At 40.5% G+C, this 105,067-nt stretch overlaps 1 protein-coding gene across 2 annotated transcripts; it reads right to left on the bottom strand.

Moving 5' to 3' along the window:
• Nucleotides 1–5,966: 5,966 nt before the first annotated feature.
• Nucleotides 5,967–104,752, bottom strand: COL6A6 (collagen type VI alpha 6 chain). Of its 2 annotated transcripts, XM_079795497.1 has the most exons (36): nt 104,659–104,752; nt 101,770–102,366; nt 100,062–100,682; nt 98,377–98,937; nt 97,058–97,615; nt 93,129–93,704; nt 89,946–90,515; nt 81,888–82,231; nt 81,724–81,802; nt 79,586–79,740; nt 77,094–77,186; nt 75,824–75,877; nt 74,066–74,137; nt 73,953–73,979; nt 73,574–73,618; nt 73,430–73,483; nt 72,273–72,335; nt 68,217–68,282; nt 66,890–66,943; nt 57,854–57,889; nt 56,182–56,244; nt 54,198–54,260; nt 46,352–46,414; nt 43,261–43,323; nt 42,435–42,485; nt 40,417–40,452; nt 39,660–39,722; nt 35,267–35,329; nt 34,164–34,199; nt 34,003–34,039; nt 31,869–31,880; nt 27,858–28,351; nt 24,053–24,149; nt 19,851–20,522; nt 16,648–16,741; nt 5,967–6,859 (listed from the first exon to the last, which is right to left on the bottom strand). In XM_079795497.1, the coding sequence occupies exons 1-36, from the start codon at nt 104,723–104,725 to the stop codon at nt 6,670–6,672; spliced, it is 6,789 nt and encodes a 2,262-aa protein (XP_079651623.1). In that variant the 5' UTR covers nt 104,726–104,752; the 3' UTR covers nt 5,967–6,669. The 2 variants fall into 2 exon arrangements, with proteins under 2 accessions (XP_079651623.1, XP_079651622.1); XM_079795496.1 differs by lacking the exon at nt 31,869–31,880.
• Nucleotides 104,753–105,067: the final 315 nt, after the last annotated feature.

Raw genomic sequence — 105,067 nt, 5'->3', positions numbered from 1 at the left:
TCCATACAGCTCCAGCCAGCCTGCCAAAATCACTCAGCACACGTATTCTAGACAGAGGTTGTTCCTACCCAAGGCCACTCCTTCAAGATCAGGTGAAGAGAGCTGTTTTGTCTAATTCATAGTAACAAACACAGAAAATCAAAATGAAAAGACAGAAGAATATATTTCAAATGAAGGAACAAGAAAAACCCAGATAAAAATCCTCATGCAACAGAGGTAAGTAATTTTCCTAATAAAGAATTCAAAGTAACAATCATAAGGATGCTCATCAAACTTAGCAGGAATTTCAACAAAGAGTTAGAAAATATAATAATCAGATCTCGTGGGAAGTGGGGAAAAAAAGAACCAATCATACCTGCAGACTATAATAGTCGAAATGAAAAATACACTAGAGAAAATCAAAGGCAGATTAAATAACATGGAACAGATTAGTGACCTAAAGGACACAGTAGTGGAAATCATCAAGAGCAAAAAAAATAAATAAATTTAAAAAATGAGGATAGTTTAAGGGACATCTCAGATAATATCAAACGTACTCACATTTGTATTGTAGGGTATCCCAGAAGAAGAGAGAGAGGGGCGAAAACTTTCCTAACCTTGGGGAAGGAAACAGATTTCCAGGTCCAGTAAGCACAGAGAGTTACAAACAAAATGAACCCAAAGAGAACCACACCAAAACATACTGTCACATACAAAGGAAATCCCATAAGGCTATTTATTAGCTGATTTCTTAGCAAAAATTTTATATGCCAGAAGAGAGTGGCAGTATATACAAATATTTAAAGTGCTAAAAGGAAGGAACCTACAACCTGGAATGCTCTACCTGGAAAGGTTGTTATTCAGAAATGAAAAAGAGATAAAGTTTCCCAGATAAGTAAAAACTAAAGGAGTTCCTCACTGGCTTTATAAGAAATATTAAAGGGTCTTTTTTAAGTAGAAAAATAAAGTCCATAACCAGAAATAAAAAATATATATGAATGAGAAATTGCACAAGTAAAGCAAATATATAGTAAAGGCAATAAATTAAGTTATTAAGGTTAAAAGACAAAAGTAAGAAAATCAACTATAATGTGTAGTTAGGGGACACAAAACAAAAAGAAACTATGACAGCAAAAACTGGAGGGCATTTTTAGAATGCATTCAAACTTTAACATCTATCAGCTTAAAATACACTACTATAAAATACATTACTATATATATGGACATATATGAACTTAATGGTAATGACAAACCAAAAACCTACAAAGGTACACAGAAAACAAAGAGAGAGGAACTCAAACATAACACTAAATAAAACCAGCATACCACAAGGGAAGAAAGCAAAAGAAGAAGAAAGGAATAGAGAAGAACTACAAAATGGCAATAAGTAAATACTTAATAATTTAAGTGTAAATGGTGTAATTGCGCCAATCCAAAGATATAGGGTGGCCGAATGCATAATAAATAAGACCCATTTATATTGTGCCTACAAGAGACTATAGTTCGAAAGACACAGCCTGAAAGTGAAGGGATGGCAAAAGTATATTCCATGCAAATAGAAATGAAAAGAAAGCTAGGTTAGCAATACTCGTATCAGACAAAATAGATTTTAAAACACATTGTAAAAACAGATCAAGAAGGGCATTACATAATGATAAAATGGTCAATCTTGGAAATGTATCATTTGTAAATATTTACACACTCCACAATATTTAGGTAAATATAATAAATATTAACAGCCATAAAGGACCTTGATTCAATTCAAATTGATAGTAATACAATAATAGTAGAGGACTTCAATACTCCACTTACATCAATGAATAGATCATCCAGACAGAAAATCAACAAGAGAACAGTAACCTTAAATGACCCATATTAGAAAAGATGGACTTAATAGGTATTTGTAGAACATTTTACCCCAAACTGCAGAATACATGTTCTTTTCAAGTGGACATGGAACATTTTCCATGAGAGATCACGTTAGGCCATAAAATAAGTCTCAATAAACTCAAGATAAATCATATCAACTATATTTTATGACCACAATGTATTGAACCTAGAATTACAAGAAGACTGGAAAAAAACACAAACATGTGAAGACTATAAAAAATGCTATTTAAACAAGAAGATCAAAGAAGAAATTTAAAATACATATCTTAAGATAAATGAAAACGGAAATGAAACTTTCTAAAATCCCTGGGATGCAGCAAAAGCAGTTTTAAGAAGGAAATTTTTAGTGATACAGGCTTACCTTAAAAAGCAAGGAAAATCCCAAATAAACAATTTAACTTTACACTTAAAGGAACTAGAAAAAGAACAAAGCCCAAAGTGAGCAGAAGAAAGAAGATTATAAAAATTAGAGTTGAAATAGAGACTAAAAAAGATTAATGAAACTAAGAGCTGGTTCTTTGAAAAGATAATAAACCTGTAGCCAGACTTATCACAAAAAAAATCACAGAGGGCCCAAATAAAATCAGAAATGAAAGAGAAGTTACAACTGACGCCAGAGAAATACAAAGAATCAAAAGAATACCATGCTAACAAATTCAACACCTAGAAAAAATGGATAAATTGCTAGAAAAATACAACCTCCTGAGCCTGAACAAGGGAAAAAATAGAAAAACTGAACAGTCTGAATAGAAGTAACAAAATTGAATCAGTAATTTAAAAAAAAACACACTCCAACAAACAAAAAGTTCAGGACCAGATAGTTTCACAGGTAAATTCTACCAATCATTTAAAGAAAAAATACTTACGCTTTTTAAACTATTCCAAAAAATTCAAGAGGAAGGAATACTTTCAAACTCTATGACAAAGATACTACAAAAAAATAAAATTATAGGTCAATATCTCTGATGGACATAGATACAAAAATTTTCAACAAAATATTAGCAAACTGAATTCAATACATTAAAAGGATCATACACCATGATCAAATGGGACTTATTCCAGGGATACAAGGATGGTTCTATATTCTAAATCAGTAAACATAATACACAACATTAACAAAACCAAGAATAAAAATGAAGGATAAAAGTCATATGATCATCTCAATAGATAAAAAGCATTTGACAAAATTCAACATTCACTTATGATAAAAATTCTTAAAGTGGCTAAAAAGGGAACATATCTGTAAATAAGGTTGCAAGATACAAAATTAATACTCAGAAATCTGTTGTGTTTGTGTAGCTATCAGAAAGAGATTAAGAAAACAATCCCATTTACAATTGTATCAAAAAGAATGAAATGCCTAGGAATACATTTAACCAAGGAGCTAAAAGACTGTACTCTGAAAAACATTGATGAAAGAAATGGAAGAAAATGCAAATTAATGGAATTGATGAAAGAAATTGAAGAAAATGCAAATTAATGGAAAGACATACCATGCTCATGGATTGGGAGGATTAATATTGTAAAAATGTCCATTCTCCCCAGAGTAGTCTACTGATTCAATGTGATCCCATTCAAAATACCAGTGACATTTTCCACAGAAATATAACAAATAATCCTAAAATGTATATGAAACTATGAAAAACCCTGAATTGGCAAAGAAAAAAAAAAAAGGATGTTGGAGATATGCCCCCTGACTTCAAACTATACTACAAGGTATAGTAATAAAAAAAGTATGGCATAAAAACAGACACATAGATCAATGGAACAAAATAGAGAACCCAGAAATAAGCCCATACATATATCGTTAATTAATCTATGACAAAGGGGCCAAGAATGTACAGTATGGAAATGGCAGTCTCTTCAATAAATGGTGTTGGGAAAACTATACATACATGCAAATAAAAAAAAAAAAGAATCTGGACCACTTTCTTACACCATATACAAAAAATGAATTAAAAATGGATTAAAGGCTTAAATGTAAGTCCTGAAACCATTCAACTGGAAGGAAACAGGCAGTTAAACTCTTTGACATCAACCTTAGCAACATTTTAAAGATGTTTCCCTGGGCAAGGGCAACAAATTTCCCTTGGGACTACATCAAACTGAATAAACAAATGGGACTACATCAAACTGAAAAGCTTTTACACTATGTTGCATTGCCTTTGTTTCTCTTAATGTCTGCCCAGCTATTTCCAGCTTCTAGCTACTTAGTCACACCTAGAGTCTGCAGAGTTTGGGGGAAATTTTTTTGAGACATAAACTGTTATGTTGAGACTGGGCTTCAACCCTGGAGCCATTAGATAACCTGGGACTGATAACCATGGGAAATGCTGAGGAAAAATATGGACTGGCCTGATGGAAATAGAATTTTTTTTTCTCACCTTCCTACTATCTATTCTCTCATATCCTCCCCCCTTTTTTACAGGGGTCATTTTGTTGAATTGATACGAAGTACTACAATCTGATGCTATGTTGAGTTGCATCTCTTTTCAACCTCTACATGTTTGACTTACAACTCAGTGCAGAGAAAATAGGAGGCATGTTCGTTATAGTCAATTAGTTTACATTTTAAAATCAAGAAACATCACTGCTTATTTGTGTGATTCTTGGTTTAACTAGGGTTTTATCAAATTTACACTTACTAGTATGTTTTGCAATGTTCCCCATTTAGGAGAAAGAGGTAAATCATGGACAATGCTAATGTTAAGGATTTAGTTTTTAAAAGAACTTAATATTTTCAGTATGTTTCAGATCCTTCACCTATTAATGGTTAAAAAGGTGACCCAGCCTGGCCAGTGTGTTCAGTGGTTAGAGCATTGCCCCATGCACCAAAAGGTCCTGGGTTCAATTCCTGGTCAAGGACACGTACCTGGGATGTAGGTTCAATCCCTGGCCCCCGTCAGGGCGCATGTGGTAGGCAGCCAGTTGATGTGTCTCTCTCACATTGATGTTTTTCTCTCTCAAATAAAATGACACAAAATGCTAAAATAATCTCAATCACCAAGGAAATGTTTGTTTGGTGTATTTTATCAATGCAAAAAAAATGACAGATACATTTCAACAGTATTTAAAAACAAACATATTTCCAGCAATAACGAGGAGAAAGGAGTACTTGTTTATTCCAAAGTTAATTAGAAAAATTCCTTTTATTAAAATACCTCTTAAATATTGCTCATCAATTTCCTGTACTTGGAACATATTTTTTTCCTGAATCTCTATGACCACTTAGGATATGAAGAAACCTGATGTGCTCTATTTTTCTCTATTACCTGAGTATGAATATGACATTTAAACTCCTTGCCTCGCCCAGAAGACATTGGGAGCTCTCTCTATGGAGTTGCCTGAGTAAGGATGGCAGAAGCGTGGTTTAAAAAAACACTGCAGATAGCCTTTCTTTTCTAGGTTTTATGAACAGAGGTATAGAAAAGCAAATCGGACCATACCTACTGGTGGTAGGTGTCTGTAACCATCTGGCCCATACTTCCAAGCAGGTCCTCTCTCATTCCTGAAGAGAGTGATATTCTGCCCAGCAGGGCCACTGCTACCAACTGTGGAGCCAGCTCTTACAATTTGAGGTAAAGGCTGAACATTGTATCTAAATTAAATAATGCTGCATTGGTGTTTAGTTGAAAATATCAGCACCATCATAAGATTAATCATTAATTATATGATCTGGCTGGGGGTAAGGAGAGAGCTGTCAGAGAATGCTGGTTGAGGCTTAACCCCATATGTATTTGAAGATTAAAACATTAACAACTTCCTTATATTTTCCAAACTCTGTGTGCATTTAAGACTCTCTTTAGATTCTGCCAGTCCGGTTTGGTGCTATTCACTGACTTAAGTAGCTACCTGATGGGTAAAAGGAACTCAGCTTCACCCATGACAAGTGTGTCCTTACTCTCATTGTCTAAAGAATATATGGATGAGTAAAAATTAATAAATGACAATAATGGGAAAGAAAAAGAATAAGAGTCCATAAAAAGGCCAGGTAGGAGGCTCTACATAATGAAGAGGGAACTTCCAGCTCAAAGGCAATAATTTATATTCTGGGGTTATTAACCAGTTTCTCAGTGAATTAGGGAGGATTTGGGGGGTGGGGGGGGGTGGGGAAGAATGGAAAACTACCCTCTGCTTCCCAACTGTCCAAGCTAACAACTGCAGAAGATGGGAGGAAACCTTCCAGTACATTACCATCGGAGGACTACTCAATCCATCCAGAGACAGTGATGTGTTCAAGTGGACTTGTGGAAGGCCACATTTTCAAAATTATGATATAACAGCATCAATTTCTAAGGTAAATGTTGGGATCTTCCAAAACAACCTTTGATTAAACAGGTCAGCATTAAACAGTACTAAATTGAGAAAAATGGTTTGGTTTGCAGAAAATGGACTGGACAGAGACCGATAATAAAAAGAATTATCATTGGCCCATATACACACATGTATACACTATATAAAATTCACCTGCAGATTATAATCGCCATTAGACTTTGCAAAATACTTCTTCATTCTGCCATCTTTTAATAACAGTTCTTGAATATATCAGTCTTAGCATGCTGGAATTATCAGGAGTGGTCAAATACTGTAAATGGACAAGATATACCTTTAATACCAATGAGTGCAAGGGGTCAAGTTACCTCAATCTCCAACCTGTGGTTTGTCCAATATAGTGGACCTCCAGTATAGGCAGAATCTAAATAAAAGTGATCCATGATTTTGGCAGTGAATTTAGTTACATAAGTCCAGAGTCTTACCATGCTTCCTAAGGTTAAATTCTTCAAGCACTTCCTTTATATGTCATTTGGGAACAGTTTTTATCATCTTTTTTCCATTTTTAACGGTATGGAATGTGTTTCTGGTGAAATTTCGAACAGTATTATCTCTGCTGTTTCTTACTGCTCTTGAAACATATTTTTTATCTTGAAAGAATTTTGCCTTTTGTAATGCATCTTCTTTAAGGGCTGCTTTGTGTGGTCCAGGAACAAAGCTATACAACAAAAGAAGAAAAACATCATAGAAGATAGATGCCATTTCAACGTTAATAGACTCTATATAATCTTTCTTCCTAAATTAATTGTAGCACCCATTTCTTATTGCATCCTTCCTTCAGGGTAATTTCATGAAGATGACTAAACTGGGCATTATTAAACTGAGCAGATGTATCAGAAGTTGGTAAGACATCTTGTCAAATGTGCAAAACTGTAATTTCAACAGCAAAATTTTTTCTTCATGGAACCAATTCCACCCAAAACTTTATATAGTTGGCTCCTGCTTATTCAGATTTAGGTGCAAATAGTACCTTGCTAGAGACCACCCTATCTGTACTTTTCCCAGTCCCACTCCCGCTTCCAGTCACTCTGCACGACATGCTCTTATTTTATTCATAACACTTACTACTGAATTATTTACTTGTAAACTTCTTGGTGATCTGTTCTCCATTCTTCTACCCTCTCAGATAGAAATTAAGTTTCCCAAGACCATGTCTGGTCACCATAGTAATCCCAGGAACCAAGAAGTGTGCTGAGCACCTAGCAGACACTTAATATTTGTCTAATGAAAACATAAGTGAATGCCATGTCCTTTCTCCCTCCCTCCCTTTCACCCATCCATCCATCCAAATGTTTACTCTATGAAAGGCACTGTGGAAGGTATAGTGGGGGACATAGAAACAGTGTCCTGTCTGGCAGGTGCACAAAGAGGTTGATTGGAAGTGGTGAGTAACCCATCAGTGCAAAGAGAGCTGGAGTCGGGCTCTGAAATGCCTTGAGTGTCAGACTGAGAAATCAAGGAATCCTAGAAGCCAAGTGCTGACCAGAAGTTCTAGCCTGTCCAATAAAATTCTGTGCTGCAGAGAATGTCCTATCATCTTCACTGGTCACATGTGGCTATTGAGCACGTGAAATGTGCTTAATGTGACCAAGAAACTGAATTTTTTAATTTCATGTAATTGAAAGCTAGTGGGCTCCTATATTGGACAGCACAGGAAGGGAGTCGTTCAGCTAGATTGTTTTACACTTACAGGGAAGTGGTGGAAAGAGTTTTGGTTTCAAAAACATTTTTTATTCCATTTCCTCTACTTATTAGTTGAGCAGCTCTGAGCAAATCATTTACATAGAGTGGTCCTTGTTTCTTCAGGTATAAAATGAGGATTAAAAAACAACCTATGCTGTTGTGAGCAATAAGTGAATTCCCTTAGATTAGTTACCATGGTGCTTTATTGGTTACAGATGAGGAAACTGAGGTACATGTAGGAGTTGAAGGTCAGCGACAGAGCTGACTATAACCCAACTCCTTTGATACTAAGAGTCCAATGTTTGCAGCCTAGAAGAGGTCAATGGGGGAAATAGGGGGACATATGTAGTACTTGCAACAATAAACACTTTTTAAAAAAAAAGTCCAATGTTACTTCCATTGAACTAGGTTTTTATTTAGGACACTATGAAGAATCATCAAGATGGAACAAGAAAAGTGAGATGATAGCCTGGATGGTGTGGTTCAGTGGTTGAGTCGACCTATGAACCAAGAGGTCATGGTTTGATTCCTGGTCAAGGCACCATGCCTTAGTTTCAGGTTCAAACCCCAGTAGGGGGCATGCAGGGGGCAGCCGATCAATGATTCGCTCTCATCATCAATATTTCTGTATTTCTCTCTCCTCCTCTCTCCTCTCTAAAATAAATAAATATACATTAAAAAAAAAGAATTGTTAAAAGGAAGTGAAATGATAAATGTCATGCTTTTAAAAGCACATGGAGTCAGGTAGTCTGGAGCAGGTTGGACAGTTAAGGTATGAGGAACCTGGCATATAAAGCTTTGCATAAATGTTTTTTGGGTGAATGTGTGACCGCCTGGTGGCATAAGAAGAGAAGGCTTATCAATACCTATAAACCTTAGCAATTAGCTGGATTGTGGTCCAGAGAAGATTTAAGAGAACTCCAAATATGGAGACCAGGGAAATAGTGTCAATATTCACTGTGATCCATTCATTTGGATTTTTCTGTTTTCACCAGCTAGAAATCTGATTTCTCTCACAAGAACATCAATATTTAGAAAATGAATATGTGAAAGATACAGAATTTAAAATTAAATTCACGTCTTTCACACATACCACATACCTTCTTTCATCTATAATGATAGCTAGGGGTGAAGGAGACATCAAACCAGCAAAGAAAACCATTCCATCCATGTTACACAGACCCTGAAGCCTCCATGCATTACATACTATACGTCTGGGCTTCTGAAACTCATATCCCAAAGTGTGTCTCAGTTCACTTCCATCAATGCTATCAGGAATGTACTAAGTTGATCACCAAACTTCCAGTTACCAAGAACTTCAGTCCTGGCTAAATTTCCATACAAATACAGTTTCCTCACATTTTTGCTCTTCTCTGTATTATCAAATTCCAGACTAAACCTGAACTCAGATTCTCCAAAGCCCTAATTATATATACACACCAAACATGGAGACTGCATTAGTTTGAGTCTGTAACAGTTTTCATGGCTTATACTTATCTGTACTGGTCTCTCCCTTCTCTCCCCCAGTTCCCTTCTCTTCCCCTGGGATACTGTTCATGGTAAGTTTAGTTCTTTGTCATAGTCCTCCCCTTGTTAAGAAAAAGTTGTAATTGGTAGCTGCTTCTTTGGCATAGCATTACCTCCTCAAATATTTAATATTCTCAAAAGGGTTGAACATTATAAATACCACATCTCCGAATTCCCATTTTTTCACTCTGTTCTATATAGGAGCTTATATTGGACTAGAGGCCCAATGCACGAAATTCATGCAAGGGCTCAGCCCTCACAGCCTCAGCCAGCCCTCGCAGCCTGGACTTCGTCTGGAAGGTCTGGATGGTTGTTCGGCTGTTCAGTCTAATTAGCATGTTAGCTCTTTATTATATAGGACTAGTGGCCTGGGGCAAGAAATTTGTGCATAAGGGGGGTAGAGGGTGTTCCTCAGCCCAGCCTGCACCCTCTCCAATCTGGGACCCCTTGAAGGATGTCCTACCGCCGGTTTACAGGGATCGGGCCTAAACTGGCAGTTGGACATCCCTCTCACAATCCGGGACTGCTGGCTCCAGCCACTCACCTGCCTGCCTGCCTGCCTGATTGCCACTAACCACTCTGCCTGCTGGCCTGCTCGCCCCCAACTGCCCCCCGCCTCTGGCCTGCTCGCCCCCAAATGCCCCCCTGCCAGCCTGATCACCCCAACTGCCCCCCCTTACTGGTCTGCTCGCCCCCACTTTTCCTCCCCACTGGCCTGCTCACCCCCAATTGCCCCCTGCTGGCCTGCTCACTCCAAACTGCCCCCCCCCCCGTCCTGATCACCTCCAACTGACTCCCACTGATGGCCTGCTCACCCCCAACTGGCCCCCCTGCTGGTCTGCTTACCCCCAACAGCCCCTGCCATCCCATCCTGTCCTGATCACCCCCAGGTGACCCAAGGTCCCAGCCCCTCCCTTTTTTCTTTTTTTTCTTTTTCAGCGCCTCCTTGAGCGGAGGCCAGGGCCAGCTGGAAGCAAGTATCTAGGATTTATTTATCTTCTATAATTGAAACTTTGTAGCCTTGAGCGGAGGCCAGGAAGTTTGGCTTCCTCCATTGCCGGGGGAAACCCAAGCCTCCTGCTTGCTCCAGCTCTGTTGCCGCTGCCATTTTTGTTGGGATTTATTTATCTTCTTTAATTGAAACTTTGTAGCCTTGAGTGGAAGCCAGGGCCGGCAGGAAGCTTGGCTTCCTTCTTTGCCAGGGCAACCCAAGCTTCCTGCTTGCTCCAGCTCCGTGGCCGGCTGCCATCTTGGTTGGGTTAATTTGCATACTCACTCCTGATTGGCTGGTGGGCATGGCTTGGCGTAGCAGAATGATGGTTAATTTTCATGTTTCTCTTTTATTAGTGTAGATAAGCATTTGATAAGAATCATTTGATTACCTTGTTTGGGAACCATAAAGAGTTTATATAGTTTTCCTGCTTTATGTTGCTCAGATACTTCTGTACTGATTGGTAACAACAACACTAGGCAGTCAAGATAAAACAGCCAATTCATCTTGCAATATGTGCCTGCCTCCAGCAAAGCTGGATAGAATGAGGTGAAAGGGACTGACTGTAGATTTCAGTTCTCTGTGATCGCAGATTCCTCATCTACACAGATAATCAGGACTCAGCCATACTGCATTTACTAGTCGACTGGGTTCATTGGAGTAGAAAATGCAGACAAGATTGCTTCTATTTTGAGAATCCTTTTTATTTTAACATACATTTTGTGTCCAACAAACATACGTTGGAAAGCAGAATTACAACAGATGTATTATTCATATGGCATTGGTGACTGTCCGTTTTTACAATTCAGTTGCTCTGGCTCTGGTCTGTCAACGCTTTCAAGTCTGGCCAAGTGCTTCCCTGGCTGACTGAATCAAACAATACGCAGGCGGCTCTCTGGCTTTTACTGCCTCTGAGCAGATCTGAGTGCTTACAAAGAGGCTGCCCTGCAATCTTGCCCTCACTGGCCATCTGTGTCCTTGCTTGATTGCGTTTGGGTTCAGTTCCTTTCTTTTTCCATCTGATAAGAACCAGCTTCTACTTGTATTTCTTTAAATCTCACAGCAGAATGATCTAATTCTTATGCAGGTCATTCTGAGGCCGCTTGCCTAGCAGGCACTCTCATCTTCCTCAATCTGTGCTCAGTTCTGCCTCACTTCCCTTGAAAGGCTCAGGCAGGAAGTTTCAGGAGCAGCTATGCGCCTTGTTACCTTTCATTATAGTCTTTGGTCACTTGGAGGAGGCCTCGCGTGTCCCAGCCTAACACACCATCAGGGAGCTCCCCAAGCGAGGTATGGGCTTCATGTCTCTATTTCTGATGCCCCAGTCAGTTCCTAGCATTTCACTATTTGGATACAAAGGGGAAGCTGAGCCCTCCAGGTATATATCTAAGGCAAAGGGAAGAGGGGAAAATAAATTTCCCTTCCAAAAGCAATGTAAATACCGGCCTCAACTCATATTGTTCTTCAAACAACACGAGCAGGGAGTCGTTTCCCCAAATGCCTCTGAATTTGCATAAGCTGACTATTGCATTTGCCTTCACAGTTGTGGCCCAATGCATTTTGTGTGGAGCCCAATGCAAATGCGAAGCCCTTCCCACACTTCCAGGCACCTGCAGCAGGGGGAGCCCTGCTCTTGGTGGACTGACAGCACAGGCATTTCCAGGCCTGACTTCAGAAGCATTTGCTGCTGGACAGTTCCCTGCCTCCCAGCAAGGTGAAAGGAGCCATTCCAGGCCGGGGCTTCCTGGCTTCTTTCTGGAGCTGGAGCTTCTGGATTGGGAGTGCCTCTCTGGTCCTGACCACCACACAGAAATGCACACTCGGCACAACAAAAGTTGGCACACTGTCGAAGGCACCTGCCTACGTGATTCCCAGCGGCTGGTGCACACATTTCATTTCAGTCTGATGTGGGCAGGTGTGTGTGTTAGTACAGTGTGATTTACCACGGAAACCAACCCTCTTCTAACTACTTGATTTAAATTATTTCTAATTTTTAAAAAATGTAAGTAGTATTCATGCAGGCAAAAGATATGATATGTTTATTATTAAGTTTTACAAGAACGAACTTTTGCCTTTGTTGATACTTTTTAAAATATCTTAAAAATATTAAGGTCTACTTTATTCCTATCTTTGGGTATATTCTACTTTTTCCTTCTATAACATCTTAAGAACAGTGTTTAGCTCAATAACTTTTAGAGTTTAAAAAATTTTCCTAACATAATAAGACTATAAATTTTCTTAAATTATGAATTTCTGAGGTGTCCCACAAGTTTTGACATATAAATTTTGATTATTATACAATAATAATCTAAGTATGTTTGCATTTTCATTATGAATTTTTTTTTGTCCCTTTAGATTGTGGTTTTAACTTAAAAATGTATACGCTTAAAAAATATAGCTCAGTTGGTTAGAGCTTTGTCCTGATGTGCCAAGGTTGCAGGTTCCATCCCCTGTCAGGGCACCTACAAGAATCAACCAATGAATATATAAATACGTGGAGCAATGAATCAATGTTTCTCTCTCCCTGTCTCAAATAAATAAATAAAAAATTTTAAAATATTGTTTTTATTAATTTATAACTTAATTGCATTGTGATCTATTATTTGGATTGATGGCACCAATTCTTACAGGTGTGTTGACATTTGCTTGATAAGTTAAAAAATTGCACAACAAACACCTGTAAACTCTACCTTGATTCAACAGCTGTTACTGCTCCATGTGTTGTTCAGAAGAATGTCTCATTTTTCTGTGCAGGGTTCTAGTTGAGTATATTAAATCAAGTTTGTTACTTATGATTAAATCTTTTACTTCTTTACTGATTTTTGTCTGCTTCACCTCTCAGTATTGAGACTGGTTTACTGAAATCTCCAACTCTGATGACAGTTCTATGGCAGTTTCTCTGTGTAGCTTTTAAATTTCCACTTTGGTATATTTTAAGATTTTATTACCCTCTTATAAATTTAGGATTGAACACTGTCATCATGAAGTAACTCTATTCCCACAAAGTGGTTTCATTTAAAAGTATATTTTATTAGATATTAACATAGCTACTCCAACTTTCTTTTTAAAACATCTACCTTGCCCTGGCTGGTTTGGCTCAGTGGATGGAGCATCGGCCTGCGAACTGAGGGGGCCCAGGTTCGATTCCGGTCAAGGGCACGTGCCCGGGTTGTGGGCTTGATCCCCAGTGGGGGACTTGCAGGAGGCAGCCAATCAATGATTCTTTCTCATCATGGATGTTTCTATCTCTCTCTCCATCTTCCTTCCTCTCTGAAATCAATAAAAATATATTAAAAAAACAAAAGCAAAACATCTGCCTGGTATATTTTCCCCCCTTAATGTTACTTTGCACTTTTCCATTTCTTATTTTGTAGCTGTGTCTCTTGAAAACAGTTATAGCTGGGTTTTATTTTGTTTCCTAAATCCATCAATCTCTGCTTATTTAGCCTATGTACTTTTATTTTTATTATTGATATATTTAAATGGATTCGATCATGCTGTATTCCTTTTCCTGCCTTTTTGTTAAAAATATTTATTATGTTGTTTGTTTTTAATAACAAAAGATGATTTTATTGTTTAATGTATTTTCTCATGTTTAGGTAATACATAAATAACATTTATACATCCTAGTATAATTGTTTTCTTGAGTGTGCTTTCTTAAAATATATTTTTTATTGTTGATAGTATTACAGACATCTCCTATTTATAATTATTTCTTTCTATTAAAATCACGAGGTGCCAAATGTTTTATTTCCAAAGTTTTGTTAACAAGTACAGCCATTTTGTAACCCCACAAGCCATTTTGTAACCCCACTGCTATTATTTAAAAATACATTTATTTAGATTTATCTAAATATTGACAAATTTTTATCATTCACTCTTCTTGCATCTCAGCCTTTCCTTCTGCGGTCATTTTTATTTTCCTTGAAGTACGTATTTCAGAAATTCCTTTAGCAAAGGTCTCTTTGTGGTGAACTATTGTTCTTTGTTTACTCAAGTTGTTTTGATTTACCATTATTTTTGAAACACAGTTTTTCTAAGTTGACAAAAATTTCCTCCCAGTGCTTTCAAGGTTCTCAATAGCACTGTCACTACTGATAACTCAGCTGCCAGCCTCATTATAGTTTCTGTGTAGCTGAGCTTTCCATCTGCTTTCAGTTTTCTTGTCATGGTGTTCTGCATTCTCCTACCCCCATGGTCGGCAAACTGCGGCTCGCAAGCCACATGCGGCTCTTTGGTCCCTTGAGTGTGGCTCTTCCACAAAATACCACGGCCTGGGCGAGTCTATTTTGAAGAAGTAGTGTTAGAAGAAGTTTAAAAAATTTGGCTCTCAAAAGAAATTTCAATCGTTGTACTGTTGATATTTGGCTCTGTTGACTAATGAGTTTGCCGACCACTGCCCTACCCCATGCTTAATTGTTTTCTTTTTATTTATTCTGCCTGTTACACCTTGTCTTTCCTTCATATTTTAATTCATCTTTCATAATTTCTTGAAAGTGATCATCTGTCTTTCAATATTCTCTCACTTATTTTTTCTATTTTATCTTTCTAGAAGCCCAATTTGATAGGTTAGTCTTTTCATTCTGTACTGCCTGTAAATTACATTTATCTTCTCTGCATTCTGGGTAATTTCTTCATATATATTTTCCAGTCCATTGTTTTTCTTCAGATGTGTCCATTAGTTACCTGAATTCATCCATTGAGTTTTACAAGTTATTTTTTATTTTGAAAATTGTCAAATGCACAGAATATTGGGAAGAACAGACTCATGAATAAATACCTTCACACTTTTTCACCTAAATGATTCTTCAACTGTTCCCGTCTTGCTACTCCGTGTGTTTGTACACACACGTATATCTATATACACACATATATGCATACACGCACACACACCATCCTACTTCCTCTTCAGAAAACCACCTGATGGTAGGCTGCAGCCATCATGCATGTTACTCTTAAATACTTTAGCACACCTGTCTCAAAAGCAAAGCCATTCTTATACTGACATGATACCATTACCACACATAAGGAAATCCACATGAATCAATAATATCATCCAGCATATTGTTCATACTCAACTTCCCCAACTGTCCCCAAAATGTCATTTGTATAAGCTTTTCCTTTCGAACTAGAATCAAGTCAAGATTTACATTGTTACTACATTTGACTATTATGTCTCTAGTCTTCCCCATCCCAGTGCAGTAAGTGCCCCACATCTCTGCAGCTCGTGACAATGAAACCTATGAAGAGTACAGGCCAGCTTTCTGAAGAATGTTCCCCATTCTGGAACTGCCCAGTGGTTTCCTCACTATTAGACTTGGCTCAAACATTTCCAGCAGGAATCTCACAAAGGTGTTATGTCTCCTGCATCATCTTGGGAGGCACATATCAGACCTTGGTTAAAGTGGGTGCTGCCTGGTCTTACCGCCAGATCTCACCACATAAAGGCACACCTCCCGCTTTGTATTACTAAGTAACATGGGAGTGGTTCCCCGAGACTGTGTAATTAGCCTGCTCCCCCACAACCTGTCATCCCATGCGTTTAGCATTCCCTGATCCTTGCTGACTCAGTTATGACATTTGGGATTACAAATTGGTGCTTTTCTAATTCTACCGTTTCTTCCACATTAGCTGGCATACTTCTATAAAGAAGAGCTCTTCCTCCCTCCTCTTCTTTTGGGTCTCTCTACAGAGTTGTGGATTTTAAAAAATCAGTGTGTTTTTTGTCCATTACTATCATTATTCTTTTTGATATTCAAATTTTCCCAAATTGGGCCAGTGAAAATCCTTTCAAGATAGCTTCACTGTCCCTTTGGTACGTTGCTGTGAGTTTTTGACTACTTTCTTGCTTTCTGGCATAACTAATATTACAGGCTCACACTGCACTTTCTCCGCTGCAGCCTAGAATTAGCTGTTGCTCCCAGAAACCCTAGTTCCTTTTAGTAGGGAATGCTGTTTAGAAACCAAGATCTAGTTATTAGTTATGCTCACTGCCACTGGGGAGTCCCATTGACTGTTTTATTTCAACAATTAGATTTTCCACTTAAAAAAAAAACACCTCTATTTGTTGTTTTTCAAATCAACCTGGTCCCTTTTGATTCTCTCTTGTCCCCTCAAATTGTATTTTCATATGGTTTAGCGATAGATTTTATCCAAATAGGATGGAGGAGGAGGAGGAGGAGGAAGAAAGGAAGGGGAGGTAGGAGGGTACCTCCATTTATCAAGTGATGCCGAGCAGCTAATACCTTCGCAACTGCTGTGGGGGCTGCTTCACGTTTGTGGAGCTGAGTCTGTTGCACTTCGTTTTGAAGTTTATGGGTGGATATTTGTTGAGTGCACCTAGGAAGAGAAAAATTTGTGATGAGTCTCTTATGTACGGCTATTAACATTATAGCAAAAATGCTCTATATGCAAAGTGTCACATCACAGTTTTCAACATTCACCAAAGGAAGATACTGATTAGGGCTGGCACAGAAGATGGGAGTCGATTTCTCAGAGGAGTCTCTAAAACTGGGGTTTAAAAATACATCTCTGGCCCTAGCCGGTTTGGCTCAGTGGATAGAGCGTTGGCCTGTGGACTGAATAGTCCTGGGTTCGATTCCAGTCAAGGGTACATGCCCAGGTTGCAGGCTTGATCCTCAGTAGGAGGTGTGCAGGAGGCAGCCAATCAATGACTCTCATCATTGATGTTTCTATCTCTCTCTCCCTCTCTTCTTCTCTGAAATAAATAAAAATATAAAATAAATAGAAATACATCTCTGCCAAATTTATAGGTGGAGAATTTGACTTACTTTTCAATAAAAGTAAAAGCTTCTAAAGTTGGTCAAACATTAGAGGAGCTATCCTGAGCCAGTCCTAAGAGTCTGGCCTTTAATTGACATGACTTAATCAGAAATTATTTTCCAGGGGGTGGGTGGGGGGGAGGTCAATGGGGGGATAAGGACACATATGTAATACCTTAATCAATAAAGAAAAAAAAAAGAAGTTATTTTCATTTGCTCCTTTGAAATAACAAAATGCAAAGGGAAAACAATATTCCCTCTATGGTCTCTGTATCATTGACAACAACAGAAACGATAACACCATCTTGGGTTTAATTCAGTAGTGGCTCATTTCATTTGGAAGTATATTAATTTCTCAGGATAATAAAGCATGCCTCTTACCACATCACTTAAACATTTAAAAACCATTTTAACTTTTAAAAAAATGTATTATTTATTTCCTTGAAGCATTAAGTTGAACATATTTGTTAAAAACAGTTAAATCTCTTCCTTTTGACCTAGGGTCATCCTATGTAGCACGTTCGTCTGGGCTGCGAGACAGCACTGTTTGTAGAATGGGCTGCGGGTTGCTGGGCTGAATGGCCCCAGACTGTGACGTTCCCCTTATTGTGCACCTGAATTTTAATTGTTTATCGATCTTAACTCTAAGCACCAGGTTGTTTGCCAGTCGTTTTGTTCCTCTTAGAAAATGTGTTGATGCTGATATGGACTGTGCTTAATAGCCAACTGTATCACAGCAGTGTGTTAAATAAGAGTCACAACCTGGAGAGGGCGCTGGGCTAGAATTAGGGAGGGCAGGGACCATGTCTGGTTTTGCCACCTTCGATACTCTGCACCTGAACAGTGAGTGGCTCACGTGTAATAAATGCATGTTAATGTTGCATGGGTGAGTGTGAGTCTGTGTGCCTGCTATGGAATTAAGTATGCAGGCTTGAAAAATGATTATGTCAGAGCCTTCTTCAACTTCTTGTCCTTTCACAGCTAGATTTAAAAATTGAAGATCTCTAGATACTTAATTTCTAGAAAAGTGGTGTATAACATTGTCATGGTTATAGTTTCCCAAAAAGCACTTTCTATATCTCACCTACTCTCAAGCAGTTCTTAAAACATGTCTTTCCCATTCTCTGGTGGTGGTAGGTGTCATTTATCTAATCATATACAGGCATACCTCATTCATTGTGCTTCACAGATTTTGTTTATTTTATAAGCTAAAGGCAAGACCTTCCACCAGCAGAAAGATTATAATAAACATAAATTTAGCTTTATTGCGGTAGTCTGGAACCAAACCCGCAATATCTCTGAGGTATGTGTGTAGTGTGACTAATGACCATGAAACACCTCTAAGAATTTGGGGGGTCTGGGGAAGGAAATTCCATCTTAAACTTCTCATACGAAGTGTTTCTTTATTAAGTTTCTCAGAGCCTTTACAGATGTTCTTTTGTTTTACCCTTACAGGTGCCTTCAGATTACTTCTCTCAGCATGGCTCCTAGCCCCCATTTGTTCTAGCTCCTCTTTCTAGTTCCTGTTCCAGATCACACCCACATCGATTTCATTCTGGGAGCTTACAGCTCCCACATCAGTGTTTCTCAAACCACATGCGCATGTGAGTCACCTGGGGATCTTGATAAAAGGCAGACTCTGGCTTAGAATGTCTGGGATGGGGCCCGGGATTCTGCATTTTTTACAAGCTCCCAGGTGATCTGATACTGTTGGTCCTAGACTCACACTTGAATGGCAGAGTCTCATCGACAATTGCTCAAGTCTTCTCAGACCTCACCGGTGCTGACTGGTCGATGTCTTTGCAGCCCTAATGGCTCTCACCATATAATGCCAGTGACAAGTTTGGGATACAATCAGAACCTCCCTATGCAGGGTGCTCTTTTGCCTGCATGTTCACTTTTATTTATCTGAACTCCAAGGGCTCATTTACCATGAAAACATTCAGAAATTCAACCAAGGGCTTTTCAGCCTCCGGAATCACACATGATCAGGACATGGCTTCTTTGTATGCATCCTATTGCATTTGAAATGAACTGCAGACATTCAAGGCAAGCTCATTCCAAGAAATATAGCCATGATTTTAAAAAGATTTTTTTATGGGCACCAGTTGCACTAATTACTGGCATCATAAAAAGTCATTAACAAGACTGAGAAAGTTTGGCAAGGACCTATCTTTCATCCTGACAGGTACAAATGGTTATCTCCTCATACTTCAAACTCTGCCTTTTGAACTTGTAAAAGCCAAGCCAAGAATTGTTGAATTTTTCTGTGGCTCTTTTCTGATGTGTTAACGGATGACACTTTCCATCAAAGGGCAGCATGTTAATGTCACATGGCAAAAGGGCTTCTACTTTATAGCTAAAGTCCAGCCCGAGGCTCCACACCCCCAGACTCTAGTGCCCCATGCAGACAGATACGTGAGCAGCTGCTTGCTATGATTGTTTCTCCATAGGAACCAGAGACATAAGAAAGATGAGCCAGAAAACGAAAAGCTTAGGGATCAGAGGCTCCCTCCCGCCACCCTTCATCATTACGTGTTTTCCTTTCTGACCCTGCAGTGCACTGGAAGACATGCATGAGGTTTCCAAAAATCCATGTCAGCTCGTCAACCCTTTGTACCAAGTGCTCTCCAAGCATGCAAGGAAGAACAGATTTTATGACTTACGCCTGACTGAACTGATAAAGGACTTCAGAAACTTCACACCATATCTGTGGTCAGGTTTATGAATTCGACCAAGCTGGACCAAGTGGTGATCCAGAGGGTGGCTGGCTAGATCTTCCAGTTCCTTGTCATTCCAAGTAGGGCCAAAGGAAAACACAAACAGGGCATAACCTTGACATTTGGCTTTCAGAGATTCTTTCTTTAAGGTTTCTCTGTCCAAGTGACTAGTTTCCCCAGCAGATATCACAAATATGACCTTGTTTCTTCTCAGATTCGGCGCACTTAAAAAGATATTGTCCAGAGTCCACTGTAAGGCATGACCGATAAAAGCATCTCCGTTTAGCTGTTGAACCGATTCTTCCACGTGCCTCTTCATGCGCCGTCTGCTGTTGTAGGTGGTAAGGTTGAACTCGGTTCTAACGGGACTCTTCCGAGTGTTGGGTAGGAAGTTGGGGGGAGCATGGCTTAACAGGGCGACCCGGTCTCCAGTGACAGAGGTCTCGGGCTCTGGGGTGATTTCAAAGTGATCTAACAGTGCTCCCAGGAAGTCTCTCAGGTCTTCAAATTCAGCACTTCCCACGTGTCGGGAGGCATCCAGCAGGAAAGCCGCATCCATGTAAGACTGCACGGGGGGTGGTCTGGCTTGATCACAAGAAGCATCTGGCTTGCAGACATCTGCAGACCAGAAGGCACCTACGGTTACTGAACAGAAATGCACAGAACAGGAAAGACAGCATCTCAAAGATTTCAACATTTGTAAACTGTACGATCTTTGATCTTAAAATAGTTACTAAATGACTCTGACATCCACACTAGGAAGATTTCCTAGTACATGGTTTGCATCTGTATCCAGAAGTGCAGATTTTATACCCAGCCTGGGTCTTCATTCCATTCACTAACACTATCTGATTTTTATTTTTTATTGTTGACACTATTACAGATGTCCCTCATTTTCCCCACATTGGCCCACTTCCACCTAGCCCCTTCCCCACTTCCCCTGGCCTTTACCACACTGTTGTCTGTGTCCACGGGCTATGCATATATATTCTTTGGCTAATCTCTTCACTTTCTTTTATCCAGTCCCAAGCCTCCCTTCCCTCTGATATTTGTCAGTCTATTCCATGTATCTATGACTTTTAAAACGTAAGCTGTTTTCAACACGAGTTTCTTCTTAGCTGTTTTTTAAGTTTATAAAGATCAGAGTGGACAATTTATCTCATGCTGTTGAGAGTATACTGGCCCAGTCTGTTGGAGCATCATCCCATACACCAAAAGGTTGCAGGTTCGATTCCTGGTCAGGGCTCAATCCCCGGTATGGGCGTGTACAGGAGGCAACCAATTGATGTTTCTCACATCAATGTATCTCGCTCTCTAAAAAAAATCAATAAACATCCTTGGGTGAGGATTTAAAAAAAAGAGTATACTGTATTATTATATAAAATGATCTATCTACTTGACAATATACAGGTTAAACCAATGACCTTTATCCTTATGCTCATACTGTTCTATGAAAGGTAATCTGTTTTAAAAGGTGGAGTGAAGAAATCAATGAATCTTCTATTTCAATTTGAATAAAGGGTTATAATTTGGTGTCTATCTGTGTAGACATTAAGGACAAAGCTACTCTTCATTTTTGTATTTTCATAGTGATTATTAGTTGAAAACTCAGTGTTTGTTAAATAAATGAATATAAATAATGCATGTTAAGAAACTTTCATAGCATGTGATCATTTTAATAAATATGTATAGCTCATTTAACAAAAAATGTGTAGTAATAAAAACAGTAAATTCTTTTGACTCTGCCATATGAATATTCAGAGAAATAAAAAAAATGGAAATATCTTAAAGGTCACCTAATCTTCTAATTTTAGAGGTGACACTGAGGGCAGGCAAGTAAAACAATTTCATCAAAGGATAGCAGTATTTCTAGAAGTTTCTACGTATTAAGTTAGTGTTGTATTGATAGAGACAGGGCCATGTGGTGTAGTGGTGAGGAGGCCCTTGGCCTGAGAATCAGGATTCCTGGGTTTCGGTCTCACTGTATGCAGGAACACTCTCTGTGCCTCTATCCAAGACACCACTGGGCCCCGATTCTGCACAATCAGGTCGTTGGATTAGATTTCACCCAGAGAGCCCTTCCAGGACTGACATTCTATAGTCCTAGGTTTTCAGGAATAGTTAATGGTTAAGGATGGGAATGGCCTCTTTAAAAACCAAAGAGAAGAAGAATGAGAATGGAATAACATGTGTGTGGACAGCTGGTACTTAGATATGAGCCCAGGCTGCAAATGAAAGCCATTCGATGAAAGGTTAATAACCAGAATGCAGATCCTAGGGGATGTAGCAAACTTCCTAGCTTCGTTCTTGTTCATGGACTCCATGTGGCTCTGGACAAGTTACATTTCCCTTACTAACATTCAGTAAAATTTTATGACCATATTTAATAGTCAGATGACTGAACAGTCACCTGTGTGCAAGGCAGTTTCTAAAACCAGGGACAGCAGGCTGCCCATTTGTTCAATTTTGTGGGGTTTTTTAATTGCGGGAAATGAGAGCCAAAATATCTTCCCTTAAATGCCTAGGAGACAAAACAAGGGTTCGAGCCAAGAAATGAAGCCAAAATCTATCCCCAGTCACACATGTGCAACTTCTGACTATGGAACGTACAGCATACTGCGGTAACTGACATGTTTGAGAGCCAACTGAGAACAGAGAGGGTGGGATGTAGCTCCCCACAGTACGGTTAGCACTTTAAGTGCTTTGAGTAAGAATGCCAGTGCCTAACACTCTGTGCAACTGAAAGAGGAAGGGATGGAGGGGAGAGGAGAGAGAGGGAGAGAGGGAAAGAGAGAGAAAAGGGAAGGGGGAGAGAAGGCAAGGTGAAGGAGGGGGAAAGAGGTGGGGAGGGAAGGAGAGAGATTGACTAGAGGGAAGCAGAGGGGAAGACAGGAAGAAGGGAGGGTTATTAGGGAAAGTTCTGCTTCTGCCTCCGAGTTACTACCTCCCTGTGAGGTCAGTTATATGGCGAGCATTAGCGTCCCATTGGTAAACATGGAGGAGGAGAGGAATTAAACATTTTCTTCGAGGCCAAGTACAGTTTCAAGGGGCAGAATAATGGGATCTCTGCTGTCATAAATTGCAGGTGTTTTAAAGCTAGTTTTCTTGGGTTGGATCTGGCTGCCAGGCCCTGAGCAAATGATTTCATCTCTCTAGTCCTCATTTGTACAATGGCGGTAATAACAGTTCAAACGTTTTAGGGTGATTCTATCGATTGAATGAAACAGAAAAGTGCTTGAAACACAATAAACACCATAGCTTAGGTGTTAATGATCATCACCACTATCATCAGTGTTCTGTAAAGCAATTAGACAGGGCACAGTTTCTAATAAATGCTTGATAATTCAGCCATCACACCCACCAGTGATCTCAGCAGCTTTCACGCGTTTCATAATTCCTAGAATACTCAAATACAGGTTAGCCAGTTCCCCAGCTTGACCTGTAGACTGTATAAACACAACAACACACAAACCAGGCCTGCAAATCTTGATGCTTCACATTTGGGAGCCCATGAAGCATCTTTCGAATGAGAAACGCACGGATTTTTGCTAATTTCCAACTTATACTGTAAAACATTTCTTTGGGGTGTGAATATTTAGGATTTAGAAACACATAAATATACTTTATAGCAGGGGTGGGAAACCTTTTTTCTGCCAACGACCATTTGGATCTTTATAACATCATTCACGGGCCATACAGAATTATCACCTTCCAAATGAGCCTGCTATATTTGGTCAAACATTTAATTAACTCACCCCTAACGCCTTGGCAGGGCCAGACCGAACGATTTTGCGGGCCTTATATGGCCTGCAGGCCGGACGTTTCCTGCCTCTGCTTTATAGAATGAAAAACTTGGCAACGAGACAGGCTACATTTTTCTAAAAATCCTTGCTGGTTCCTGGAAGCTGCACGAGGCAGAGAGGCCTGGGGATGTAATCCTCCTGCTGTGGCACCTAGGAGGAGCCCCTGCTCGAAGCTGAGAGGCTCCATCTGTGGACGATGCTGTGTGATGAGGTGAACCCGGAGCCCCAGGGAAACTCTTCCAAGGCCACCCATGTCCTAGCTGCCAAGTTCCAGCCGGTCCTGCCAAGGGTGACTCAACGTGCTTAACAGGCCCGATCAAAATCTGGTCTCTCTGTGGGTCTTACCATAGCAGAACGTGCACCTCTGTAGTCTCTCTAGTGCTGGCGTGTAGTCGGTCCCGAACGGAACCACTATTACTTGGAACGTGCCAGTGTCGTCGATCTGCGAGGAGAAGTGAGAGAAAGAACAGCGGAGTGGGTGGGGCTGCAAGAACTTCCCAGGACTGTTCAGAGCACTGAGATGTGGAGAGAGCAACGCTGCTGCTTCTAAGAAGGCCGAGGGGAGGCACAGCCTGTCAGGGTGGCTGAGAGCACTGCCTGGGTGTGAGCCCTGAAGCTCCCGTTAGCTGTATGACAAGTTGTTTTGCCTGTTTCCTCCTCTGTAAAATGGAATAACCACACGCCTAGCTAACAAGGCTACTGAGTGATTCATCATTGAAAAGCACTTACGGGCCCTGGCTGGTTTGGCTCAGTGGAGAGAGCATCGGCCTGCGGACTCAAGGGTCCCAGGTTCGATTCTGGTCAAGGGCATGTACCTTGGTTGCGGGCACATCCCCAGAAGGGGGTGTGCGGGAGGCAGCTGATTAATGTTTCTCTCTCATAGATGTTTCTAATTCTCTCTCCCTCTTCCTTCCTCTCTGTAAAAAATCAATAAAATATATTTTTTAAAAAAAAGAAAAAAAAAGAAAAATAAAAGAAAAGCACTTACTGGCACAGGGTGGGTGCCACATGGGTCATGAGAGACCACCAAGCACTTTCTACCCATTATCTCAACAACCCAGTGAGTTTTTTTCTTATGTTCATCATCTCTGTTTTACAGATGAGGAAACTGAAGCTCAAAGACAGTTTAAAGTAGTAGGACAAGGGTTGCAGGGTCTGGGCAGTTCTTACTAAATGCTATTCTTATTAAACTAGAGGCCCGATGCACGAAATTCGTGCACTTGGGGGGGGCGGGGTCCCTCAGCCCGGCCTGCACCCTCTCGAAGTCTGGGAGCCCTCAGGGGATGTGCTGTATCCCCTGAGCCTAGGACAGCACCTGGTATATATGAGGTGCTCACAAACATTTGTTGGATGAATGAACCTTGGGACCAATTCTGACTTCTGTCTGCATCTCTCACTCTTCTGTCCAAGGCGTGTTTGGAGCCAATTCTGCGCAGGGTCTTTGTCAAGAATTTGTACCTTCATTGGTGCCTTTTTGAGATGAACTCCCTCAAGAAAGGAGCAAAGAGTCTCTAGGTGATTTGGGTAGAACCTATAGGTGACACGTTAACATGCAAAAGGTTTAAAATAAGCCAACAAAATACGTTTTCTTAAGTTATATGCTGTGCCTATACCTTTGAGCGAGTGATGGAATTGTGTCAGTTTAAGTTTACATTCCAAGTACCCTCAATTATTTATTTGCATTAAGTATTAAGTTATCTCTTGTTTTGTGGCTAAATAAAGCCAATGGCCAACATGGGCGCTCAACAAACAGAGGGAATTATGAGGACCCAGTGAGTAACCAAATCCACTTACAGAATTTGGAGCTCCTGCACCTCACAGCAGCTTCATTTGCTGGCCCCAGTCTTTTCTAATGTATGTGCAGCTTCTTCTCTGAGGCTGATATTACCAGTCTGATCGTTTGCATAATTCTGAGTTAGCTCAGTGAGGCTAATAGCAGTTTTAGTTCCTCTACAACCTAGACTTCGATGTTGTTAAACAGATTTTAGTTCAGTATCAAGCGAAGGAATGATAATAAAGCAAAAGCTACCTTCTTGAGTGCTTGCTATGTACTAAGCTCTGATGCACAGCAGCGCATCATTTCATCTTCACAACAACTCTAGGAAACAGGCGCTGCTTGCTCTCTTTTATAGACCAGTGCTCAGTCCTGCTTATTTGATCACCTTCACAGAAAATTACAAAGTGGGAAAGGTCACATTAATCCTAGCCTCCAGTCTCCGGGAAAGACAGGTAGAAGTCATTGACTGGTGAGTGACTGCCCCTAGGAAAGGCCTTCAGGCAAAGGTGATGCCTTACCACCTACATTGAGCCAGCCAGTCCATGCCAACAGTAAATCAATCTTGCCCTGAGAAAATGCTTACTTTACTCTAACCTGGAGTTTCCTACTGCTATCGATCCCAGTTTCTCTAATACGAAAGTTTGCTAACTTGGCGTTCAGCTGGCTAATTTTCTCCAGTAATAATTTTTCACACACTTAAAGACAGTGACCCAGTTGCTTCTGACATTCATTCCTCCAAATGAAATAGTTTTCCAGTGCGTGGCCTTTTATTCAGGTTGTATCTTCCAAGGCCCTTTTGCTGCTGAGTGGGGCCCCTCTTCATGGTTCCACACAAGTGCAGAACAAAACACCATATTGGGCCAACACAAGGGGACAGGAAGGACACTTGGTTGGGTTCAGCAGGTCTTCTGTAAGAGAGCGCTGCCACTGAGCCACTTTGGGCAGGTGTTTTAAAGGTTAGAATGGCTATCTTCAAAAAAACAAGAAGTAACAAGTACTGGTGAGGATGTGAAGAAAATGGAACCCTTGTGCACTCTTGGTGGAGTGTAAATTGGTTCAGCCATTATGAAAAACAACCTGGAGGTTCCTCAAAAAACTAAAAATAGAACTATGATTTGATCTAGCAATTCCAGTTCTGGCTATTTTTAGAAAACAACAACAACAAACAAACCAAAAATACTAACTCAGAAAGGTCTCTGCACCTTATGTTCATTGCAGCATTATTTACAGTAGCCAAGACACAGAAACGACTTGTGTCCACCAATGGATAAATGATAAAGACGTGTATGTATGTGTACAATGGAATGTTACTGAGCCATAAAAAGAAATAAAATTTTGCCATTTGTGACAGCATAGATGGGATTCGAGGGCATTATACAGCGGGAAACAAATCAGACAGAGAAAGACAAACGTCATATGATCTCACTTATGTGTGGAATCTAAAAACAAAACCCTAACTCACACAGAGAACAAATTTGATAGTTGCCAGAGGTGTGGGGTGGGAGGATGGGTGAAATGGGTGAAGGGAGTAAAAAAGTAAAAATTTCCAGTTTTAAAATAAATACGTCACGGGGATGTGATGTACAGCATGATTATAGTTAATACTGTATAGCACATTTGAAAGTTGCCAAGATAGTAAATCTTAAAAGTTCTCATCACAAGGAAAAAACAAATTTTATAACTGTGCGGTGACAGATGTTAACTAGATTTTTTGTGGTGACCATCTGGTAATATATACAAGTATTGAATCATTATGCTGTGCACCTGAAACTAATATAATGTTATATGTCAATTATACCACCATTTAAAAAAAAAAAGGTCACCTCAATCCCAGATTTCTTTAGGAATGCTACACAGTAAGAATTTAATCCTCAGCCTAAGAAGCTATAACTAGAACGGCTTTTCCTTTATAACATCTAGATAGTTACATGATTGGTGAAGCTATAAAATCAGTCAATTGGTTTTCATTGTAGAGTAACAATTACTTATTCTGGCCATAAAGTGACATCCAGGAATGTTTATTGGCCTTTCTGACTAAGTATCTTGACACCCAGAGGCAACTCAGAGTCCCTCGCAGAAGCACTGGAGTTGCAAACCTGGGTTCAAGTCCTGACTTTGCCACTTCTTAGCTGTGTGACCCTGGGCATATAGGCTAACTTCTCAGACTCGGTTTTCTCATAATATAATTGGAATAACAATTATACCTATGTCATACATAGTACCTGTTAGAATTAAACAGGATAATGCATGTAAAGGGCTTAGCACGCTCCTGGTAACAGTACTCAATAGTATAATTCTACTTTCTTATAGAGACTTCTGAATATAATCCCCACCCCCCAAAAAAATGTCACATAAAAGGCTTAACCCTCTCACCGAAAATGCACGCCTGATGGAGGGCACGTTGCTGAAAGCGATCACGACGGGAATGATGTCAAGGGCACTGAATTCCATAGTGGCCGTAGTGATGGACTGGGCATCGGCAGACTGACCGCTGCTGAAAAGTGTGGCGATTCTTCTTGTGTGAGCCCCCGGGAGGGTTCGCTTGAAGACGTTCCTGGAGATAAACCTCATTGCTTTGCCGATCTCCCTGCTGTCAGAGGACCGCTCGTAAGGGATGGCTTTGATTTCCCTGAGGAGTTGGTTCTTCCTGTGGGTGTCTGAGAAGCGGATGAGGTGCCTGGCGTGGGAGTCATAAGAGACCACGGCGATGCGCGCCCCCACAGGGCAGCTGTTCTCCCGGACTTGAACGCCGCTCACCAGGGAGGACATCACCTGCTTCATCTGCTCAAATTCCTGCTCCGTCACATCCCGCGACTGGTCCAAGGCGAACACCAACTCGGTGGGATGCACGGGGCATTCGGGTTTTCCTAAAAGGCAAGAACATACATGCCCAGGATCAGGTAGTGTTAATAAAAAAGAAAAAAGACACATAGAAGGCAAAGTAATTTTAAATGGTCAAATAATGAAACGTTAAATAGGCGTTAACAATGTAAATATTTAAAAAAATTGGAATATTAAATATTTAAATTGAATACTTAAAATGCTACTCTAAAAATCTGAATTTGCTCTTTTTAAATAAAACACAAGGAAAAGTCTACAATTCAATTTGAGTTTTAATGACATTTGTAAGTTAATTTCCAAATTCCTTCTAAATGATAAAGACCTCATGGACATGCCCTTCCTTTTACCTTCTGAGACTGGATTAATGGCATCATGTTTGTTGCTGGAAATTCACTCAGTTAAATAAACTAAAACATGTTTTTTACTTAGTGAGGAACCGTAATGAGATAAAGAGGAATGGGTGTGAGAGCTCTGCTGATAAGTTCCTAAAGATTGGAAGAGAACTGACACACTATACAGAACAGACAGATGCAAAGACAGCAGGCACTACCGGGAAGTCCTGGCCCAACTACTGACGAGCCAAGTGACCTTGTCCCAGGGACTCATCCTCTCTACGCTTCAGGTTGCTCATCTGTAAAATGTCAGTCCTAACATTTCCCAGTGCATAGGCCTGTGCTGAAGATCAAATGAATCAACACAGGTAAAGCATTTAGGATAACAGTGCCTGGCACATAGTAGGTTTTCAATTAATGTTAGCCATTGCTATTATAATTATTATTACAGACTTTTTCACTGAGAGAACTCTATCACTTAAAAGAATAAGAAAAAAATTAACTGATGTTTTATGTGACAGCTAAAATGCAAGTTTAATCAATAAATACCTTACCACTTAGAGAAACTTTGAATTATGATTATTAAACTCAAATGTAAGCATTACTTTCAGATTTAGTCAATGATCCCAATTCATTCATTCTAATCCCAGTTCCCTGTAATTATCACAGTTGGCAATTTCGACTTGTCTGAATATCTGATTAATGTTTGCCTCTCCTACTAATTTAGGAAGTGTGGAGACAGGGCTTGTGTCTCTCTTGATCTGCCAAGTTATTAGTCCCTGCCATATATCAGGGATCTAATAAATGTTGCCCGAATGAAAAAGAAGCAAAGGACAGTTCTTTGCAATAGGTAGAGGAAGAAGAACAAAACTTTAACAATGGGGAAGATGTCTGAAAATCTCAACGTGCTTCTCTTGGAGGGGTGTCTCCTCTCCTTCGAATGCCAGCAAGTCAGACTCAGAGATAATAAGCACATGAGACCACCAGCTGTTCATAGGGAGCTCAGGAACTCAGACCTGCTGGGTCCGGCCCAGGCTGGCCAAGGAGGGAGGCCTCTGCCATGGCCAGCTGGGTCTGATCCCCCTTCAGAGATAGATTATGATCTCCTTCTGGTCCCTGACTCTGACCTTCACAGGCAAAAGGACAACTAATAATAAACATTCAACTCCAAATGCCACTGTCCATCTCAATGGAGACAGGACAGAATGTATTAGCCTCTGAGTCTAATTTAGTGGGTTTTAAAGATTTTTAAAAATTAAGGTCATCTCAATTTTATAATAAAAAATGAGTGGAACTATGACCAAACACAAAAGTGGTTCTACCAGCTTTGTGTTGGGGCTGTTACTTGCATATGGGAATGACGACAACACAGCTTCAGACTGAGAGGTAAAGGGAAAAAGGATTCGCAGCACTGGCTGAAGATATAAACAAATTCAAGTTTCTGGAAAAACACCAAAGGGCTAATTCAACTTGCCAAACACATCCCCCAAACCCAGCAAGCTGCAGGAACCCAAGGACACTGAAGGGTTGGATTGTGGTGGCATCAAGGAGACCTCCTCAAGGCATGGATTGCCACACCGAGACCAACATGGCCCTGTGGCCACACACTGTATACTGATGGCTGCTGCTTGGCACTGAGCAGGTGATGAGGATAGAAGGAGGCAAACCAAACCAAGGCCATTCAACTAACATGACAATGGTGACCCTCATCCAGGCCACCATCATCTTTGCCTGAAACACCACAACAGCCTCCTAACTAGTAGTCCTCTGGCTTTGACACTTATTCCAAATAAGCTTCAAAAAATTGTGTATCAGCTCATGCTCTCCCCCCTTCATACTTTAATAAATTCTTTAGTCTTCCATTCTAATTCAGATAAAATCCAGCTGTCTCGTTGTAACCTGGGAAGCTCAGTTTGACCTGGCCTTGGCTTACTTTTTTCAAATGCCAATCTCCCCTCCCTCTGTGTCTCAGTCATGGGGCTTCCATCGGCTCCTAAAAAATGCTTAGCTCTGTCTTGGCTCATGGCCTTTGCACTTGCACTTCTCTGTGCCCGGCTGTTACAGAGCTTGCTGGTTTTTATTCTTCAGGCCAAACTTCAGAGTCCCTGCCTCAAAGAGGAGCCCTCCATCCATAAGGGTTTCTACCCTCCCCTATTATTCTGTGACAGAGTATCGTGTTCTTTACGCCTTTCATAGCAACTATAGGACTGCGTAACTCTTTCTTTTGATTATTATCTGGATCCGCTACTGGGATGGAAACTTCTAAAGACAGGAATCACTTCCATTTTAGCTACCCCTGTGTCTCTGGTTCCTGGGGCAGACTGGCACGTAATAGGCTTTCAATAACTATCAGTTGAATGAGTGAACAAGCAATCAGAGGGCACGGATTGGTGGGTTTACATAAAAGGTATAAGGGCCTGGCTGGCATGGCTCAGTGGTTGAGTGTCGACCTGTGAAACAGGAGGTCACGGTTCAATTCCCGGGCAGGGCACATGCCCGGGTTGTGGGCTTGATCCCAGTGTGTGGCGTGCAGGAGGCGGCTGATTAATGATTCTCTCTCACCATTGATGTTTCTATCTCTCCCTTTCCCTTCCTCTCTGAAATCAATAAAAAAAATATATTTTAAAAGGTACTAGTATAAGGGTATAAAGGTATAAGAAGGATGATGGATTTATACAAACATATGTAATAGGCATTTGTAAAAGACTTAAAAATTAGCACTGAAAGATAATCAACCAACTTGGTAATTACCATCAGGCATGAACTCCATAGATTTTAGTATGATCTGAATTGTACATTCAGCTTACTTGCTATCTGACCATCTCTACTTTTAGTTTCCATTTTTTCCCTTCTGCATCTTAATTCCTAACCTCTAAACTACAGAGACAATATGACAAACCGAGAGAGAGAAAAAATGAAGGGGGAGGGGATATTACTACAAAAAACCCAACATTAAGATAAGTGGTAATGCTAGTCATTAAAATTTTAATAAAAAAAAAATCAAACCAGTTGGTTGAGAAATAGCTGTGAGCCTCAGCTAAAACTGAGTGATTGATTGAAGGCAGGTCTATGCTACCAGTATGAAGAAGCAAAGACAGCCTAGGTAAAATTTATGTCATTCGGTAGGCAACACATTATTCTAACTCATCTCTCCAGATATATGACATTTTGGGCTTGATTATATAATATGCTATAAATAAAGATTACTCACCGTGTCCGCCAGCTAGGGAAGAAGAACAAAGGAGATTAGGTTATTATTTGGTAGGAGAACAGAATTCTGTACGGTGTGGGAAAATCAGGGCAGCTGAGATTCTGCACTGCGTGCTTTTTGTAGATGACTCAGAAATCAGAGCAACAGATAGGGTTTGGAGAAAACGCAGATGCATCCCAGCATGTTGGCACAAGCCCTGCGCCTTCCACAGGGAATGGGAATGGAGAGGTGGGATAATAAACAGCCATAAATCAGCAGCCTGCAGCCAGCTGTCAAGGAAAAGAACCTTGGCCTGGGAGGGAGCACTATGTTGCAGGGAGGTGCACAGAATTTGGCAAGTTAAAAGGCCCTAGCCTCTCTTTACTCTAAATTTCCTCATGTAGATTTCTATAGCTCTCAATTATATTTGTATACACACACACACACACACACACACACACACACACACACAAATGTGTGTATAAACATCAGACATAGATTTATTCTGAAGCAAATGAAGCTTAAGTTTTAGGTCTGTACTGTCCAACAGGGAAGCCATTAGCCACATGTGACTTTAAATTTTAATTAGTTAAAATGAAATTAAATATAAAATTCAGCTTATCAAGTACTCAGAGTCACGTGGCTAGTGGCCACCGTATTGGACAGTGCCTCGGAACATTCCCATTCTTGCAGGAAGTTGTACTGGACGGCACTGCTTTTGCTCTCTCACCTGCCACGGCCCCTTGCAAGGCCCTGGGAGGGTCCCTAGCCATGGGCTCACATGAACACATACTTTTATAACCTGCAGAAATCATTGATTGTGATTTCCTTTTTTTGTTCTAAAGAACATTTACTTTTGAAATAATTTTGCACCCTCCTTTGAATTAGTAATTTTCTATAGAGCCCCTCAAATTTCAAAAGATCAGGCCTCATCATACTTGGATCTACTCTTGAGTTATCATAGTTCACATGACTCCCATGTCAGAAGGCCTACTGTGCTAACTCAGCCCAAAGCAGCCAGTCTTCATGACACAATGTATATATTTTGACTCCCATCATTGGATGGTTCCATTCTGCTGCATAAAGGCAGAGCTAAGATCAACCCTGCAGCCCTGGTCAGGTGGCTCAGTTGGTTGGAGCATCTTCAGTACACCAAAAGGTTGTGGGTTTGATCCCCAGTCAGGGTGCATATGGAAGGCAACCAATCCATATTTTTCTCTCACATTGTTGTTTCTCTCTCCCCCCCTTTACTCTCTCTCTAAAATAAAAAAATAAATAAAAATTCTCAGGTGAAGATTAAAAAAAATAAATCAACCCTGCATTCAAAGCTTTTAAGTCTGTATCTTTGAGACCAATGCTCTCTATAGAAATCAGCTCTACTTGTTTATTTTTCTTTCCCAAAATGCCTTGAGGTGAAATTTGACTCTTCATATCAGTCATAATGTTTGTTTAGAAAGTCAATGAGCATTTGTAGATGAACATTAAATATTCAACTCTCTCCCGATCTTGTACATGGACTTCCTTTGATGGTGGTAACACCTATTTTGATAAGGACAAGCTGCCATAAGGGACTTAAATCAAATTCAAAAGAGCAAGCATTTGCCAAATCAAAATGCCTTTTTGCTTTTAAAATTTTGAGAGGAAAAACTATTGGCAGAATGAATAATTTTATAAGTAAATCAGTCCAACTAAAAGTAATCAAGCACACCTTTCCAGGTATTTCCAATCCTATAAACCAAAATCTGGGCTCCCAAACCCTAGGACACCTTATCACAGCTGTCCCTTTCACACCAGGTGAATTCAATCGTGTCAGCCAGGGTCAGGCGTTAATAATCATTTTAAAGTGTTCCCTGTGATTGTCCATTGATTGATTGATTTCACCATCCAGAGAGTTCTGACCTCATATCTCATTTTTCCCTAGAAGCATTAGATATATCATTACTTAGTGCTTGGGAAGAGGTTCCATTAGACATGCTGGCAGCAAGAGAGGGAGTTAGTTAATAGTCACCAGTCTATGCTGACTCAAAATATATGCAGTGACATTTCTAATTTTAAGAAATTGGCTGGTAAATTGTCTCAATTTTGAGTGAGAAATTGCTGCTTTTCTTCTATGAATGCTGACAACTTGGGTGATCATTTTAAGCAGGGTACTTACGACTGTGGTCCCGCACATACTGAATGAGCTCACACATCTAGAGTTCAAAAATAAAACAGAAAGAATTAACCAACAGACTGCCAGATCCTGAAGTGTAAAAATAAAATACATTTCATGCATGGAGTGCTTGGAACACTCTGTTGGAGTCAGGAGATACATACGGAAAATGAAGCCAATCCTTTGGCTCCTTTCACACCCTAGGGAAACAAACAAACAAAATGTGGTTTCACTGCTCTAGGCACATACATCAGTAGCCAGAATGTGCACTAACATTACTCTAAGAAAATGATAACTTTTTAAAGTTTTTATTCTTATTAAGTTAGAGGGGGGAGAAAGAATACACGTAGATATTCCTCACCTAATGTGCAACAACATTCTAAGGGGAATAACCAATAAGCAGCACGTTTGATGAACACAAACTTCCAAAGGCTACTTTCCTCCAATCCTATGTCTTGTTAAGGGCTGTCCAGAATCTAAGGATGGAGCCGACCATGGTCACTGGCAATGGAAAGCTTTGGAGCAGGCCTATGGCTTACAACTAGGTAAGGCTGGACCATCCAGATGCCTGCCCCTCCTTAAGACAGAGGTTGGGAGCTCCTCAATTCCATGCTTTGTCTTGGCCACTGAACAGGAGCTGAGCTGAACCTTAATCCGTTCCCATCATCGGCTGGAGGACAAAGGGACCAGACTCAATCTGACATCTGGAAAGGTAATCCCAATTGTCTTTCATAAATGAATATACTTACCTACATACGTAAATCTATCTGAGAGAGGACAGAAAGAACAAAGTGGCTCGAATTTCATGTGTTAATCCCATCTTTAAAACAGGAAGAGTCTGGCTAAGGGAGACACTCAAAGAAAAATGCAATGGAGCCCACCCAAATTCCTGAGGAAAGCAAATTTCATGTCAATGAAACTTGGACCATTTTATTCACTATTTATTAATTTTCTCTTACCTTCCTTCATTTGCTGATCATTTATTGAATGTAAGAAGAGGACAAGGATTGGACAGATAAATGTGCTGATAGTTGAGAAATCTCATTTTAGTCTTTACACTGTTCATTTACTCCCTCAGTTCTCTCCGCCTCCCAAGAAATGGCAACTGACATTTAACCGGCATCTTTTTGCTTCCTCTTTCTGAGCACATAAAGGTGGAAAATAGTTGCCAAAGACAGAAAGTATGTACATCTGGACAAAGAAGACTCCATGCACTGACTTTTTATTTGGAAAAGGATCTGGTCTGATTTATGGCTTTTCAACTTACCTTGCGTCCAGGAGGTCCCAGCTCCCCAGGGGATCCCGGCTCTCCTGGAAGTGCAGTGGATACCTCAAAGCAGAATTTATTTACTTTAAAATTATATTTACACATATGTGTGTGTTTGTGGGTTTGGGCATTTTAAGTTTCAAAGGCAATTCACTTTCATTTTAGAAAGAGATGTAAAAAAGCACACGGAAGGAAAAAAAGTCCTCAGTAATACCTTCTCCCCCAAATAATGCTTGCTAACATTTTGTGTCTTTTCTTCTAGTCTTTTATTTATTTTATTGGTATTAATCTATATGTTCTTTTCTCAATCTTATACTTTTTTCCCTATTGCCTTTTAAACTAAATATATATATCTCTGGACACTTCTGTGTTACTAAATATTCTTTTGCAAAACCATTTTTCCCGGCTGCATAGTGTTCCATTATCTAAATATACTATGATTTACTTAATCAATCCTTACCACTGGCACTTAAGTTTGCTGTTGTTGTAATAAGCAATGCTTTCATAAAGTTATAAGTGCAATTCTGATTATTTCCTTGGGAAGATTGCTAGAACTGGAATTGATGGGCTAAGGGAGAAATTTTTATCTAAATGAATTTTTATCTAAATTTATTTAGTGACTAAAGTGAAAAACAAATGAACAAAACCCCCAGAAAAACAAAAAAATTTAATATAAAAACCCTTGAAACAATAATAAAACATTTCACAGTTGGCTGAAAATATCTGTAGCAAAATGGGGAATAGCAACAGTCATAAAAACAGCAGTTGTTGACACTTATTGTATGCCAGGAATGTTTCCATGTTCACACGACAATATAATTTATCATAAGGGAAGCTAGAATTTAGTTTAAAAATTTGAACAATATTCCTTTGTTCATTCTAAATGCCACAGAATTTGTAACCTTTATAGGAATAAAAAATGAAGTTGTCTAAAATCAACTTAATTTGTAAAAGCAATGGCCTATGGAACAGCAAATAATTATTGATGCCCTTTGGGTATTCCAATGATATTCACAGTATGCTGGGTTATGTGGAAAACAACAAAACTTACTGATCTTTTTTTTTTTCTTCTTTTAGAAGATATAGATTAACCTCTCAGGGGGAAATGGTAGACTGAGCATATGCATTTAATTTTGAACCCTCCCAATGTCTTACTACAATAATAGTAAGTGGGTTTTTTTTAAAGGCAAAACCACCCCCACAAAAAACCGACAAGCATGTAGAGAATGAGAAAGGAGATAATAGCCATAAAATTTTGGAGGCTGGAAAGCAGATGTTTAAGTGTTAAATGACTTAGCAGATCTGAAAAAGCTGAACCCTAAGCCAACAGCAGGAAAAGCCAAGAATTCGTGTGTTTTATAACATTCCCAGAAGGCTCAGAAATTGTCAGCACCAGGTACCTCTAGACGTAGAGGCAAAAGGGAGAGGCTAAATCAAGGGTTGGTTGAAAATCATCTTAGGAATCCACTAATCTCTTTCCAATTCTCTGGGTGAATGTTCCTTCTTCCACCCCAGACAGTAAAACTGAGTTGTCTATGCTAGGGACCTCCAGGAAGAGTTGAAGGCCAATGGCACCGTCCTGAGGACAGAGATCGAAGGAAGGTATGTGAAATAGATGTGGACCCTCAGCTCTCCTTTTCCACGTGGTCCTAGGAAGCTGGCAGCCAGACCTCCACCCTCAGGTAGGCAATTGTAAGAATCTTCTCAGGAGAATCTAACTAGACAAAGAAGAAAGACCTAAGATGCTGGTACCAGAGGTTTGCTAAAAACTCAGCCAGCTCACTTTTCAGTGACACTTGTGGCTGACTAGCACCAAGGCCTTACGGCTGCCAATCAGCCTTTCTGTCCTCAATAGGAAGAGAAATCCCATTCTCCAGACATATAATAAATATAGAGAAACACAGGGGGAAAAAACCCTCTAGGAAACAGACGATTGGGGCAAAGGAGACTTAAAAAATACTAATTTATATCCTCAAGAGAGGTAAAAGGAGACATTTCAGCCATGAAACAAGAACAGAAGAGTATAAAAAAAGGAATATTCAGAGAGAAAAAATGAACTCTTGAAATTAAAATATAAGAAGAACATTGTGAGATAAAGTCAAAGAAATCTCCCAGAAAGTAGAGCAAAGAGACCACCAGAAAAATGAGAGAAAAGGGATAGGGGTTGCCATTTTTTCCTAAAAGATCTTGTGAAATTACTTGATTCTTTCAACCAATGGTTCTCAACTGGAGAGAATTTTGAAGACCTCCCACAGGGGCCATTTGACATGTCTGGAGACATTGTTGGCTGTCACAAGGGGGAGGCAGTCGTGGTGGCTGTTGGCATCGAGTGGATCGAGGACAAGATGCTGCTAACTATACTAGAGTGCACAGGACAGCCCCTCACAACAAAGAGTTATCCAGCCCAAAATGTCACTACTGAGTTTGAAAAAACCTGCCTTCAAGTATGTACATGTGCAAAGTTAATAAAAAATATAAGTACATAAAAACACACTTGAATACACAGAGTAAGACAGGTTAAAAATCACGGCAAATTAAAAATAAAATTCTTCAGTTGGTAAAACAAAACAACAAAACACCAAGGTGAAGATTTAGAAAACTTAAACTGGGGATGTAAGCATTCCAAGAGAACTAAGGAGGCACTCAACATTTAAGGTAACGCTTTGCCAAAATCCTCCAATAGAAACGTCAACTCTGCGAGGGAAAACCTGGAAGTGTTCAGTGTTTCAACTTCCACTTCAACAATACTCACAGAGATGAAAAGCTGCGTGACAGGTGAAATAAGCAAGTTACAAACAGTGATAAATTGCCCAATGTGGGAAAAAGAAGAAATTCAAGGAACCCAAGGCCAAGAGAAAAAGTTTATGTATTACCCACTAGTTTGTTTATTTTTAAAAATGATTAATGTGCCATTGTGGGGTAGGGGGTTGGGGCGAGGGAGTCCAACAAGCAGCTGAACTTGTTAGCAGGTTTCCGATGTTCAAGGGTAAACGATTTCATTAACAAGCCAAGGGAAAGAGGTTCCAGAGATACTCCAATGCAGATGGCATCTAGATTAATTTGAAAGTCTTTCCCAATTATATTTCTAATTATCACTGTCTTCATTTTTTATAAAGAGCATAATGTTAAAGGATAGTCATCCAAAAATATGCATGAGGAAAAGATTTATAGCTGGGAAGCAGTTCTCTTGGGAGAAGCAGGGTGGAGAAAAAGAGCAGATTCTTTTTAAAAAATATATTTTATTGATTTTTTACAGAGAGGAAGAAAGAAGGATAGAGAGTTAGAAACATCGATGAGAGAGAAACATCGATCAGCTGCCTCCTGCACACTCCCCACTGGGGATGTGCCCGCAACCAAGGTACATGCCCTTGACCGGAATCGAACCTGGGACCCTTGAGTCCGCAGGCCGACGCTCCATCCCCTGAGCCAAACCGGTTAGGGCAAGAGCAGATTCTTTATTTTGCACCCCTAAACCCTACATAAACAATCCCTAAAGTTCTTACTATACTTTGTAAAAAAAAAAAAAAAAACAACCCAAAAAACTACCCAGAAGCAAATGAACTCTGATGACAAAACTGGAAAACCACCTCTAGTCTCAAAGTCTATCAGATTTTGTGTTTTTCTTTTCCTGCCTGGCACCGTGTTAAGAGCAGTTTACCTCATCAGTGGTGTTCTGAACAAGAGAGACAAAGAACGTATCTGGAGACCATTGTCATAAGCTTGTCTCTTTCCTAAAGCAGCCATCTCATACCAAGCCTAGGATACAGCAAGAGTCAGCAAATGCAGACATCCATTCTTGAGCCACAGGAACCCAAGGATGCCGACGAGAATTACTGCAGACTTGTGTTTATTCCGAATGATTCAGAGCATTAGGCAATATCCAGCTCCCTCCATGGAATAATAAAGACACATTCAGTTTCATAATAAACGGAGACTTTCTCTCCAAGCTCGGGAGATACCCTCTTGAGCTCAATAAAGAGAGGGTCTTTCAGGGCACACACCTCATTAGAGCAGCTTAACAAAATCTTTCTAGTGAAGACAACATGCCAGTGGGCATGGGGTTGTACTAAATCTGCCAGGGAGACGTGATTCAACTGGCCATATTTTGGCAGCGCAAAACGTATTTTAGACCACTTTAAAAGCCACCACCAACAACCTCATTTCCAGTGTTCAAGAGGGTACATTGGCAGCCAGAAGGGGTCAACTTGCTCACTAAAAGCAAACCATCATCCACCTTCTTGCTGGCATTGAAGGATGAGCAGCATTCCCTTCCCCAAGCTTGCCTTGAACAAATACACACATGTTACAAGTCTTCGGGAACAACTCAAATGATTGGGAAACATGAAGTGGACTTCCCAAAGCAGCCGTGGCTGTAACCATCGAAGAAACTTACCCGCTGGCCTCGAGCTCCCTTGGGTCCAGTTTCTCCTGGACCACCAGGGTCCCCAATCTCACCCTGAATAAGTTCAGAAAAATAAAGTAGTTAGTAAAATCAAAGAGAGCTCTCAATGTGTTTTTAAAACTAATTCCAACATGAAGGCATTTTCATATACGTTTTTATCTTTAACAGTCTTCTTTGAGGTGTCTTCCCCATTTTCAGAGCTGTCTGCCCAGCACATGGTGCTCATTGTTTTACTTCTGTCTCTCCAGTCAGAACACAGCCTCTTTGGCGGCATGAACTGTGCCCTTGACCTTGTCCCCTGATCCTATCATGGGACCTGGCCTTTACTGAGCTCAGTCAACGTTTCTGGCAAAAGTGAAAGGCTTAAGGTAGAGGACAGCATTGCTAACTTATTATCTGAGGATGATTCATAAACACATTGGGAAAACTGGGGCAGGTGATATCAGATAATTTTGGTTTTCCTTACATTTTACTTTCTTTCCTTTGCACAAAGAAGAAACTAGTTATGACAGAGGAGAAGGAGCACAGGTGCAGAGGCAAATAAATAAGGGTAATTTCTTCCTTTGCCTATGAATTTAAAACTAAAAATAATTTCTTTTTATTTAAAAAAACCTGCTGTCTTCCCTCCTTTCCCCTGTGAAGATTTTTAAATTCATTTCTAATGAACTGTCCTTCTATGGTCCGTTGCGCATCTCATAACCCAGAAGTGTTTCTGATCCATCTCTAGTTGGTATGAAGCACACAGTACCTTAGGTCCACCTTCTCCAGGGAATCCTTCTTGTCCCTAGAATGGACAGTATGGAAAATTAATATATGCATATATCACCAACGTAGGCTTAGGCTGAGTTTAATTTCACCCGCTGCCTTATTTTGCGTTAGTGCTCCTGAACCGAGGAAAGGTTGAAAACAAACTGTACAGCACTATTTGAGAAACTGACTTCAACTTCTATGTTGGAACCAGTATTTACTGGCTTCACTACAATATTGTGGCAACACGAAGTAAGTGGGTAAATGTGTCCTGTGGAGGAATTACGCATCAGCTCTCCTCCCGTAGGCGTGTCACAGGAAAGCTGGTTACTGGGCCGGTGTCTCTGAGACAGTCCTCTGAAAACGGGTTTCAGTGGAGGAACTGGGAAAGCCTGGAGCCTAAACTTGCTCTTTCATTTTCTGCTTCTCTGCTTGCCTTACCTGGGCCACAGACTATAGTTGAAGACATATGATAATCCCCATTTGCTGAAAAAAATTTTTTTATTTAAAGTTTGTTTTCTGATTATTAAATGTAGTATCTCCTCAAACATATATATAAAATTCAAAAGAATAGAAACAAGTAAAGTCACCCACTTCCCATCACCCAGCATCTCATTCCTCATTATAAATAGTGGGTTATATTTTCTTTTAGCTATTTAAAATGCATTTGAGCACCATTGGCATAAATGGTGTTTGGTGTTTTTTTCCTGACTGTACTCTGATTTTTTTTTTTACTTGATATGTCACATAATGATGTGACATATAATTATAAATGTCTTTATATAATTATAAACTATATACATTCATTATAAAAAGCAGCTAATGTTCCAATGCTGTAGGCTACTTAATATTTCCCTTTTTATGAGATACTAAGGTTGCATCATTCCCACTGGGATTTCATTTGGAATTACACTGATCCTTTATGATGTTTTAGCCTTTATTCATTGAAGTTTCTCTTTCACATTTCAGTAATTCTTTGTCATAGGTCCCAAACATTTTACATAAAGGATATTCTTTATTTTTTATTGATTAAGGTATTACAAATGTGTGGTTATCCCCTCATTTCCCCCCACCCCCCAATCCTGCCCTCACTCTCACCCTCTGTTGTCTATGTCCATTGGTTATGCTTATATGCATGCATACAAGTCTCTCGGTTGAAGGATATTCTTTTTTTAAAAAATATGTTTTTGTTGATTTTAGAGAGAGAAGAAGGGAGAGGGATAGAGAGAGAAATATCGATGAGAGAGAATCATTGATTGGCTGCCTCCTGCCCGCCTCTAACTGGGGAGCGAGCCTGCAATCCGGGCATGTGCCCTGACCGGGAATTGCACAGGTGACCTCTTGGTTCATGGGTTGATGCTCAACCACTGAGCCACACCAGCTAGGCATAAAGGATATTCTTCACTTTATTGTTTTTATGAATGTTATTAGGATTTCTAAGTAGTTACTATAAATATATATAAATTACTGGTTTCAAGAAACTTACCTAGCTTACTTCCAGACATTTAAATATTCAGTGACAAATAAAACTTATCTTTCTGATGTAGTTGAAATGTTTTCAGTTACTACTTGGCCCAATGCACTTTTAAAGGCCCTGTGGAACCTCTCACTAATGGCTAGAGTAAACATAAGAAGAGGAGGACACACTTTGGAATCCTCCCTGCATGCACTCGAGCCAGCGCTGCTCCGATTCAACTCACTGTTCAGGCCACACTGTTCAGGCCGGAACCAGTCAGGCCCTGCTGCACGTCTCAGCAAAAGGACCAGAACACCGACTTCCAAGTTTCAATTGTTGCCTGCACCTTAAACCACCAGATAGTTGTGAGTTTTGCTTTTTTTAATTTATTTCCATTCCATTCCCCATAGGATATCAGCAAATAAATGATCAAAATCTCTCTCCAAAAGTCCCAAACTGCCTTGCTCTCTGCTTTCTTTGTTCTCTCAAGTGTGGCAAACAAACGAAAACCACACAACAAAAGATACACGGAAAACGTCCAGCTTGCTGTCGACAAGCCTTACCTTGGCTCCTTTACTTCCGATGCTGCCATAACCTGGGTTGCCATCATCACCCTGCAAACAAAGCGATTAATCACACCCATCCCAGACTACAGCCAGACGCAGGCTTGTTCACAAAAGAACTGGACAGGCAGCTCTGGGGTTTGATGAGGAGAAACTAGGAAGCAGGATTCTCTGGGGAAGGCCACTGGCATTTGGTGATAGTGGCACTAAAGACATCTCTCAATAACATATACAGCACTGTCCCTTAGTCTCATCTAGAAAGTAGGAATAATCATTGTACCCAGTCCTGGTGTTATTATGAGGATAAAACATTTCAGGCATGTAGTAATCTCAAAAAAAGGAGGTAGTGGTGTTCCCCTTCCAGGGAACACTTGTATTTTAATACCGTAACACTAATCCATCTTCACTTTGCCAAATAAAAATAAGACCTAAATGCCTGGGCACTGGCTACTGTTGGACCCTTGTAGAAGGCCTTAGTGAGAAGTCCCCCAAGCATGGGTTGGGTTTCTGATGCCTGGGCTCTGATGGGAGGAAAGAATGGAAGAAGGGCTATCGGGATGCTGACGACAGGTTCTGTCCATTTTATGATCTAGCTTCAAGAGCACCCTGGCCCGGCTGTTTGATACCTGGGAAGTTGCCACCTTGGAAAAGCTGGCCAAGGAGCTAATCCAAGATGAGGATAACATCTCAATTTCTAGAAAGCTGTAAGGCTAGACTGGGGTAGTCTCTCTAACACTCCCTCCAGAGACCCACACCTGATATCCATTGAACATTGCAAGGGCAATCATTTTATCTAAAAGATAAAAAGTGATGCTAAACTACAAACCGGCAAGCCCCGAGGACCAGGAAGGCCGATAGCTCCTTTTTCTCCTGGATCTCCAGGTTCCCCCTGTTAAACAGAACAATGAAATGTATCCTTGTTAGGTTGTTTTTGTAAATGAAACTTAAAATGATGGCACTAGGACAACACTTTTTAACTGCACCCATGTGTATCACACATCCACAAGGGGTGTGTGGCCAGGACTGGGAATTGTGCAACCACTACCAGAGGAACTGGCTACTGAGGTCTCCTCTATTGATCAATGAAGCCTCAACAAGTCTGATGTATTGTTTAGAGCAAGTTGCCGTCTTAGCTGCTCAGTGCCATGGAACGCACCCTTGGAAGTGTCATACCATTAGTCAAGGAGGAAGCTCTGCACTATTTCAGAACAAAACTGCGATCCATGATGATCCATGCAAATCATCTGGCTGCTGCAAAGATGACAGACTTATTAATCTAGTTTGAAGGTTTGATGTGTCAATCAATATAGCCAAAGTAGCACAGCGTCCCTCGCAATTGTTTCTGACTTCTGAATCAATCTCAGTGTTATGCTGAGGAAATTTCAGCTACTTGGGAAAGTTGAGACAGGTTTACAAAAGAAGGTTAATTCCTTTTCTGGAAAACAACAACAACAAAACTTTCAAAGTTCTAGATTTTAGTTTTACAGAAACAGGAAGACAGTACCTAGAGTTCCTATATGCTCCTACTGACCATTACATTAGTTATAGCAGTAGGGTACATGTCTCACAATAAATGAATATTGATTCATTATTATCAACAAAAGCCCATACTTTATTCAGCTTTCCTTAATTTTTATCAAATATCCTTTTTTGTTGTTGTTCAGGATCTCATGCTGTGTCCCTTAGACTCCTCTAGACTGTGAGTGTATCAACATTGATGTTGATGACCTTGAAAGTTTTGTTCTTGATGACCTTGACAGTTTTGAGGAATACTGGTCAGGTATTTTGTAGAATGTCCTTCCACTTGGGTTTCTCTAATGTTTTCTTCTCATGATTATGGTGAATTTTATGGGTTTTGGGGATAAAGACCACAGAGGTAAAGGGCCATTCTCATCACATCATCTCAAGAGTGTGTCCTTGTCAACGTGGCTATCACTACTGATGTTAACCTTAATCACCTGACTGAGGTAGTGTGGGTCAAGTTCATTGCCTAGTTTCCCCCCACCCCTGCCCTTTGCACAGTGTAGTCTTTGGAAGAAACAGTGTGGAAGTGGTGTAGCCCACACTGAGTGTGAGTGGTTAACGCATTTGTAAGGACAGAAAGGCAACACAATAAGTGTGAGAAGTGCAAATGGACAAATGTTCACCAGCACTGAGCTCTGTGGTGAAACAGAAGAGGGTCCCATGAAAGGGAAGCAGATCACCTGCCCTGAGGCCCTTCCTTCTGGACAGTGGCTCTCAAAGTGTGCACCCGCTGATACCCTTGACCTCTCGCTCTTGAATACAGCTTCACAGCATCCAGTGTGCTTTTCTGTTTCTTTCCTATCCTTTCTAGTAAGTCATTGTCTGTCTTCTCTTCCCCTTCTTACAAACAGATATTCCCAAGAGTCCAAATGACTCTGAAATCATCTCCAATTAGCCCTGAACCCTTTCCTTCTGTGATGTGTTGCCACGCATGTTGGAAGCCCATGAATCATCTAGCCCTCTTCCCTCTGATTCAGTTTCCGACTGGAAGAGTCCCACAAAACCATCATGAGCAGCTCCTGTCCTCACCCTGCTAAATTGCTTGTCTTGAAAACTGTGAACATACCAACTCGCCTCCTAGCTTCCAATCTCGCAGCCTTCAAAAGATTTCTACACTGTGTTGCCTATTCAAATCTTCCAAGACTGGCTGTGTTCATGCACTCCATTCAAAAATTGTACATAGCACTGTACCCACTATGTAATAAAGTCAGTAGCCACGGACATTCTTATTCTTTACGTGCTCGTCAGACAGGATCATTGTTCATTCCCCAACGACCCATTCCCAGGATTTTCCAACCCTTTGCTTTCCTTAGTTTTATTTCTTTTTTTTTTTATGATAATGGTATCCTTTTTTGTTATTTTTTTTTTTTATCCTCACTCGAGGATATTTTTCCATTGATTTTTAGAGAGTAGAAGAGAGAGGGAAAGACAGAGAAACATGTTGACTGGCTGCCTCCTGCACAAGCACCAACCAGGGCCCAGACCAGGGAGGAGCCTACAACCAAAGTACGTGCCCTTGACCAGAACCGAATCCAGGACCCTTTGGTCTGTAGGCCAACGCTCCATCCACTGAACCAAACCGGCTAGGGTGTGCCCTATTTCTTTTACCTGAAATTTCCAATGCCCATCTCTGTTTGCCAAAGTCCTTCTTATCTTCTAAGGTCCATTCGAAGTCTGTAGCCACTATGATGTCTCTTTTCCCAGTTCAAAAATACTTCCATGAGCACAATTTCAGTCCCACATTCCTGACTACTTGATGACAGGGATTATTGTCCTAAATTCTAAATTCTGTAGGGTTGATTCCATATCATATTTATCACTGTACAACACAAACTTTCCCAGGAATCCAATATTTACTAAGCACTTATTATGTGCCAGTTACTGTTCTAAGCACTAGGAATGCATCAGTGAGCAAAACAGACCAAGATCTCTGCTCTCCTGGAGCTGATTTTCTAGTCCCGCTGCATGCCAGTCCAGTCAGTGCCTTTGTCTTAAAAGGTGTTCAGCAAAGGTTGGTTTGAATGGAGGAAAAAATAATGGAAGAAATCACAGTGTGTATGAATGGAGAAGAAGGGAGAAAAAAAGGGAAGGAGGGATGGAGGAAAAAAGGGAGAAAGGAAAGCATGCCCCCAGAAAAGGCCCCCTTCCCTGAGGTCCCTCAGCTCAGATTGGGAGGAGCCCCTGTTGAGATTATGCTGAGCTGGAATCCCTGACATCATTCTGGTCCACACCCACATCCTTAGACATTGCTGGCTCTCTAAGAATCAAGCCAGGGTGTAGGGGCAATGGGATCTGTTCTCCTTTCTGTTGAAAGGGCTCTGGCTAATACAACCAGACACATCTCCCTTGAGGAGAAAACCTTAACTTTGGTGGGTATAAAGAATGTGACCTACTTTGTTTCCTTGGCTTCCCAAATGGCCTCGACTCCCTGCCTTTCCTCCTGGTCCTGGAGGCCCCTGAAACAAAACAAGAATTGCAAATATAGCAGAACATAAAGCAAATTTCCTTTTAACCGTTTGTGTCTCTGCTAGGAGGAAAATGAACCACAGATACAAAAAGACTTGTGGCTTTATTGATTCCTGCTTTGGAAAAAAAAAAGTGTCATAGCTGTCAAGTAAAGACTGGTAAATAAAGGGAAATTAACAAAGTAATTCTTGCCAGATGTTGCCTAAATGACTGAGCTTCCTTCCAAAGAGATTTTAGATTTTAAGCAGATGTTGCTAAAATGTCAACCATTTAAAGTGGGCATTCAAAATGACATTTGCCTTGAACTATAGTCTTCCTAGTTCCTTGCTTTGGTAGAAAGCATGTTAAGTGTGTGCGTGTGTGTTGTAAACTGATAAGAACAGATCTCTACCCTTGATCAAAAGGCCAAGAAGCAATGTGTGTGTGTTGTAAGGTAAACATCTTTACTGGCAAATAATATTATTTGTACAATAGAAAATTCAAGAAACTTGACTTAAAAAATTTGCAGTTGTAAGACATGTTCAAGTGGTATAATATGCTGAAATACTTTTCTCTTTCCTAGCAATAAGTTAGAAAAGTAAATGAATTTCCACTTACCAATGGGAAAAATATTGTAAAATTCTTAGAATAAACTTAACAAGAAATATAAAAAGAACTACATAAAGAAAGCTTTAAGGTCTTACTGACGAATATAACAAAACTTAAACTGATGGATAAACATACCACACACCTATATGGAAAATCTAGTTGATATAATAGAAGTCTCTCCAACATTCTAAAAGAATGTTTTATTGGAATAGCTTTAGAGGTGAACATTTAAAAATCCCAATTCAGAGACAGCCCAAACGTCTTCGTATGTTATTGACAATGTTGATCAGATTTTTCCTTTGGGTTTTCAAAACATATGGCAACAGAAATCTCACTTGGTTAAACTGTTTAAAGGTACTTTTAAACAATCCCAGTGAATTAAAATCACTTTCACAATTATTTTTTTTACCATGGTTACTATAATTTAAAATAAACAAAATCTGTATAATCAGCATGATACTTGGCAAATTAATTTTGTTCAGAAGAAAAAAATGACATTAATCTTTTCATCTTAAAAAAACGAAACTGTAATAAGTTGGACATCAAACAATTTTCCTAATAGGGAAGATTGTTGAACAATGAACTCGTTACTAAGAAAGATAATGTGATATTCCCACAGCTCTCCATCTTTCCTTCTCCCTTCTTTGTCTGAAAAGAGTCTCATTTTGTCACTCTTCATAGCTCTCAACCCTTTTCCTTCTTCCAGGTACACTGCTGCATGGAACTAGCTCCCATGACCTTCACGTTCAATCCAGTTGACTTTTTTGTTCTTACCTTATTTGTTTGATGCTGCATTCTTTGAAACTTTCCATTAACTCTGTGCCATCCAGTTACCACGATCTTCCTGGCCCCTCTCTCGTCTCTTCTCAGGAAACTTTGAAGGCACCCCTTCTTCTGTTTGCTTCTTAAATCTCCATGGGCCCCATCCTCTGACCTTATTTTCTCACTTTATCCCTTCTTCCTGAGTGACAGCCCCATGGATTCACATACCACTTCTACAAAATGACGCCTCCATATATACATCTCCAGTCCAAACCTACTCAACTGAACACCAGACTCATACATTAAAATGCCTACGGGCTATCCCACAGGAATTGATTACCAACATAATCATATTTACCATAAGTCCTGCTTAGTTTCATATTTTGTTCATTAAGAAATGGTGCCATTTTTACTCTCCCTGAAACCCAAGCCAGAAACCTAAGAATCACCCAGACCCCTCCCTCTAGCTCATCTGTCAAAACCAAGCAGCTATTACTACAATTCATACAGATTGCATCCCTTCTCTGTATCCCCCCCTCTTCTATTCCCATTGCCATCACCTGCCTTCTGGCCCTTCTTGTTTTCTGCCGAATTCCTGGCTTCCTATGGCCTGGCTTCTCTCTAATTCATTCCCCACTCCTTTCTCCTTTTGATTTAAAATGTCAGGCTGCTGCTGTCACTTTGTCTGAAATTCTGAATTCTGAGTAACTTTCAGAATAAAGTGTTAGTACTGTATTAATATGTAAAAATCCCTGAAACTGTTGGTATTGCATGCCTCTGTAGTCATCTGTGACTACTTCAATCATTCTATGTTCATGCTCATTAAACCATCTGAAGTCATCAAATACTTTTTGTGTCTTACATCTCCACACTTGTGCAAGTTGTTCCCTTAGCTTTGGTCCATTTTTTTTTTTAAATCTAGGGTAGGGGTGGGGGAACCATTTTGCTGCCAAGGGCCATGTGGATATTTATAACATCATTCGCTTATTATAATTCACTTAATATAAATTTATGTTGCTATGAAAAAAGCTCCTAGATTTATTAAATTTTGAGTCCCACCTGTGGTTGCCTTGGCAGGGCCAGGCCAAATGATTTCACAGGCCTTATATGTCCCTTGGGCCAGATGTTCCCCACCCCTGATCTAGGGAGAAAAATAATCTCCCTTTCCTGAAAATCTTATTTTTAGCATCACTGTCTCGAGAAGAATAGCAGAACACTGTACTTGTATTGGATCTCACAACTGTCCCACAGATTACTCTATTCTGTATGCAACTGTTCACTTATTTCTCTCTCTCATCCACTAGATAAAGGCCTGCACACTCCTTAAAGGAAGGGGCATGTCCTATTGACTTCATATCTCTAGAACTTTGTATAGAACCCATCACTTCACCCATCTTTTCATTTACTTATCCAACTGCCTATCTAGGAACAGTTCTCAGGAGAGAGAAAATCATGTGTTTACTTTGTTGGTTTTCCATAGGGAATTTTCATGTATATCATAGAAGGAAGAAGTAGAGGGATTTTAAGTGTTCTTGACAATAAGGGATAAACTGGAAGTCTTGTGTGGGAGCCCATTTTCTGTGCTTCCTTCAGGCATAATGGGCTCTGTGAGATGAATATTTCTGGGAGATTACTTCTTGTGTAGTCACCTCAAGCACACACAAGCACAATGAGAGATTATTCTGTTTGAAAGCCTGCCAAAATAAAAGATTTCTTGGATGGATGGATGGATGGATGGATGGATGGATGGATGGATGAATGGATGAATGGATGGATGAATGGATGGATGGATGGATGGATGGATGGATGGATGGATGCAGAAAGAGCCTTTTTTTTTTTTTTGCATGTAGGACCATGCAAAGTACCAAAGTAGGGATTGCAACTGTGTGAATGGGCTCAAGCTTCAGTGAATTGTTACCAAGATAAATCACCTTCTCAAATACTGCTGGTTGTATAAGGGGCCATGTTTCTAAAGGAAAGGAGAAAAATTCCCTGCCACCCCCCAGATATCAAGGAGTCAAAAAGCTGCCTTGATCTGAGATCAAGAGTAGCTGTGAATTAGAATAGAAACTTAGGGCTGATTCTGACTCTAAAGTGGAACTCCCAGCCACTCTGTTTTCTGTTTTGAGGTCCGTGTCTTGGGTGGGATTCCCAAATTCTTACCATCTGTGCAGCCTTTAAGACGGGAGTTTCAAAAATGTGAATCTCCAAACCTGGTGCAGGAGTCTGGGGCCAGATCTAACCTCCAATAAGGTGACTTTTGTTCATGTTGCAGTCCTTGGCAATTGCAACTGCTTTAGTGTTAAGTGAGGATAGAACAATTTTAGAATTTAAATGATTTTTAAAATTGTCCTTAGAAAGCATCTTATCAGAGGGCATTGCACTTGAGTTTGGGATTCATGGCTGGGGCACTGACAAGGACACCTTGATTTTGGATGGGATAAAAGGTGCAGGTTCTTCTCAACTTTAAAATGAATTCTGTTTGTTACTATACTCATGGGGGCACCCTCACATGCCTACGCTCACAACCAGCAAATATCAGGCTGGGAAACAACCCAACGAGTTTAAATGCTCAGCTTCTATAAGTCTGAGAGAAAAAATCAAGAGGTCAGCCTGGCCAGCGTGGTTTAGTGGTTGAGCAAGGACCTATGAACCAGAAGGTCACAGTTCAATTCCCAGTCAGGGTACATGCCCGGGTTGGGGCTAGATCCCCAGTGTGGAGCATGCAGGAGGCAGCCAATCAATGATTCCCTCTCATCATTGATGTTTTTTTCTCTCTCTCCCTCTCCCATTCCCTTCCTCTCTGAAATCAATAAAAATATGTATTTTTTTTACAAATCAGAAGATCAGCGAGGGGAGGGCTAATGCAAGAACAAACCACCAAGACACCTGAGTAGATATTGATCTTGACAGTGCCAGTCTATCCCACATTCCCTCTACATTGAACCCCGTGTGGTTCTTCAAATTCACCTTAATATCCTTTTCTATATAATCTGGTTCTTTTCCTTGGATGCCTGCCCTTTTCCTGTGGTCACCTGGAAAACACCTCCTTATCTTGCAAAAGCTAAATCATTCTTCTCGTCCTTTAACTCCATCCTTCTCCCACTACGTTGGGCATAATTCTATTTTCTTCTGGCTAGAACCTTTATTATTTCAAAAATAAGCATCCTATGTAACTTAAAGTGGTTAGAATAGTTATTTTTGGATTACTGTAACAAATGCTGGTAAAAAAACACCAATCGTCTTAATAATCAGACACACTTATTTCAGTCATTAAGAACTTCCAAAAATAACTCTTCTGTGATAAAAACACACACACACATACACAAAACTCACAAATATCACAAGAGAGTTAAGTAATGGTCTATGCAGGAAAATGATAGCAAGTAGGCAAGGGTATATTTCTATTTTAACATTTAGCATATCACATCTCAATTATCTGTTTGCCTGAGTCTCCTTTATGAGCCTGAGAGCACTGGGGGGTTGGGACTGTGTCTGACTCATCCTTTTATCCAACTACAGGGCCTGACAATGGGAAACACTCAGTAAATGTTTGTAAATGAGTAAAAGAAATGACTGATGGATCATCTAGCCTAGATTATGAAGAATGATGAAATGCGATGATTGCAATACAGATTACATATTGTTATATGTTATTATTTTGGCTTTCCTTGGATTGGCTATAAGCATGCTTTGGGTATAAAATGGCTCTGTTAAATTAGGTAACACTGATGCAATATAACAGTAATAAACATATATACTTTTCTTACCATATTGCAGGCACTGTTCTAAGCACCTACATATTAAACCATTTCATTTTTACAACAATCCGATGAGGCAGCTACTATTACTATTCTTACTTTATAGCAGAGAAAATTGAGGCACAGAGAGGTTAAATAAATTACTAAAGGCCCCACAGTTATGAAGGCACAAGTCTGGAGGTCACACCCAGGAAGCCTGGCTTCAGACGCTATGCCCTTGGCCACTATGCTACGCTTTGTAAAGATGAACTTCTACTTTGTATCCCAAATTCGCACTGAATAATTTCAACCTTCCTTGATATTGCATATGATACTGTCATTATTTCACTAAAAACCCTACATCTTTCAAGAATACTAATTGCAGCTCCTATAGGAATTGGTATTTTGTGTCTGATTTCCCATTCCTTTTCTAGCCCATGGTTATGTGATTGTAGGATCTTTAGGTAAACCAAACAAGAAAGGAACAAAGGAAGGCACAAATGGATATGCCATGATTTTCTTTTCTTTTTAAAATATATTTTTATCAATTTCAGAGAGGAAGTTGAGAGGGAGAGAGAGAGAGAGAGAGAGAGATAGAAATATCAATGATGAGATATGCCATGACTTTCAAAGTTCTTTCTTCTTTTTCATTGTGCCATGGACTGTATTTCTTTTATATCATAGCCATATACTTGACTGGATTAGCACATGTTTGATTTATGCAAAATGCTCCCACACTCCATAAATTAACAAGCCTTCAGAACACTGTCAACAGAAATCACACCCTTTTTTTCTAAATGTATACCCTAAGAGCAACTTTCAAGCCTGCAATTAGAAAACACTCATGTGATTCCACCCGAGTGGCTGGTCCTTGTGTGTTATAAGGGAATATAAAGCCTGTGTCAGTGGATTTAGAGCCAGTGAAGAATAACACCCTCTTGTCTACCTGATTGTGTTTGTCTCTGTGGGTTTCCTTTGGAAACAACAATTATGAGATCTCATTCATCATGTCCTGAACATAGAAAATTCTACACATCTTTGAAATACTGCTTTCACTGTGTTGACAAGGGTATTTAAAGGAAAGCAAGCAAAGAAAGAAAACCATGCTTTCCAGCTAGATAAATGGAGGAGCTAGACCAGGGACAAGTGGTGCCTTTTGCTACCTCTGGCAATGCCAAGACGTTGAATGATTTATGACTATGACCAATCGTGCCAAGGCAAGATTAAAGGGGACTCACCCAGAAGTACACTACAGGGAAAATGGAATAACTTATTAAAGTAACAGCCACTTGGATACAATTTTGGATTCTAGAGCAAGGCAATTACTAAGCTCTTTGAATTTCAACCCATCTACATCTCAATATTTTATATAAACAGATGAGATAACCACCCAATATATGTTTCCCTTAGCTTTTTTTTTTAAATCCCAATTTGTGTGCCAGCAAGCTTTTAATGATTCAAAGATGTGAAGGCAAAATAGTTACTTTTCATCACTTTAATCCTACCGTAAAATTTTAAAATTTTCATGCTTTTTGAAGGAGCACATTCATCAAAAAATGGGGGAAAATATCCTCATGAGTAGTAATTAATATGTTTTAAAATATTGTGCCATGAGATATAAGTTTATGCAAATAGCCTCTTAAACATTTTGATGATGACTACATCCACTTAGTGTTGGACCACTGCCCAGTGGAATGAATGGACACAAAATAATGGATTGATTCCCTTTATCCTCCTTCTAGCCCAGAGTCTAAGTCCCAACTATGTCTCATTCATTCATTTACTAATTGATTCATTATTCAGATATGCATTGAGCTCCACTGTGCAGCAGCACTGTTGTTCTGGACTCTGGAATACAGTATAAGCAAGATAAAGCCCTGGCTGTCACAGAGCTTACAATCTAGACGAGGGACAAGAACAGCTAAACAAACAAGTGCATACTATGATAGCAAGTAGGCAAGGGCCAAAGCATGGAGGACCTAGCTACTCCATGTGTGGTCCAGGGACCAGCACCAGCACCAGCACCAGCAACCTCCCCTGAGGGATTATTGAAAGTACAGAATCTCAAGCCCACCCCAGACCTCCTGAATTAGAATCTGCATTTTAACAAGTTCTGCAGGTGATTCTTACATACTTCAACCTTTGAGAATGCTGATGTGGGACAGTCATTCCCAACACTGGCGTGTATGTTAGAATCGCCTGGGAGAATTACAGTTACTGAGACCCTGGCCTCACCTCGAGATTCTGCTGTCAGTGGTATGGGGAGGGGTCCCAAGTGGTGGGGAGTTTTACAGTCTGTCCAGGAGATTCTCGGACATAGCTAGGCTGAGGACCACGAATGGAATAGGTTGTATTGGGGATGCCTGGAAAGCTCCGGAGGATTGAGATAAAGGGAGTGAGGTGACCTGATTTACCTAGGGAGGAGTTCTTAACCTCACAATAATGGTTGAGCTGCTAAGGCGTAGAGCTAGAAACCAGCTCTGTGTTGGACAGAATGTTAGCCTGCAAAGCAAGCTAGGGGCCAGGGTGTGGTGTGGCCATATTGAGCAATGAGGTCAAACCTAATACACTTTTGCTGGTTCACAGGCAATTAAGTGATCCAGCTGCAGGAAAGAAACCACAAGGACATCGACATTAAAGGCAAGATCAAAGCCAGAGGCGGTCACTTGCTGGCATTACATACCTGGGGTCCTCTACTTCCCAGACCTCCTTTTTCTCCTTCCACACCGGCCTCTCCTCTTGGGCCCTAGGTAGAGAGAATTAAAGCATTATTTTCTCCCTAAAAGAGAACACTTGAATATTGACTTGAATATTAAAATGGACATGCTAAGTCAGTGACAGGGACAGAAGAAATTGGAAAGAGAAGTCCATGCGTGTCTTTGGTTCTGTCTTGATCTGTCACACTCTCCCTCTGTAGGGGGTGGCGGGGGGCGCATGTGTCCAATCTGACAGACAGTTGGGCATTTGCAGTCCAAATGAAGAAATACTGAACAGGTGAGTTTTTCAGCACTGCTTTCTAATTATCCTAAGCATCTTTATACTCCAATTGCATATATTATAAGAAAATAATCCTAAAAAGAAAAAAAATAATCCTTAATTATATAAGCCCCAAGACTGAAATATTTAAATGGAACTTTTATTCAATAACCACACTGAAGACGGGTCATAATAAACAAGATACGGCATGCAGTGAGATGAAATTTGGATAGTTCTACTTTGGGAATGTTCTGTTGCTTATTAACTGTGGCTTCCATATGTTATGCAGACAAACCTTCCTGCTGTGTTTGGTTTTCACATCTATTTTAAAATTATGTCATGAAAAAAAGTAAGAATCTATAAAATGGAAGAAGGGATGTTAGAGTAATATGGCTTGTTTAGCATGAAGTAAAGCCAGGCAACCTATTGAAATGCTTCCCCACAGCCCCAACGGCAAATCTTTCTCATTTGAAGGTGGGAAAAGGAACTTTCCTAGGCTGGCAAGTAAGACACAGAAAAGCCATCAAGCTCGAAAGGGATAGAGGTCCAAGGAGCAAACTGTTTGCTGCTCTGAAATCTTGGTAAATGTGAGCAAAGTTTCTCTGCTGAGATAAATCTAAGGATATTTGTTTTGCCCAACTTCCATGCACTGCCAACATCTAATAGTCACTTTAGGTTTTGTGTTTTTTTTTTTTTAACAACCATGTGGGTTAAAACTTTGAAAAATTGCAGAACCCTTGCTTGTCCTGCATTTGCCAAACAGCAAAATAATTTCTCAAGATTTCAAGACTAAAAGAGAGAGAGAGAGAGAGAGAGAAAGAGAGAGAGAGAGAGAGAGAGAGAGAGAGAGAGAGAGAGAGAGAGAGAGAAAGAATATTCTTACGTTCGTAGTCTTTTTATTTTCATCTCAGCCTTTTCTAGGACTTCCTTTCCCTTCTCATTATTTCAGGCTACATCTTGCCCTTTCTGGCACATGCTTCCTTTTCCCTCATGTGAGCAGTGTCAGAGCCAACCATGGCTTGTTCCTTGTAAAGCAAAAAAGTGCTGGAGGCAGCTCCCAGGAGAAGCGAGCTAGAAAGCACAGGCTGAGTGCCACACTCCAGATCACCCCGCCGAAGACCTCAGCTGTATTTAGAATAATTGTTTCCTAGCGCGGAGCCAACTCTTCTACAGCACAGCATCCAGATATGTAACACTGAGAGCTTACTGTGCTAAATTGGCCAAGATTCCCAATTTGAGGCTCAATGTTTTCCTTGGCTCAAGGTCTCTTTAGAAGACCCTAGTTCGCCTGAACTCAAGAGCGGGGCGTTCTCTTCATGTCGCCCTTGAGCTCTGCCACAGATAAGAATCGCTCAGGGACCGCTGCCCAGGATGTTCATTCTCCATGGACAAAACTTAGATAAGGGAGACCGAATACTGTACAAGTCAAGATTGTGTTGCTCCACTACTTTATTGCCCTGAAAACACTTTAAACAACTATAATTCCTCAAGGGCAATGGGCCGAGGGATTCTATCAAGGCTTCTGATTCTTTAAGTTCTCACATCATGATTAGTCTTTTTTTCTATTAAAAAAACCCCCTTTATTGTTGAAAGTATTACATATGTCCTCTTCCCTCCCTCCCCATTGACCCCTTCTAGCCCACCCCCAGGCCTTCACCACCCTATTGTGTGTTGATTAGTCTTAATTGTACCTGAGGGCCCTTAAGTCCCAGCGAGCCTTCAAGTCCATCTGGGCCTGGGGTGCCCGTTGTCCCCTATAGTGAGAGAGAATCAACCTGTTAACACTGTTTCCTGAGAATTTTGTCTCCTTTATGTGCAAGATTATAAATATTTTTTCAACCACATGGCAGTGCAGGATCTTTGCAAAAAGATGAATAATAAAGGAAAATACAAAGGAGGAAATCAAACATTTATATAATCTCATTAAGTAGAAATAATGACAGCTATTATGTTGTGTATTCTCTTTCAGTCTTTACACACACACACACACACACACACACACACACACACGTGTGCGCGCGGACACACACTCCTTTATTTTCCTATAATGCTTGTAATATGCTATCTCTAACTTGGGCATTTGGCCTAAAAAATCTCGCAATTTACTTTGCATTTTCTTCAAAAATCTCTAGGCATCTTACAACATTCTATTTTTATTCGAGTAGCTTAAATATTTAAGGAACAATAGCTGAGTATTCTCTTCATGTTGCCCTTGAACTCTGCCAGATAAGATTTCCAAGAAGAGTAAGAAAGGATTAAGAAAGTTTATTTTAGGCAACTACTGGGATAGCCCAAATTTATGTCCCAGTTGTTATACAGTTGGGTGTGATTAAATGCCCCTTACTGATGCCTTTTCCTAGAAAACAGAAAGAGGAAATTTCTCAACATCTTCTCTCCCCAGTCTCGTTTCATTTGTTTTTTGCCATTTTTCTGAATCTGCTTTGTTGTTGTTGAAGTCTAACCTTGGCATGTGTGTGGATGCCGTAAAGGCTGTGGATGGTACAGTCGTAGTCTTTACCGATCTAAAAATGTCTGTTTTCCTCACCTATAGTATAGCCACCTACAAAATTCTAGGGTAACAGCTATTTTGCCTCTGCACCTGCAATATATTAATTTGTTGTCTCTGGCATGTATTATTAGTGAACAGAAGTCTGCTACAATCTAATTTGTTATTCCTTTCACCGGTAAAACTGCCTTTTCCTGAGGTGATTAAGATGCTTTCTTTAACATTCTGGAGGTTCATCGTGATGTGATTCAGAGTGGATTTATTACTTATCATCATTGTATTTTCAATACGAGGATGTGTGTTTCCTCAGTTTCGAAAAATTCGAAGTCACAACTGCTCTCTCATAAATATTGTAGGTTCAAGAAGCATGTATAATGTATCACCAACATGTACAAAGGGGATGTGATTATATTTGGTGTAGCCCACTTCTGAACAAAGCATTCAAAAATACCATTTACATTAAGGTTTTATTGTACTCTCTTGGTTGAAAATGGGTTTATGTAAATTCTAAATAAGGTTTCAGAGACAATTAAGCCAAAGTCTAAAAGAAAAGTCCCCAACTGAGTTACCAGAGTTTGTGTAATTCAAAGTTCAATTTAACAGTAATGGGGCCAAGGAATGTCTCTTATCATTAACTTTTATGGTTTTGAATAAAGTGCCCACATTTTCACTTTCTTTTAAGATTTGAGTGTTTGAAATTGTAGCCTTAAAGGTTTCCAACATTTTATTCCACAACCAATATCATTAAAAAGAAAAGAACTTGGGGCCTGGAAGAGACGTGTCAGAGTCTTCGTTCCAGCTCTTTGAGTGGACACAGAATATTTATCATTTGGAGTTAAGAAAAAAAGACAGTGTACCTGTGGGCCTGTAAGTCCCCTTCGGCCATGAGCTGCCTAAAATAGGAGGAAGAGGTATGTATCAGTAACTCTGGAAAAAAAATGCTTTTGATATTTCATTTAAATTAGTAATCGGCACCTTAAGGCACTAACATTACAAAATGTTTCCACATATTGCTCAAAACATTCAATTATCCTCTGCACCATGACAGCGAAATGTTGCCAACTCTGAACTCCAATCCTAAGGCAAGAGGGAATTAAGATCATAGACAATTGAAATCTATAGATACTAATGAGAGCAGATTGTGGTCAATAATTCATCCTCCACTAAATGGTTACTGGAGCTGCTTACAGAAGCTCCAAAATTGACTGGTTTGAATTTTATTTCTTTTTATTTTTCCAAAGTATGACCACGTAAGCCAGAAATCGGGTCTAGAGTGGCCAGCAGGCAGGAAGCCAGAGGGAAAACTGGGAGAACTGACTTCATGAACTTTATTATAGACAATGGCAGAAGCCAACGATAGCCAAACTAACTTTACCCATCCCCCACAAAGCCAAATACCTGCCAAGAAATTTTAAAGAATCACCACAATCATTCAAAAGTCACTCAATTCCATTTGCTATTAAAATATCCAATCAAAAGAATGGTGCTCTATAATCAAGTGGGTTTTTCCTACTACTCGCATAGGTAGGATTAGGTTTGGGTAGATGCCAGATCAATACTTCACAGATCTGGATATCAAGAGACAAAGACATTTTATTGTCTACATGAGGATCTCTCCGTAAGGTAAGAGCAATACTGACATCCAGGATTTGGAAAATTCACACTCTGTCAGACAATATTTTCTTGGTGGAAACTTATTTGAGATATTCAGCTCAAAATTCTGAGAGGCCAAGATTGCAGACTTTAAATTCTACTAATATTATTTCAGTCAGAATTTATTATTATCTAGGAAACAGACTACATCTGGGGAAATGGTTGGAGGCCTACTTCTTGAAAACCCTGAGGAGCCAGCTTTGATGAAAGTCTCAGTCCTATCAGAGGGAGGGAAAGAAGCTGTCTGTCTTCCTTTAGCACAAGGGTTTATCTGTTCTGAATCAGTTCACTTCAGTTTCATTAAGAAAAATATCTACCAAGGATTAACTACCCACAACACACATTGGATTGGAACCACAGGAGCTTAAGGATGACACACACATATCCACAGACACAGAGTCCTTGATCTCAGAGCACCCTCACTCTTTGGGTTTGACGGGAGGAGATGAATATTCATAAGGCAGAGTATAGCACATGCTACGGGAAAGGGGAATGGTAGGAATATGGGTTTTGAAGAAAGCAATTATTTCTAGAATGAAATCAGGGAAAACCTTCCTGGAAGAAAAGATTTTAAAGATGGGTTTTGGAGGATGAGTAGGAGTCTTCCAGGGAGAAAATGTAAGGAGTCTTCTTTTTAGCAGAGGATACCAGCCTAAGTAAAAATAAAATGGGAAAATAGGATGTGTATTTGATAGTGGCAATTCTGGGTCTAAGATGTGAGAAGAAAGGTGAGTATTAGGGTTACTAAAGCTGAAAACACTAGATGAAGGGTTCACACTTCATTTAGCTTCTGCTAAATGAACCCACTGGGGTTCTTGGAGCAGAAAATGTACATGGCCAGACCTGGGGTTTAGGTGGATACATCTGGTTGTGGTAGGAACACTGAATGAAATGCAGCCTTATCTTTAGGCAAAATAAAGAGCTTCCTATATGATAAAAAACAGGCCTCCACATCCAAATATCTGGTCCATTATCATAGCATTTGAAAGATCATCAATAAACATTTGTTCTGTCTTTAAGGTTTGACCTTGACAGAGCTTGATTTAAATTACTTCACACCTATTTATTGAGCTCCAGCTTCCTAGAAGCACTTGTCTATGTGGTGGTGAGAAAACCCAGACTCCTGTCCCTAGGCAGGGGTTTATAAGCCTAGTGGTGGAGACAGACCATAATCTACCATTCACAAAAATAATGAGAACATCTCCAGAAGTAATCAGCTGGCACCTTCATTATGAAAGTCATGGTTTTAAATACCCTGGGTAGGTGTGAGAGCAAGAAAAAAAAAAAACAACAACAATGCAAGGAAATAGGGGAGATGATTTTTACAATTGTGCCTCAAATTTTAAAATGTTTAGGTGGGAAAAATTAAGTACCTATACATCTTAATGACTTGCCTAAAGGCTTATAGTTGTCTAGTAGCACATCCAGACAGCCTTACTCATCTGTGAAAGGGAATGTGAATGGGCACAGCAGAAAGAAAATCTCCCCAAAGAAGATGTGAGAGTAAAAAGACTCAGAAAAGTCCTCAGTCCCTTGGTCCCTCATAGCACAGCTTCCTGGTGGTTTACCATGACCCACTTTCCCATATAGGTATGGACTGATGTGAGAAGAGAATCCCCAGAAAAAATAAAGAAAGACATTCTTAATGGTAAAGCACTCCATCAATATTGAATCTTTTATCCCCCAAATTTAGTTATGCATTCATTGGTTGATTTTTGTATGTGCCCCGATCAGGGATTGAACCTGCAACCTTGGCATATCAGGATGACGCTCTAACCAAAGTAGTTATCCGGCCAGGGCAATACTGAATCTTAACGGCAAACTCATTCACCATGATAAATGACTGTCCTCGAGCACTTCAAGCTGTCCCTAAAATAGTGCCAAGAGAGAGGAAAAGGGAAAAGCATAACTAACAGAACCTCAGGACTTAATAGGACTGAAGACCATGCTTTAGTTTGAGGCTACAGTTGCTTCTCATTAGCCATGGCACAAGGATCTATTCTTATTCTCAGTAAAGTCTGGCTCAGAAAGAGCCAACATCCCATTCCAATCCCCACCCCATCCTCCGCTTTCTGGTCCTGGTCCTTCCTCCTCCCAAACATCCAATCCATTATAGACTCCTGGCACAGTGCTTGTTATACCTACAGCTCTGTTCTCCTCTGTAACAGTGGCTCTTGACAACATTGGGGGATTTAGCCCCCCCCCCACCCCCACCTCCTGCTTCCTTCCCTGGGAGTATCTGGCAATATCTGGAGATATTTTTTCTCACAAGTCAGGGGTGATACTGGCATCTTGTGGGTGGAGGTCAGGAATGACACTAAACATCCTAAAATGCACAAGACAGCCTCCCACAACAAAGAATTAGCCCAAATGTCAATAGCAAGTTGAGATACCATGCTCTACAACATGATTCTAAGTTTCCTGAGAGCAAAGGATATGTCTTATTTGAGTTTGTAGGTGTAGCAGTTAGTAGAGTTGCTGGTACATTGTAGGTGTTCAATAAAAGTTTACCAAATGAAGGAAGGTCAGATTTGGTCAACTGATGAGATTTCCCTGCATGTCACACCCTACCACTGGCCAGCTTCCAATCACTGATCAGTTCAGCAGAATTTTGTAGCATTGAGGAGTCCTGACAGTTCTTACCTACATTTTAGAGTTTTTCAGTAGTGATACAGATTTTTCTGCTTTCCTAAAGGAGAATGACTTTACTGGTATTATAAAAATGATACATGCTGATTTTTAAATATTCAAATGCAGAAAATACACAAAATAAAAATTTAAAAGCCATCCCACATCTTCCATCTAAAAATAACTCTCATTAACATTTGGTAATTATGATTCCTGGTATCTTCTTATGCATGTTTACAGATGGAGTTCTAAATAGTGGTACTTTGGATTAAAAAAGGATCATGTTATTCATGCTATTTTGAAATTAAAATATTACATTTAATTTTATTTGAATTTAATAGAGTAAAAAATGAAACTGAAAGAATTGGAAATGTCAGGAGGTAACATTTCTTGACAATGAGAAATAATACATTCCTAAAAAAAAAGGAATAATTATTTTAAAAACTCAGGAGTTTAGGGTAATACATACTATATGTTAGCTTAAAATGATGCTTAGACAATGATTCTCTACAATGAAATATGAGGACACAGTATACCAGCACTTTCCCTACACTTCTCCCACTTTATTTTCATATAATTTTTAGATTGTCAAATGTATAAAATTTACATTTTGTTCTGTAATCACAGTTTCTATGGTTTAGCCTTATTTCTACACTTAGAGGGATTCAAATTTATTATTATAAAGTTTTAAAGAAAGGACCACGAGGGCTATGCTGTCTGAGTTTTTGAAGGCTTGACATATTAAGTACTTATACACTTAAAGGACAACTTGGGTGAGTATCCAAATCTTGAAACTCCCTATTTCAGAACTCGGTAGCCATTCTCCTGTTCCCTTTGTCCCTGAATGTTGGGAAGAAGGCCGAAGACAGACTGAGTTTTCTGTTTTTTTCCACCTGGAAAGTCTCAACATTCTTTCTTTATGTGGTAAGTTTGGTAATTTCAATAGGCTGTGGCTCAGTGTTGATATATTCATATCATTTTTTTTTTCTAAGTCAGATATGTCTTTTCTCTCTGCTTATTTGAGCTTTTGCTTCAAGAAGTGATATTTTATTGCATTTCTGAAATTTTTTGGTTTAATTTAGTAATGCAAATTCTACATTTGTTGGCTCTCCACTGTTGATATTCTATCTCTATTTTATTCCATACTAGAGGCCCAATGCATAAAATATGTGCAAGAGTAGACCTTCCTTCCCCCTGCTGCCGGCATTGGCTTCCCTCCAGCACCTGGGACCCAGGCTTCCCTTTGGCCACTGGCAGGCAGGCACCAGGAACCTGGGCTTCCCTCGCAGCCCGAAGCCCTGGCTTCATCAGGAAGGACGGCTGGTCTAATTAGCATATTACACTTTTATTATTATAGATGCCAGCCTATATTTTCAGTCATACTTATTTTAATTTTTTGTTGCTTCTAATATAGCTTATCTTCTATATTTTTTTCACTTCCCATTGTTCCCCAACCATTACCAGCTTGCTTTTTTCACTTGCTATCATTTTATCAGTTCTTTAGACTTGTTTTAGAGCAGCCATACTGTTTTAATTTTTTTGAGACTTTGGAGAACTATTTGCCAGAGTTGTTTTACCTTTTCCTTAAGTAGTTCCTCTTCTCATGAGGGTTTATCTGACCTGGGTTCATGTAGTTTTTCTCTTATTTTCTTGCAATTTCTATGCATAAGTCCTGATTAGTAATCATCTAATTAACAATAAAGATTATTAATATTTTTCATTATTAATCACCTTTGAATAGGGTCACCTATTTACTGAAAAACTATTAATGGGATACAGCTGGACTTGGTCAATAGCTTTGATATAGGTATGTTATCTCAAATACTTTCTCATCATGAATTATTTCTTTTACCTTATGGCTCCCTCTTCCTTCAAATTTTGGCATTTAAGAGACTCATGGAACTCACACAAAGTCCTTGAAGCCATAGTTTCTCTGTGCTGTGAGAGTCACTGTTTCTTCTTCTGTCTTTACAGCCTCCATGGCCTAGGCTGCTAAAAATCGAATATTCTTCAGTTTCTCATTATTTGCCTCCTCTGCTAAACTGTGTTTCTATCAGTATATTCCCTGATCTTCTCAAAATGTGTAGTAGCCCTGGATTTTGTTCACCAGCTTTTTCAGGAACATGGCAGCTACTTTTAGAAAAATCTGACCCCTGCTCGAGGTCTGAGGTGCTATGTGTCAGCTCTCCAAAGCCTCCCTCATTAGGATACAGATTTTTAAATATTTGGCCAATAGTTGTCATGTGCAGCTTAAAGTTGTGGTCATTCTTTGTTGAACTATTTTACATTTCTTTTGTTGTTCTTGGTGAATTGCACAAAAGGGGTATAGTATTAAAAAACCACCTTGGCCCAGCCAGTGTGACTCCGTGATTGAGCGTCCACCTATGAATCAGGAGGTCCTGATTTGATTCCGCGTCAGGACACATGCCCGGGTTGCAGGATTGGATCCCTAGTGAGGGATGTGCAGGAGGAAGCCAATCAATGATTCTCTCTCATCACTGATGTTTCTATCTCTCTCTTTTTCTCCATCTCCCTTCCTCTCTGAAGAAAAAAAAATAATACTACCTTGACTTGGCCATCTTTAGCTGGAAGTCCTATTTATACTCATGGATGACACCGCTGAATCTAAAACCCAAGATGGGGCCATATTTCTCATGAGTTGTGCTGTTTAAATAACACATGGTCATATTGCACTTGCCTCTAGAGAGACTATAGCCTCTATAAAATAATAAAAGTACGTCTCCTGCCAGGATTTCTGGGATGAAATTCTTGAAGTTCAAAATATTTTCTCGGGGTATGTAAGCTGGCTACACCCTCTTAGAAGGTGAAATGAATAGCAAATGTATTTCTTTATCTTTCGATGCATTAAAACAGCAGTAGTAAAGTGCTTTCCAACAGCGATCAAATTCTGCACATTTTAAATGTAATCTCTATTTTTATTTCTATTTCTCTGCCTTGCAAAGAAGGAGTGTGTTCCAAGATAGAAAAATGTTTTCTCAATGGAGCAGAATAGCTGTTTTTATGAACTTCAGCTCAGAAAATACAATGCATAATAAATGAAATATATTAAACTAGTTTTTATTTGTGCTCAATTTTAAAACATTGTATATTTTGTGGGTGGGGAGGTGAAGGAAGTTGGAGAAGGCTAGATAGGTAATAAAGAATGAAAGAAAATGTTGCAAAATGAGAAGAGGCAGGTTTAATTTAGAATCCAATGCAGGCATTTAAGTACATTTTATCAAAGTTATCTCTCCTTATTGGATAAAGATTCTTTTACAATCTCTGTGCTCTTCCAAGAAGTCAAGCACAGAATCTTTTGTTTAAAGTACTCACTGAAAAAAAAAAATAACAGAAAAGCAAAGAAGCAAATACAAAATATCCTAAAAGGTTCCATAAGTACATGACCTACCTAATTTTACTCTCAGGTATATATTTTTACACCCCTAAAAATATATAATGTTTTAAAAAGTATGGAGGTTCCTCAAAACAACAACAAAAAACACACAACTCCCCCCCCCAAAAAAAAAATACCCACAAAAAAACAACAACCCACAAAACACACACAAACAAAACAGAAATAGAACTACCATAGGATCCAGCAATTCCACTTCTGGGTATTTATCAAAGAAAACGAAAACACTACCTCAAAAATATACCCCCATGTTCACTGCAGCATTATTTCCAATAGCCAAGACATGGAAGCAACCTACTAGTAAGTGTCCACTGACAAATGGGTAAATTTAAAAAAATGTGGAATATATACACAATGGATTTATTCACACAATAATATTCAGCCATTAAGAAAGAATGAAACCTTGCCATTTAGAATGACCTTGAAGGCATTAAGTAAAATAATTCAGAGAAAGACAAATCCTGTATGATCTCACTTTTATGTGGAATCTTGAAAACAAAACAAAACAAAACACAACTCAGATACAGAGAACAGATTGGTGGTTGCAAGAGGCAGAGGGTAGAGGGTGAGTAAGATGGGTGAAGATAGTCAGAAGGTACAAATTTCCAGTTATGAAATAAATGAGTCATGGGATAGGATGTACAGTATGGTGACTAACTTAATAATACTGTATTGTATGTTTGAAAGTTGCTAAGAGAGTAAATCTTAAAAGTTTTCATTATAAGAAAAAATGTGTAACTACATGTGGTGATCATTTTGCAATGTATACCCATATCCAATCATTATGTTGAACACCTAGAACTAATACAATATATCTCAATAAACATGCATCATTTTTTCAAACTGAACACAAATAAAAACTAGTTTAATAAATCACATTTATTTTTCATTAGTAGCCCTGCGCATGAATCCGTGTGCCAGTAGCTCTCTGCGGGGCCTGGCCGCTCCGAGCCCGCTGCCCAGAGGCTCTCTGCGGACCAGAAGCCCATCCACGATCGGGCGGGGAACGCTTGCCTCGTTGCCATAGCGACGAGGCAAGCATTCCACCAGGCCGCTCATGCTGCCCGCTCTCAGCGGCCGCTCCCCCCCCCCCCCCCAGAACTGGGGGACTTTGGTGGGGCTGAGAGGACTGGGTACTGCCATCTTGTGGCTATGGGCGCCACCATCTTTGTGATGGAATGATAGTTAATTTGCATACTATCCTTTTATTAGATAGGATTGTATTTTCTGGGCAGAAGGTCATAGAACCAGCTATTATATTCCATCAAGAAAATATTTATAAGGTAGAAAAAAATGGAAGTAAGAACAGAGAGAGGACCTATGCCAGGACTCACTTTGCTAAGTACATAGTTATTAAATTTGGCAGAGGAATGAAGTTTTGGATTTAAAACATCATCACTGGGCACCTTAGTTAGCCTAGTGTAGTGATTTTCAACTGGTGTCCTGCAAGAATTTTTAAAACATGCAATACCTGGCTATTTAGTCAGGGGCTCTGACCTTTTCCCCCATAGATTATCAAATTTAAAAAATGACAACAGCCCTGGCCAGGCGGTTCAGTTGGTTGGAGCATCATCCTGTACACCAAAATGTTACAGGTTTGATTCTTTACCAGGGCACGGACCTAGATTGTAGGTTCAGTCCCAGTCAGGCACATACGAGAGGCAACTGACTGATGTTTCTCTCTCGCTCTTCCTTCCTGTCTCTCTAAAAATCAATAAAAACATATCCACAGGTAAGGATGTTTAAAAACTGACAACATCAGTTTTTAACCAACACAACAATAGCCGTCCAGTGTGAATGGATCAAAATTATACTTTTTTTTTTTTGGTCAGATCGGGAAAAACACACACACATATATTTTGGTGTGCTGCAGAATTTTAGTAATTAGTTTATGTGTGCTGTGAGATGAAAAAAGGTTGAAGATTGCTGGCCTAGTGGGTAAGTCAAACTCTGACAATGCTTCCCCTAGCTGGCTTTGTTCTCTTTGCCAAGCTCTTTCTCCTGATTGGTCATTTCCCCTGTAGCCAGAATCTTCCTGCCTGAGCTTCAAGAGCCTTCCCAAGTCTTTTTCCAGCTCAGTTCTCACAGACATCCTAGGTCAGTTTCCCAAGGTACTGAGCCCCCACAGAACCGCCCCACCACTCCCCACAATCAGCCATTTCCATTGCAATCTAGGCTACCAGCCTAGAAAGGCTCTTACTGTCTGTCTTCTGGAGCCTGGTGTTCCAGGGGGGCCTGGCCAGCCTCTTCTACCCTGTCAAATGAACAAACAGACGTGCAACAGCAATTACACAGCATGGACACATTTCTTCTTCAACCTCAGCTTGTTTGCTCCAGGGAAGCAGGCGGGATACCCACCATCCAGAGAGTTATTCTCCCTCTGGGACGCAGCATTACTCCCACTGGTCATAAATCCCATCTCTTTGTGGGTAACGAGGAACTACAGAACAAAATGCTAAGGGCATGGCTTCATCTGCTCATCACCACTGCATAACTTGCAATTAGGGAGTAGTTAGAGTCTTTAAATCAAACTATCCCCACAGAGTGGACAATGAAAGCATGCCACGTGTTCAGTATAGGTACTACTGGTTTGGATTTCTACTTCTGGACTTCTTGTTCTGTTTAGTTAACCTGCGTAGATTACACCCTAATGTGAATAAAACCACACAATACTCACAAGTCTTCCCAAGATAGAAAAGGAAGGCCTACTTATGAATCTACATTGAGACATTTGTCACTTAACAAAAAATGGCAGGTAACATTTCCTGAAGGTTTCTGAGATGGCAGGGTTAGTCATTGAATTCCCACCATAAAACTGCCGAAAGTAGGCTTTTACTCTTCTTTTACATGTGAGAAAATTGGGGTTTACAGAAAGTGGCCCAAGGCCACAGAGATGGTAAGAGACCAAGTCCCCAAAATAAAGTCCTTCCACCATATCAGACCTCTCCCCCAGGTGGAGTCACCAAGGAAACTTCCTCATTAGCAAGAAGATCCAGAGACACATGTTATTCAGATAAAATTGTTTTAAAACTCTAAGAAACACACAACAAGTTAAAATGATCAAATTGGTACTTGGAAAATTTCATGAGATTAATACCAGGAAACCTGCCTTGAGAATGTGTCTAGATCAGATCTTGCACTTTTAAAAATCATAAACTATGAAGAATATGATGTCTTGTTAAGGGATGTGTCCTCTGGATCCTGGCAAGGCCAACAACTCACTTGCTAGTTCTATTAGCTAGCCCTACATGTTAAGTTAGAGTTTAGATGTTTACATTCATAAATGATGACCTCAAGGGTATGGCTCAGTGAAGCAAGTCACCCCAAATTCAGAAGAAGAGAATGTTTCTTGAGTCCCAGAGTAGCAGATAAGGAGTAAAAGATCCTTTTGCTCCTAAAAATAATTTTTTTGCATGAAGTATATCCACTCTGATTCCAAATTCTTTATGTGCATTTCATGTCCAAGAACTGGGGCCTCCCAGCTGCCACATCATTACAAGTTTCCTCTCAAATGCCCACATACTTACTTCTCTTCCACGTTCTCCTTTCAAGCCCTTAGGTCCTTCTATGCTATTGTCAAATCCAGGAACTCCCTAAAACATAGAAAAGAAAAAGAAAAATCAATAGGCTTTGAACATATATCTTAAAAAATGTGCCTTGTGTATAACATATTTAGTCTCCACCAAAACGTGGACAGAAGTCTAACCCAATTGAAAGCAGAAACGGGTTAAGATTGTACATGGTTACAAGAGTTTTCTTTTCTTCCTGTGCTTTGTATAATCAGAAGCGAGTGGAAACTCAAAGTGTGTGCATGTGTGAGAGTGGGTGGGGGAGAGGAGGGAATCTAGAGCTTGCCAAGGGAAGCAAGGGTGAGATAACTTGTGTTTATGACAACTCTTTTTAAAAAATATATATATTTATTGATTTCAGAGAAGAAGGAAGAGGGAGAGAGAGATGGAAACATCAATGATGAGAAAGAATCATTGATCGGCTGCCTCCTGCACACCCCCTACTGGGATCGAGCCTGCAACCCAGGTATGTGCCCTTGACCGGAATCGAACCTGGCACCCTTCAGTCCTCAGGCCGACACTCTATCCACTGAGCCAAACTGGCTAGGGCATGTTTATGACAACTCAACCTGGCTCTGGAGGTATCCCTTCTTGCTACTGCTGTCCTTTCTCATAACTTTTCTTTTTTTCTGGGAGCCTAGGCAAGTTTATTCTTGAGGGTTGGGAGACTTTACTCTCCCCTACCCTTGGGAAAAGGCAAATTTCGTAATGGGCTCCACCCACCACAGGAACATACGTACACTGAGCAGAGCTGGGGACTGCATCTGCCATCCACTCCCTCTTTCTCCTCTTGGACTCCTGGCTGCTTTCTTCCCCATATGCTTAGCCCTCCTTTTTTGGTTTTCAGAAAATCCTAGAGTTTTCCTCAATATGCAAACAAATGTTCCAGCAGAAACTCACTGAAAACAGGCACACACTGTAGGATATTATCTTACGTGGGCCAAACGGAAAGCTTTCTATCTTGGGTAGTTAGGACCACAAACAGAGCAGTGTCACCATGATGCCCGGACAATCAATGGAGCCAGTCAATTCAGTCAATGCTCCAATAAACTGAGAGGGGACAACAATTACCCGGTCCTGCTGAGTGTCAGCTGCCGGGCTCTTTGGCTGACAGCAGCCCAGATTACCTTCATCAATCAATAAGTAATTTGTGATCACCAACAGGGACAGGTCATTGTTCCAGATTCTCAGTAAGCTTTTAAACAAGTAGTTTCTATCCTCACAGAGTTTATAGGCTAACAGAGTGAAAAAGACAGGCTTAGAACTTATAACTGATATTATTAAAAGTTAAATGAAAAATTATTTCTCCCCCCGTACATACTAAAGCCAAAGATTGTTTTCTTTCTTTCTGTTTTACTCTTAAGTTTAAGTATTTCTGTTAAGTTCTCCAAGCAGGGTATAAGTTACAATATTAGAGAATTACATTTTGGTGAGAAAGGTGTGTAATGAAAAGGAAGGTAATGTAAAGTCCAGAATTTATTCCACTGGGTGTACTAGTATAAAGCTTCATATTGTGGTCCAATTCTGAACTATTTGATTGAAGGAGATGACATTTAAAAAATCATATTCCAGCACATTGTACTGACTAGAATGTCCTAATTCTTATGAGGATCAATTGTTTGGTTAGTCTGAATGGGATCTTGTCGAGTCTTTCAAATTCTATGAAAGTGGACAAAAGAGCATAAGGTAACACAAACTTATGATTAAACTTGGGCTTCTAATAATGGTATGGTTTAGAATGATGAACTCTGTAGCTCATACAAATGATCTAGCTCAGTTCTCCCCCCCTTAAGCCCCTCAAGTTACATGAAATAAAAAAATATATATTTTGGTCAAAATAGGAAATTCCAAACAGCCAAACTGTGATTGGATTTTTGTATGATTGGACTTCCTCTCTGAATAAGCATAAATTTTTCAGGAATTTGAATCATTTGCATGTATCCCTATAAATAATTTGACTGTGTGTGTTCTATTTACTCTATAAATCTTCTTTTAAAATATCTTTTTTCTTATTTTTTTCCTGAAATAGAAACCCACAGAAACCACAGAGTTGTCTTTGATTTGAGATGTGCAGTATATCCCTAAATGGCTGGGAAGAATTCTTATGCATTGGAGAAGCATCTAAAGTTAGTATAATGACAAACAGCACAATACGGAGAAGCTCTAGTGGGTTGAATTGCAGTCATCTTGAAATCACAGAACATTTGTTTTTAAATAGAAATCCCTTTATATTATTCAGATTCTCTAAAGATTTTATATTATCATTCAGACAATTAGGGGAAATTCTGATCAAATTGAATGGAAGTTTTATAGCAATGCCCCAAGTGGATTTTTGGCCATCATATACTGAAATGTCTTTGTACTTAAGCTGCTATTTCTTAAATATCTGTATTTGTAGATAGTTTTTGTTTTTAATTAGATAGCTTGAAGTTGTTTGAAAACTCTTAGGTCACCAGACTATTGTCAAGAGATGTCACTTAGCAAGCATCGTTGTGTTCCAGTGTAAATTCCTCAACTTTATAAACAGAATTATCTTCAGAGCATACCTAACATTTACATTTGCTAATATATATTGCATCAAATTATTTCTCTGATCAACTCATGTGTACTGGAGGAAGAGTTATTAAAGACAAGGGCCTGTGAGATTTCCAGTTGCCCCACATCCTTATCAACACTTGGTATTGTCAGTCTATAAATTTTAGCCATTCTGCTCTGGCACATTGCTGGTGGGAGTACAAATTAGTACAAACATTTTTGCAAACTGTTTGGCTATAAAAACGATAGCTGAATATAGGCATATAAATTATCATCCAGATAGTCTACTCCTAAAGTACAGACCCAACAGAAATGTGTGCAACAGTGCACCCAAAGGCACATACAAAGATGTTCATAGAAGTGCTATTTATAATAGCAAAACCCAGTAACAACCCAAATGTCTATAAACAGAATAGATAAGTAAATCATAGTATAGTCATACAGTGGGATACTATACAGCAATGACATAGAATGAACTACTGTTATCTGCAACAACCTTAATGAATCTCACAAGCAAAAGAAGCCAGAAACAGAAGAGTATATCATAAATAATTCACTTACTTAGAGCTCAAGAACAGGTAAAACTAATTATGATCCTAGGACAGTGATTAGCTTAGGGAGGACTGGTAGGGATTTGAGTAGACATGATGGGGGTTTTTCAGATGCTTTGTTGTTGTCTAATGTTCTCTCTCTTTACCTGGGTGGTGAGTACACAGGTGTATTTACATTCATCAAGCTATACATTGATAATTTGTGTACTTTTCTGATGTATTTTACAGTTCAATAAGTTCTGGAGATGTAATATACAGCATAGTGATTAGAGACAATGAGACTGTATATTATATACTTCAAGGTTTCTGAAAGCCTAGATATTAAATGTTCTCACCACAAAAAAGAAATGATAATTATGTGCCATGATAGAGGAGTTAGCTACGCTCTGGTGATAATCATACTGCAATACATAAATGTATCAAATCAACACTTTGTACACCGTTAACTGGGTTATGTTCCTGTGAGGGCAAGCACCTTGTGTCTTAAGTTTGGCCTAACATAATCTTAGCTGGCTTGGATTCAAAGCAATGAAGCTAATGTGCTTCATCTCAAGACTCTTGGAGAATGGAAAAAACATATGGCTTTGTTTCTTCTCCTCTGTCCATATTCTGAGGTACCCAGAGGAAGATGATGAAGTACACCGTAATTCCTTCACAGCTCCGAAGCACAAGGACATTTCTGAATGTGTATTCTCAAAAAATACACGTGCAAATGAAGGGTGAGGGCTTCTCACTGTCCATTCTCATCCTGTTTACGACATGGATCTAACAAGACAAACCTCCTTTTAAACTTCCACAGCTGTGCCTGTGCCGATTTGAACTCAGGATTGCTACTGCAGTACCTTAAAGTGGGGATGCCACTCTGTCAATAGCGGATGGGATCCGAGCCCTGATGTTAGTTCACAGCCCGCACAGCCCCAGCACTTACAGGGTCTCCTCGCAGGCCCTTTGCTCCACGGTCACCAGCAAGCCCTTTCTTTCCTGGACTTCCCTAAAGTTAATAAAAATCAGGAGAAGGACAAAACAAGACTTTTTAATAACATGAATATTCACAAGGAGCTTATCTTCTCCTTGATTTGAATAATTAAATATTTTTTCCAAAGTTATTTTTTAAACTAGAAAGAGGAACAACCAAAAAAAAATAGTTTCAGGCATCATATGAATAATTTAAGAGTGACCTCAATTATCTGCCACAATGGTGAACTCTGTTCCAGACACCTTTATCATCTTGTTTAGTTTTTACAACTACTTTATAAACCAGGTATTGTTTATTATCTTTCTTTTAATGAGGCAGCTGGGATTCAGAAAGACTATTTCCCCAAGGTGGTTGCATTAGCTAGAAAGTGGGTTTCTGACTCAACTGTTCATATGCTAAAGACAGATAAAAGATAAAGTCAATGATGGAAGTATGACTGCTGTTGGTATTTGTTCTAGATGAGAATGAAGAGCATACACTTTCAACGTGCTGCCCTGCACCACACTCTTGTCAACACTCTGCTACCATTCTTGGTGCGGTAGCTGTTTTTCATTAATGACCTCAATTATTCACTCCTCTCTGAACCTTTGCTCTTTGCCATGTAACTCTGTAGTACCTTTCAACTGTGTGTGTGTATGGGGGGAGGGAGGTGGGGACAAAATTCCCTACCCCTGAGTTTGGCTGTGATGTGATTTGGCCAACAGAAAGAAATAGAAACATCACAGTGAGATTCCCAAGCCTAGCCCTCCAGAAGTCTTGAGAGACCTTGTGTGTTTCTACTTCCTCTCGTGCTTTTGCCAAGACCAGGAAAAGGTCATGGTCAACATGGACAGACAGCTGCCTGGTCCCAGGAATAGGATAACAGACATGTGGAACAAAGTCCCCAGGCAACCTACATGAGCTAAGGTTAACCTACATCAGTTGAATGTCTCAGACACATAAGAAATAAAAGTTTATTGTTGCATGTGATTGAGGTTTTGTGATTGTTTATCACAAAGCAATTTTGTGGCACTAGATGACTTATACACCTAAGGTAACGCTTCTACTCTGTTAATCACATCTTTAATCCCCAGTATAGTTTTCATGTTGTCTATTTACTGAATCCCTACCTGGGATCCTTCATCTCCCTTTTCTCCTTTTCTTCCAGGTTGACCATTGTCACCCTAAGAAACAGAAGAAGAAATTCAAATACCCATTTTCTTAATGAGAAAATAGCTCAGTAAGGTCTTTATGGCACAAAGAGAAAGCTCTACCTGTACACCATTTAATCCATCAATTCCGTTTTCCCCAACTTCTCCCTGAAAAGACAGGTGTGATCAGAATAGAGTGCGTTACATTTATGTGCAAAGAGGTCAGACACCAAACAAAAAGGCTAATTTTGTGTCCCATAGACAACCTCTTTGTTAGGCTGGCCTTGTGTAATATCAAAGATTACCCAGTAATAAAAACTGTCAACAAATAATATACATTGCCTGCAATAAAATACAGGAATAAACAAAGTTAAATCATTGATAATAAGAAAGGAAGGTCAACAGAAACTTCATGCATACAATCTACTGGTCAATAATCTCAAAAATAAAAATATTTCTAGGTAGCAGATGAGAAGATAAATGGATACGTTTGGTACTATACCTCCTGTCCATATAGTCCTCTGAGTCCCTGAAAATAGAAAGGAAAATAGTGGTTAGTGTAAGAAGAAAGAATTAATGTTGGGAAGACTTCACAATGTCTATTGTGACCCTTACCTTAGGACCTTTGGCGCCATAGCATCCCTTAGTACCTTGCTCTCCCACTGGTCCAGTGGCTCCTCTTTCTCCCTGAGAAAGAGCACAGACCCAGGTGAACTTTTTATATTGTAATCTGGAATCTGTCTTGAAAATTTGACAAGTTTTGTGTTGGGAAAAAAAAAATAGTGTGACTGCTCATAGTTTACAATCCAGAATTCATGTTTATACAAACTAAGCATGGAAGTAAATCAGACCTACTCTGTTGACAACTTTGTTTTGCTTTAGATCTCATGTGGATACTGTCATGGGTAGAGCAGTATCTATATAAAACAACCAGCAGTTAAGATGTAGTCTCAAGATTTCAGGAGGCATTCCAGGAACAGATAACAAAAATTTGGTGAGACTTCAGAGAAGGATGCGTCAGATATGAACTAAGCAAGAGGCATGATTTCTAGACCAAAATCCATTGTCCTTCTCTCTTTTACTTAAAATAAATGCTGCTCCTGCAGTCCTTGTCATGGTGACCCCACCAGACTGTACATCTTGTGAGCTGGAAACAAAGGTGTCATCTTCAGCTTCTCTCTCCCTAGTAGTCAGTAAGTTATGTTCATTTTACTTCCATTCACACCGTCCCCCATTCATACTAAGATTAAGACCACTTTGCCTTGCACCTACTACTGCATGATTCCCACCTGCAATCCCTGCCTTATCATCATCCATATTATTGCCTGGGTATGCTTTCTAAATCCATAGCCCCATCATTTTTACTTCTATGCATAACATCATTCAATGACTGCCCACCAACTGGAAGGCACCTCCAAATCTTTCACAGGGTATTCAAGACTCCCAATAATCTAAATCTTAGTTGACATATAACCTCCTCTCACTGTGAACTGGGATCCATACAGGTTGACCATGTGCCATTCTGCACACATACAATTATGACTCATGCCCTTGAAATCACCGTTCTCTCTGTAATAGAATGCTCTCCCCCACAAACTTTGCCCGGAGAAGTTTCCATTTGTCCTTCAGATGTCTGCCCAAGCATTAGCCTTCTTCTTCCAAGCCCCAACTGCCACCCAGGCTGTTAGTTGAGGTTGTTATGTATTTGTTCTGCTACACTCTGTCACACTGCATCTCACTGTACCTCTAGTATGGGACTTGTGTGTAACAGCTGAAAACACAGTTGTCTTATCTGCCTTTCTACTAGTCTAGAAGTTACCTAAGAACCATCCTTGTCTTTCATTAATTTTAATTTCTAGGGCCTAGCACTATAATGAATACATTTGTGAGAGAAAACTTTGGTAAATAATGTGGCAAATGGTAAGATGCTTAATATATAATTGTTAAATGAATGGATGCATGGATGGATAGATGGGAGGGAGGGGAGAAGACAGGAAAGAAGGTGGGAGGAAGGGGAGAGGAAGAAAAGGAAGGGATGGTGGATGCAAGAAAGAGTGAGATCCTTGATAAACATTGTGGTGTGTTGGTTTACCTGTGCAAAATGGATCAGGAAGGGGGAAATAACAGTGATCTGACTCCTCTAGTGAGGAAGATAAGTTCTGCATTGAGTTCATTGTGCAATGTTGGTGGATGGTGAAAGAAGAGACAGTAGGTTAACAAATCACCACTAATGATCATCAGAAGCAAAGCCCTATGGGGATTAGGAAAGACCTCTGACTTTTCCCATGTCCTCTGAATTGACACAAATGATTACATGTTGTAGATATGTCCTTAGGAATAAATGAGGCTGGAAAAAAAAACCCCTTGACTTACAGCAATGCCCTCCTCTCCCAGGTAGCCTTCACTGCCTTTGAAACCTGGGAGTCCCTGGAAATAAGGAAAGGAAGAGCACATTAACACTCCATAAAGCAAAACCCAGAGGTAATCAAGCAAAATTCTTCAACTTTACAGTTTTACTTTATTTAGAAAAGAGTTTGAAAAAATTTAGTTCTCTGCTACAACTTAGGCTGCATTTATACACATAAAAATAAATGGAATTTTGAGACAAGTATCTAGATAATTCAAGGGGGTGTATATGTGAGTGAATCATAATATGTCCATATGTCTCTGAGGTTATATATAGTGCTAGAGTTTTGTCCAGACACATGTTCAAATGAACACAGCTGTATGTGCCCTTGACAAACTAGAATTATTCTCTTCTCATTAAAAAATCTTTTTTATGACTTATGCTAAATATAAAAAATAGACCACCCACATTTCTTTCTATTCTTTCTGAGCCCCGATTTTAAGAAAATTCTACCACTTCTTTTTTTTTTAAACATGAAATAGAAGCAATCAGGAAATAATTAGTCCAAACACTTTCTTCGGAGACACAACCATGACAATTTGGGAGTTACAGTGCTATCTATAAATTATTCAAAAGTCAAACACACATATAAACAAGCAGTATTGAAATCATTATTAAATACATCCTAATATGGTTGTACATATTTGAACATTTCCTAAACTCCCAGAACATAGTTTTACACAGGGCATGTAACATTTTTTGGTTAGTCTGTTGTTGGTTACTGTTTTCATAATTGGCCTGTTTTTGTCTATACACCTGTGATAACATTTGGGTCTGGCTAAAGCTGAATAAAACATCTGAACATCTTTTGCTATGACAGGGTGATCTGATCTAGCTTGATTTTAGCAGACTACACAAAATATTCCTGATTTAAATGGCTCTGCAGTCATTAAAAATGAAAATTGAAATGACAATGGTATTCAGGAGCTTTTCATTATTCAACATGAAAGACGACAATTGATTTTCCTACATCACTGTCATCAATGCCAGAACATTGGATAATCAATGATCTTGGCAGTTGTTTCTCCTGAGACTTGTACAAAAGGTTTTTTAGAAACACTCCAATTTAGAATGCCAAGAAAAAGCCCTGACCATCTAGTTTGACATATAAAAAGAGAATAACAGGTTGCCTCAGAGGCTCTATCCAGAAGTTAAAATCACCCCTTACTTCACCTGAACTCATGTCTGAAAGACATACTCCTTTCAAATAAAGTGAGCCATACATTTTAAAATTACCTTTTTCCCAGGTGGTCCAGGATCTCCCACTGTTCCATCTCCTCCAAAGCACTTGCAGAATAAACAACAGCAAGTCCTTTCAGCAACATTGACCTTGGGGGAAGGCAGGGAATACATTTGGTGACATTGCTTCCCAAACACACATATAAGCTCACCAGTGTGATCCAGACATCTGTCAGTTTCAGAAGCCTGTTCACCATTAAAGTGATCGTGCTCTAGAGAGAACGCATGAGACATTCTTTACCATCCATCTTTTGTTCTGTGATCTGCATTCTCCAGCATATGAGGAAGTCGAATTCAACTCGAAGATCTTCTGTGTTCTCAAAATGCTATCAGTTTAGGCATGGCCAACTCATTGTATACTAATTTATGTGATTTCCTCTTCCCACCCCATCCCAGCATTGACCATGGTGTTGTTGATTGCCCTATATAAGTCTGCCCCCAATGTTTTGTTCAATAAAATGAATGCATGCTGTTTTCTTCATTTCCTGTCTTGTGAATTCTTTGTATGCTAGAGGGTATAGATGGTGCCCAATGTCACACTGCTTGGAACCGAGCCCACTGGAAAATACTTTTAAAACAGTGTGACAGGGTCTCACAAACACCAGTTGCATGTTCAACATTTCAGAAGCACTTGCTGGAGAGGGTGGGGGCAGGAGGAGAGTATTCCTCTGTCTACTCTGGCCAAAAATTCATTCTGATTATATTCTATATTTAAATATCTGAGTAAATCTCATCTTGGGTCTAATTTAATCAGACCTTGAATAATAGACATATTCCATTGTAGTTTTACAATTAACCCACAAAATTTACTTTTAGGAAAATTCTGTTTACAGTAAATGCCATGATTTTCCTTTAGAGGGACAGAATCAGCCTTTGTATTGAGAAGTTTCCCATCAAAATTCTAGTGTGGTGAAAAATGCAATCTTTTGTGATAACTATTTAGCAATTTCCCTTCTTTGTCTCTTATTATATAATGTTTCTTTTCTGACATTAGAAAATTCTGTTCTTTTTCCTGAAACTATCAAACCCAGTAACACTTGAAACACATGAAATCAAATAATAATAACAAAATAGACTCTGATTTCAAATTACATAATATCAACTTTCTTTGGAACCCTACACCTGAACCCTGTTTTTAAGCGCATTAACACTTCTACTATTAACATTAAAATAAATCTTCTGTGTCTAAAATTAAGTTTTTCTTGTAATGTGTTGCATTTATGTAATGTTTAAAAACTGACAGAATTATTTTGAGGAATAACTTCCTCCTGCTATGAATTACCACTACAGATTTCTAAGAGTAGTAGAGATAAAAAATACATTGTTAAAAATAGATTGTTTTCCCATGTAGAAAGAAATTCCAACAAAACTTCCATATTCTTTTTTAAAAATATATTTTATTATTTTTACAGAGAGGGAGGGAGAGGAATAGAGAGTTAGAAACATCAACGAGAGAGAAACATTGATCAGCTGCCTCCTGCACACTCCCTACTGGGTATGTGCCCCTTCATTGGAATCGAACCTAGGACCCTTGAGTCATAAGGCCGACACTCTATCCACTGGGCCAAACCGGTTAGGGAAAAACTTCCATATTCTTTAAGCAATTATTTTTTGCACAATTACTACACTGAACAAATTGCGTTTACACATTTATTTATATACCAATTCTGTAGGTGCAAAATAGCAGGACCTCTCACTTTATTGAAGAGTGTCCTAATTTGCTAATTATAGGTTTTATAAATTATAAGCAAATTATAAATTATTAGCCATTTATTAAGGTGAAAGTAGTGCCTGCCACACAACTTGGTAACACTTAATCACTCTAGTTTGAAATCCTATATGTTTCTGAAAGAAATATGATTGAGACGCATCTCACGTAAATATTAGGTTTTAAAAATAGATCATAAGGCAAAAATCTCAGTCAGTGAAGGCAGCCTTCACAAATCTTTCCATTGCTCATCAAGTACAACAGAGGAGGTTATCCAACTAGTTCTTCCTCAACGTTGGAGCAGATGGCTCTTTCTCCAGTTAAACCCTAAATGTAAGTGGTTCTCACAGGCATGTTGCAGGGAAAATACACATCTTAGGCACTAGAATCACACTCAGTGTGGTGAGCTGTGACACTTAGGACCCACAAGGAATGTGCAAACTGGCTGGCTGAGGGAGCAGCTGATTGACTCTCAGATCTCACACTCTCTTTGGCACTTACATTCCTTCACTTAATTTGAGCAGGACTGTAAGTGCTCTTCAGTTGCTTCTTTTTCCTTCTTTTTTTTGGCCAAGCATGTAAATCAAACATGCTTTGACATCTCTCTACTGTATTACTTTCTTTAAAAACATCCTCTTATTTCAACTGTCCACTAATTCAGAAAATTCTTTCTGCACTCCCCAATGAAAAAAACTAGTTCAAATTCATAAGCATAAATTTTAAACCTGTATACAAAACAAAGAGAAAATTTAAACTCACCTGCCTTTTCTGAATAACTTACCAGGTGCTTTGACAGTTGGCTCCCCAGATCCCTCATTCCAATAGTGAACTGGGTCTTGTACTCAAATCCTTTCCCAAATTCAATGTAGAGAAGATCAGCCAGGTCACTTGAATCGGTGGCTCCAGTCAGAGCAACAGTGATAAGGGCATTCAGGCCTGGCCAACACAAGGTACAGGTCTCCAGGTGAGGGGGGTTGGGTTATTTTAATCTTTCTGCACATGTGTGTGTCTAAACTGTTATTCTAGGAAAACAGTTGCAAGAGGAACACTCATTTTATTGTCTACTTCCCCCAGCAATAAAAGCCTGACAAGTAACAAGACTAATCAGAGAACCAAAGGAATTACATTTTCCAGAACTAATTAAATTGGAGACAGGGGAAATTATAACAGCGAGATAGTGAGTTTAAAAGGATCCACAGAGCCTGGCCAGTGTGGCTCAGTGGTTGAGCGCCGACCTATGAACCAGAAATGGTCTGTGTTTAAATATGGTAAGGTCAATAGATCATAGGCCCCGGCATCACCAGAAATCATGTGTTTAAATATGGAAAGCCAGAGCTAGAGACATCCTTATCCATTTGACATTTTTCAAAGAACATATGGCCATCATCCCTTTGTCTCTCTCCCAAAGATCCTGAATTTCTGAGGATATGGAAAAAAATGTAGCTTCTGAAGTTGAAATCGATTTACTAATTTTTCTTTGGGAATTGGAAGAATGAAGATTGGTCTTAGAAACCTGGGTGTCCCAAGACAAACTTCTCGGAGAAAACTTTGATGTTGTCTGTAAGAGATACATCTTTCCTCCCAAAAGGAAAGCTGAAATAAAACAAACAAACAAAACACCTCCCCACTAAGAACGCTAGGGTCCCGTTCATTAACATTTCCACTACAACTCAGGAAAGGAATGCCAAGACTTGATAGAATATAGAGAAAGTAGCTTTAGTAAATAAAGGGCAAAATAAAAGTCCTTATCCTCCAGCGGCAAATTCAGTGAACTCTGCAGTTTGTTTAAGATGGAAGAGCGAGAACCAAAAGAGTAAAGACAAATCTCCAATAACTAAGCTTAGAAGCAGATGTCTCAGGTCAGAGAATCTGGAAACAGAGCCTGAGACAGCGATTTGGCTGCACACAATTTACTGAGGAAGAACTCTCAGAAGAAAGGGGGGGGGGGCAGGGCAGGGCAGAGAAAGGAGCTGAGCAAGACAGTGTTTCCGCTGGAGTCTAGTGTCAGCCTGGTCCCCTGAGGAACTTAGAACATAAATCACACCACATGGTGCTATTTTGAGACAAAGATCAAACTCTATGTACTCAACCTGCTGCCCAGGGATGGGGTAGGAAGTCACCTTCCAAGTGAGGTGGTGCCCATTGACCAACGGCAATTCCTCAGAGAAAGGGGACCTGTGAGTTGTTAGCACCCAACACTCAAAGCTGGAGAATGGGGGAAGGGGACCTGGCTGGAAGAGGGAATCTGGGAGGGGCACCAGCAGCATCCACTTACAGGAAGGTTTTCTTATTCTTAGTCAAACCAGAACATTTGGATGCGTTCCACTGATCCATATTTCGGGTAAGAACTGACAAGAAGCCAGATTGGGCACTAGTTCTTGAAGCCAAAAGCTGGTACCAGAGCTTTAAACACTCATAGACACCATGGTTGGTCATTCTCTGGTCTGAAGAAAGGAACTGATTAGAGAGCTCCCAAACATGAGTAAACTTGTCCAATAATGCTTGCAACTCTGAAAACGATAAGAGTGTTGAAGAACATAAACCCACTCTCCCATTCCTTGGTCTAAAAGAAATACATGGTCACTTCTGCTGATACTAAACAAGTAGCAATATTAGATCATGTGAGGCAAAGTTAGACAGGAACACTTTCCTGGAAAGTTTGAGAGGAAGAAATAGAGTAATACGTGAGAAAAAATAGGACTTTGTATTCAGTGTTTTTTCATATACATAGGGCATGAGTTAAAAAAAAAAAGTCAATGCCAGAATGTTCTGAGAACTCATGCTCTGCCAAGTGCATACAGAGTAGAAAGGTTGTCAAATTCAGGGCTGTGTGCCTGGAAACATAAGAGCCAGAATTGAGTTCTGAGAGTATAAAAATCAATTATCATCCCTCCCCCAGTCCTCCCCCATGTTCAATACCTTCTTTTCTAAGCTCATCAGATTTTTGTTCAAGTTTTTCAATGTCATCATCCAATCCATCTGAAAATAAGAGCACCACCTAGGAAAAGTATCCAAGAAAGAAACATGAGTAAAAGGGAGGTCATCGGAACCACAGACCAACAAATAAAATAAAACCAAGTTACCTTGCCTCGAGCAGCCGATTTATTCTGAAAGGCATCCCACAGGGAACTCAAGAAGTTTGTGTTGAGAAAGGATGGTCCTTTCACTGTTACATCCTTCAAGCTATTCAGTATGTTTTCACTATAGATCTCAAACTTGGGAGAGTACTGTTCCGTGGCATTGGTTACTTGAAAAGCCACACTAACCTGAGTCTCTGTGCCCACCTCACAGCTAACCCCATTAAGGGAGCTGATGGCACGTAGGATGTCTGGGAGGTAGGTTTCCATCCAAGACTGGCCATCGAGCAAAGTCTGCCCCTTCTGCTGAGTGGAGATGTCAAATCCAACCACAACATCCACAAAACAGTCTAGGATTGAAGGAAAAAAACAGACCTTATTAGATCAAATAATCCCCTTATTTGACTTGGATGCCATGTCTGAACCAAGGGACTTGGAATTTTTATTTCTATTCCAGTTACAAAGTTGGAAAATGAGAAAGAACACGAGGGAATAATGGAAGAGGCCCAGAATCACTCTTTCATAACCCGCAAAAGTATACAGTATTATTAATTTTTAGCTGGTATAAAATCTAGATGACTCTATAACAAAGTTCTGAAAGATTTTATCGTGGCTATTGAAAAAGCTATGCAGAGTCATTTAAATATCTAAAGTATATTGTGGAAAATTTTTAAGAGTCTAAAATCACAAATTCACGTCACACTACTTATCAACATTCAACTAATACTAAAGTATAAGGGAAATATAAAAACATTTGTATAGAGCAATAATTTAGAAAAAGAAATCACAGAGAACTAAAGGAATGATTTTGATTATTTAACGTCACAAAAAGAATATTTCCTCTTTCTGTCTTCTAAAATCCATTCAGAAAAGAAAAAGTAAAATGGCAAACAAATGCTCCAAGAGATCCTTTGAAATCTTGCTTGATTTAGGTCCTACCAGTGAAAAACTGGGCACCAAATGCCCCACATTTAACCACATCAAAGATGGTGCTGCCTGCAGAGCTCAGCCATTCAGGAAGGCAAAGCCAATGCCATATTGGGGTTCAAGAAATTTTTAGAGAGGTATTGCACTAATGAGTGTTATCCCATGCATCAGGAGGTCGCAGGTTCAATTCCCAGGGCACATGCCCAGGTTGCCTCTCAATCCCCAGTGTGCCAGGTGGGGGTTAAAGAGACAGCCAAGTGATTCTCTCCCATCATTGAAGTTTCTTTTTCTCTCTCCCTCTCCCTTCCTCTCTCTAAAATCAATAAAAACGTATTTTAAAAAATGCTTTGCTATTGTTCTTATCAACTCCAGGGGCATTTAAGCACTGGAGAAACTAGAAAGAGCTTGTTATTTTCATCTGAGCCTCATAAAGAAAAGATAATTAGAGAAGAATAAAGTCATGTAACATACGCTCTTCTTTCAAGAACTTTAGCTTGGCTAAAAAACTTCAACCTTTTTTTAATCAATTCAACATACACAGCTTGCTTGGTAAGTTAAAGGGGAGGAGTGTATATCCTCCACTCGCTTTGTTTGGATGAGCAGTTTTTCAGATATTCGTTGTGTGAACAAATGTCTGCCTTCACCACCTCCAGACACACTGGTCAGTTAAACAAATCTTTCGAACTAAAATGTCAGTTTCAATTCTTAAAACAAGGGCCAGTAACTTGATTCATTTTTAATGAGAAGAGTCAGGTGAGGGAAAATATATAAAAGCCTTACTTGATAATCGATTTTAAATCACTATGACATTTGAAGTGAATCAATATGTTATTAAGAAAACCTGAATGGCGGGTTTTCTAATTTTATTGCACTTACTTTATTGGAAAAATCTCTTCCCCAATAGTCAGAAAGTGAAATGAAAAGAAAGAAACTAGTCAGAAGGAAGCATAAGAATTTATCCTTTCCCAAATTCCTCTTGAATCTATATCCTTTCGTTTCTATCTTGAGATTGAAAATTTCCCTCTGGGATGAACATTGTTAGAAAACCATTTGGTAACCAAAATATGTTACTGCCTTCAAGGAAACCAGTCTCTTGTGAGAAAACAAAACAAAACAAAAACACACATAAAAAACATAGAAATGCCAAAATGTCATTGAGGAATCCTGGGAACTATCCCCTATAAAAATTGAGTATTTTATTTTTTTGGTCTAGATGACTGAAAGTACAAAGTCTAGTAAATAAGTTCCTCGTGTTTCTTTAATTCAAATTGGCAAATAATTCCATGATGATATGATCCAAGGAATAGAATTTGGGGAGCAATTACAGAGCTAGCAGCTATGAGTTTAAACACAATTAGAGGCATTAGGCCAGACTAAACGAGTGGACTCACGTAATGGCCTTGAAAACTCTACAGAGACATCTGCTCTCAAATTGGAAGCCTTCAAAGTTAATAAGAGGTAGGGATGGTTGAGGAATTGAGCTAGGGAGAAGGTTAAAATTGGATTTCCAAAGAGAAAGGTAGGGTTGAATTAGGATAGCAAGAGTGAGGAGAATAGAGGAGGGGCAATAAGTGCAGGGAAATTAAGAAGGTAATTCACAGGACTGGCTACAGAGGGTGATAAGATGGAGAAGTCAACTAAGTCCTAAGCATTTGACTAGTCCTTACAAACAGCATGTGGAGGCATGGAAAGGGGAGGTCTTTGACTGGGAAAGCACAAAGTTTAGTGTTAGTCATGTACAAGTCACGACTCTGTTACTGCTAAATAACTTGGCAAATCTCTTAACCCCTCTGGGAATTCATTTTCTTGCCTACAAAAATAAGATTATGTTTCAAAATAAAAATACAAAAGAACAGAAAAGAATGGATTGGAGTGACCGTTATAGTCTTATGGTTCCCTGCCAGACCCAAAAGCTGATTTTAATTATCTGACTTATAAAGAAAGTCCTTAATCGGAGTTGATGATGGCAGATTCTTATTAAGAATTAGAAGAATCTGCCATCAGCAGGAGGTATGATATATTAATAAGATTAGAAGACAGATTCTTGAGAAAATAAAGGGGAAAGTCAGACTGTTGGCAGTTATTAGCAAGTATAAATTTGTGTGTGGCCTTTGAAAGAAGGGGTATCTGAGATTTCAAAAAGAAAATAATGATTAAGAAAACAGTTACTGTAAAAGACTTAGTTTATATACCTCTTCCAGATTTGCTTGGACCTCCTCCCCCATCCCCCCAACCCCCCCCCCCCCCCACACACACACACCAAGTACTTGGACATTTATCCAATGGAGAGCCTCGGCTGCCACCATTGTCTGGTTTCCCAATGCTGTGTGTGGGGTTGGGGAGGACTTTGACATGGCCTCCATCATGCTCATTACAGTAGAGCCACAATAATTCTGATGCCCATGTCCAACCCAATTGTACTCATGGGAGTTCTGGCTCCTTCCACCATGCTTAGCCATAGATATAAAGCACTGTGGATTCTGTATCTGGTTTCCCCAAAGGGCTGGATAACACAACACATAGGATGGGAGAATTGACTCTCCATGGGGTAATCTCTGACCAATGAGAGGTCATAGATGGGAAGGAACTGGCAGATTAATCCCCTCCTTTATTCCCAGGAGGTCTATATGGTGCCTCGGTGTGGTTTCCTCGGTGTTCTGAATGACCAACATGCTGGTGATGCTTTCTCAAGAAGCTGTAGCTAGCTTGGTAACATACATCTTGTATTACTTTCCCTCCTTTCCTGTATGACTTCCCTTCCACTCACTCCTGCTTCTCTGAAGTATTAGTACATAAAATATTAGCACAAACTTTGCTTTGAGCTCCATTTTCTAGAGAGCCCAGTAAAGACAGGGACATACAGAGACCCTTGTTAAGGTAAGCTGGAAATGACCATTTAATTTTCCTTATAGTTCCCACATTCCTTGAATCAAATCCAGAGGGTGTCTCTTATCTAATCTTAATCAGACTGGCCTTTTGCTTAATCTCCTTTTTGATTCATCTCTCCATGATGATACATAGATAAGAGGTACACTTGATGCTTTGGCTACCTAATTATGGCTCCATGCCAAAGAAAAAGGCAGGACTTTCCTATCCTGAGAACTGCCTGGTCTTCTCTAGGTAGTCAGAATAGCCAGGCTCAAAGAAAAATCAGGAAAATAAACACAAATTAAGGTTCAAAAACAACAAAAAACAGACTTTGGAATTTAGTTGCTTAGAGGAATCTGGTATATGTTGAGATATTAAATTTGAACATGGCTCTAAAATATTGATAAAATATTTAAGTTCCTAAACCAAGCACCTCTTGGTAAATTGTCCTTCTGGGAACCAACTCATCACTCCATGTATTTTGCATTTATAGGATCACTTCCTATAAATATACCCTCTGCAACACTCTGTGATAGTTATTAATACTCACTGAACATTTACTCACTGAACATTAGATCCCATTCAGGATCTCACTTATCCTTATGAAACAGACTAAGTAGGAACTCTTCTGATATTCATTCTGCTGAAGAGGAAGCTGTGACAGAGCAGCTTACCCGCGGTCTCACCGTTACTGCAGTGGATCTCACACTCGGAATTCAGATCTAGGCTTGTTTGGAGTCTGTGTGCCAAACTACCTTATTTTACTACTTCCTGGGTAGTGTTGATAGGTCAGATAGGTTACTAGTTCTGCTACTAGATTGTGATGTTGAAAGTGACAACTTAACAGTAAGTGGTTTCACTAGGGAGCAGCAGCTTATGGAAACAATTTCAAGGTACAAACCCATGATGTCTTCAGTTCCAGATAGAAATTGGTGAGGCAGAACGCTTAGACACTATTTCTTTATAACATCAGCATCAGATACTCTAGACAACAACTAGGTCAAGAAAACAGGCAGCTTAATTTAACAACAACAAAACTGGGTTGCAGTCAGACCTAGGTTTCAAAATTTGCTTAGTCTATTATGTCCTGTATGTTCTGGGTCAAGTTAGCAATATTCCTTTGAGTCCCTCATTTATAATTGGGAACCCTATGTAATAAAAGCATAGTATGCAAATTGTTCCTTCGACCAGTTCTTGTCTGGGAGTTCGACCAGGGATTGGGGCTTTCTGGGGTAAGGGAGGGAGGACCGGGCTGGCGGCAGCAGCATTGGCAGGCAGCTGGGGGAAGGGAGGGAGGCCCCGGCCCGCAGCTGACAGCCACTAGGGACCCTACCAGTGCATGAATTTCACGCACTGGGCCCCTAGTAAAAATATAAACCATATAGGTTTTGGGGAAATTTTATTGAGCTAATGCATTCCAAATGCTTAGAGCACCACACCTGACCCTTGATAGATGCTCCAGAAATATTGATCCTTAGTCACTTCTCTCATATCCCCATGCAGCTGCCCTTCCTTTCACACATATGAAATCATAGTGTACAATTAGAGAAACGGAGATGATGTAACTTCACGATGAGAAAACTAAGAAGGGATACTGATGTCTCCAAAGTTATGCATATTTTAATAAGAGGCAAAGCTAGATGTTCATATTGTAAGTGTGGCTCGCTTTGAGCCACACCAAGCTTCTGTCTGATTTCCTTGAATTGAGAGTTTATAGTTTAAGAAGAACAGGCATCCTCTGATATATTTGCACATGCCTTTGAAGCGTTATCAGTGTTCATTCCAGCCTCCTCAGTCCTCAGCCCACAGGCTTGGCTATAAAAGGCCTCACATTCTTGCTTGCTGCCATAATGACTTCAAGTTTATCTTGGGGTACTTTCCTTCCTTATTTATTTGTCTTCACACTCAGGATTGTTTCCTTTAAAGAGAACTCGCTCACTACTTGGTGCATATACTCCTGGCTTTGACTTTCCACATGGTTTTCTTTTACTCTCTCAAGTAGAGAATAGATAGTTCCAAGAAAAATTTCCTGCCTAATAACTGTAAATGGGTATTTCATGTGAAACACTAAGTTAATGTAGAAGGTTTGGCTGAAGTCACCAGACACATGCCAAAGGACGGGGAGATCATGAAGCAGGATTTACAAAGACAATATAGTCCCTGATCAATTCTCGGACTCTTAAGCTTTAGCCTACACATTGGGTCTTATAAAAGGTTTGAACTTGGGAGTCCAGAAGAGCATTTTTGGAGAGAGCTGTTGATGTGTGGTGAGCTCTCCCACCACATATACACATACACACATGTATAAGGAAAGGAGGTCATTTCTTCTTGAAGTCAGGAGAGAGGAGCTTTAAGAGATAAGTTGGAGATTACCCAAGCCTAGAAATTCTAAGGAATGAGATGCAGGTTAGCATGCTGCTCTCTCTGCAAAGGAGAGGTGGCCACACTGGGGGCGGGGGCACATAACTTCCAGTGTTTATCAGGGAAACTGACATGTTCCTGTTTCCCATGGAGTCGCTGTGGTTGCCTAGAAGAAAGGGCTGTTGTGGGCTCCTCTGATCTCCTGTCCAACAAGGCCACTGGAAGGGCAAAGTCATGGCAGCAGAATAAAGCTGGAGGCATCACCAGATGCTCAGAGTGGAGGAAGGCATGGGAACATCTGGAATTGAGACATGCATATCTTCCTCGAGGGAACGATGGTGGAAAGATCCACTCACGCCCTAACCAGTTTGGCTCAGTGGATAGAGCATTGGCCTGTGGACTCAAGGGCCCCAGGTTCGATTCTGGTCAAGGGCATGTACCTTGGTTGCGGGCACCTACCCAGTAGGGAGTGTGCAGGAGGCAGCTGATCGATGTTTCTCTCTCATCCATGTTTCTAACTCTCTATCCCTCTCCCTTTCTCTCTGTAAAAAATTAATAATATATATATATTTTTAAAAAAGATCCACTGACAAATGTGCCATGGTGGGGGCGGGTAATGATCGGGGAAGGTGGGAAAATCTTTGAAGGACCAAGGGATGGACCCCACTTCAGGCACGGGCTACCGTCATAGAAAACCAATTGCTGACATGTGCCGTCAGGTGCCAACTTCCCTGTACCTCTTTAGCTCTCTTACCCCTGTACCTCTCCCTTCTCCAGCCCATTCTGGGAAGGCCAGAAAGCATGGTTAGCAAGAAGAGGGCAGGGCCTTGGAGAAGGGAGGGGGGGCGCGGGTAGAAGTAAGAGGTGAGAACAATGGATAAAATGCCAAGCACAGGTGGCCTCTTCTCTGTGGCAGGGGAGCAGCCTGTGGCTGGCTACGAAAGCAGAGTGCCCTTGAATGAAGTCTGAAGTTTGAATCGTTACACTGGGATGGACAGTGAAGCACCACGAAGAGGTTCGCTTATCTCCCGAAAGCGAGGAGCTGGCCCTCATGAATCAATTTCATGGGTCGGTGGTAGACAAAAATAGAGCCCTTTATAATTACATCCTTGGTGTCATGCTTAATCAAAGTAAAGCTTCAATATGCATTTTCTCATTTAGGTTTCACAATGATCTTTTGAACTGGGTGCTGCTATTGTTCGCATTCTACAGATGAGAAAATCAAACTTATAGAAGAAACTGCCCGAGAAAAAATGGCCACGGAGCAGCCAGGTTGCCCGTCTTCAGAGCTGCTCTTAGCAACTGTGTAGGCTTTTCTCTCCCTGGTGAAAATCCAGGGTTAATGTTTACCATTACACAGAATCACAGCCAACCTATTAGGCACTTTTTATACAAAAATAGAAAAAGCTACCTTTCCTTCCATCTGTTGCGGGGCTGGGGGAAAATGTCAAAATGTGCTGAGTTTTAAGAAGTACTTTACTAACGTTTCATGATAAAGACATAACCCTCTAAAGACATTCCCTGCATCCTTGCACCGCAGCACTAGGCCGCTCTGTAGGCCCCATTGCCGGGCAACCCAAATCTGTCAAATGGTTTGTTTCTTTGATACACGTTCTCCAGCCTCTGAAACCAACCAGATTATAAACAACGGCTTTTTCCTCACAGCGTCTGAAATCGAAGGATTCCCATTTACAAAGAGGGCATGCCCTCCCAGGAGGCAAGGGGGAGAAAAGACAACTCTCTCGGATGCCCTGCTTCTCAATCCACAAGTCACAAGAAAATACTTGATAACTGTGAAACCTTCCATTTGAAATCCAGAGGCAGGAATCTAAATTCTCCCACCAGCCGTAAACAGAGCTTGAGGGAAAATGTCAGTGAACACATTGAGGGACACATCTGAATACTTACTGCTGTCACCCCCTGAGGTGCAGATGTTGCGACTTATCCTTTTCTTGACCTTCTGCAGCTCATCGAAGTTATGAACCGTCAGTTTCTTACTTGCAGTCCCGGTGATCTGAATGAGCTGCTGGTCATCCACGTCCCCGATGCCCACGCTGTAGATGTCGATACCTTTGTGTCTCAGGTCTTCGGCAGCCCGAGCCACCTCGTCTTGGGACTGGCCATCTGTGAGGACCAGCAACACCTGCGGGGTGCCGGCATTTATCCGGCTGCCCATGTCTGGCTGGAAGAAATGCCCCACCATCTGGAGTGCAGCGCCGATGAGTGTGTTTCCCGAGATCTGCTGGATGTTTTCAATCTGAAATGATATCTCCTTTTTCCCTACGTACGTTCCCAGTGGAAACTCTGGCCGGTAGGTATGGCTAAACTGGGCTGCGCCTATACGCACTCTGTTGGCACTGACATCAAACTCTTGAACAATCGATGCCAAGAAGGCCTTCATCTTCTTGAAGTCATCTGGATGAATGCTAGTGGAACCATCCATGAGGAAAACAAGATCTACTTTTTCAATTTCACAATCTACAAAGGACAGGGAAAGGAACAAAACAACCATTAGATTGTTCTTCGTTCTTTCACCCAGCCTGATTCAGTTAAATGTTTGCAGCTATATAGAAATGGTATTTCCTGAAAGTGGTTTCTTATCGTAGGCCACTCTGTGGTCACATTAATTGGAGAAGAAATAAAACCCATCAGTTCCAAAGGTGGGACTAGGGGTGAACAACTTACATTTTTTTAATACTTCTCTTTGCTTTTCCATTTGGTCTTATACCATTTTCTTTTCCAAATGCTGGGGGAGGAGGGTTGCTACAGAGAACTTGCTCTTACCTATGATTTAGCCTTAAACCTTCTGGAAAACCCGGGGACAGTAACACATCAAGAAAAACAAAAAGCACACATCCATTCAGAGCTTCACCCAAAGAGACAGATGGTTTGTAGTTCTGACTCAGCCTCCCTGGCCAGTTGAGCCAATGAGTACTTTCCTGGCTTATTAAGACAAATTGAAGTTTTAAAATCATATCTTCTGATCGATATCTCAGAAGTTTTCCTCTTTATCATCCCCTTTCTGATGCATATAGGCAAAAATATCTACTTGAGAATACTATTTTTGAGCAAACAATTCAGTATAGTATGCTTCCTTGGTATTAACACAGAAAATACAAAACAAAAAGAATATGAAAGATGATTGCCAGTGAATGAGTTATGCTTGGCACATGCTCATGTGTGTCCCTTAGCCTTCTGGTAAGCATTAGCATTTCCCTGAATTCCCCAGAGATCTCACCATGGACCTAACTCACTTAGCTTTGTGAAAAACAAAAGGAGTCTAAGAATCCCACAGTTGAGATATGCAAAAAGAGATAAAAAATATGATAAATAGATCCTTCAGGAATTGGTTAAATTACTAAATTTCTTTGTTTTAGATTCAATAAAGGAAACAAAGTACCTTTTCCTGCCCAAGGAAGAACTTTCTGTTTAAAAATGCAATGTCAGGCCGACCAGTGTGGCTCAGTGGTTGAGCATCGACCTATGAACCAGGAGCTCACAGTTCGATTCCCGGTCAGGGCACATGCCTGGGTTGTGGGGCTTGATCTCCAGTGTGGGGCATGCAGGAGGCAGCCCACCAATGATTCTCTCATCACTGATGTTTCTATCTCTCCTTCTCCCTTCCGCTCTAAAATCAATACAAATATATTTAAAAAATAAAAAAGCAATGTCACTCTGGCTGGTGTGGGTCAGTGGTCAGAGCATTGGCCTATGCACCAAAGGGTCATGGGTTTGATTCCTGAGCAAGGGCACATGCCTGGGCTGTGGGTTCGCTTCCTGGCCCCGGCGGGGAAGCAGTGCATTTCTCTCACCTCTCTTTCCCCCTCCCTCCCTTCCACTCTCTCTAAAAACCAATGGAAAAAATATCCTTGGGTGAGGATTAACAAAACGTATTAAAAAAAACATGCAATGTCAACTTCTACAGTGAACTTGAAAAGGACAGACTGAATCTTAGGCATTGGCCACCAGAAGATAAGAGATGTGTCCTAGTTTTCAGTAAGACCCAGAAAGAGTTTGTTAATTTTGTGAAAGAAAAAGACAGTAGTTGCATGCTTAGGAGGCAATATCTATGAAAACCAGAAAAGTTAATTTTTAAAAAGAACTGTACCAAGATGTTGGAATCCTAGATTAATAGCAATTTATCTAATAAAAAGTAGTCAGTATTTTTAGTACAACACTCTTAATAAAGACAAGGAATTTAAATAGACCATGATCTCCCTGTGAAAAAGTGTAAAAGGACAGCTGAATGAATGAATGAATAATATATATACATACAGACAGACAGACAGACACAGACACATAGACATAAAGGTGGCAATGCAATCTCCAGATGCCAGAATAGGAACAGCAGCCAGGGCAAAGGGAAGTCCTACTGTACTCTGCTCTGGCAACATCTGAGGCTGGAATAGAATGTTCATTATTGGGCTCCATGTCTTAAACAAGCTTGTGTCATAACAGAAACAGGCGAGGGAACAAGGAACCAGGGACTTCCAGCCTGAGGGAGAGAAAAGACTTCAGGCAATGACCGCTAGTTGTTAGGAAATTATGGAATTTGATTTCTTGTGTAAAAAGCAGGAAGAAGAACTAATGGATGGAAATGACATGGACACTAATTTGTGCCCCAATCAATAAAGCTTACTCAAAAAATGGTGAATTCCCCACCATGAGAAGAGTTTAGACAGAAGGGAGCAGTACTGTTGTAGAATGTATTCCTCTTTAGGGAGGGGGCCAAATGAGATGCCCTATAAAGTGATTAGTGCTCCTCTCCTGTTTGGAGAACGTACTCTTTTTTTAAAAAATATATATTTTATTGATTTTTTACAATAGGGAGAGGGATAGAGAGTTAGAAACATCAATGAGAGAGAAACATGGATCAGCTGCATCCTGCACCCTCCCCACTGGGGATGTGCCTGCACCCAAGGTACATGCCCTTGACCGGAATCGAACCTGGGACCCTTGAGTCCACAAGCTGACACTCTATCCACTGAGCCAAACCAGACAGGGCGGAGAACGTACTCTTGAGGGATATTGCTTTCTCCCTCATTCGGACCTCTGCTGATAATGAAGAAAAATTTAATTGGCAAGCCTTACCTACTTGTGAGGAGTTACACACACTGGCTGACACGTCTGAAAATATCCCCTTCAGGCCTCCAAACGTCTCCACGAAGAAGTACTTGTCCCTTGATCCTGCCATGGCGAGCAGCTCCACAGGGTTAGCACCCGCGATCCCCACGGCCAGGACAAGAATGCCTTTGTCCCGCAAGGCCTTGGCTGTGGCATTGAGCTTTTCTGTATCATGGGACTCCCCATCGGTGATTACGATGAGGACTTGGGGGACCCCTCGGTGCAGGCGGCTGCCACGGGCTTCGGTGAACATGTGGTCCGAGAAGCCTAGTGCCTCAGCGGTGTACGTGTTGCCCCCCATGGGCTGGTCGTTCTGGAGCGCTGAAATCACCTCCAGTTTTGTGCCAAGGTCATCCAGATAAAACAGCACTTGTGGGTCATCAGCATACTTCATAGCCCCAAACCGAACCTGATTCTTGCCAACATCAGCTTTTTTCACCAAGTTTATCATGAAATCCTTCATGATATTATATTCATCACTGTCAATGCTGCCAGAGCTGTCAATCACAAACACAACATCTAAAACTTCAATTCGCTTGCATTCTAAGAGGAGGAGAAAGGAAAACCACGAGGTTAGCTTTGGATATCATGGGAGACTCACTGCCCCTCGCCTGCTTTTTAATTGCCAGTGTCTCCCCTCCATTGGATCAAGCAGTATATTAGAATGTCCATTCCTTAGATAACATACACAATCCTATATAATAAAAGGCTAATATGCAAATCGACCGAACGGTGGAACGACCAGTCACTATGATGCGCACTGACCACCTGGGGGAGCAGACGCTCAATGCAGGAGCTACTCCCCCGTCCCCCCCCCCCCCCCCTTGGTCTGTGCGCTCCCATAGAGGGAGTGCCACTCAGCCAGAAGCCCTGAGCTGGGCTCAAGGCTGGCAAGCACAGTGGCAGTGGCAGGAGCCTCCCACCTCCCCGGCTGCGCTAAGGATGTCTGACTGGGGAGCGGGCCTAAGCTCTCAGTCAAACATCCCCCAGGGCTCCCAGACTGCGAGAGGGTGCAGGCCGGGCTGAGGGACCCCTCTACCCCCCCCCCCCCCCGAGGTCCTCTAGTACATATGTATTTGTGTTGGCAGTACATAATAAAATTCAACTAGGGGGGGTTTTAGGACAAAGCTAATGTAAAGTAAAATCTTCTGTAAGAGTTGAGAGGGGGACATGCTTTTGGACTAGAAAAAAATTTACAATTCTGTGGAAATTTTCCTGAATAAATGGTTCTTTCAACTTTGCTTTCATTTACAGGAATTTGTCTGTTTAAGCCATATGGTTTGTGAAGTTTTATTCTCAAGATAAGCCTTGGGGAAATGGCCAAAGACAAAAATTAATTTGGCAACACTGTATAGTTTTTCATGGTTATATGACCGCTGACTTTTCAGGGTTACATTTTCTCCCCTTTGGACATTCTGGAAACACTATTCTCATTATTGGGCCTCATCATAGAAATAAGCCCATGTCACACTGGCCCAACTACGGTGATGCTCCCGTTAATTTTGTATTCCTTGGGTCAATGCCATGGAAAGCAAAGCAGGAAAGCCCCAATTAATACTTAACCCATGTGTACGGAGCATAATCTACGAAAAGTGCAGAGGTCTAAACTCCAACTCATTCATTCTGGAGAAGTGGGATTGTAAGATGTTTAATGATTTAATCCTTATGTAGCCCAATGTCTCTGCAGGGTTTACAAGAGTATGTTCCAAATGTTAACTCCTCCATTCTGGGGAAATGGGAGTTGTGAGAAAGGATTCCCCCACCCCTCCAGCAGAGGTTCACCACATTTCCTTCTCTTGCCAGCCACTTGCTCACTCAGTGGTAGGGCTGTTGAAAACCCTGGGGCCAATATATTTACCCCCAATGACTTCAAGAAAGGCTGTGTGAGGTAACAGAAAATACATATTGGTCTCTGTCTCAGTTCCTGACACAGAACTCCCGAAACCCTTGTAATTTCTCGGGTGACTGGAGTGTCTTTTGTTCTAATGAGGTGACTCTGGATGGGCCCCTACTGTGTGTTTCTTTCCTGTTGTCTCCTGGAAAGAATGGCTCCTGGGTGAGGGCGAGTCACCGGAAAGAGCAAGCATGGGATTTTCAGCCTCATCCCCATTTTCCGGAGAAGGGAGAAGGGCTGAAAATGGAGTTAATGATGGATCATCCCCAAAGTACAGGGTTCAGAGAGCTGTTTGATGAACACATGAAGATCCTGGGAAAGTGAGGCGCTTGGGAATGACACAGTATATGCTATATATACTTGGAAGTTCTGCACCCCTTTCCTCATAACTTGCCCTATGCATGTCTTCATTCTGGATCCTTTATCATAGCCTTTAATAAACTGGTAAACGTGTTTTCCTGGGTCCTATGAGCCACTCTAGTAAGTTCATTGAACCCAAGAAGGTAGTTGTTAAACTTCCATCTATAAAGCAGTTTGGTCAGAAGCACAGGTGGTAACCTGGGCTTGTGACTGGTGTCCGAAGTGGGGAGTGAGGCAGTCTTATGGGAGTGAGCCCTCAATCTGTGGGATCTGATGGGTAGACAGGGTCTGACTTGGGTTGAATTCTTGGACACCCTGCTGGTATCCGAGAATTGCTTGTTGAGATGGGAAAAATCCCCACACATTGTGACCAGAAGTATCAGAAGTGAAGTGTGCCATGTGACTAGTATAGAAGACAACAGGGATGAAACATTAGGGAAGAACAGCGTTTTTTTCCAACATGGGAAGGAAAAACATGAGTTTTTTTCTTTTGGGCGGGTTCCACCAAAGAGGAAATGATGTCCTTCTGCCCTTCAGCTGCCCTGGGGAGCTTGCTTGGATCCCCCTGAGGTCTGGGGGTAGTTTACTCAGGGTTGCTCCTTCAAAGAGTTCAGATTTGCTCCCTGCAGAATTACCGGGAAATACAAACTAGGTGTATCTCAATTACCACAAATAACAGACCACGATCAACCTTCTAGTGGGAACTGAACAAAACTGTTATTTGAGTAACAGTACAAGGTTTCTCCTTTCCCTCAAAACTCCACTGAGACAATCAGAGAGATTTTTTTTTTCAGTATGCTTCTGTCACCAAGCCCCTAGAATCACAGTATAAATAAGTTTCTTATATTGGTAGGGCTTTTGTTTTATCACTTCCATTCCTCTGTAGTTTCATGAGAGGAGAGCTGGGACTCTACTATTTACTTCCTTTGAAGCATCTATTGCTCAAGTTCCCCTACTAGAGTCCTCCTTTATAGGATTTAAAAAATATCAGTGTTTTTACAAATGTCATCTCATTTTATATAAGTAATGGATTTTAAAAACTGTAAAATAACTGGCATATAGTAGATGTTAGGTCAAAGGGAAGCTACCTTGCCCAGCAGGGGGGTATGCCCTCTATGGTCTGCTGTGGGAGCCCACACACAGCCCAAGGACTCAGGCTGGGCCCTTCAGCTCAAAGTGAAACAGACTCTATGGTGTAATTCATGCTCTAGTTTCCCAGGGGATCAGGCTGAAGCGAGACTCCAGCTAAGACCACCCTCTTGCTTAGCTCCTATCCATGCCCTGTCCTGCTTTCCTTACTTCCCTTCTGAAAACAACTTTTCAAAAAGCCACTTCCACAAGAATCCGGGGAACCTGATCTAAGACCCAGGATGTTACCACTTTTCTTCAATGGAGGCCTCATCACCCTACTGCTACTTGTCTACAAATGGGAGAGAATCTAGGTGGACCAAAATTGTTCCTTACTGACTCTTGAATTTAACAGTTCGGTTGAAGAAAGTCACATTGCCTATGTAGGTCTAAAGCCATTAGGATGAACATTTCAATCAAACAAGAAGTTTACAGTGTTCAATGTGTAGAAATAATGACTAACATGGACATGTGGTGTTTGGATAATCCCACTAGCAGGTATGCCCAGGCCTACCTTCACGGGGGCTGCATATTCCAAAAACAAGATCATCTTCAATTTGCTGCAGAATGTCAAAATTCTCAACATAAAACACCATGTCTGGCCTCCCGCTGATCTCCTCCAGCTGGGTGACATTGGAGCCAAACACCCCCACCGAGTAGATAATGATGCCTTCTTGCCGAAGTGCTACCGCGGGGTCCTTGACTACGTCATGAGCTTCACCATCCGTGATGAGGATGAGAAACTTCCTGACGTTGGGCCGGGCCCCCTTGGCGGGGCTGAAGTACTGAGACACAAAGGTCAGGGCACTACCAGTCATCGTGGTCTGTCCAATGTGAGGCATCTGGTCGATGGCATCTGAAATTTCACTTTGCGAGATGTACTTGTTGAGTTGAAACTCCTCCTTATTGATGTCACTGAACTGGACCACGCCGACTTGCACCCGATCTGCCCCAATCTGAGATTTACTCACCAGGTTTTTCATAAATGTTTTCATTTTGATGAAATTCTCACTTCCTATACTGCCAGAACTGTCCACCAGAAACATGATGTCAGCTTTCATCTCTTTGCAGGCTGCATGGGAGAAAGTGAAATGTTTACCATGTAAAAAGATTAAGAGTGAACAGGAAAACAAATTTAAAAATTCTATATTGAAGTTAAAGGTGTGCTTGATAAGGATGGTTAGTTAGTAAGTAAATAAAGCACTGGAGGCCATAAAGTGACCACTCTATTTGTTGTTTAATGATTTGATTGAGTATATTACTCAACCTCAGGACTACTGGCATTTTGGGCCAGATAATTTTTATTGGGGAGGGTAGTCTACGCATTGTAGGATACTGAGGGATGTTTAGCAGTATCTCTGACTTCTACCCGTTAGACATCAGTAGCACTCCCTTAGTTATGACAACCAGAAATGTCTCTAGACATTACCAAATGTCCCCTAAGGGGGCAAAATTCCCCTGGTTGAAAACTACTGATAGAGCTCTAAAAGAGTCCATAAAAGTATTGTTGAACTTAAATAAACCTGAAATATTCCTTAAAATAAGAAATCATTTGGTCATTCACATATATATATATATGTTAGCAGGGATTTGTGGGAAGAGGCTAATGAATACTAATAAGGGAGAACTCCATCAAATATCTTTATGCCTCAGATATGAATCAGAACCACACTCTAGTGGGCCCCCCGTTTTGTTCTGGAAACGAGCACAGCAACACAAATCAACAAATCTCAACCCGCAAATTCATGCTGTTTCTGCAAACCTGCAATGTCAAATATTGCAAGAGGGCCACCTGTGAGCCCGGGTCCAAATGTAAAGTCGCCCTTCTCCTACCTTCTTCAGTACAGATTTCTTGAACAACTTGGTTTCTTATGTCTTTCAAAGCGTCAAAGTCATGCACGTAGTACACCCTCTTTTCCTCGCCTGCGATTTCCCGCAGCTGTGTTTGGTTGGCCTCCTTGACCCCGATGGCATAAACATGGATGAGCTCCTTTCTCAGCCTGTTCGCAGGCTCCAAGATGCTATCCTGGGACATGCCAGTTGTCAGGACAACAAGGTGACACGGCACGCGGTTTCCTCGCTGCTTCTTTGCTTTCCGCAGCAGCCCCAGCGTGAAATTCAGGGCTGCACCTGTGTTCGTGCTCCCACCCACCTGCCGGATGTTCTCAATGGCCTTCCCCAAATCCTGCTTGTTTGAGTATTTACTGATCTCAAATTCCAAGTCCCAGCTGTCGGCGTACTGGACGGCCCCAACCCGCACCTTCTGGGGGGCGATGTTGAACATCTTTACGACCTCTGACAGGAAGGTCTTCATTTCTTGGAAGTCCGTGGCCTGGATGCTCCCGGAGCCATCGATGAGCAGATAGATGTCTGCTTCTTCAGTGTCCACACAACCTAAGGGGGAACCGAGAGGCTGAGTGAGGCATGGGGGCACGTGCGAGGAAGAAATGGGAGCAGAATGCACGAACAAGTATGAGCATCTTCAGAGGGACAAATGGGAAACAGCTTCCCGCTGTAAAAGAAACGCTCTGCTGGCTTAGCCCAGGGGACTCGGCATCAGTGGGGCCAAATGACTTTCTTTTGACAGTTTAGGACTATTCTGATAATTCTCTGCCATGAATCAAGGCCAATTGGGACACAACAGAAGGTAAGAAAGAAAACTTGAAAATGCTTTTCACAAGCCACTTCTCTCATTAGTAAGTAACTGCTTCGCAAAAAGTCAAGTGGTGTGTTGTGAAATGGAGAAGGTCTCGAACTGAACATGTGAACATCTGAGCCCTACTTCTTGAGAAATGGAATAAATAATTTACTCCTTATTCACTCCTGGTCATTTAACAAAAGTAGGGGTATTGCCAGTGGCCTTATTTGTGTAGGACAAGGGCAATTTTATAGTAAACATGCTATAAATATTTGTTGAAGAATGTAAACATATATACTTATGTGTGTATATACACACACAAAATATTTACATAGCACACATGTGTGTATATATAAGATATACAAAATAATTATCTGTCTCTCTAAACTCATGGGTACTAGACTAGTACTTCACAACAAATTAATTACAGTGTTCTCAATCCAAATCATGCTTCCTGTTCACTCTCTAAGTTGGAATTTTGACGATGAGGGGAGAGGGAAAAGGAGAGGAAAGTTACAAAAAGGAAAAAGGAACCAAGGAAAGAGCAGGGGAACATGAGAGGCAAAGGAGCGAGGGGGAAAGTGGAGAGAAAAACAGCAAACAATGGTATTCTGGGGTGTTTGTAAGTAACAAAGAATCCAATTAAAGCTGCACAAAACGGGAGGTAGAAAGGAAAACCCTTTTGACCTATTCCAACACCTCAATAGCTTTTATTTCCCCCCAATTACATTCCATGTGATCAAGGTCAAGTAAGAAATTAGGAACTTATTCTCACTCCCCACCTAGTACCCCACACCAATCGCTTTTGTACACAGAATACCTGAAAGGCAAGAAAAAAAGAAAAGGATGGAATAATACCTCCCTCAGCAAAACACTTTACCGGATTTGAGGGTTTCGGTGCGCTCTGAGAAGACAGAGACTGTGTGCGTTATTTGCTTCCGCAGCTTCTTCAGAAACGTCTGGTTGTGAGCGACCAGGTCGGAGAAGGTCTTCAGTTTGGAGACATACAGCTCGGCGGGGTGCGATGCTATCCTCTCCAGCTGGCTGTCGCTGGCCCCCTCCACGCCCATCGTGAAGATGGCCACGCCCTGGCGCCGGAGGTTCAGGGCGGCCTTGGTCACGTTGTCTTCCGACGGCCGGTGGGTCACCAGCACGGCGATCTGGGGCACCCCCTGGTTCATCCGACTGCCGTTCTGCACACTGAAGACCTCCTTCCTGATCTTTCGGATGGCGGCCCCAGTGTAGGCCTTCCCAGCCAGGGGAGAGAGGCCCTGTATAGACTGGAGAACCTCCGTCTTATTGATGCCCCTGCTCAGTGAATTGATCACCTGCGTCTCATTGCTATAGGCCACGAGGCTAACCCTCATGCAGTTTTCCTTTATGTCAAGAGCAGATACACTTTCTCCCAGGAACTCTTTAAGATAGTCCAAGTTGTCCTGGCTGCCATTGACGGACAAATCCAACAGGAACACCACGTCGGCCACCGAGGGGCCTTGGCAAACTGTGTGGGCAAGGATGGAAGGAGCACAATTTTAGTGGGTCAGCTTCTCTGCTCAGCATTCAAAGGCACGGAGAACATCTCCAGAGCTGGGCTATGCACTTAAAGAAAGAAGGAGGTACAGGAAATTATTATGAAGCTCATATCGGAGGGTCCTGGGTTCAAATATTGGATCTCAGCTAAACTCCCAGCTTCAACGTCCTCCTCTATAAACTGGAGATAGTAGTAATATCTACCTCATAGGGTTGTTATGGAAATTAAATGAGATAAGGTGTTTAACCTGTGGCCTGGGACCTAAGTCATTCAATGAACAGCAGCTACTACTATCATATTAAAATCATTAAGCATCATCGCTGTTGAAATCAGCATAGTCCAAATATTCCTAAGGGATAATACTGAGATGTCAAGGATACTTTTGCCATTATTTTATTTGGGAAAGATACTCATAATAGGACTCATATTTTCATAGATGACCCCAAGAAAAGCATTCTCTATTAACATAATTTTATATGTCATGTCATTCCAACTGATTTAACTAGAAATAATGGGAGTTTCCTATGTTGCTTGCACACTTGGAGCAAATGGTTTCTTACTGGCTCTCCCCTGCCCCTCACTTGAATGGTGTTCATAAGCTCAACACAGGAGCTGCCCCCTCATGGTCAGTGCGCTCCCACAGGGGGAGCGTGCTCAGCCAGAAGCCCAGAAGCTGGGCTCACAGCTGGTGAGTGCAGCGGTGGTGGCGGGAGCCTCTCCTGCCTCTGCAGCTGCGCTAAGGATGTCCAACTGCCAAGCCGTCAGTTGGACATCCCCCAAGGGCTCCCGAACTGCAAGAGGCCACAGGTCGGGCTGAGGAGACGCCCCGCCCTGGAGTACACAAATCTCATGCACCGGGCCTCTAGTAAAAATATTTTTTTAAAAATAAAATAAAATGGCCACAATCAACGGGCCCTTTGGAACGCACCGATATTTAACAGTTAAAAATACAGCCCAGCTTTTGGGGAAAGGGAGGTCCATGGAGCCTCAACCCTCTCTCCACATTGATTTCTCAAAAGCATTTTATCATCATTTCTATGTGTGCACCTCAGCCCACCTTCCATGAGAACATCATCCACTGCTCCCGCCTTGTACTGAGCCGCATCCTTGATGATCTGCGTCATGTTCTGGGAAAACGTGCTGAGGTCTCTGACAGTCCGAAGGTTCACATGAAACTGAGCCGTGGCCATGGCCTTCAGGTTCTCCTCAGACGCTTTCTGCAGCCCCACCGAGATGATCCTCACCCCGTCCTCCCGGAGAGCCTTGGAAGCCTCTTCCACGTCATCCTCGGACTCGGCCGAAGCCAGGACCACCAGAATCGGGGGAAACAGCTTCTTGTCTCTGCCATTTGCAGGTCCAGAGAAATAGGTCCTGTGAGCTTCCCGGAGAGCGTTTCCGATCCGCAGGGCGCCGCCCAAGAACACAAAGTTCTTCTTGAGGTGGTTCAACATGGGGTTCCTGCTCTTGAAGGTGTTCAGCTGGAATTCACTGTGGAGCTTGTCGCTGTACTGGGCCAGGGCCACACGGTATTTGCTGGCCTCTATGGGGAGACTGTTGATCACTTTGTTGATGAATGTTTTCACCAGAGGGAAGGACTTAATTCCCAGGTGATCCGAGCTGTCCACCAGAAACACCACGTCTGCATACTCAGGGCCTGCAAACCCACACACAACCAAATCAACAAAGCAGAAACTTTAAAGAGGTACTGCCATGCTTAATGCCAACCACACAGGGGAAAACATACTTTCCTCTTTTATCTGTATTTTTAATACCTTCCCAATGAACTGAAAATAATAGCCTGAAATTACACATCTTCTCAAGAAAAAATACTTGTTTCTAGGGCCAATTCTCATATATATATATATATATATATATATATATATATATATATATATATATATATATCCATCCTCTCATTTAAACCAATTGCAAAATTAAACATCACTTTTACAAGTAATAGGTTCATTAGAAATAGGTAAATTTAGAGTAAAAACCCCTGTGTTTTTATACTGGTAGTAGGTAATTTCCCCTTATACCTTTTTAAATTTTTGTTTTCAGAATTTGACCTCAGTTTATATCAAGAGGATAAAAATTTTAATTGAGAACTAAACTGCTTCAAATTTGCTTGAATAGAGAAATCTGAAAGATAATCTTTTATTGTGATTCCAATTTAAGCATGGCAACAAAGTAAGTGATTAATTTATAAAAATATTAGTTTTGTTTGCCAGTGTCAAATTGATGAAGTTTAAAAAGTGCTTAAAAATCATAAAAATATGAGATTGCCTTAATCTATTTTAAGATTACTTACAATATTTTTTTATAAACCATATGAGTGGGCATTACAATTGATAAATTTATTCATACATGTGTAAATGTGATGGAAATCAGTATACCTTAAGCTAGGAAAATTATTATGGTTTTAGTTTCTATAAAAATGTAATTTTCATAGAGGAATATAATACTTTGTTGAACTTTTAAGGCTTCATTCAATGCCAGATTCAATGCTGGGTATACAGAATTCTATTTTTATGTGCTAGAGAATCACTGGGTTCAAGCACAAAATGCTGTGTATTGGTGATCTGCTGGTTTGAATTCAGAGTTCGCAGCACTTTAGTATAGGATCTATTTCTTATCCGGAGAAGGAAGGGAAATGTCTGTGTGGGTCTGGATGGTGTATATTTAAGAAGATACGATGCAAATGAACAAGTAACAGAAGTCCTGACTTTGTTATCAGCTAACTCTAACAGCTCTGTCAAGCCATTCAATATACTTGGACCTGTTTCCTCTCCTTTAACATGAGAAGATTCAATAAGGAAATATCTAAGGTCCCCTCCTCATGCTCAGATGCTGGTTATCTGATATGATTACTCGATACATTATAATCAAATTAAAATAAAATCAATCTTTTCCCATCTACAACTGGTAGGAAACCAGCTTTGGCACCTCTAGGTTTATTTCATTCTCTTCATAGCAGTCTTATGAGGCACAGTAGATAAAACCATTCTTCCTTGTCTTCTAAATAACCTAATTTCAACCACTTTTGAGCTTCCTCTGATGATCACCTAGCCAGTAGCATTTTAGGGGAAGAATTAAGAGAGGGTGCATTAATATCTTCCTCCAAGAGAAGGCTGGCACCCCGACGAGGACTGTCGGGCAAGCCCTGCCCAGGATGGCTTGACTTGTGACCAAAGCGACCTTCCTATGCATGGATAAACCTTCACTTCTTGTGTGTGGAGAAAGGAAATGTAGACAACTGGCACACGAGCGAGATTCAGCTTTTTCTTTAAAAATCTTAATATCAGGCCCAGTGAGACATCAAAGGAGGATGCTTGCAGGGCTGAGTCTTAGTTTACCTCTTCGGAAAACTTACTACCTTGAGAAAACTGTACAAGCTAACACAGGTGGCCCTGGACATGAAGGGACCAGTGTGCGAACTAGTTATTTAAGAATTGGTAGAGGCAGAGAAGGGTAGGCCAGTATTTTGAGTTCAAGTCCACTGGATACAGATTGCTGACAGACAGTAGACAGCTATGGTGCTCTCTCTTCAGAGTAAAAGCATTTCCTTTACAATATCAGATTAAATCGCTTAAATTGGAGCAAAAGCTATATGTGTAACCAAGGTAATGTTTTGGCACAAATGAATTAGGAAGATACATTCCAAGATTTTTAGGCCGGAACCTAATAGTAAGAGACAGAATTTTATGCAACCTCCCAGAAGACCTAAACGGGGTTGAAACTAAGGACAAAATAGCAGCTCTTGTATCTTCCTATCGTTCACAATGAGCAAATTCCGGAGACAAATGAGCTTCAAAAAGAAACTGAGCTACCACCCACCCTTCCCACTATCAAAATCAAGACAGCGAAACGAAACTCAACTTCTAAGTAAGTCAAAATCATATATATTTTCCACAATGAGTTAAAGAATTCTTCCCAATTTTTTCCTTACCAGAATCCTGGTTCACAGAAACATGGGAGCAAATTATTATGAGGAACAAAATCAGCAGCATTTTCATATTATGAACTGAAAAATCTCCAACTTGAAATCTGAAAGGGCGAAAAGAAAAACATCTAAGACTGTTTTGGATATTATTTGGGAAACCAGACTCACACATATAAGAATACACAAAATTATGTAATAAATTGGGTGCAGCAGGGGATAAGGAACTTTTGCGGTTTCCTCCTGACCTTATGATCTGCTAAGTGCCTTAGTGAAAAGCGGACCACCACCATTTACAGAATCACAGGTTTCTCCTGGTCCCCGGACCCTGCACAAACACAAGAATTTAGACTGTCAATAGAGGTAGCCAGAAGCATTATAGTTCCAACAATAATACATGTTCCTATTAGTCACTTTT

Source organism: Cnephaeus nilssonii (genome assembly GCF_951640355.1).
Source record: "Cnephaeus nilssonii genome assembly, chromosome: 17".
In the NCBI taxonomy this organism is placed as follows: domain Eukaryota; kingdom Metazoa; phylum Chordata; class Mammalia; order Chiroptera; family Vespertilionidae; genus Cnephaeus; species Cnephaeus nilssonii.
Note: the sequence above shows the minus strand (reverse complement) of the source record. Positions and strands in the feature narration are given on the sequence as shown.

What these genes read in the sequence shown, in the direction of transcription:
- COL6A6 (XM_079795497.1), bottom strand. Translation starts at nt 104,725, where the DNA reads ATGAAAATGCTGCTGATTTTGTTCCTCATAATAATTTGCTCCCATGTT. An exon ending in GCCAACTGTCAAAGCACCTG is followed by an intron (nt 77,187 to 79,585) that starts GTAAGTTATTCA and finishes CCTTCCCCCAAG; the next exon opens with GTCAATGTTGCTGAAAGGAC. An exon ending in TGGGAGAGGAGGGCATTGCT is followed by an intron (nt 74,138 to 75,823) that starts GTAAGTCAAGGG and finishes GCTCTTTCTCAG; the next exon opens with GGAGAAAGAGGAGCCACTGG.